General features: G+C 32.0%; 3 protein-coding genes and 1 long non-coding RNA gene across 5 annotated transcripts; 1 reads left to right on the top strand and 3 right to left on the bottom strand.

The window, feature by feature from the left end:
- Positions 1-5686: 5686 nt before the first annotated feature.
- On the bottom strand, positions 5687-45827 carry LOC127712745 (myelin transcription factor 1-like). The gene is made up of 20 exons (XM_052219356.1): positions 45711-45827; positions 41324-41391; positions 30002-30068; positions 28886-28914; positions 28585-28624; positions 27776-27857; positions 26066-27342; positions 25148-25258; positions 24847-24874; positions 24151-24213; positions 23480-23550; positions 22227-22358; positions 21319-21700; positions 20782-20793; positions 17455-17652; positions 16066-16209; positions 15719-15781; positions 12756-12866; positions 12037-12197; positions 5687-11769 (listed from the first exon to the last, which is right to left on the bottom strand). The coding sequence occupies exons 1-20, from the start codon at positions 45727-45729 to the stop codon at positions 11387-11389; spliced, it is 3441 nt and encodes a 1146-aa protein (XP_052075316.1). The 5' UTR covers positions 45730-45827; the 3' UTR covers positions 5687-11386.
- On the bottom strand, positions 5687-53205 carry LOC127712881 (uncharacterized). Its single transcript, XR_007987341.1, has 2 exons — positions 53100-53205; positions 5687-9121 (listed from the first exon to the last, which is right to left on the bottom strand). It is a non-coding gene; the product is annotated as an uncharacterized LOC127712881 (long non-coding RNA).
- Positions 53206-58083: 4878 nt separating this feature from the next.
- Positions 58084-76250, bottom strand: LOC127712369 (EARP and GARP complex-interacting protein 1-like). 2 transcript variants are annotated; one of them, XM_052218763.1, is made up of 9 exons: positions 76068-76250; positions 74000-74083; positions 67273-67405; positions 65870-66014; positions 65401-65500; positions 64123-64259; positions 62789-62956; positions 58991-59158; positions 58084-58323 (listed from the first exon to the last, which is right to left on the bottom strand). In XM_052218763.1, exons 1-9 carry the CDS (start codon positions 76122-76124, stop codon positions 58149-58151), a joined length of 1167 nt encoding a protein of 388 aa, XP_052074723.1. In that variant the 5' UTR covers positions 76125-76250; the 3' UTR covers positions 58084-58148. The 2 variants fall into 2 exon arrangements, with proteins under 2 accessions (XP_052074723.1, XP_052074732.1); XM_052218772.1 differs by having other exon boundaries at positions 76083-76250.
- Positions 76251-76334: 84 nt separating this feature from the next.
- On the top strand, positions 76335-102995 carry LOC127712753 (trafficking protein particle complex subunit 12-like). The gene is made up of 14 exons (XM_052219367.1): positions 76335-76377; positions 82190-82403; positions 84490-85329; positions 89499-89710; positions 90087-90203; positions 92011-92124; positions 94712-94850; positions 95968-96080; positions 96616-96679; positions 96886-96959; positions 97418-97516; positions 99429-99526; positions 99883-99970; positions 100424-102995. Exons 2-14 carry the CDS (start codon positions 82196-82198, stop codon positions 100664-100666), a joined length of 2409 nt encoding a protein of 802 aa, XP_052075327.1. The 5' UTR covers positions 76335-76377; positions 82190-82195; the 3' UTR covers positions 100667-102995.
- Positions 102996-110697: the final 7702 nt, after the last annotated feature.

Raw genomic sequence — 110697 nt, 5'->3', positions numbered from 1 at the left:
TAGTCATAATTATTCGTGGGATACCAATTTTCGTGGATTTCGTGAGTAAAGGTGAACCACGAATTCAAATGTCCAACAAAGAACAAATTTTATATAGGCTTGTAGGCACACTTTGGAAAAACCACTAAATCCAATATCCACGAAAATTGGTACCTACGAATAAAGTAAATGAATCCGCAGTAGATTGTTATTAGGTCAGTTTATTGGGAACCACTAGTGGTAGGTCAATGATATATGGTATGCAGATACATAAGCATTGGCATATCTCATTTCCATGGAGATCATTTGGCTCCGCCCCTTCAGTCATGGTCTATTGTCTTTGAATGTTTTGCATAGTTTACATGTTAAAGTTTGTAATTAGATTAGTTTAAGAGGAACCACTAATGTTAATTAAGTCAATGACAGATGGGCATTTGCAAGTCTTCTTTTACATTATTTGGCCTCATCCCCTTTCAAGGTACATTGACTTTTAAACTTGCAAATTGTGTACAAGTTAAAGTTTATGCTTAGGGTAGTGTTTAGGGAACCACTTATGATAAGTCAATGGTATTTGATATGCAATTTTATAAGCATTGGCATTTCTCATTTGAATGAAGATTATTTTGTCCTGCACCTTAAGTTATGATTCATTGACTTTGAATGTTTTGCATATAGAAATAAGAAGATGTAACATGAGTGCCAATGAGACAACTCTCCATCCAAGTCACAATGTGTAAAAAGTAAACAAATATAGGTCAAAGTATGGCCTTCAACATGGAGCCTTGGCCCACACTGAACAGCAAGCTGTAAAGGGACCCAAAATGACTAGTGTAAAACAATTCAAACAGGAAAACCAACGGTCTAATCTATATAAAAAACGAGAACTAAAAACACTTAAGAACCACATCAACAAACGACAACCACTGAAACAGGTTCCTGACTTAGGACAGGTGCAAACAAATGCAGTGGGTTAAAACGTTTTAACAGGCGCCAACCTTCACCCTAACCTGAAACATAGAAAGACACACTATAAAATATCAATTGAAATGGTTTAACTCAATCAAAAAGACATATTAACAAAAACAAGTAAACATACACTGAACGAATAAATTTGATATATGACACAATGTCAAAAAGACAACAATAATCTTGGACAAAATGGTGTTAAAAAAAATGATGTACACAGGTAAATTTAAATATAATAATTTTGTAGTTAGTACAGAGATATTTTTTACAAAATAAATAAATTTGTTGTTCATAGTACGAGAACAGCAGTGAAAATTTATTGTCATACTAAAAATATAGTTTATATGTTTAAATATTGCCATTTGGATTCAACATTTGCATAATACTATCAAAATTACAAAAAGGCCAGACATATCTCTGTGTCAACAGTTTTATTTATTAGAAGTCTTGTTCCTAGAAAAGGAAATTGTGATCTAGGTCATGTTTTAAATTTTTACTTGCTTGTTATCAGTACTCCTTAGAAACTGTTATAGATAACGACAAAAAGGATGAAATTTGAAAAAAGTAGGCAAGACAGGAGTTTTGAGTAAAAAAACTAGAGGCTCTCAAGAGCCTGTGTCACTCACCTGTATTTACTGATGCTTTGGAAATCATGTAAAATAAGGTTAAAATCATAATTAATAGTATTAGATATTAGATATTATAATGATATCTAAGATAATAACAAAAAACTGCAAAATTATTGTAAAATTACTAACTCAGGGGCAGTAACCCAACAACTGGTTGTCGGATTCGTCTGAAAATTTCAGGGCAGATAAATCTAAATCTGATGAACATTTTTGCCACCTGTCAGATTTGCTCTAAATGCTTTAGTTTCAGAGATATAAACCAAAAACTGCATTTTACCCCTATGTTCGTATTTTTAACCAAGTCGGCCATGGTGGTTGGAAGCGGGGTCATCGGATAATTTTTTTAAACTAGATACCCTAATAATGATTATGGCCAAGTATGGTTAAATTTGTCTCAGTAGTTTCAGAGAAGAAAAATTGTTAAAAATTGACTATTAAGGGCAATAACTCCGAAAGGGGTCGACTGACAATTTTGGTCATCACAACTTATTTGTAGATCTTACTTTGCTGAACATTTTTGCTGTTTACAGTTTATCTCTATCTATAATAATATTCAAGATAATAACCGAAAACTGCAAAATTTCCTTAAAATTACCAATTAAGGGCAGCAACCCAACAACAGGTTGTCAGATTTGTCTGAAAATTTCAGAGCAGATAGATCTTGACCTGATTATCAGTTTTACCCTATGTCAGATTTACTCTAAATGTATTATTTCAGAGATATAAGCCAAAATCTACATTTTACCCCTATGTTATATTTTTAGCCATGGCGGCCATCTTGGTTGGTTGGCGGGGTCATCGGACACATTTTTTAAACTAGATACCCTAATGATGATTGTGGCCAAGTTTGGTTGAATTTAGCCCGGTGGTTTCAGAGGAGAAGATTTTTGTAAAAAGCTAACAACGACGGACGGACGACGACGACGATGACGACGACGGACGCCAAGTGTTGAGAAAAGCTCACTTGACCCTTCGGGCCAGGTGAGCTAAAAAGGCAGGATGACAATTTATGTAAAAAAGTCAGGATGACCTAAAAAAAAATAAGGCAGGACCGAATAGAGTGAAAAATAAAAATGCAGGACAGAGATTACAACTAAAAAAAAATGCAGGACAAAAATTTTCATCCTAGCCCCCCCCCCCCCCATAAAAATCAAATGGCAGCTCCCTAATGTGCAGTAACATGCCAGGTCTCTGATCTTTCTACATTAAGTTGGACTTATTCAAACCCAGGGCTGATATGAATGTCTGACCATCTAAAAACTTCACAATAATCTGTTCACACTTGATATTTATAATCCTAGCTAATGATGCCACATGACCATGATGTGGTTCACTGGTTTAGGGTATGTACAAAGGTGTCAGTATGAAAAAGTAGCAAACTAAACAAATATTGGTCATAACGAGATTAGCACGTCAACCTATGTTGTATGATGGACTAGGGTATAGAACCATGGTCATCCTCAGACTTCTCATGTCCAGCAGCAAAACCCTTGCTAAATGGGTTGTCTGGTCAGAATATGAATGTTAAATCTGTTGCTTCAATTAGGGAGATAGCCATGTTCTCTGCATGTTTAAAGATTAAGAACCCTTGCAACAACTCTTAGGGTTCCATAGATGGTCTTCGCAAGGCAAGATTTCGGCCCCATATCCAATATACTCATTTTTCCAGTGGCAGTCCAAATTTCCTTCTCCTTAACCCCTTATAACCTACCTTTTGTATTAATTATTAATTTGTTCTTGTCCAGATTATGCAAGAAATGTTTGCCACTGAACATTAAATAAGTAACAATCATACAATATGTGGTTGAGAGTCTTGAGACTGGCCTTCTTGAAAGACTTTATTTTGTTACATTGCTTGAGAAAAAATATGTCTTTCCGACTTACTGTGGATTCATTTATTTTCGTGGGTACCAATTTTCGTGGATTAAGGAAAACTTACATGTTCGTGGATATTTAATTTCGTGGTTTTGCCGAGGTCTGCATACAAGCCTATAGAAAATTTGCTATTCGTTGAACATTTAATTTCGTGGTTCGCCTATACCCACGAAACCACGAAAATTGGTATCCAACGAATAATAATGAATCCACAGTATGTCATTTGGCCTTAATAATTTCAAGCTTGATTGATCAGATGAAGTGTTTACAATGAGGTATGTTCCTCAGTATCTAATGGAGTGTTAACAAAATTTTCTATTTCTGCATGGTGTGTTTTCACTTCCTAAAATAGAAATCAAACATTATTTCCCATAGGGTTTTGATGTAAACGACCTCCTTTGGCAGCCTTTTGTAATTTTGGAAGTAACATCACTTACTACAGACCTTCACAGTAACACTTCTGTCAAGTTTCATTTCAATTGGTTCATTCTTGAGAAGATATGTATAAAAATTGGATCAATGGGCCCCTTTTTTGCCCCTTCAAGCCATATTGATATAATATAATAATAATAATAACACATCAATTACTTCTTAAGAACTATTCTGCACAAGATAACAGTCTGCAGGATGGCATGTCAACCTAACTAGACACAGTCTGACTCCAAGTGAAACTATCTTTGCCTTCTCTTAAATGCTGTGTGTTTTTAAAAGAGAAGCAGGAAATAACAATAATCGATTCTTTGGCGAGACTTAGCTTAGGATATACCCACAACCTGTCACACTTGAGGTATGTACTCTACCGGGAGACCAACCTGGAGATATTAATATGAAAACGAAAACTCCTGTCAACACTAAATTTTAAACTGACTTTAAATTGACTTCAATTCAACGGGTCAGCTGAGTGCATTGCATAGAAGCAGCTAAAACCTATTTTGAAGACTTTCGTTTGACCCAGCACGGGATCTAATCCAGGACCAACTGTACTTGAGGTGAGCAACTATCAGGAAAATAACATTAGCAATCATAACACATCTTATTAGTCCCCTACCTACGAAGTCGAAGGGGACTTTAGGTTTGCACTCCATCTGTCTGTCTGTCTGTCTGTCTGTCTGTTTGTCCATCCATCCGTCAGTCAGGCAAATCAGTTTTCCACACTTTTTTTCTTCCTGCTTGAAGATATTGATTTGATATTTGGTATATTGTTTTATCATGACAAGTTACAGATCACTTTCGAATTTTGTTCGGGTCTGATAATTTTGTGCAGAGTTATGGTCCTTGGACTTAAAAAATTCACTCAAATATCCAGTTTTCCGCACTTTTTTCCGTCATGTTTGAAGATATTGATTTAATAATTGGTACATTGTTTTATCATGACAAGTTACAGATCAAGTTCGATTTTTTACCGGTCTGATGATTTTGTGCAGAGTTATGGTCCTTGGACTTAGAAAATTCACTCAAATAATCAGTTTTCCTCACTATTTTTCGTCATGCTTGAAGATGTTGATTTGATAATTGGTATTTAGTTTTATCATGACAAGTTACAGACCAAGTTCGAATTTTGTTCCGGTGTGATGATTTCATGCAGAGTTATGGTCCTTGGATTTAGAAAATTCACCTTAAATAATCAGTTTTCAACTTTTTTTTTCGTCATGCTTGAAGATATTGACTTGATATTTGTTATATAGTTTACACCATGACAAGTTATAGATCAAGTTAGCATTTGGTTCCAATACAATTAATTTTTAACCGGTAGGGGACTATGTATTGCCATGCAATACTCTCAGAATGCTTGTTTTTATATAGCTACCAAAAAGAGATTTCAATACAAAATCTTTAGAATTATTCAGTTTTGCTGGAAAACTGCTCTGTCTGCACTGAATTTTAATATTTAGAAAAGTTTGATTTTCTGAATGCATTTATAAAGTGAAAAATAAATAACTGCATAGTTGGTGAAGTATGGCATTATTTCATTTCTGTGCTGGACATTGATGGACTTTCTTTTGCCTATACAAGCCAAACACCTGTCTAAACTGGTATCACTATAGAAAGGATTTACCATATTATATCTCATAGTTGAGGGTAAATAGTGCTTGTAATTTGAAAATAAGTAACCCAATAATGAAGTAAAGGCAAATAGTGATGTTAAAGGCTAATGTACCAGATAATATATATCAGATACATGTTTTAATGTAAAACATTCAAACACTGGCATTTTGATAAAAAAAGAAAACAATCAATTATCATTTTGAAGCATTTATCTGCTGAAAATATTGCACCTTTTTCTTTCTCACAATGAAAAAAAAATTAAATTACATACTTTATAACAAAGAGGAATGTCAATAAATAAATAAATACATAACAAATATCTATATAAATAATGGAATGGGTTATACAAACATGAAAACATGTAGTATTAACACATCTATATAAATCAATTGTTCTTAATAAGCTTGGAATCCACATCACAACGAGATTACACAATATAACATAACCTTGACCTTTATGAAGATCTTCTCAAACTCCTAATGATACTTTGTGTTGATTTTATAAAAAGATTGAAAGAACATATATTTTTCTATTTTAAAATTCAAACAAAAATAAAAGATAATGAACATTTGAATTGTCCAAAAAAAGCATTTAGGCATACCAAATTGATGTAAGTCCTGTATAGTTGCTTGCATCACTTTTAGCTAATGAAGTTTTTAAATTTCAACACCTATATTAAGTATGCAGTTTTTTTGTTGTTTTTTTTAATCTATGACAAAGGAGATATCATCATTTAACAATGTTAAAATTGAGTTTTTATACAGTTAAATAGTAGATTTTCTGAGTGTTTTTGTAGAACAATTGCAAAAATGCAAAGATAACTATTAAACTGAAAACTGAATTATTTCTAGACAGGTTCATTATTGTTAAAATTTACCATTAAGAGTGCATATTTCAATTTTGGTTAAAAATGTGAAATTTGGTATAACTTTTTATTGAATAGAAAGTACATGTCAATGTTGCTTTCTTATTCACTTAGTTTATAAATCCCATTTCAAACATTCTGAAAAATTTAAAGCTGTTTCAAATTGAAAAAAAAATTTAAACACTCACATCTTTTTGTATACCTATAACCCATAGAACTAAACATTATATTTGTGTGGCCTATAAATTTAAACAGCATCTTTTAATATTTCCTTTTTATGAATACTCTTTTATAAATATATTGCACATTTAAACTCCATATATTGCACATTCAAACACCATAAATTGTTACATGTAATTACTAAATCATAATAAGATTAAATTTATATGTAGGATAAAATAGTTTTCAAACTGACAACCCAGTCTGTGCTGATTTATCATAAAGCCATAAATCTAAATGAGACCAGTCTGTACTGAGTAATCATCGCAATCAACTTTCAATTTAAATTTAATGAAGCAAACATTTGAGAGGGTAGATACCAGTTTTTTTCCTTCACAATGTGAAATAAAATGCTCCGCAGGGCGCAGCTTGATACGAGCGCAGAGGTCGAACCCTGAACAGTTGGGGGAAGAATGGACACAACATTCAAGCTTGATACAGCTTTGGATTTGGATTGCGATTAAATATTTGACACAGCATAGGTTTCTAACACAGATTGAATGTGGTCTAAGAACTTAAAAATTTTAAATTGGACATTCACCTATTATGGTCCAATATCCAAAATCTAAATACATGGTTAGATTCAGCATATCAAAGAACCCCAAGAATTCAATTTTTGATGAAATCAAACAAAGTTTAATTTTGGACCCTTTTGACCTCAATGTGGACAAAGTTGATAACGGGGCCCAAAAATCAAAAATCTAAATACATGGTTAGATTCAGCATATCAAAGAACCCCATATATTCAATTTTTGTTGAAATCAAACAAAGTTTAATTTTGGACCCCGACTTGGACCAACTTGAAAACTGGGCCCATAATCAAAAATCTAAATACATGTTTAGATTCAGCATATCAAAGAACCCTAAGAATTCAATTTTTGTTAAAATCAAACTAAGTTTAATTTTGGACCCTTTGGACCTTAATGTAGACCAATTTGAAAACGGAACCAAAAATTAAGAATCTAAATACACGGTTAGATTTGGCATATCAAAGAACCCCAATAATTCAATTTTTGATGAAATCAAACAAAGTTTAATTTTGGACCCTTTTGACCTCAATGTGGACAAAGTTGATAACGGGGCCCAAAAATCAAAAATCTAAATACATGGTTAGATTCAGCATATCAAAGAACCCCATATATTCAATTTTTGTTGAAATCAAACAAAGTTTAATTTTGGACCCCGACTTGGACCAACTTGAAAACTGGGCCCATAATCAAAAATCTAAATACATGTTTAGATTCAGCATATCAAAGAACCCTAAGAATTCAATTTTTGTTAAAATCAAACTAAGTTTAATTTTGGACCCTTTGGACCTTAATGTAGACCAATTTGAAAACGGAACCAAAATTTAAGAATCTAAATACACAGTTAGATATGGCATATCAAAGAACCCCAATAATTCAATTTTTGATGAAATCAAACAAAGTTTAATTTTGGACCCTTTGGACCTCAATGTGGACCAATTTAAAAACGGGGCCCAAAATCCAAAAACTAAATACACGGTTAGATTCAGCATATTAAAGAACCCCATGAAATCAAGAATAAAACCCCATTGAAATTGGTCAAGAAATAAGCAATTTATAGGAAGTATCTTCTTTTGCACAATCCTGTGTTATTAAATATTTCTTGCTATTGCGCAATACTGTACAATTGACAATTTCTTGCTATTGCGCAATATTGTGCTATTGGATATTTCTTGCTATTGCGCAATACTGTGCAATTGAAGATTTCTTGCTATTGCGCAATACTGTGCAATTGAAGATTTCTTGCTATTGTGCAATACTGTGCAATTGAAAATTTCTTGCTATTGCACAATACTTATTATATAATAATTTACACATCCTGTTTGGTGTGTATCTCCTACCATATCATTATTATTTGATTTTAAATATAAATCAGAAATAACCAACTTAAAATGGAAAATTTTAAAAGAAACAAAAAAGGAAAAAAAGAAAAAAAGGAAAAAAAAATAAATCCCCCCCAAAATTTTTTGAACCCCCATTATGATTCATCACCCCCAAACTCAATCCCAGCCTTCCCTTTGTGGTATGGTACCTTGCAGTACAATTTCAGAGAGATCCATACACTTGAACACAAGTTATTGTCTGGAAACTAGAAAAAAATGTGTTTTTTGGCCCCTTTTTGGCCCCAAATTCCTAAACGTTTAGGGCAATTACCCCCAAACTCAAACCCAGCTTTCCCTTTGTGATATGGAACCTTGTAGTACAATTTCAGAAAGATCCATACACTTACACACAAGTTATTGTCATGAAACTAGAAAAATGCTTGTTTTTTGCCCCTTTTTTGGCCCCTAATTCCTAAAATTTGGAGGCAATTACCCCCAAAATCAATCCCAGCATTCCTTTAGTGATATGGAACCTTGTGGTACAATGTCAGAGAGATCCATACACTAACACACAAGTTATGTCTGGAAGTTACAAAAATGCTTATTTTTGGCCCCTTTTTGGCCCCTAATTCCTTTACTGTTATTACCATAACCCCCAAAATCAATCCCAACCTTCCTTTTGTGGTATTGAACCTTGTGGTAAAATTTCATAAAGATCCATTCACTTAAACTAAAGTTAGAGTGCGAAAACCAAGTGTCTTTGGACGACGCCGGACGACGCCGGACGACGACGCCAACATCATACCAATATACGACCACAAAAATTTTTTGCGGTCGTATAAAAATTAGATTTTCGCTCTACCCCGATCGCTAAGGAGATATGTTAGCTGTCCCACATACAGCATTAAGTTACTGTGTAGATTGTTAAACACACCCCATGATCAGATCAGAGATGTTTTTCAAAGAAATTATATTTTCTTAAAAGATAGTAAGTAAAAAATTTCTCATGTTAACTGAGAATTGTCATATTTATGAAAAAACAAATTTTAAATACAATATTAGTGTAAAAAGCACCTTTTGTTTTCTCATATACACTGAAGGTTTTATTATGTACAATGGAATGATTCATAATAAATATATAAATATATAAAACATAACAAATTACTGTATCTAACATGTATATCTAAAACCATTTTTGTGGAATTTTTTTTATGACGTGCAATAATATATGAATTAACAGAGTTGTTGGGTAAACATCATGGAGACTTGGCCAAAGTAAGGTCACATTTCAATGATATTTTAATCATATGTTAACTATAAATTGCCTCACGTCTTTTTAATCATATGTTAACTATAAATTGCCTCACGTCTTGACAAGTTTGGAATGAATTCAACATATACTATCTAAGATTTGACTTCAATAAAAATTGCTTTACGCATAAAAAACAACAACCATCATTGACAAATTAACATATGGGGCAAGCTAAAACTAGTGTTGTAAGTACTGAACCTATTATTTCCATCAGTGGAAAAACTAAAGTTCTCAATCAACAAACACATCTGAGTATAGATGTGGACATTTGTAAACATTATTTTGGCTCTTCATTCAATTTTACTGAACTATTATCATTTAGTACAAGTTAACAATTATATGAATTAAAATAGTAGTTATATGGGATGATTTTTAAATAACAAAATTATCATTTAAATGAAGATCTACTTAAATATGTATTAAATGGTCCATTACATTTTGTAATATTTCAAAATATCTGGTCATGTTTATTTTAATTCATAGTATGAAAATATGAAAATCCAATACTTTTCAAAAGATAAAGAGTGACTTCTATGGAAATAGGAATGTCCAAGTTGACAAAACTGAACCAATCATGTATTTTATTACCTGTACAAACCCCCAGAACACCCCTGGATATTAGTGTCTACAAAAGGCAAACCACAGCTACTAATTATGCCAACTAAAACCTATTAACAAACAACATTTGTTCAGTAATTAGGTATAAAATTGTTTGTTTCCTGCTTCTATTTCTCCGTATTTCATAGCAACAATGATTCAGAAAATTCTTAGACCTTTTTTCATCAAATGAATAACAGGATTTGATACATTTTTGCTGATGCATTGATTTAAAATAAAAATAACAAAAGTTAAAGAAACAATTTATTCCTCAAGTCATTACTGTGCTTACACTATGAAACAGTGCATGTGTTTTATATATTACTTTAGCTAAATATATCCGTTTTGGCACAAGCTTTTGCGAATAAGTTTTGAGCAAACATTGTACAGATAATATGTATTTTCATTGAGCAATAATGTTGAACACTAAACCAAGCATTTCATCGCAGAAAATTAAAATGTAATTGTAAGGAATATGCAACTACTTTTATATTAAACATAACTTTTCTTTTTTATCTTCTGGATCCCCACAATCAACATTTCAAGGTAATTTTTGACAGTTAAAACTAGGTAGGGGATTTTATTATTCAGGCCTAAGATGATTTTCTTTCAAGGAATTCATAAAGGTTGATAACTAAATACCTCTTGCAAACTTTCAACAGAATTCAGATATTCAACAAGTTATTTATGAGCAATCAGAATTTCAAAAGAAAATATTTACAAGTTTTCTCAATAGGCCTTTCTTTTGCCACTTAGACAATGAAGCAAACCTTTTCTCTTGAATCTTATAAAATGCATTTACCTGATTAGTTTATCATAAATAAAGCTTAAAATGACAACATTAATCTTTATAATGAAAAAAATAATCATGATATGTATACAGAGAATCATCTCACCTAAATCTTCTATTTTCAATTTTGATTTTTTTTTGCAGCAGAAAACGAAGACTTCTATCAAATCAAACACTTTGGTCTTTTATGCTTAAGACACATTAGGATACTTTGGCCTTTGAACTTAAGAAATAAAGCATTAATATATAAATATCGTGTTTATGCCACTTGAATTTCTGACACGCCAAGGTTGATAGCCCCTCCAGCCACCATGCTGCCATTTCTATTGAAACACAATGATTGGATCTGTTTTATACATTCTTCTAAATTCTCCTCATTGATTAATGTTGTATTTAAATGTGGCATGTTGATTTGGGACAACACAGATAAAATTTGTCTCTTCAGGGTTGTTAAATAGTCAGTGAGTATTCTTGATTGATCCTGAATAGCATTATTTTCTTTCTCCTCTTGTAAGACTTGGTTCTCTAAGGTTATGACATCTGACCTCATTTTACTGACCTCTTGATCTAATTCTAAATTATATTCTTTGATTTTTGATATGTCAAGTTCCAGCTGTTGCAACTCTTCGTCATTATGTAAATCTAAAGAAAAGAAAAAAAAACCCCATTGAAATATCAAAAATAACAGAATTGAATGCTTAAAATTCCTGTATGTTCACAATCTACCATTACTAAGATATTTTAAGCTGAATCATTTTGAAAATGTTCTTTTCATCTTATGTTCAAAATATTGTAGACCAAACCCATATTGTTCATAATGTCATTAACTCCATAAATTAGTTTGTTCAAATATGGATTGTTCAAGGAATAAATAATTTTTTGGTTAAAATAAAGTATATAAATGTTTACCTTCACCATTCTGAAGTTTGGAATGTATAATACTCAATTCCGCAGGACTGAGTTTAGCTTTCTTCATAGCTTGTGTAGCTCTGGGACATCCAGATAGACTGCGATGTGATAGAAAACTTCCATTAGCATGGCCAGAACCATCACAACCAGGGGTTGGACAGCTGTAATATACAATTAAACACAAAATATTACAATAATTACACTGAAAATTCATGTAGAATTTTTGTTAATATCATTTTCTAAAATTTGTGACATTTATGCAGGGCTTCCATATCTTACTTAATGGTACGGGTATTTGTACATTTTTGAAGGTTATATCAGGTCCTGCCGAAGGGAATATATATAGGATAACATCTTTTGTTTTATTTTAGGCTAGGTGTTTCATTGAAATTGATGCCACATCTTTTTGTTAGTATGATAAATTCTTTTCAAGATAATTCTTTTAAAAAGCCATACACTGAAAGCAAATTAGCATTTAAAAAAGGAATGAAAATGTTCTTATGGGATGATATTTTCTGATTCATGTCTCATTTACATTTACTTCATTTCATTTCTTAGTTATATGTATTCAATCACACACATATATTTGGGTATAGCTAATTATCTGGTAAATTAGAAAGAGCATTTGCATATTGTTTGTAAGTCTTAAAGTTGGAGCAAGAGAAAACTTTTGAAATGGATAAAGTAAAATGTGATAAGCAAGTATTAATTGAACTTACACAATGCCATCCATTTTTAATGACTTGGCAAGATCTGAATCCTGACAATCTAAACTGGCCAGTAGCTGTCGTTGTAATTTATGTTTATTGGCAAGAGGACAACCAGAGGCACTGAAATAAAATGTAATTCTAAATGGTGTGAACTACAAAAGTGCTGACCAAGGTAATTTATCAATATTTGTGGAAAGATCCTATTACAGGAAAAGGATAATTTACTTTTGACATTTCTCTAGGAAAATATTGACAATATTTTATTTCATGCAGTGTTAAAATTTAGCTCATTGCTGAATCCAAATAAAAACAGTGTCTTCAATATGATTACACTTTTTTTGTGGAAACTAAAGAAGTTTTATCTAAAGTTGAAGGAAAGATTTTATCATTTTCTTTCCAAATATATTTTTTTTCAAATTCTTAACACTTAGTCTTTGTTATGTTTATTTCAGTAATTGTCTAATGTTTTAACCATATTCTTATTTGCATCTGGAATAGGTATTTAAAATCATTTTTAGGCCATAAATACCTCCATTTAATTTTGTTTTAAAATTTCACTATTCCTAAAACTGTCCTATAAATGATCATTATATTGAAGTAAAGCTGACATTTGACCTGCATATATTTTTTGGTTTATTGTGTTGAGGTCTCATTCACATGTATCAGTTCATTTTTTAATCATATATTAAAGTAAAGATTCAACTGTTCAAGACATGAATGCCATTGCTGAACACTTTGATTAAGATTTTGAGGTTATATATGTATTTATATATAGAAAAAATCTGAGGTTATATATGTATTAATATATAGAAAACTCTGCAGTACAAACAACATTTATAGTGGAATAAAATAAAGATTATAAACTCAGTTGTTTATACTTGCCAACTATTTAATAAAAAAAATATGACTTTTGTTCAGGGGAAAACTGCCCCATTTGGTATGTCACTTATTCATGTTTCAGATTTTTTTTAAATCTATCAACGTTACCCCTGCCCAAAATGTCTGTTTCATATTGATGTCTATCAATCTTATGATAGAATCAGTTGGCAAATATATTACATACGCATAAATTGAATAGAGATTAAATGTGTACTCGCAAAAAATTCTGGTGTTTTCAATAGTTTGAAAAGTGCAATTTTTCCCTTGTAGTGCTGATGGCAAAATAGAATATAAAGTACATCAATTATATTAAAGTCCTCATTTAAAGATTATATAAAAATAAGGAGATTTGGTATAATTGCCAATGAAACAACTTTCAAACAGTTACCAATGGAGCAGAATTTAAATAACTATAAATCATTATAGGTCATATATCCTTCAACAATGAACAAAACCCATACCCTATGGTATGCTATAAAAGGCACAGGCTTGACAAAATGTGATGTTAATTATGAACATGTATACATTGACAGATTAAAGGAAAGGGTTTCAATTGATAATCAAAGCATGGAAGCACTGTAAAAGGCAGTTTCTGTCTATTCAATGTTTTTGAGACTTCTAGTTTTTCATCCTAGTGTTAAAAAGGAATAACACCTGCCTGAAAATGCTTCTTTAGTTCAGACAATTTACTGAATTATTTGACATCTTCGCTAGCCAAGGATTACGATTCAGTCCCTTCCACTTCACCCTTGCAAGATTAAGATAAAAATACGGAGTCATGATGTAATGATTTCCATTGGTCGTAGTTGTAGCCTTCAGATGATCATGTGTAAATGTGGAAAATGTAAATAAACAATTGCCACATGCAGATAGTGCAACAAATCTTTACCCCCAAAACATATGACGATATTCAGTGACAATCTTAAAATTCTTAATCAACTAATTGAAGTTTCTGGGTATGTTTCTAGCGCTAATTTTGGAATGCCAATGTTTATTTTCGGTTCCTTGCTTCACGAAATTTGTATACACTGGACACAACCGTTTAAATACCTCCCTACTGCAGAGTGTCCAAGTGCTACCATTGGTCAAGAATGATGTAGTCAGAATGACAGTGACTTTTGTCTACCAGTAGATGGCACAGCATTGTAATCACAAATGTTGGCTTGGTCTGCCAAGGGTGGAGAGGAGGGGACTGGATCGTAATCCTTGGCTAGCGAAGATGATTATTTGATGACTTTATAGAAAAGCTATCATCAAATTTATTTAGACTTATAATTAAAACTTTTAATTGAACTTCATAGAAAAAAGAATGTTGAACAGGTCAAACCTCATCTCTGAATCAGCTAGTAAATTGAAAATTGTTATCCAAAGTTAATTTATTATCACTGTGAAGGATAAATGGTTAATGAAAAAGAAATCACTGTTGCATAAACATAAAATTTTAAATATCAAAATCTTAATTTACTGAGAAATTTAATGATGTCCAGTAGTGCTTATTATTTTCAATGGCATTAACACTATTCTTAATCATATAGATGTATTGTGCTATGAATCAGAACAATCTTATCTGTCAATTTAGAATTTTTTTTTACAATTTTTTGTTTTAAAATCGAGAGGTCCAATCATGGAAATGGAGTTTTAATGCTTTTTTTCTTTAAGTTATTTAGATAAATCAGGCTTGTTGACATTTCAGAAATCAGGCTTGTTGACATTTCAGAAATCAGGCTTGTTGACATTTCAGAAATCAGGCTTGTTGACATTTCAGACAAGTTTCTATCCAGGAACAAGGAATTATAATATATAAGAAAGCCTGCATGATAGGAATGAACCGAGAAAAAAACTTTTAACTATTGTTTTTTGGACTATTATCAAAAATATACTTGTATCATAGCAGTGCTTAAGGTTTAATGGATAACCCCAAAATTAGGTGTTTTCCAATAAACTCCCCAAAAGGACATAGGGACAAACATCTTGATTGAATCTTTTTAAGACAATACAAATATTTAAATGTCTCTAAATTCAAGGCAAAACACAACATTTAAAAGTAAAAACAAGAACAACATATTATCGTGTATCAAGGAACATTGATGTACCTTCGATGTGACAAATATTTTCCTGTCACATGACCTGATCCATCACATCCTGGTATCGGACAGCTGCAAGAAATTTTAGAGAATTTTGTTCATTTGACAATAACAAACCAGACCAAGTACATGATTAAGTACATTTAACAACCCCCCTCCTGCAAATAAATAATCATACAAGTCTACTTTTGTACAGTTAAAGTCTTTTTCCTAACATTAAAAATTCTTTCAATCACTAAGAAAGAAATATAGAATCAACAACTGAAGTGATATTGTGCTATTCATCTTAAAAAGTAATTATGCTAAACTTCTCTAATTGTCCTCTGTTTCTTGGTCTGTTTAATCATTAAACTTACCGTAAAGGTTCTTCCTCTTTCCTTTCACCATCTTTTCCCATCATTCTTTTAAGCTTTGCTGCTCTAGGACATCCAGACAAACTACGGTGTGATGCATAATTACCAGTCACATGACCAGAACCATCACAACCAGGTGTTGGACATCTGAAAATAACAATGTTTATGTATTTGTACAAAAAACTGCTAAAACTCTCTTGGCAAAACTTAGTAAATACCTTTCCTGTGATATTCCTTTGATATTGGAAGACTTTTAATATTCAAGAATTAAGGAAAATCCTTATCATAATTAGACCATAAATAAATGGAAAATGTGTCTCCATGGACACAGATGATGCCCCCGCTTGCATACAACATTATAAAGGGACATAACTCAAAAACAATAAAAGTGACGCTACCCAAATTTGTACTAGATCTGAGTTTTGTGGTAATAAGTATTGTGTATAGGTTTCATAATGTTTGGTTGGGGCAAACTTAAGTTACAGAATGGAAACTAAAAATTTTGCAATTTTTCAATTTATAAAGGGGCATAACTCGATAATGGTTAAAATGACGCCACCAAAATTCAATTGGATCTGTGTTTTGTCGTAATAAGCATTCAATATAAGTTTCATAACATTTGGTAGAGGCATACTTCAGTAAGAGAACAGAAACTAAAAATTTTGTAATTTTTTCATTTATAAAGGGGCATAACTCTATAATGGTTAGAGTGACGCTACCAAAATTCGAACTTGATCTGTATTATGTGGTAATAAGCATTGTGTATAACTTTCATAACATTTGGTCGAGGCAAACTTTAGTTAGAGAACGGAAACTAAAATTTTTGGAATTTTTCCATTAATAAAGGGGCATAACTCTAGAACGTTTAAGTGACACCACCAAAATGCAAACTTGATCTGTATTTTGTGGTAATAAGCATTGTGTATAAGTTTCATAACATTTGGTTTAGGCAAACTCAAGTTAGAGAATGGAAACCAATTTTGAGATGTATGGATGTATGTACCTACGTACAGACGGACAAGGGTAAAACTTAATGCCCCCTCCGCTTCGGCGAGGGCATAAAAAGAGAGGAAAAAACAATGTTTGACCATATTTTTTTTCTTCAAAACTGAGATATAAGAAGCAGGTTAAAATTTCACTGTGCTAGTTTACTATGACGACTTCAGATTTTTTTCAAAGCTTAGTTCATGTAAAACGTATCAATACTGAAAACACATGAAAACATAAAGACTACATATATTAAAATGATGAAAAATTGGTGAAACCGACATTATAAAACTAGGTATAGTGGCTTAAAATTTGATTGAAATGTACTACTTTTGATAATTGATACACAGACTGCCATAATTCAAGTTGTATGTAACAATATTAATTATTGATAAAATCACTTACTTCAAATCCACTTGATTTGAAGTTGCAATGTTTCTGTCAGCTAATGGACATCCAGATACACTACGATGGGAGGTGTAGTTACCAGTCACATGACCAGAACCATCACAACCAGGTGTTGGACATTGTGAATTGTCTCCCTTTCCTGAGAAGCCGTCATAAAATGGATCTCCTCTGGAATCTGTACTGAGTTCACTAGGACTCCTACACCTGACAATCAAAATTGCTTATAATCCTAGAACATTCTTATCAAACTAATAGTGTGTGATACTGTTTTTAAATCATTATTATTTATTTTTTTTCATCATATATATTTATAATGTTATTTCATTAAGAAATTATGCTGTTTTTGCAAATATACCTTCCATTATGTTACTAAGCAGGGACTTTTTCTTTACTATCAGGAAAACTCATATTCAAGATCCTGGTGTGTAAGTTAGTTTTTTATCTATTATTTTTCTATGTGATATAACCTGATATCAATACATATCATAAAACTGGCATCTGAACAGTAATCTAATGTTTGACCATTCAAAAGTTCACCATTTCTGGTTTTTGACCATTCAAAAGTTCACCATTTCTGCTCACAAAAACCAAACTACACAAAGTTTTAAAAGTCCTGTAATTGCCAACTCTTATTTCATCAAATTGCTTTACAGTTTGAATTGTTGAAGACCATACAGTGTCCTACTATTGTTTATTCAAATAATTTAACATTCAAATATATCATGGGATTTATCATTTTACTATCACATGTAAATTTGAGTCATTGATGGATACCCAATATTCTTTTGTTTTTCCATTATTTATTTCAAATTTTATTCCTATTAATCAGTTTACAGCTTGGTAAAAGTTTTCTGACAAAGCGTAAATGAAGCTTTTCTATCAAATATGTCTAAACTGACACCAAGTATAGCATGCATACAACAACTATAAATGTAAAATAAATCTTAAGGCTTTTATACCATAATAGAAAATGTTATAGGTGATCATGTTACCACCAAAAATACCAGGATGTATGTAAAATTCATAACGGCTATTCCATTAAAATGTATGTGGGAGGGTAGGAAGGGACTTTCAAAATATCCCTACAACCAAGAACCATTTTTTAGATAATTTTGCATAATGGTAATAGACGCATATAGAAAAAAGACCAATGACCCACATTCAATAATTAAACTTCCCTTTGTACCCTCCCACATACATTTTAATGGAATAGCCCTAACAAGACTTTGGATAACTTTAGATTTCATTGATAACTTTCTAAAATGGCATTTAATCACTAATTTTTCTAGAATGCCCAGTTTTTAATCTTATCTATTATATTACAGTGATACATAATCAAAATATCTAATATTACTTTATTTTTACCTTATGGTATAAATATCCTCAAAAAGCAGTGCCTAATTTTCTTTGGTTTAACATCTTGTTCATGAATCTATTTTTATTTGTAACTATTTTACATTTTTAAATTTTCCACAAACAAGTCTTTTTAATACATGTACATTCTTTTAACAAGAAGTGGTAAACAAATCAATATTTTCACACTTTGTAAACATACCAATTCAAAATTTAGCACTGTAAATTGATCAATTTATCACAAATAATGAGTCAATAACATATGTTTGTCACTTTTTTTATTTAGAAAATAAAAACAAGAGTTCAACAAGGAATAAAATCTTTAACAATATGTCACAATAAGCTTCATTATATAACAATGTAATATATAAACTACATTGATTTAACAAAAAATGGCAGTATAAAATATACCAAATGCATTTCCCAATGTTCAAAATATAAATTTTTTTGTTCAGTTATAAAAGTACAAAATGTCTCAAAAACTGTTGACATTTTTATATCTTATCTTTTTTTAAACCAAAAAAGAAAATTATGTCTTAAACATTAAATTCCAAATCTTCATGTTATGTTTTCACAAGCAAATCTATATTCAAATTGTTTTGTTTCCTTTAAAAAGCAATAATTGTTAAATGCTTTAAGAATTTTATAAGAATCATTCTGTTTTATATCACATGTTAACCCCAAAGTTCAATTGTCTTTCTATTGGTTTAAATGTATTCAGTACTAATCTAAAAACTTTATATTCAAAAAGAATCTGATGAAAAAATGATTCTCTAACCTCTGAAATGCTCCCTCCTTTTCCCTCCCCTATGGTATCTTCTTACTGTTTAACTGTTCAGGACTTTGATATGGCTGTGAATTTTTTTATAATGGTTCTTAATATTTCATAAATGATGGGGAAAAAATTAAAAACAGAAACAGATCAAATGACAATTAGTCATGAAAGCTTGATAGAATTAAAAACAAAAGATAGAAAAACCTGAATCAAAGGGAGACAAAGCAGTTACAACATCAATAAATCTTTGACAAATTTACCTCTCTGTATTTAAGTCCCCGATAGATCTGTAAAGACAAATTTACACACATTAGAACATTGAAAAAATTAATTTGATCCTTACAACTTCCAATATTGTATTCACATGAAATTTGCTTCACTTTATCAACATTTAGGACCAGCTGCTCTTTACAAAAAAAATCTTACAAGTAAAAGTTTTTCTCTTTAGATATGAACATTTTAGTATTACTTACGATCAATTTTAATCATAAGATTTTTGTGAAAAGAGTCACAGATTCTGTTAAAACTGATATGAGAAGTGTTTACAGATCTTTTTCCTCATGGACTTAAATGCAGGTTACATTATTCAGAACTGTCAAAAAATGTAAACTTTATTACTCTCAATAATTTCTATAAACAGTACTTCTTCATACTTCAGTATTTAAGTTGGTAGATCTTCAACTGTGAAAATTAAATGACCTATCAAAATTGTTTTCATTTAATTCTAAATAATATATAAAAATATAATTTCAAACTATTGTTTTTCTTTAAAAATAAAAGACTAGCTTTTGTTTATCAATCTGAAAACATATGATAAAAAATTAAGTAAGAGGTCTTTCCCAGAAAGTTTTCAAATGTTTAGAAAATGAAAGAGTAAACAAATTTCAATATGAATTTAAGTCCTGCTTATTCAAAAGTACATAACAACTATATATCAATCCATAACATGTATGTCAAAAATAAAACAGTAAAATGTTACTACAGCTGAAACAGCAGTTTCTTCTCGAAAAAAAATGTTATAAGCTTGAACTTGGCTAGTAATGCACGTTTTGTTTCTGTTTTCAAATCTCCAATAACCACAACTGACCCAACTTGAAAAATATTTACAAAATCCATTTTTTTTCTGTACTATGGAAGACAAGAAAAAAATACATATGTTCAAGGGCCCACAAAAATCATATTTCCAGGTTAAAAACATTTCCAAAAATCTTCGAAATAAAATAAATGCCCACACTGTATATTAAAAATGAAAATCCACTAAAGCAAACTTGATTTAGTGTATGAAATTTATTTTCTAGCTTTTTGACAATAAAAGTCCTATAACTGTTGATCTTGATACAAACATCAAATCAAAAGGGAGCTCAATTTCTGCTTGAAAATTTGATTCCAGTAAACTTGAAAGACACAGATAGTGCTAACAGAAAGAGGGTCAGATTAATTACCATAAGAAAGTTTGCTCTCATTATTAACTTTTAAAACAAAACTAAGGACCTCAACCAAGTTCAAGCCATTTCATCCTGCTGTATACATAGAAATTAAAACAATAATTTCATTGTGGTAAAATGATATAACCCGGTGGTAATTTATAGGTCTGTGAACCAGATTGTAAATATATAGTTTTGGCTTTTGAAGCAATATTTTGTTGTGAGGTAAGAACTGATCCATGAATTTGTGGCTGGATACTAGATTTATTCGCCATTATTGGATTAGGAATTGTTACCGTAGTTACAGACCTAGTATACTCAATGTTAGCTTGTTTTTGCTGACTGAGAATGTTACTGATGGTAGATGATGTTGATGAAACTGGCTGACTGAGTGGTAATGTAATGCTGCTCTCCGAACTGGATGATGGACTGCGTGCAAGCTTTGGCTTAAAACTAGGTCGACGTAAGATGTTAGGTCGTTCACTTAAGTCTTTTTTAGGTGGAGGTTTTTGTACTGGTGTTGTTGCACTGGTTCCGTGTTGATCATTAACTTTATTAAGGTCCGGTCGGCTGTACTTTTCCAGCTCTTTGGCAAGATTACCACGAGGTGTTGATGTAGATACAACAGAATCTGTTCCCTGTAGTTCTAATTGCTTGGTGAGTATCATTGGACGAAGAATTCTATCAGATTCTACAATACAAAAAATAATCACACCTCCTTACTTTCATAATAATGTTTTGTCAAAAATTCAATAAGGTTTACATTTATTGATATTTATACAAGTTTTTTATTTGTTTTTTTTTCCAAACCTTTCCGTAAATTATAAATATGTTTACTTTTAAACAAAATGAAAAAAAAATCAAAAGATTTTTAAAGATAATTATGCTAACTCTATCTAAGCATTCAATTTCTATAATAAGAACAAATATCTTCCTTCTAAATATTATTAAATGATCAAATAATCACTTAGAAATATAATATACACTGATTAAATGTCTATTTATATGACAGTTCTTTGTATTTATTTTTCTAAGAACCTGATGTTCAACTTTTGCTCACCGGTTATTTACACTGATAATTTAACAAAAATAAATCCTTCCAAATCACTTTAAATATCTAATTCAAAGAATTGGATCACTGTTTCAATATAATTATCTTAAAAACTATTGACAATTCTACAAAATGAAACAGAGCAAACAAAAAGCAATGTACACACCACTAGCAGGCCCTGTAGGCGAGACAGATTGAGACTTCTGGGCGGCAAGGCGAATCAGTTCTTTTTCATTACAAGCGGCCAGTACCGCTTTACTGGGGTCATCTTCTTTAGGGAGCAGTACTAAATGCAGACCTAACAAACCAAAAAAAAAATAAACAAATAAATATAACTAAATGGCAACAACATAAATAACATGCAAGGCTGTATACAAATCCAACAACAAGTGACCTTTGACTTTTTTCTATGTATTTTTCTTAGTATCTAACTACAGATGTGAAAGAATATCATAACTATTCAATAGCACATCTTTTAATACCATTCAACCACTAAACTTTTCTGAACTGAAAGCAAGGCCACTTGTTTTTGTCTACTGTTCTCTATTGCATACAATTCTGTGCAATAACGATGCAAAAACTATATATAGCTATAAGCATCAACACTGGTCAACTGAATGAATATCAAATGTATTAAACCACAATATATTTGTATTACACAACACATAAACATACATTTTCTACTAAATTAAACATTGTGTATCCTAAGTTTGACAATGTTTAGATTTAGTATTAAAATTGTTGTAATAGAGCTGTTCAATGCTTAAATGATATGGATAATAAAAGTATATTCCTACAATTTTTAACACAACACTGAAATCTTACCGACAGGTGTTATAGGTCCTATAATTTCACACTCAAAACTCAGTATTACAATTTACATTGAATCTAAGAAATCATTAGTTAGCCTGCTAATGCAACAAGTATTGTGCTTTATTAAAAAATTTACCCTTTGACCTCCATTTTAAGCCATAAATAAACTTTGAATTCTCTGTCTAGAAATTGTCATTGAGAATGATGAACTTCAATGAGGTAAATGAACCATTTTCCTAGAAAATACTTAACCTGAATTGTTTAAAATTTGTCAATTTTATCCTACATTTCAAACAGACTTATATACACCAAGAAAATAACTCCTAGTCTGTGAAAAGAATTTGAAAATGTTATCTAAAGTGGCACACATATCCATTCCAAAGAACTTTTTTTAAAAAGGTTCTGTACAGAAAAATTCCATTGAATTTGTTAAATGCCTGAGCATGTCTAATGGGCCAAATTATATATCAAGTAAAATAAATACAAAAAAAATGTAAAGTTTTTGGTGCTAAAATTAAAGGGAGATAATAAAAACTATATGATAAAGGCCATTCTGTGGACAGCTTATTAAATATTTCTTTCATATTCAATGTGAATAACACTGACCTGTTTTTTTTGCTTGATTTGTTGTTGTACTGACTAGTTTCCCCATGGCTGCAATAGGACATCCTGACACACTGTGTAATATACAAGTCAATTTAAAATGTAAAATATAAATTTTGACATTATGTCAAACACATGAGAAATATTCAAGTTTTTTTTTAATGTTGATTTATTTTAAAATTTTGCTTTTTTAGGGAATTAAAAAACATCTTTTACATCTTATGGGTTCTCCTGTTACAGAAGATTTAAGGTAAAAAAATTAAATAATAATGTCATATTTCATATGTATGTGCAAAGTGAAATTTTCTTGGAATTTGTATTTCTTTTAGTACTATCAAATTGTAAAACAAATAACTGTTATATAATGTGACATTTTGACAATTAAAAAAATTACTTGTCTTCTTTTGTGATTGAAATTCACCATTTAACAAAAGACAACCAGTTTTGTTTTAAATTCATCAACCAAATTCAACAGTTTGATAAATAAAGCACTACATAGTGTCATGATCCTAATAATTATGTCTTAATATGATTTCAACTACCCGTTATAACACACTTTGATCATTTTATGCATTTGTCAGTTTTTTTTAAACAAATGGACAGATCTTTATGGAACATTACTTGATTAAAGAAGCCAACCAAAAACTTTGAACCATATATAAAATGGTTCTTACCTTCTATGTGTACTTCGATTACTGTTGACATGACCTTTCCCTATACATCCTGGTGTTGGACATCTGTAAACAAATGATTTATACCCATTGTACATTTTACATCTAAGACAATGTTGAAATGGAAACTATACCTTGAAGTCACAAATTTTGAGTTTTTTTTCTGATCACAACATTATAATGAAAAAACACATTAGTTAAAAAAAAATTATTCTGAAGGTGATGTTTTACCATTTTATTTTTATTGAGCAATTTGTAGCCTCTTCCTTTTTCCTGCAGTAACAGTTGCAAATCCAGATAATAGCAAATTTCATGTCATAATTTTAACCAATGAAGAGGATTTATCAAGCAAATCCAGTGAAATTAGAAATCTTCTCATAATTGGAAAAATCAAAGTATTTGATAAAAAAAATAATTCTATAGTACACAAAAATAATGCAATTTTAGATGTATGACAAATTTCAGTTTTAGACTTACATTTACAATGTACATACAAACGCACTGAAACAAAACTTCAGACCAAAAGACATCTATATACCAAATACCATCTGAAATAATTAGCTTAATACAATAAGTGAACTCTATTTCCACTGGATTAGCAAACATATGTATATAAATCTGCAACCTAATGGCAGGCAAGTCATGTACATGAAACACTATAAAGCATCGAGAGCTATTCCTAATATACCATAAACATACCTGGTTAAACTCTCATGTGCAGCAACAACTACAAAAAAGTAATATTTGTCAGTAAATTGTAACAGAATTATAGAAAACAAAAAGTTTGAATTAACGATAACTTAAGCTCTTCCACATTAGATAAAGAAAAACTACAATAAGTTCATGCCTGGTGTATTTTGTAAATATATTTATTTATCTCAATATAACAGTAATCATTTCAGAAACTGCACAATTTAAAATTATTTGAAGTCATGATCTACAACAGGACTAACTTTATATAATTGTGAAGTTGACCCTGTTAATTTATGTTTTGAATTACCTTCAGGAGGAGCTTGGCTTTTTTTTGGACATCCAGATAAACTTCTGTGGTGTGAATATAACCCAGTTATATGACCAGTCCCATCACAACCAGGGGTAGGACATTTTACATCTGAAATTGATTAGCATCAAAGCATATATGTAACATTAACATATCAGTTTGGTCAATAAACTTTTTTTAACATATCAGTTTGGTCGATAAACTTTTTAAAAACATACACAAAAAAAACCAACAACTTCCAATTACATAAAAATAAAAACGTTTGAAAGTAATGTTTATATTATGTTGTTCTATCAATTGAAATATTCATAGCTCAAACATAGTAAAATGTTGAGAATCTGAATCAGGGGCCTGTTTTAACTAAAGAAGTCTAATTATTGAAATAAAATTAAAAAAGTACAAGAAATTGTCTTTGAATAACTTTTTCGTATAGTTTGTATACAAAATATAATAATCTAAAACAGACAAATGAAAAATAAGGTCGAAAAGAATGCCGTACACCCTAAGCAAGATTTCACATACCTAACAAGTCTTTCACAAGTTAGACATTCTTGAGTTTTTTTACTGTTGGTGAATTAGATTTTCCGATTTTGAATTGATTCTTTTTTTTTTCGATACCTTAGTTGCAGTTATCTCCCATGATGAAACAAAAGTACTGTATGTGTTTTGTTTTGTTTACAATAAAGGACATAAAGACATACTTTTTATATGTAAATTTTATGCTTTAAAAATGTTTTATATGCATTAGACAAAAAAAAAAGAAAAAACAGTAAAGTAGATTTCCTTTTTACACCAACTTGCAAATATTTGGTGGAAAAGAATTTGTGTGTAGATGTCTGAAAATATGAGAATGCCTGTTCGGATGTAGGGTAATATTTAATACATTTCATACATCCAATACTGCAGTTCTATAATTACCTTTGTCTTTCCCATCATCCTTTCCACTGTCTTCTGGGGAAAATTTCTCTTTTTCCACAGTTTGCGTCTCTTTTTCCGCCTCTTTTCTATCCATCACTTCCATTGGAGCACTCCATTCAGCTACCACCTGAAATTCTCCCTCCTCATCTGACTTTTCTTTTTTGATCTCATCAGATATATCTATAATATCTGATTGGTCCATATCCTCAGTACCTCCCTGAGATAAATCAATATGTTCAATGATAATTTGAGATGGGCCCGTCTGAACAGTTTCCACATTGTTTTGGTCAATTGGTTCCACTTGTGATTGTGCAACTCCTTCTGTCATCTGAATATTTTCTTCAGAAAACTGTGTCTGTTCAGTTTGTTGTGAGGTAGACAAATCTACCATGCATTGCATTGACTGTTCAGTATGTATAGAAGAGACTGATGATTCTACCATGGGTTGGGATGACTGTTCAGTATGAATAGAAGAGACTGACGATTCTCCCATGGGTTGTGAAGACAGTTCAGTTTGTATGGAAGTGACTCGAGATACTTCGATGGGTTGTGATGACTGTTCAGTTTGTATGGAAGTGACTGGAGATTCTTCCATGGGTTGTGAAGACAGTTCAGTTTGTATGGAAGTGACTGGAGGTTCTTCCATGGGTTGTGATGACTGTTCAGTTTGTATGGAAGAGATTGAAGACTCTTCAATTGATTGGGATGATTGTTCAACATTCTCAGTTTGATAAATTTGTACAACCTCTTGTAAACACTGTTCATTTGTTGACTGATCCATATTTTCAATAAACATGTTTATTTCTATTTGATTGCCAACATTTTCTTGAATGGTTTCACACTGCTGTTGTATTTTATGCAAGTTGTCTTCGTCATTTGGAGCAGATTGTTCATTTTCAGACTTTATCTCACATTTTACAATATTTTCATTACTAGTTTCCCTGGTGGAATCATCTGATGCTGGTTTTACATCTAGGTCATCAGACAATTGTTGGATAGCTTGTTCGCTTTCCTGGAAACATGTTGGTTCTGATACCTCAGGTTTTCCCCCAGGAATATCTGAACATACTGGCTGTATTGGTGTTTCCTCTTGTGCTCCATTTTCATCATCGCCTGCACTGACCTTCGAACCATCATCAAGTCTGACCTTGACACATTTAATGTTCCCCTCTTCATCAGTCTTTTCTACATGGATTGACTTAGAGGTTGGTGTTGATTTTACTGTGGTAGTTTGACTTATTTTCTTTTTGTTTGCTGCCAGTGGACAGCTTTGTAAACTGAAATGAAGAATCAATGGTTTTGTAAGTAGCTGTATGCCAATGGATTCTTTGGATTACTCAAAAAAATTGTGGTCTTTTACACTATTTTTTTTTCTTTTTGTAAAAATAAAAGTCAACTGATCTTTTTAAAAAAAAATAATTGTGGTTCCTTTTTAATTAGTAATGTCCATTAAGATGCTACTGTATCAATCTGTGGTTTAAAGGGCTGTGTTAGCAGAGAAACACAAAAACACATATTTGTGACTAAAATTTAGAATCATTTGACAAGAATTGAATTCCAGTACATTTTATTTGGATTAAAATACTGAAAGTTCATATTTCTTCTGTTAATTCATTTTGGAGAAGCAGAAATGTTTTGTTTCAGATATATACATGATTATTGAAAATTAAGTATATGTAAAAGACAATGCGTAAAATAGTTTAATCTTACCAGCGATGTCTAGCATACTTTCCAGACACATGACCAAGTCCATTGCATCCTGGAAAAGGACAGAATCCATCTGATACTGCATCTACAATAAAATTTAGAAACTATCCTAAAGACTTTTTCTTTTAATAAAATAAAGTAGTAAGACTATAATATCCTGAACAGCGTGCGCAGAGCTAAAATTAAATTGTTCTTAACAGTTTAAATCTTTTCCCCCCTCCCCTTTTTTATCTCATTTATTCATTTAAAAATAAGGAGATGAGGTATGATTGCCAATGAGACAACTATCAACAAAAGTTTAAATAAAGTGGATGTAAGCAATTATAGGCAACATACGACTTTCAACAATGAGAAAAACCCATACCGTATAGTCGGCTATAAAAGGCCTTGACATGAAAAATATGAAACAATTCAATTGAGAAAACTAACCGGCTTATTTATAACAAAATAATTTACGAAAAACAAATATTACAGACATGAACCGACGACAACCACTGAACTACAGGCTCCTGACTTTGGACAGGCACATAAAAGAATGTGGCGGGGTTAAACATGTTTGTGAGAACTCAACCCCATATACCTTCTTTTTACAAGTTTATCCATAATAAATCTTAACAATCAGTCTTATCCTCTTTTATAGAATAAAACAATGCCAATCTTATTTCATCTTATAAAATGCTTTCCATCAGATTTAAAAAAAAATATAACCTGTTAAAAGGGTTGTACAGTTGAGTATTTTTCATTTGTATAAAAACTACCTATATTCTTTACATACAAATAAATTAATGTCATCCACTTTGAAGTTAACCTACCTTGTTTTGTCTTTGATTTTTTACTTTCTAAGCCTTCAGCCTATTAAAAACAAATAAAAAGGAAGTTAATATCAAGATCATGTATCAGCATTAAAGATTGTATATATATATGCCCTTACCTAGCTCAACAATTTTCTTTGAAATCTTTAGAACATTTAGATAAATAAAAGTTTGAACCAATGGAAGCATATGTATTTTGGTTAGTTGTGTTGTTAGCTTGCTGTCTCAAAACTGGATCTAAAGATCTGCCACAAGTAAAGTTTAAAACGTTTTTCTTTTACTTTGAATATAATGCACCTACCTTACTTAAATCTTTGGTATCCACAGCACCTAAAAAAAAAGAATATTTGTTCAAACAATATTTTCATCAGATTTTAATACAGATATTTTCTGTTTTTGGCATGAGCGATAACGTTGTATCTCACATCCAATTAAATGATACTTCTCTCGACTTATTAAAGTCATTTCTCTGTATACATAATTGTATACTTAATAATTCTAAATGTTTGTATCTATTGCAAACTAAAAGTATATGATTTATCAGACTAGTATTCTTCATACAAAAAAATAAAAGATCCATTGTCAAACAATCCATTATTTAATTATAAGAATAAAATCCTTCAAACATGGAAGAAAATTTACAAATAAATTGATATCTTTATTATCACACCAAAAAAAACACCAACATTATCATTTAAGTGCTTAATATATCAATGAAATTACTGAAATAAATGGTATTTTAAAATAAAAAAAAATATATATAATGGTAGAATTAAAACAGCAAATTCAATAATACAATTAATAATGACCAAAATTGTAAACTTTAATAAAAGTTGATTGATTAAACATTTACCATCTGTCATTCACAACAAAGGTACATGTACCTGAGGATGACAGCTGTTACACAGGGGGTAGATAAAACTACCTAAAGTGTGAACAACTTTATACTGTGTAACATATTGAACTTTTGTGTTGTCATTCACGCACCATTAGACATAACATTGTGAAATCGTAAATTATTAAAAATTATTTATTTATAATTACATATCATTCTGTACTACAATTTCTGTCAAATTTGCACGAAAGTCTTGTTGCATGTGATTTCTTTCACACAATAAAAAAAAAGGTTTTTCCACTACTTTTGGCTTTTCTTTGCATATATCTTTTTAAAATAAGATCTACAATTGTGTGAACTTAATCCAGGAGCAATGCATTTACAATTCAATAGTTGATACTTAATTATTAATTCTGATTGCAAATCAATATTCAAAAATTTCAGGTAAAGTTCAGTTTCAATTCTATTGTTCAAATTTATAGTAGTAATAATATGATGCAACCTTACACCTTATATAAACGGTAGGATGAATGTAAAATAAAATATTTCAGTATTTGATGACCTTTCAATTACTTAACTTACTTTTTCTTTTGTTTGTCATCTTTTCATTTCCCTCTCCAGTTCCCCTTGATTTTCCACCATCAGAATTCTACAAAGAAAAAAAATCAATTTAAAAATATTATAATCTCTAAAAGGTTAATGAATCACATCTTTCCATGATAACTAACTAGCCTTTCATCTTAATTAACTAAAGCTACATCTTCCAAAAAAATCAATAACATCATATCAAAGATTCTTTAAAAAAAGTGTCAACTTTCTAAAAAGAATCCATCAAAATATTAAAACCTTCATAGAAAAGTGAATTATGTTGACTTTGATATAAATTTCCATGAAAATTGTCAAATAAGAACTTTTTCCTATTACTATATTTGTCAACAAGTCTTGTCTGCAAGTTCAGCCATTTTGGTCGGTAAAGGAATCTGGTAGCTTCCTCATTAGCATAAAACTTTCCAGAAAAGTCAATTTAACTGCTTAAAACCATGTAAAACCACTTATAAGTAAAATAAATATGACTATCAACCAAACATAAATCTAAATCACCTACCTTTACATTAATCTAACAAGTCAAATAATACAAAAAACACATATTTCCAATACCATCATTAGATGCATAAATTATGAACAGAGTTCCAATGACTTGCATGACTTTTTTATCAAGTTTAAAATCCATTAAAACAATCAAAACTAGCATAAAAAGTACTTTTCCTGTAAAATGAACAATTATCTTACCTTCAGAACCATTTAGTGTAGCTTAAAAATCCTTTTCTCAATAACAAAGTTAAATGTTCAAACTCTTGGAACAATGAGTAAAAGAGATGTCATCCTTTGGAAAAATCAATTATAATAATTTTGCATCTGTCTTTCGGATTGCTGCCTTTGTCATTTGTATAAACTAATTTGATTGGCTTAGAACTATGCATGCTAATGAAGGTGAAATATTAACTAGTATAAGGACATATAAAGGAGCAGATGTTTTAGTGGTAGTAATTGGTATAGATTTATGGTTGATGGGGTGTTACACAAAGAAAACTACCTGTAATGGCCAACTTTTGTTTGTTCAGAATTGATACTGTTATAAAAAAAAACAAATCAATAGTCTGATTTGGTTATATATCATTCAATATTTTACACTTGACAATAAGTAAATCTTTCTTTAATAAAATAAGATTCAGGAACTTTCTTCTGTTTTTTTTTTTTTATATCAAAGGCAACTTAAATTTTGAATAAATCAATGGGATTTGCATATTATCAAATTTCTGAAGTAAGTAAAGTATTGTTCTGGTTTCATCTGAAGGAGGGTTAAATAAGTTAAAAAATGCTATTAAGTTCAAAAATTGATTTTTTTTCTGTAAACAGCTGAGACTGTAACACTGATAAAACTTTTATGTATTTCCAACAAGAAGATATAAGTATGAAAGCAAATGAATAACATCCTTCATCAACATGATCAATAGTGCTCAACTCAAATATACAGGAAATTTAAATCAAAATCAAAACGCATTATTCAATGAGGGATTAAACTTATTATCTAACAATTCCTCTCATATAACTACTGATTCCAGAGTTATTTAATCTTTCAGTCATAATAATTATTAATTTCCTAGTCTTCAGGGCACATAGGGAAAATGTCAGGTTTTTCAGTTTGGCATCATTTATCTTGAATTTGCCAAATACTTTGATTTTAATTTGAAATGTATGTATCAGGTAAAAGATAGATTAATTTTACTGTTAAAGCTCAGATTATACCATCAATTGCTATACAAATACCTATCAATAAAATGATAGCTGGGAGTATTATTACCATGGCAACATAAAACAAATTATTCACCTGAGAGATCTATCGTCATGTACAGGTGTGCCATATTGAAGGATCGTCACCTTTAATTTTTTTTTCTTCAATATCATTGCCATTAAAAAACTTTTTTTTCTGAATTTAAATTATGGTTACATATGTAATGTTCAATTGATATCTACATCTTTACAAGTACAATGTATACAACATTTTAATTGCTTTTTACACACAGTGCATTTTTCTGCTTTTTCTTGTTTTTTTTCATTTTTGTTTTGAATGTTATAACTTTTTTGGGATTCAGTTAATAAACAAAAGCCTCAAGTTCATATAAAAAACAAATTTCCATTCCATTCAGTTTCAAATTCTATCAAAGTATAATTTTTTCACCTAAAAATTAAATTTGTAAAACATTCAAAAATTAAACTTTTAACTTTCCATCTGCAACAAAAACTCTTTTTTTTCTTTTTCTTAAAATGAAAGACCAAACATCCTTTAAATGTAAAAGGATAACTTAATCATAATTATATAGTTGGTGATGAACAGTTGACCTTTGAAAACACTGTACACAAGAAATGATAAGCTTCCTGTTACCCCCCCCCCCCCCTAAAAAAAATCTTCCAAAAAAAATACCTGTATGCAAATTTTAAGATCCTCAAATTTGTCTATTTTGCTTAACTTTTGTTGGTTTGCATCTTGTAAACATTTACTAATGCATAACCTACTCCAAGCAATTTCTACCCTTTATAATATAGCAAATTAACACCCCCTTTTCTCAACCTCATCCCCACCCCCTGATAAAAAAATAAATAAAGAAGCAAACAAACAAACAAAAAGCAAAAACATAATCCAACCAAAAATTGCACCTGCTTATAAACTAGGCACAGAATTTAAAACAAACTTGGGAAAAATTTACCTTTAAATATGCTTTCAATACATTCAGGTTCAAACACTTTCCAATACCTTAGATCTGAAATCTCAACAATTTCCTAAAGCAGTTTATATATATTGGTCATTTTGTATTACTTACGTACTTACACAGATAGATCTTTTTAAAAATCTTAAATAATTTAGAGCTGTTAGTATAGAAAGTTTTCAGATGAAATTTGAGTAAGATTAAGTTCCCTGTGCTGCAATACTGTAGACTGTATACAAATTCCTTCTGAAAATAACCAAATCCAACTTGTTATACTGACTGCTAGATTTAAAAAAAAACATAGTTCACTAAACAGTCTTCATTTCAGCCATGTATAATTCATCACTACAATCTAGAAAAGGAACATTTATCTGACCAGTTTGCCCACCAACATGGCAGCCCAGGGAAATTACTCCAACTAAAATTAAGTTATATTGAAAAGTATCTATTAGCCCTAAAGCTTGTGAAGAGGATTGGATCAGAATTTCTGTTATCCAACCCAACTTACCAAGTTATGCAAATACCAAAGTATTCATGAATCCGAATGGGTGGCAATAAAGCCCAAGAGCGCAATAAAGGTGATATGTTTTATATAAGCATACCTATTCCTCATAAAAACAGAAAAAAAATCAAAGAAATAGAATCTCAGAATATTTTTATATCAAGTACAAATAATACAATAACTCAATTTTATAGAAGCTTCTGCAAAGTGGACAGAACTTCTCTGTTATTTGGTCACTGGTCAAAAGTTGTCTCATTGGCAATCTTACCACATCTTCTTATTTTTATATTGACCATGAATTAATAATTTGGACTGGAATGAAAAGGTATGCTGGGAAGGACAAAACATAAAGATCCCTAAATAGCTATTACAGGGCTTCTAAAACTTGAAGAAAACACAGAAATCTCTTATTAAGAAGTATTAAATTTAACTACCAGTAATAAATATCACACTAGAATTGGCAGAGTATCTATGCATCCCCAAAAGCTTAACAAAATCTTCCTAAGCACAGGCCAGGCAGCATAAACTTTAGTTTAAGTTCAAGCTAACAACAATTGAAAGTTGGTATTTATCAACTCTGTCTCATGATATTACAATTGGTTAATATGTGCTGTTTGGTGTCTGTCCAATTGCATTACATTATGCTTATATGTGTTGTTTGGTGTCTGCCCAACTGCATTATATTATGATTAAATGTGTTGTTGGGTGTCTGTCTCATTGCATTACATTTGGTTTTGCTGTTGGGTGTCTGTCTCATAATGCTGTTGATTATGTAAGTGCATACATAACATTTGGGTTTAATATATGTGCTGTTGGGTGTCTGTCTAACTGATGCCAACCATACACATGATACATATCCTTTTATTTGATTATATTTCATAAACAATATCATTTTTACAAAATCTCATTTATTGTCAATGCTTAGAGATACCTAATTCTTAAAAGAACTATATTAAACATGTTACATGTATTCATCTTCACACATTTTTATACAGACCATGAAGATTTCTTTTTTTGGGGCTTTTCTAGCCTTAAAATCAAATTTAGACTATAATTGAATTTTTTCACTACTTGCACACAAAACTTGTGTTTTCCTCATAAGAAACTTTGATTTTCTTCATCAACATGGCAGTATGTGATATTGATTTTACTGTCTTGTTTGAAAGTTGGAAAGAAAAATCAATAGCTTGTTGTGGAAACTCTAGAACTAATTGAGACCTCACATAAATACTTCCCTGGTTATTATTATCTGGATCATGACTTTGCTGAAAACATTACTATATTCCTTAAAACTCTCCTATTGAAGTTAAAAGCAATTTCCTCTCTTACTTGGAAACATTTTTATATTAAGAAACCCCAAACATAAGACAATGAAAAGTTAGGAAATTATATATCATCAATGTGCATGATTCTTAACCTACTTCTAGGTTTTTAGTCTTTTATATCAACGTTTATTGTCATTTTCATTATTTCTGTATCATGAATATTACAACAACAGTTAAGTCCAGTATCTTCAGTGTATTTGATCATAATGATAAGACAATCCATTGGTCATTTACAAAATGAGAAGGTACGACTTGAGGTAAATTTAGCCTGAAAATTTCATGTATTTCAAACTGTTTTTGGTTTGAAGAATCAAGGGTTGAATATATATGCTCAAAAAACACATTTACATTTTAGTTTAGAATACTGTGGACTCATTTATTATCATGGATACCAAATTTCATGAATTGAAGAAAACATACAATTTCATGGAACTTTGCCAAAGTCTAAACATGCTAAAATAAAATTGAGAATGGAAATGGGGAATATGTCAAAGAGACAACAACCCGACCAAAGAGCAGACAACAGCCGAAGGCCACCAATGGGTCTTCAATGCAGCGAGAAAATCCTGCACCCGGAGGTGGTCCTCAGCTGGCCCCTAAATAAAATTGTGTGCTAGTTCAGTGAAAATGGACGTCACACTAAACTCCAAAACATATAAATGAACTAAAATTAAAAAACATACTAGACTAACAAAGGCCAGAGGCTCCTGACTTGGGACAGGCGCAAAAATGCGGCGAGGTTAAACATGTTTTGTGAGATCTCAACCCTCCCCCTATACCTCTAGCTAATGTAGAATAAAGAAACACATAGCAATACGCACAGTAAAACTCAGTTTAAAAGAAGTCTGAGTCTGATGTCAGAATAGGTAACAAAAGAAACTAAGCAAAATGACAATGATACATAAATGAACAAAGGACTACTAGCAGTTACTGACATGCCAGCTCCAGACCTCAATTAAACTGATTGAAAGATTATGTCTTCATCATATGAAAATCAAGTACAATCCCTCCCGTTAGGGTTTTAGTATCATACCATCTTAAAATATATGAGAAGAACATAACCCGTATCATGCCAACAACTGGTTTTAGAATAAATGTGTTTATTTCTGATGCAAAGACCCTATGAGTGAATCAATATTAATACCAAAATATGCAATCCTTAATGACTTGACAACAGTATCGTAACTATATCCTTTCCGAATAAGTCTGTTTAAAGGTTTGGTTAGCTTTAGAGGCGAATGCCGACATTTTTGTGCTTTGTAAAGAATATTACCATAAAATATTGGATGTGAAATACCTGAACGTATAAGATGTCTGCATGTTGATTTATATTTACAATTGATGTCCTTGTACCGATGATAAAATTTAGTAAATGTTTTGACTAGTTTGTGATATCCAAAACCCTGGTGTAATAATTTTTCAGTAATACAGAGATTTCTTTTGTTGAAATCAAATACGTTGTTACATACATGAGAGAATCGAACAAGTTGAGATATATAAACACCATAAGATGGTGACTAGGGAACGTCACCATCTAAAAATGGATAATTTACAATAGGAAATGAAAAATCATCTCTTTTATCATAAATTTTGGTATTAAGCTTCCCGTTAAAGATAAAGATATCAAGATACAGGAAAGGGCAGTGTTCATTGTTAGTATTAGCTTTATTTAAAGTCAGTTCGGCAGGATAAATCTCTTTAGTGTACATACTGAAGTCGTCATTATTGAGAGCCAATATATCATCTAAATATCTAAAAGTGTTATTAAATTTTTGAATCAGATGTTGTTTCGATGGGTCTTTGCTGATTTTAGTCATAAATTGTAACTCATAACAATACACAAACAGGTCCGCAATAAGTGGTGCACAGTTAGTCCCCATGGTCTGTATAAAAGTCTTTAGAAATGTGTACTTGTTGAACACTTAATTTAGTGGTTTACGTAGTAGAGAATTGATAAGAAGTAGTGGATTCGTAAACGATAATCAACGAGCGACTTTAGTCGCAAGTTGATTATCGTTTCCGAATCCACTTCTTCTTATCAATTCTCTAGCTTAACCCATTTCTAGTAAAACGACTCTCTGTTTTATGTTTTGACAATGAATCAACGGAATTTCATAAAAATAATTTCGTATTTTATCTTTTTTATTCTATAATAGCTGGAAATGATTATATCCACACGGTTCACGTCTATATTTGATCTAACATAAGTTTAATATAACTTAAATGGGTTGTTAGCTCCCCTTTTTATAACCAGATTTCATACTTGTATATTTATATTTCATTTAATGCTTTATCATTACAAAGTATTTAAATTATATAGATTTTGGTATTTATGATTTATTCAAAAAGACATATATAAATATACAGAATTTATTTATCTTTTTTTGAATAGTTAAAAAATTGTAATTACCAAAATTTAGAAACCTTTGAAATTTACATAATATAGTATTTAGCAATTTACCATTGTTTACAGTGATTAAGGATTGTCTACAATTTAACCGTACTAAGTCAAATACATATATTTAGCATAGTTGCCATAATACTACAATTTCATGATGCTCCAGTTAATGATGCTTTCCGAAATAAATAAAATAATTGCTTAAGGTCTTTTTTGAACAATTATACATGAATTTTGTTTAAACTGTTTCCCTTTCATTAAGTTTAGATTATTTTTAACGTTATTACATTTGGCATCCATCGTAAACCAGTCAATAAACTAGTATTATCTGTGGTACGCATTCTGAATCTCCAGCAGAATTGCTCTTGCTACGGATGTACAATGTATAAGTATGTCAATTTTTTACTTTTACATTCAAGCTGTTCATAGCCGTGATCGTCCAGTCGTTGGTACCGAAAAACATAACTGTGACATTAACAGTGCCAAGTTCAAACCTTGTACCCGAATTGAAATTTTTTCATTGTAATTTTTTTCTCGACAAAAATATTGTTTTAATCTTAGAGGTATTATATACTTCATTTTCATTTAAAGGCGATGATTTTGTTTCTGGTTTTATAATCAAAGAAGTAGTTTAACGGTCGTAGCTTATATATCACACTTTATTCAAATTAGAGTCCGTTCAATGTTGACGTGATGTATATTTGGACCATTTATAATCAAACAAAGAACAAATTATTGATAGTACGATATCATTATAAGACTAAAACCATAAGTAAGTATTTGCTATGATGAAAAGGAAAAGTCCTTGTACGTTAAAAGTGACAAGTGTAATGGGCATATAAATGTTTATTTTATCAAGGAATTGCACTAATATATACAATTCAATGATTCTCTAGTGTTTAGAACTAGTGTGTAATAGCCACAATCGTATCAAGACCCATCGGTTCATTATAACGATGTTGAAAATCGACCAATGTTCAAACCTGACATCGTGGATAAACTCTTTTTTAAGATATTTCCATACTGCTATTATAACTATAAGCAAGAACGTTCAAATGTAGAACATAATCTTCCTTAAAAAATAACGCCCAAAATAAAACAATTTAAATAAATTTGAAAGAACATGAACAAATCCAGACATAGTATACATATTTTATTAGATAACAAAAGCGAATTATCTCTGAGACAGACATACAGTTTATTGACATGTATTGACAGTTGTGCACTTTAAGAGTGTTATTTAAATAATGATTTATGTCAGCACTCGTGGTATAGTGGTATCATGCATAGACTGAAGACTCTACTGATTATGAAGAAAATATGCGCGAGTTCGAATCCTTCATATGCCACTCGTTTTTTGAGAGGATAACAAATCGTAAGTTAAAAGTTTAAAGTTATAAAATAAGTTAACGAAGTGGTCAGTGGATTCTTGAAAAATAATCTACTGTAAGAACAATAGACTGACGTCAGAGAAATGGGTTAACTATCTATAATACTAAAATAACGAGGTCCAATTTGTTAGCTGACGTAAAAATGACGATTCAAAGAATTCAACCTTCTATATAACTAATATAGGACAATGGTATTGATTAAAAAATACACCATTACAGGATCTTTTGTTTTCTACATAATTAATATTACCAATAATTAACAAGTTCCGGACTGAATCCGATACCGATACCAATTGTATATGTCACCTGTTACCTAATCTGTACGTTTCGCCTCTATCAGGTACACCACCAGACGATGTAGTTGGGGTTTGCTATATACACGGTTCATAATGATACACCCCTTTGTCATTATACAAAAAATGTATAGGGATTGACACTACTAAATACTAAATTCAATCATTGCCATATGTACTTAGTAGTTTCCGGTTGTAGAAAAAAATTAACAGGACGGGTTCAAACAGAAAGAATTTGAAAGCAGGGGAAACTATGCACCGTATAATGAGCATGACTTTATCAGATGACAATACGAATACTAAAAATCCAGGCTTAAAATAAGGCGTCAGCACTTTCCAATTTGTTAGCCATCATGACTTTAACACAACGAATCAAAGAATTCAACTTTATTTATAACTAATCTGGACAATGGTGCAATGTTGATTAAAATTTACACCATTCCAGGCCCTTTTGTTTTCTACATAGTTAATACTACCAATAATTAACAAGTTCTGGGTCGACGGGTTCAAATAAACAATTTTGAAAGCAGAGAAAACTGTGCACCTTATAATCAGCATAAAATTATTAGATGACAATACGAAAACTTAAAATCCAAGCTAAAAATAAGGCGTAGGTACTTTGATTCAGTCACGACCCCGCGATGTCGTGGGTGTGTTCTAGTATCCATAAAAATATCCATGAAAATTTGTATCCCACAAATAATAATGAATCTACAGTATACCTGGTATATTCATTGTCACTGTCTATTCAGTAATAAAAATATGAGCTACAGACTTATTACCAGCCCCACTCATGTCCTAACATTGTCTTGTTGACACCCCCCCCCCCCCCTTTTTGGTAGCACTGTATTCACAAATGTGTTTGGTATAAAAGACATCATACAATGTTTATTTATATGTGAATTTACAAGCAAAGTAGACCCTAAAATGTACCTTCTCCCTTACTTCTGTTTTTCTATAAATATATTGACTAAGCCCTTTCCAATTTGAATTCAATATCTGGAATTACTGCAATTCAAAAGTGAATGTTTGAATTATCATTTTAATCCTTGAAGACTATAAAACAAGGCAGTATTTATTATTTATCATATACTTATCGGTAAGTAAATAACTTATAATTTTTACAGTATGATAATAGCATTAAATTTACGTGAATTCCATATTTTTCGAAATGGTGCTTAGTGGGCTGATATGAAAAATTTATCAACTGCTTCCGGCTATTATTGAATGCCTTTCTGTAACATTATCGCATGGCATTCCGGCATTACTCGGCAAATTCCGGAAAATACATCTCAATGGTAGGTTTTCAGTGAAAAACATAACAAAGTAGAGTACAAAACATATCATATAGGCCTTTTTAATCAAGTTTGGTACAGATATTCCTAAAGTTTCCAAATATTTTGTCAAGAAATGAAATGACACCAATTTAGCACTCATCAAATTATTAGTGGACTGGAGATGCAACTATTTAGTCAAGCTCATTTAAAAATAGGGCAATACATTTTTGTTAAACAGTTTGTAACCTTTGAAATTTATGGCATCTTTCAGTAAGTTAACCTTGTTTGGAAACAATAGAAGTCAAAAGGAAAGAATCATTATTTTTACCAGTACACCCTCTGGTACTTGATCATAATAACTATAACCAATAAATTCTTAATAAAAGTTCAGCTTTCATACTTTCAGTCAGATGCAAGACAAAGAGTGAAAATTCAGTTGTCAAATTTTATAAATGTCAGTAACATTAGTTATACATTATTATTTAAGACATTATACATGTTATAAGTTAGAATGTTTTGATTGTTCCTCATTTTTCATGAAGGGAAAACATTTTTTTAGGCTTAAAAGACTTTCACAGAAGGCTGTGTGAAGGTCAACAGATTGCATGACTAACTGGTAAAAGAGAGACGAAAGATACCAAAGGGACATTCAAACTCATAAGTCGAAAACAAACTGACAGCAGCATGGCAAAAAACTTAAAATAAAAGTATACAAAACAAAACATAGAAAACTAATAACTGAACAACACAAACCCCACCAGGTGCTCTGGAAGGGTAAGCAGATCCTCCCCCCCCCCCCCCACCCCATATATCCTCCCTGTATATTGCTGTTGATAATATTTAGGGGATGTGGAACCAATTACCTGGTTGCTACATGGATCTCTTTGGAAAAAGAAGCAAATGCTGAGAAGATCCAGTGCAAATAAAAGCATCTGTTTTACAATAATCAGAGATCAGTAAATGGTCCAATACATGTTTTAAACTGTTTCATGTATAAAGGTTTAAACTGAACAAACACAGGTTTGGAAGAAATAACCAGTTTAATATTTTCTTTGCATATCAATAAAGCAATAAACATATTCATAAACAATGCAAAATCAAGTTGAAAATGAGGTACTCCTAACACAAAGTACAACAGTACGCAGTTTCTTAACCCCTTATATATATATATACTTGTTCATCAAATATGAATGATAAGGAAATGTTCAGTTTGAACTGATAAAAGCTTCATTTCTGAGGTGGACTATGCTTTTCACCAAAATTCTTAAAGGAAACAAAACAAGCAAAATTTTGTACTGTATGTTAATTGCAAGTTTGCAACCACATGAACCCCCTTTAACACCTAGGTAAAACATTATTTTTTGAACGTTTTCCTATATTTGGGTGGAGATTTAAAAGGATAAACAGGGAACACCCATGGCCAAGATGAACTTTACAAGCTGGATATGATACCTCGTTATCAGAATCTTGCTCAACAGTTCCATCTTGATTCTCTTCAATACCTAATTCAGGTGATACACCTGAAATTAGAACAAAATACAGTCTCAGGTTTGTGAAAAAAATCTTCAATGGTTACTATTACTAGGTTTTAATATCAACAATCATTAATAATTTAATAAGATATAATTATTTCATAGCAGATTTCTTTACATTGTAAATTTTGTCTCAGAAAATTTTCAGGGGCAGACCCAGTTTTTCAGGTTAATGAGACATCTAAATTGTCTTTGGCAAGTTGAAGCAAGGGGCAAATATTTTGGTAATTCAGTTTATTTTTCATTTTTTGCTTCATTCTTTAAAAACTACTATTTTCCAAATTTTGACCCAATATCAGGCTTCAGTCCTCTTCATTGTCCTATTTTAAGAATCCTGAAATCTTAGCTACTAAACATGTTTGCCAGATTATTTAGTGTTCTGACCAATATTTTCATGGGATTTGAAAAAGCCTACATCACATTCATTATACATTTGAAAAAAGCCTGCATAACATTCATTATACATTCCATATCTGTTAGAAAAACACCATGGTAAAAAATCAAAGAGTCTGGTAGCTTTAGTGAAAAGATTGACATTGTTTCCATTGGTTTAATAACCTATGGAAAAGTTTATGGTATGTTACAAATAAAGCATTATGTATGAATTACATGTAACTTCAAAGAACAATGCTAATGGTGAAATTAAAATCACACTACTTTCACATGAAAACTATGAAAAACTTTCAAAGTCAATGTGCTTAAAGGGCTCCTTAAACTGGCCTTATCACAAACTAAATCTAAACTATGCAAACCTTTTATCAATAAACCATAATTGAGGGGGCATAGCCAAATAAAATCTGTAGAAATGAGATGTGCTAATGCTGATACAACTGCATACCAAATAATTTATATCAGATGTCCCCTTAAAGCAACTTAAGAACTCACCCTGGCCAAACAACTATTTACAAACAATGTACTTTTTCTTTAAATTCATTCATAATAATTCAGGTTTATTGATTTTCTTGATTCATGATACTTGTGGTACATAAAATCATGAGCTTAAACTTTTTTCTTGTGTGGTAATCATGTTTTATACAGACATAATTAAATTATTCACCATGTTCACAAAGAAAATTCATGCAATTTGTGTTTTATAGTAACTGCATGTTAAATAAGACAGTAAGGAGGTCTTTCACGTAGTCCTGGAGTACAAATGTATAATCTACAACCTAATAGATTTGTACTGAGCTGAAGTTTTAAAAGTAGAAATTGCATTTCATCTCAATAATCACATTGATTTGTGTGGCATTTTTGTGGATTCCTTTCTTTTTATTTATTTATTTTGATATATACTAGAAGAAAAAAAATAACTGTGTATCCTTAAAAACTTTCTAAAATTGACAGGATGTTTTAACAAGTCGCTGGATCAGTCACCAAAATGGTTTATAAAAACCTGTTTGGGGTATAAATGCCCAATGTGGTATAAATTTGCAGTGCAAAAATCTAATACTTTTTAATCTAGCAAAAATATTAAAAAGCACATTTGATTAGGGGAATATTAGTAACTATTTAGCAACATTTCCAGAAAAAGAATATGTTGCTAAAATTGATGTCTCTGATAACCACCATTTTCCCAGCAATCAATCTCATTAAAAATCCTTTCCAGAAAATAAATTATAGCCGACTATGCGATATAGGTTATACTTATTGTTGAAGGCCGTACGGTAACCTATAGTTGTTAATTTCTGTGTGATTTGGTCTCTTGTGGAGAGTTGTCTCATTGGCAATTATACCACATCTTCTTATTTTTATATCATATATCCAGAAAAGTTGCTCACCAAAAGTTGTAGGCTTTTATACATACTCAAATGCACTTTGTAAAATTGTAATATTTTCCCTAAAAATTCTTAATTTACTTTTTTGCACAATAAAATACATACTTGTGTTAAAGTACGGATAGTAAAATAAGGGATATTTTCAAAATGAATAACTTCATCCAAAACAAGGTAAGACAAGCTTAGTAGTGTTCAGTTTGTGGTACATGTATAAAATATTAAGTTGTATATTCAATGCAAACAAAGAACAAAATGATCCAAATCTTGTACCCAAGCTCCTGTGATTAAAACCTACATCGAAATTACAAAAAGTTCAAAAGAAGCAATTAACAATGCATGGACTTGCTTTAATTTCATGCATATTTTAGACTAGATACCATCTAATTATCAATTATAGATGATAACCTCTGACAACTGACAGTCGTATAACTCCAATATAATCATGAATAGAAATATAAATAGACACACAAGCACATGCAATCCTATAATGATTTTTCTAGGTCTGTTTGATTTCATGTTATGGGTTAAAAATGTATGTAAATCATCGTTTTACCTGTATAAGAACAATTTTGTGTGCAGCGATGAGTCAACAAATGGTTTTTCCTGGTGTCTCCCTTGTTTCACTTAAATGTTGACATTCTTTTCTTTTTAATGAATGAACATACCAGAGACATATAAATACATAGTATACATGTCTCTGAACATACTAAGCATGACCACTAGCTGTCAGAACACATACACAACATCTTGACTAAAGGTTATAAAGGTTGCATGAATATGGTATTCAAATGAGTTGGAAGCCAACATCAACAATGGGTTTTTTAGCTTATTTTGACTATAATTTCTATATTCTGCTTTTATAAATGTTTGAAACAAAATCGAACAATCATATTTTCATGTTTTGTCCAATTTGTAGCTAATGCCCTTTTTATCTCTTATCAACAAGGAATTTTGTTACAAGGACATATTTTCCCCCAACAGCCATGAACAAATAACTATAAGCGTCTGTATATTCATTATGATAGAAACCTGATGGTTAGTGTTGCCTGGGACTGTAAATATTATTTATTTTTTAGTCCCAGGTTTGCTAACAACACTGCTGACATAAAAAAAGACAATTATTTTGTCTTTTTGTTGTTCTTTAAATTTGTTTAAATGGTCATTTCATGACATGCGTCAGTGATGTAATTTGAGCATGTGGATTTGCTACATATATTCTTTAATAAAAATGTCTGACTTTGTTTAAAACCCGCCATTCACCTTTAAGGCACTTCCATGCACTCTCTAAAAAAACTTTACTATGGCGGGAAATTTTAGGTCAACTTCGTCATGTTCCGTGTTTTTGTTTATCTTGAATAAAACTTCGGAATTACAGACATTATACAATGAAGGTATACGAAAACAAATATTGTAGTTGTCAATTTCAGTGTGTGGAGATCTATTACAATGTGTATATGAAAATGACTATGTGTACATGTAACAGTGGTTTGATTCCGCCAGTGTACTTTATCCGGAGGAAGAAAATCCCCAGTGATTTGTATCCACCAACAAAAATTCACTAGGTTTTTCTATCCGGGTCCAGTGTAAAACATCCACCAGTCATTATAAGGTTCTAAACAGGGTTTTTGAAGGGGAAATATATATAAAATGTGGCTTAATAGTTTTTAATGTATTTGAAACTTACATAGCTGATTTATATAAAAAGTGGAGAGTTTTCATCCAAGGAATGTAAACACTAGTGTTTTTTAACCAGGAATGATTACACTAGTGATTTTGTACCAGAATGATTGCACTAGTTATTTTATACCGGGATTAATTACACTAGTGCTTTAGATCCATACATTGATGAAGTGATTAGTACTCATTTTGAACACACGATAACACAATAATGCTTATTAAAGAATAAGATTTAAATAATTTTTCTATGCAAATCTATAAAATCATATGCTTTTAAATTGTCACTAATTGTAATATTTATATTTATTGGATTGCCGAAGTTTTTCTGTGTATTTGCTCTTCGGTCGACTTGGATATAAAATCATATCTTCTTTGTCAATATCAAAGGATGCTTCTATAATTGAAGCTTTATGTAAGAACAAATCTGCTCTTAAAATTTGGTTTATATCAAGTTCAATGTCATGATCTTTGATAAAGTATTTTGAGTTATAAAAATATCCTCCTCGTCATCATCAATATTATTTGCTAGATTGACTCAGATTAATTAAACTGGTTCCTTGAAATTTATTTTAATTTTAACCCATTTATTTATGTAAACAATAAACCGGTCTAATATAAACAAAACAACAATATCAAGATCGACGCTTTCACACTATTTACATCCAATATTCTCTAGTGAAAAACAGTAACCCGGAATAAATACACGGCGGAATGAAAGTACGCTTACATACACCGTGATGACAATGTGTACCATAGGTTGACAATGTGTAAACACCAATTCTGGTAATTCTGCAGTTAAATTCATGCAAACCATGTTAAGATTTTCAGAAATATTTTTTTGTAACTTATGTATACCTATGCTATAGTCCGTCATTTGTCTGTTTGTGTATTTGAAAACTGATTTTGCATTAAAAAGATATTCAAATTTCACTTCGCCACAACACTCGTATATCCCATAATATCCAACATGTCGTTCACGCAAACTCATTTGTGATCAAGTTTCCTGGCGGCAAATTTAAAATACGTTGGTGTTAACCGACGGTAACAATTTAAACATGTTAGCCCACTATTAATCTAGTAGCATATCCACAAAGAAATATTATCTCTTTATGTAAATTAAATCATAATTTAATTTTCTCTTGATTTTAACATATACTACAGATCACCCACTCATGTAACATGATACCAGAGACCAGAGATATATTATATGATAATTGTATTATATGTCTCTGATGATACTTTGTAAAATCGGGAATTAATTCATATTGATCCCAGGTTAAAATCCGAGACATATATGGATATAAGAAGATGTGGTATGAGTGCCAATGAGACAACTCTCCATCCAAGTCACACTTTGTAAGTAAACCATTATAGGTCAAAGTACGGCCTTCAACACGGAGCCTTGGCTCACACCGAACAGCAAGCTATAAAGGGCCCAAAAAATGACTAGTGTAAAACTATTCAAACAGGAAAACCAACGGTCTATATTAAAAACAGTGAGCTAGATATAACACTGAATAAGTAAACATTAAATAACAAAAATACAATACAAATTGTATCAACAGGTCAAATTAACACGACAGTACGATTTGAGAGTACTCGCAGTTACTGGAAGCTAGTTAAAAGCCAAAAAACAATTAATAATAAAAAATCATGCATCAGAGACTAAAATCAACTAAAACACATCCCAAGGATTTAGCGTTTTAATGTCATGGGCAGTCAAAGAAGACATGACTTGTGCAATGCCAAAATAAAAGTATCGACAGGCAGTAGGATAGTTAGGAGTTAACTTGTTAATAAATGTGTATAATGTGATATATAGATAGAGTAATCTCTATATATGTATATATGTCTCTGGTAAAATGAATGCAAAATAGAAGCTAAGTCTTAAAATATGGAGATGTGGTCACATGATGCTTTCCAATGAGACAAATCTCCACCAGAGACGAAATTATATAGAAGTTAACCCTATAAGTCACCATACGGCCTTCAACAATGTATGTAGACAAACACTAGACTGCATAATATGTAGTGTGCAGTAGCGTAGTTTGGTGAAATAAACAATGTACGGTCACATTTTTTACACATTTACCCTAATACTCTCACTGTACAATCAACAATAAACATTAGCTTAAGAAGCTGTTACAACCGACAATAACATATATACAAAACATTACAATACACCAAGGTTTCAATACCTGAACTTTGTAGGTCTATGTCTTGGTATATCTGCACAGTTTATCGAGACTCAGAGTATAATTGGGGTGGTTTAGATATAGAAAATAGAGTTTTAACACCACCACATTATTGACGTTCCCAAGCCAGGAACGATTATGGACACTATCATTGGTTGTCTTTAGTAAATGTTTTTGTCGTTTAAACAATCTGGTTTTGATGACAGATTTTAACAGTATCTGTCAAATTTATACACAGCTTAGCAAGACTTAGGGTGATTAAGCGTGACATAAACATTATGTGCATAGCCATTGTTTATTGAAAACCATATGCATATGGTGACCTATATATACGTTTATGTTTTAGTATTGTTTGGATGCTGTCTGATTGAGGGCTATATCCCACATCTTCGTTCATCATACCAGAAGTTGAATGCATAGTGTGAACAGTTTTTACCCTGTCAAGTGGCATACTGGAAAATAAATTATTGGCAGGGGATCTGGGCGTCACCACCCGAGAAGGTGAACGATTATAGTAAAATTCTTAATGAAATTTTTTTTTTATAAAATTATTTGTAAGCACATGCTTACAATGCTACACTGGTGCTCCACTGATGTCCGTCCGTCCATTGGTCAGTCAATCAATCCGTCAGTTCGCCAGGTCAGTTTCGTTTCCGGATATGCTAACTCAAATACTTCATAACGGATTACAAGCTTACTTGGATATGGTTTCAAAGGTCAGGGTGAGGGTCATAGTTACTGAAAATAGACCGAAATTTGTGCAAAATGTGGTTTTAAGATACTAAATCAAATACAACAAATAGGATCGTCATGAAATAGAAGTTCCTCCATAATATAAATCAAATACAACAAATGGGATTGTCATGAAATAGAAGTTCCTCCATAATATAAGTTCCAAGTGGAAGAAATATTCTGTAATATTATTTCCACTGAAACAAAGATTACAATATAAAGGATATAGAATATTTGTTCCAAAAGGAACAGGTATTATGGTATTGCTTAATTTTTATAACTAAGTTTCCAGGAGAACTTCTGTTATATGTGGAACAAATATACATTGACAGGATTACAACCTTACTTATAAATATTATTACATATTATGAGAAGATGATCCCTATTGACTTTGATGTAACTTTGTCCAAGGTCAAAGTCGTAGTTACTAAAAATAAATAGAACTTGTGCAAAAAAGATTTCCACAACGCTAAATAAAAATACTACAAATGGGTTGCAACTTTACTGGGACATATCATCCCATTTAATGAAAGTAAGATCCATATTGTCATTGAGGTCCCTATGTCTAAGGTCAATGTCAAAATAACTAAAACTAGAAGCTCTAAATAGCCTGTCTCGCCTAGGTCTATATTCATCTTCAACAATGGACACTCTAAAACATTTTACACTAGAATATAGTTCATGATAAAAATCTCTTTTTTGTTTATCTTGTATTGCTGATATTTTTTTTCTGTTTACAGTTTCTCTCTACTCTAGTTTTCGCCCAAAACACAAAATAGGGTAAAATCGTAATTTAAGGGCTATATCATCTATAAGTCTAGTCTAACTGCTCATTTTTTCGACTTAAGAAAAAAGTGTCTATCAATCTATTATAGTTTTCAAGATAATATACAAAGACACACACATTTGGTAAAAATGAATTGCCATTTATGAATCGACTGACAATTTCAGTCATGTTGACTCATCTTGTCTTGCTGATCAATTTTGCTGTTTCTCGCTATCTATTACAATTTTCAAGATAATACTGGGTAAAAACAAAGATAAAAGATTGGTAAAATTCATCCTTTAAGGGCAATATCTCCAACATGATGTCGTCTGAGAGTTTTGATGTAAATGAACAGTAGGTATTTCTCAACATTCTGAACATTTCTGCCGACCGGTAAGAATTTCTCTGTTGATAGCGATTTTCAAGGTAACAGACAAGGTAATAGACAAAACTGGCATTTTACCCCCATGTTCTATTTTTAGCAATGTCGGCCATGTTGGTTGACCAGCAAGAGTCATCGGACACATATTTTAAACTAACTTGATACCAATGTTTGCAGATGTTTGCAGCTAGATGCGAACCTCCTGCAAACATTGCATCTTTTTGCTGCAGGCTTGCGGCAAGTTTGCAGAAACAATTATGTTTGCAAGAATTACATAAAATGACTGAGCATGCCTATTGGTCACTTCCTGAAGATAAAGATTTGAAATTTGAAAATGTTGATGGTGTTTGAGTCATGTTATATATTAGTGTTCTAGGATGCATTTTAGGTTGGAAACTATAAGGTTAGTTTTCAAAGACATTATTTGTAAGTACAAATTCTTCATAGGACTTATGAAATTTATCCCCTCCACAAATACCTGCATGAAGGTTTGAAAAACATTTTCAAACATGTAACAAATATGCAGTACTCGATAGTATGTTTGGAGATTATAACTTATTAAATATTATGTTGTAAGTCAAGTTGAATTCTGTGACAATATTATTTTAACCAGCTGTATATGTGCACAAAATAAATTTCAAATAAATATTTTTTTTTTTATATTTTAGACTATTCATGAATGCAATTCATTTGAGCACGTACTTGAACAAAAAACTTTAAATTAGTTTTTAAAAGGTATTAACTTATGCTTTGATAGTCTTGCAAATGATAAAGTATTTGAATAATGGTATGTATATGTATGTAACTTAACTTTTTCAGAATCTGCTGTGTAATATAGAAAATGTGATGTGTACACAACATGGCATTGGTTTATAATTGTATATGTATGTAGTGCCTGCAAGTTTGCAGCAAACACGCAGGAAAAAGATTAATTTGAATATAAATTCTTGCCACAGGTCAGCAGCAAACACGCAGGTGAAGGATTAATTTGCATAAAAATGTTTGCTGCAGGTCTGCAGCAAACACTCATTTGCATATAAATGTTTGCAGCAGGTCTGCAGCAAACACTCATTTGCATGGTAAATTGTTTGCAGCAGCGTATTTGCAGAAAACATGCCGCAAATACAGACTCTGTGTCCGCTGCAAGTCTGCAGCAAATTCGCTGCAGACTTGCAGCAACTATTTGCAGGAGGCTGCATGATTTTTTCAGTAAGGGTAATCTCATGTACTCGTTTATTTGTATAACGTTTCTCCTCTGAAATGTTCCTTCATGTTGGTTTGTCCTTGATACTTTGTGTTCTCATGTTGCATTGTCTTTGAACATAAACGCACATTTTTCAGAAGGACACTCTTTGTCATTTCGGGTCAGAGTTATTAAAAAAGGGATGGTATATGTTGCTAAGAACACAATTTACACAATGCAATAAGGTCCAAAATGTAAATTAAGGGTAACCCCAAGGTGACTGTGGTATAGAGATATGGTCACGTTGGCCTTCTTCTGATAGGCAGTTAAACCCTTGCCAAAGGGGGTGTCCATTTGGCTATGGAGGATGTATATGATGCAGCCATGCCATCTTGAGAGAGTGCTATCCCCTATGCATATAAAAGAACCCTAGCAATAACTCATCAAAGATGGTAAAGTTTCTGCCCCTAAGCAGTATGCCATTGTTTTCCTGTGGCAGTCCAAGAAAGTGCCCATCCCTGGTGTCCAACCTTACAAAATCTACCTTATTAGCTTCTTGTCCTGAAAATGTAAGAAATAATTGTCAGTGGATGTTAAGCAAATAATAATCAATCAATCAATCAATCATTTGTATAGTATTTACTATACAAATCCTTGGTAGAAATAAAAGCTTGTACAAAAAGCTGACTTTTATGACTGCTGCGTCTCTTTATATCTTATTTACCCACTCTAACTAAATGTGTGGAAGATATTTTTGACCTCACTTTCTATTGGGGAAAAAGAGACATTTGTCAACTCTACATCATGTTGACCAGATTTTGATATTAGATAAATCATCTAGAAATGAAACAAGAGTGCACACGCTAAAATGTCTTGCTGCTTTACAGAGCATTGATTTCATGTTGAAAGTCTTAAAGATAAAGGTTTTACTACAAGTATCACATAAACTTAATACTTTTAAAGATCCATGACAATGAGGTCAAGGTTAGATAAATCCTGTAAGACAGACATGTACACATAACAATTATTCCATAGACTAAATAAAGTTGACCTATTGCTTATGGTACTTGAAAGACAGACCAAAAAACAAAAACTTACCATTGACCAATGACCCATGAAAAAATGAGGTCAAGATCAGATGATACCTGCCAAACAGACATTGATATTTTATAGTGTGTCTTTCTATGTTGTGATGTTACACTATTGTTTCAGATAAGGGTGAAGGTTTGGTACCATTAAAACGTTTAAACCTGTCCTAAGTCAGGAATCTGATGTTCAGTGGTTGTCGTTTGTTGATGTGGTTCATAAGTGTTTCTCGTTTCTCGTTTTTTATTTAGATTAGACCGTTGGTTTTCCCATTTGAATGGTTTTACACTAGTAATTTTTGGGGCCCTTTATAGCTTGCTGTGCGGTGTGAGCCAAGGCTCCGTGTTGAAGACCATACTTTGACCTATAATGGTTTACTTTTATAAATTGTGACTTGGATGGAGAGTTGTCTCATTGGCACTCATACCACATCTTCTTATATCTATGTACACCTTACAATTGTTCCATACAACTAATATAGCTGACCTTTTGCTATCAGTCTTTGAAAAAGAGATCAAAACACAAAACTTTCTATTGACCAATGAACCATGAAAATGAGGTCAAGGTCAGACACAATACCGGATAGACTGACATGTACACCTTACAGTCATTCCATATACCAAATATAGTAGACCTAATGCTTATAGTACTTGAAAAACAGACCAAAACACAATAAAATGCTCCGCTGGGCGCAGCTTTATATGACCGCAGAGGTCGAACCCTGAACAGTTGGGGCTAGTATGGACACAACATTCAAGCTTGATACAGCTCTGAATTTGGATTGTGATTAAATATTTGACACAGCATAGGTTTCTGACACAGAATGAATGTGGTCAAAGTACTTAAAAATTTTTAATTTACCTATTATGGTCCAATATCTAAAATCTAAATACATACACGGTTAGATTCAGCATATCAAAGAACCCCAAGAATTCAATTTTTGTTAAAATCAAACTAAGTTTAATTTTGGACCCTTTGGACCTTAATGTAGACCGATTTGAAAACGGGACCAAAAATTAAGAATCTAAATACACGGTTAAATTCAGCATATCAAAGAACCCCAATATTTCAATTTTTGATGAAATCAAACCATATCATTATTATTTGCTTTTATATATAAATAAAAAATAACCAACTTAAAATGGAAAATTTTAAAGAAAAAAAAAGGAAAAAAGGAAAAAAAAATCCCCCCCCCAATTTTTTTAACCCCCTTATGATTCATCATTACCAAACTCAATTCCAGCCTTCCCTTTGTGGTATCGTACCTTGCAGTACAATTTCAGAGAGATCCATACACTTGAACACAAATTATTGTCTGGAAACTGTAAAAATGCTTGTTTTTTGGCCCCTTTTTGGCCCCAAATTCCTAAACGTTTTTGGGCAATTACCCCCAAACTCAAACCCAGCTTTCCCTTTGTGATATGGAACCTTGTAGTACAGTTTCATAAAGATCCATACACTTACACACAAGTTATTGTCCTGAAACTAGAAAAAGGCTTGTTTTTTGCCCCTTTTTGGCCCCTAATTCCTAAAATTTTGAGGCAATTACCCCCAAAATCAATCCCAGCCTTCCCGTTGTGGTATGGTACCTTGCAGTACAATTTCAGAGAGATCCATATACTTGAACACAAGTTATTGTCTGGAAACTAGAAAAATGCTTATTTTTAGCCCCTTTTTTGGCCCCTAATTCCTAAAAATTTTAGGCAATTACCCCCAAAATCAATCCTAGCATTCCCTTTGTGGTATGGAACCTTGTGGTACAATGTCAGAGAGATCCATACACTAACACACAAGTTATGTCTGGAAGTTACAAAAATGCTTATTTTTGGCCCCTAATTCCTTAACTGTTGGTACCATAACCCCCAAAATCAATCCCAACTTTCCTTTTGTGGTATTGAACCTTATGGTAAAATTTCATAGAGATCCATTCACTTAAACTAAAGTTATTGTGCGAAAACCAATGTGTCTTCAGACGACGACGCCAACATCATACCAATATACGACCGCAAATTTTTGTGGTCGTATAAAAACTTAACTGATCAATGAATCATGAAAATCAAGCTCAAGGTCAGATGAAACCTGCCAGTCTGCCATGTACCCCTTACAATCATTCCTTTTGCCACATATAGTTAACCTACCGCTTATAGTATCTGAGAAACGGACCTAATAACATAACTTAAACCTAGATCACTGATCCATGAAATGAGGTTGAGGTCAGATGAACCGGTCTGACTGACATGTAGATGTTGCAAGGAACACATATACCAAATATTTATAATAAGTGAGAAATTCATATGAAAAAAAAATTTAAAGCAGTCGCTAAGGTCATCAATCTAAGGTCAACTTTGCTTTAGGAAGTTGGAACCTTAGTTTCTCTATAATTTCTGAATATTCAATGAAAATTTAAGAAAAGATTGTTTAAAATCATGATACTTAAACACAAACAGGTATAGTTTCCTGAAAATAACTTTTAGTGCAGACCACAAATGCATAAACTGAAGATGCAGGCAACATATCTGAATAAAATGCTCCGCAGGGCGCAGCTTGATACGACCGCAGAGGTCGAACCCTGAACAGTTTTGGCAAGTATGGACACAACATTCAAGCTTGATACAGCTCTGAATTTGGATTGTGATTAAATATTTGACACAGCATAGGTTTCTGACACAGAATGAATGTGGTCAAAGTACTTAAAAATTTTTAATTTACCTATTATGGTCCAATATCTAAAATCTAAATACATACACGGTTAGATTCAGCATATCAAAGAACCCCAAGAATTCAATTTTTGTTAAAATCAAACTAAGTTTTATTTTGGACTTTGGACCTTAATGTAGACCGATTTGGAAACGGGACCAAAAATTAAGAATCTAAATACACGGTTAAATTCAGCATATCAAAGAACCCCAATATTTCAATTTTTGATGAAATCAAACCATATCATTATTATTTGCTTTTATATATAAATAAAAAATAACCAACTTAAAATGGAAAATTTTAAAGAAAAAAAAAGGAAAAAAGGAAAAAAAAATCCCCCCCCCCCAATTTTTTTAACCCCCTTATGATTCATCACTACCAAACTCAATTCCAGCCTTCCCTTTGTGGTATCGTACCTTGCAGTACAATTTCAGAGAGATCCATACACTTGAACACAAATTATTGTCTGGAAACTGTAAAAATGCTTGTTTTTTGGCCCCTTTTTGGCCCCAAATTCCTAAACGTTTTTGGGCAATTACCCCCAAACTCAAACCCAGCTTTCCCTTTGTGATATGGAACCTTGTAGTACAGTTTCATAAAGATCCATACACTAACACACAAGTTATTGTCCTGAAACTAGAAAAAGGCTTGTTTTTTGCCCCTTTTTGGCCCCTAATTCCTAAAATTTTGAGGCAATTACCCCCAAAATCAATACCAGCCTTCCCGTTGTGGTATGGTACCTTGCAGTACAATTTCAGAGAGATCCATATACTTGAACACAAGTTATTGTCTGGAAACTAGAAAAATGCTTATTTTTAGCCCCTTTTTTTGGCCCCTAATTCCTAAAAATTTTAGGCAATTACCCCCAAAATCAATCCTAGCATTCCCTTTGTGGTATGGAACCTTGTGGTACAATGTCGGAGAGATCCATACACTAACACACAAGTTATGTCTGGAAGTTACAAAAATGCTTATTTTTGGCCCCTTTTTCCTTTACTGTTGGTACCATAACCCCCAAAATCAATCCCAACCTTCCTTTTGTGGTATTGAACCTTATGGTAAAATTTCATAGAGATCCATTCACTTAAACTAAAGTTAGAGTGCGAAAACCAATGTGTCTTCAGACGACGCCGGACGACGCCAGACGACGACGACGCCAACGTCATACCAATATACGACCAAAAAATTTTTAATTTTTGCGGTCGTATAAAAATTGGGTATCCAAATAAAAATGGTCAATTAAAATTCATGAGATAGAGTTAATACTGGCCACTTAAATATTTACTTACCTATTCTTACCACTGCAAATAGCTGCTTAAGGTAATGGGGGTCTAAATTAAAATCCCTAGAATTTTTTTAATAATTTGTGAAAATGTAGTTTATATCATGCTTTTTATAAAAATATAATGAAAATTATGGTCACTGGACTTTTTTTAACGCTACAGGTTGTGCAAAATTGTCCGATTTTGTATAGATTATGCATGGAAAACCCAATTTTGTGTGATAAAAAGAAAACCACACCATAGAATTTTATGATAAAATATGAGATCGCTTTCAGATAAGAAAAAGAAAAAATGGAGTCAACGGACTCGTTTTCTTGCTACATAATAAAATAGGTCAATTAATAACACATTCTATTATAAAAGTTACTTTACCTGAGTTATCTCCCCTTATGTGGCAAAGTTGAAAAAATAAACTGTTATCACAGAGATATGTCTCGCCTTTTTGTAATTTTGATAATACAAATTTTGAAATTAAAATAGCAATACTTTAACATGTAAGTTATGCAAATATTCAAAGTCGATGAACCATGACTGAAGTTACAGGGCAAAACAATCTCCATGGAATGAGATGTGCCAATGCTAATACAACTGCATACCAAATATCATTGACCTACCACTAGTGGTTCCCCATAAACTGACCTAATCACAAACTAATACTTGTAAACTAAGCAAAAGTTTTGAAGTCAACAGACTATGACTGAGGGGGAGGGGCAAAACAATCTCCATGGAAATGAGATTTGCCAATGATAATACCACTGCATACCAAATATCATTGACTTACCACTAGTGGTTCCCAATAAACTGACCTAATCACAAACTAATACATGTAAACTAAGCAAAAGTTTCAAAGTCAGTAGACTATGACTGAGGGGGTTGGGCCAAAAAATCTCCATGGAAATGAAATATACCAATTCTAATACAACGGCTTACCAAATATAATTGACCTACCACTAGTGGTTCCCCATAAACTGACCCAATCACAAACTAATACATTTTGGCACTGCCACTGCCGCCGGCATGAAAACAGCATACCTATGTCTCGCTTTTTGACTTCTTCAAAGTGAGTAAAAAAATCACAAGTTTACATAAAATTGTAATTAAGTCATTTTATTTGATTTTCATGAATTTACCCATAAATTAAGTATTGTCTGTAACTTCTTAGCCTAATTATCAGCTATTATTTTAGTAGCTCAATACAACTTGCCATGCATCATACAAAAACATAATAATTTCTGATGTTATCACATTACTATAAATAGAGTAATTTATTGATACACATACCTTGAAAAAGAGGGACGAAAGATACCAGAGGGACAGTCAAACTCATAGATCGAAAACAAACTGACAACGTCATGGCCAAAAGTAAAAAGACAAACAGACAAATAATAGAACAGATGACACAACATAGAAAACTAAAGACTAAGCAACACGAACCCCACCAAAAACTGGGGGTTAAAATTATACAAGAAATAACTTGACCATGATGCTTCTAAAATTTGTGATTCCATTTTTCACCTCCCCCCCTTTTTTCCAAAAAAAAATTCTTTCCCTCAAGATATGGTCATAATCTCATTTCAAATTTCCAATGGAGTTTCCAACCATAATTACCAATTTAAATACATCATAAAAGTCTTAAAATAGAAAATGACATACATAATCATTGCTAAAATTAATATACCTTTAAAAGTAACTTCTAAGAAAAAATTGACAGCTAATCACCTCAAGACAATACAAAATTTTTTTATACATAATTTAAAAGCAGTGTAAGGGAGGTAATCCAAACATACACAACATTGTACTTAAAATGTGTTTGGATTACCTCCCTTACACTGCTTTTAAATTGTCCATTAACATGGAACCCTTTTTTGCCCCTAATTCCTAAATGGTTTGAGCCATAACCCCCCAAAGTCAATCCTAACCATCCCTTTGTGGTATGGAAACTTGTGGTATAAATTCAGAGAGATTCATACACCTTTCCACAAGTTATTGTCTGGAAACTAGAAAAATGCTTATTTGGGCCCTTTTTTGGCTCCTAATTCCTAAACTGTTAGGACCATAAACCCTAAAATCAATTCCAACCTTCCTTTTGTGGTTATAAACCTTGTGTTAAAATTTCATAGATTTCTATTTACTTATACTAAAATTATTGTCCGAAAACCAAATGTCTTCGGACGACGACGACGTGATACCAATTTTGCGGTCGTATAAAAACCACTACTGTGCAAAACGGATTCAGTTTTTAACATGATGTTCTGTGATCTTTTTTTCACTAATGATACCTAAGCTATAGGCATAATGAGCTTTAGAAGTGATGTTAAAGCTTGCTCATATGAAGCTTGAAACCAGTTTTAAGGACGCTCTGATTTGTAGAAAAAAATGTTGTAGGACATATGGATAGAATGAAATAAAGAAGTATACCCCTACCTTGGAGCAGGGATGTGAATCTCAGACTGAATATATGGACGGAATAAGGCAAAGAGGTATACCCCTCCCTTGGAGCAGGGGTGTGATAAATTTCAGACTGAACGCAAACATTTGCATATTTTTATCATTTTAATACGGTATGGGTTTTACTAATAGAGGTATTTACACTTGTATGCAAATTTGTCCACCATCACTAAATCTCAAACAACTTGTCTCAAATTTTGCATCACAATTAGAAATATTTAACGTCATAATTAAAAAGTGATTGTTGCATGATGCCAGAAGGTTATTCAGAGCAAATTTAGCTAACTATGTCTTTTATTGAAGGCCATACAGTGACCTATAATTGTTCACATCAACATCATTTGGACTCGGGTCTCATTGGCAGTAATACCACATCTCCTTATTTTTATATATGAGTATATTATGTGTATTAGTTTATTCACAATAAATTCTGATATTGATCTATTATAACAAATATTTGTAATATTAAGATATTTAATAAATAAAATATATTGCACTTTAATAACACAAGTGTCCATTTGTCACAACAAAATTTTGTACTTTTCAGCCCGAGGAACTCTGTTTATAACTAATCGTCCATCATAACTAAGAGAAGCAAACACCCAAGGATCTGCTGCTGACCAGTCCACAGCATATACACTATCTTCATGTTCTTCATATGTAGATATTATACCATCTTGTTGAGGTTCTTTAGATCTGTCAGACAATAAAAGGTTATATATATTAAACATGTGTCTATTATACTTTATCAACAAGTAACTGCAGTATACATTGTATACATTCATCTCATTAGTGATGTCTGTTAATATCAGTAAGTTATACTTTATTAACTAGTAACTGCAGTATACATTGTATACATTTATCTCATTAGGGGTGTCTGTTAATATCAGTAAGTTATACTTTATTAACTAGTAACTGCAGTATACATTGTATACATTCATCTCATTAGTGATGTCTGTTAATATCAGTAAGTTATACTTTATTAACTAGTAACTGCAGTATACATTGTATACATTCATCTCATTAGTGGTGTCTGTTAATATCAGTAAGAGTTTTTGTCTTTTAAAGAATTTGATGTTTTAGCAGATTTATGGAAGTCTCTGATAAATCTACTGTCAAGAGTTTTAGAGATTTAGAACTTGATTTATGATATAATCACATGTATACTGTTGAAGGCAGTATATTGACCTCTTAACATCCTTTCTAATTTTGCTGTGTTGCCATCTCATTGAGATATAACCAACAACTCTTCTTATTTTGTGATTTCTGTGTAGTGTTTATAGAAACTTTATAACTATGTATCACTACTCTCACAGGGCTAAGGTGACATGAAAATGTAATATCCATTTTGGTTCATCGCTACCTTTCAATCTCATCCTGGTCTTCATCACTATCACTATCATTATTATCTGCTAGATTACCATATGGTTCAGATGAAAGAGATACAACACTATTTAAAATAACACGGCTATCACTACTGGAGGATAATATCAACTGATCATGAAAATGGTTGTATTTCACAGACCATACCCTGTAACAGAAAAAGAGATAGATTAATCTTCAATTACTTCATTTTATTCTTCATATCCCAATTTAGAATGGCAGCAAAACTGGTGACTTCCTGCCTGGTCTTAATAGATATTACAGAATAATATGATACTGGTGCAAGTTTTGATATTTGTGATATTCGTCTTAATACATTTATCATATCTATACTAAATTTGGAGACCAGTTTCTATGAGCCTCAACTCCTTAAAACTACAAAATAATATAAAGCTATGCAGTATGCAATTAGTTTGTTATAATGTGTACATCCTAAATTTGTATTGAAAAAAAAAATCTGTTTTTAGTTTTTCAATATTTTGAATCAAAGAGCTGAAAGCTCTGAGGAAAAATGACGCCACTGCCTCTAATATTGTGATATTTTTTATGCAAGTCTTGATTTTCACATACCCTAATTAGTTTAACATTCCAACATGTCTCGTAAGCATATAATTGATATTCGTATATGTGTGTGTTATGTGAAGATGACAACTGGCTGTTTTTTTAGTACAAATGTATAGGTCAAGACTACCTGAATGATCTACAGTATCCAATGACTACTGGCTGTTTTTTTCTATAAATAAATAGGTCAAGACTACCAGAATGATCTACAATATCCAATGACTACTGGCTGTTTTTTTGTACTAATAAATAGGTCAAGACTATTTGAATGATCTACAATATCCAATGACTACTGGCTGTTCTTTTGTACATATAAATAAAGACTACCTGAATGATCTAAAGTATTCTAAGTAATGTGATTTTTGTCTTGCAATTACATTTTTCTAAATCAAGAATATAGACTACTAGTATCCTTTTCAAACCAAATGATTATGAAGAGCCTGTTGTTATCAAGCTCTTATACCCCACATACATGTACTCATTAAATAAGTTACTAGTGACCTAGTTATTTCTGTTACTTGAAGCAAATAATATTTCTGTAGATTTAGACAATAGTATAATATTGTTTTACTAGTTTTATTTCACCTTGAAGATTAGACAAATAGGGATACTCCTTTGATTTTTTATTTCATGTCAGTCAGGTCGCTTTATATGAAACTTGAAACCACTTCTCTGCCATATTGTTATTTCATAACAACTCTGCCCTTGACCATGTTGACCCATGTAATTGATATTCATTCTTTAACCATATATCATAGTCAGTTAGTTTTTGATTTTGCACTCCCACACCACCTTTCGGGTCAAATGTCTGTCTCCATTTAAGTTAATGACATTGAACAATCATGGTATTAAACACAATTTCAATAGTGATAATGCTGTTCTAGTAGGTCACCATATATTCAACTTGGGTAGCATTCCAGTTATTGAAATTTGTGTCAGATTAGAACAATGATCTAGACCTTTAGGAATGGATCTTACAATTTAATATGGAGCCATAGTATGGGACCCCTACACGGTAACAAAAAAAAACAAGCTTGAAAGGATACAACGTCAAGCGGCAAAATCTATCACCATAAATTACAAGTCAAGAGAGGATGGACGGGATACGTCTCTAAAATGCTTGCCTAACTGGAACTACAACAAGATCTCCAGACAAGACGAACAAGGAGTTGAAGCCAGAAGTTAATATTTATGTAAAAAGTAGTTGAGGGGCTGATTCCCGCTATTGAACCATACTGTCATTCTATAATATTATTGCGTAAGTATTTCTGTATTGTCCTTGTTATTGGTCCATGTCTTGGTGTACTGCTGGCCGAGGACCAACAATAAGGCCAATACAGAAATACATGTAATAGTATCTTTATTAATTAACTACAGTGTTACAATATTTTTTTATTTCATTTCACAAGAGATAAACATTTTTACCTTGAAGTGGAACTATCCAAATCTCAGTTTCTTTTTATAAGATGCAATATCTAATGATTTGGTGCCGTTTCCATGTATCTTCAGCCTGTTCTCATCTGATGAATTTTTCTACTCTTTCCAGTCACTATAAAGTGTTACAACTTTAATTTAGACACAACACATAAATAGTAATTGGAAAGGTACTGCCATTGCATGTGTAATGCAAATATATTTTTAAAAAAATAATGTAAGAGTTGAAATTGATACAACTATCCATAAGCCAATTGACCAAAGAACGAAGATTTGCGCAATTACAGAATGCATATGCCTGGTTCGGGTTTAAAAATAAAAGACCGTTTACAAAACATGAGAAGCGAAAGTAAACAGTAAAAATCGATTTGTACCATCGACATGATGAAATTATGAGGTCGTCAAGAAATGAACTTTGTGATAATTTACTCGTTCCCCAAATCTGAAATAATTCCATCGTCTACTTTCAAAATGCTTTTCAAATGAATGGGACCGTCTTTAACCTAAAATATATGCCATACTGAACGTTTCAGCTTGTTTATGGTGAGTAAATAAAAGCTGCGTCGTACAAACAACTGTTTACTTTCAGTTTGAGTTTATCCTGACTTACGATCTAAAAACTAGAGACGTTCCGGAATCCTGTTTTGGCCGGATCAGAACTCGGCCAATACGGAAAAAAAATCTGTTTTGGCCGAGTTGACATCTTATATTGCATATGCAGTTTTCATCATATTAAGTACAATAACAATGTAGTTAATTAATAATGATACAGTTACAGACTCTGCTGCTATAACTTTGTAAACAAAGATTCATACGCACCGCGTGGGTATAACCGTATTACTAATTTCCGATTATTAAAATCTTCGTAAATCTGGATAAAGATCAGTTTCTATCCAATGGATATCAAAATGATTCCGATTATTACTTTTTTAATGATTGTAAAGTTGAAATGGCATGAAAGGCTGACATTATTTAGGAGAACTATTTTGTCTAGCGATTGCTGATCATTGGAGGGTAAAAAGTCCAACACCATAACAAAACGGATCTATTTATCATGTATACATACCGATTGTTTACGATTGTAAGACATGTGCATAAAAGTGAAAGCTCGAATAAATATGAAAAATATAACAAAGGGATAGCTCCAAATACCATTTAATAACAAAAAACATATGGACAGGTCAAGATATCTTTTTGCATGGTAAATAAAATAACGTATGTAAACTGGTTCCCGTCCGACTACAACACTTTGTTCGAGTGTAGCGTAATTAAAGCAGATTCCAGTTAGTAATAGCATGTAAAATAGTAAATATGAAACCGAGTGCGGTAGGCGGAGGCATAATCAACTTCCGTTAGTTCTGGTCAATGGTATCGGAAACATGCCGCTGATAGCGTCATTTTCCAAAAACTAAAGATACCAAACCAATAGCAAGTCTTTTTATACCATTTTTTTTATTTATATCATTCAAAGCAGTAAGGTTAAGACTCAAAACCAAATTACAGTACATCACAATGTTTCTGATCATTTCTAAATGAAACAAATTTGAATCAAAAGCCAACCAAAAGTTTAAAACAACACTGCACAACAACAAACAAGAAAAGTAAAATAAAACTGGTCTAAATGAGTCCATGACAAATAAAAGAAAGCAACTGAACTGAAAATGATTCACATTCTTCTCTCAACAATATTTATCACAACTACTTAAAAACCAGTGACAAGGCAAACTTTAAAAAAAATGAACATTATAAAAACTTGTCTTATTGAACTATTTGTTATAATTACCAATGAGAATGTTGTGAGAGAACTGCCAGTGATTCTGTAGGATTTCTGATGTCCCAGAATTTGACTTTACAATCATCACCACAGCTTACTATATAATACTGTTTATTTGGATTGAAGTCTAAATCCCTGACCAGCTGACCATGAGCATTCTCTATTGTATAAACCTGTCTAAAGCAAAAGCAATAAATATTAAAAAAGTAGAAAAATCAAAGTATAAAGTTTTTTTTAAAACTAGAAGTATTTTTAGTAAAGCTCATAAATTGATATCCCTGATAAAAGAGCAGTAAAGGTCATCTGATTTAAAAAAAAAAAGAAAGAAGATACACATTATAATTAATGTGATTTAGTTTCTGTGAAATCCATTCAGTGTTTCTGCCAAGGTTACTGATGGATAAATGGACAGACAACTTCTTAACTAATATAATGTACCCCTGTTACATTAATCATTAAGCATACATAATCTAAATATCTGTGTCATTTGGATCCAGTGTACTGTAATAAGATAATTTAAAAGGTTAATACCTCTTGGAGTAGCATCATTTAAAATATAATATATATCTATGACAACTTACTATGAGAGTAAATCCGAACCTGCATTTTGAAAAACTTTGCATTGTTCTTATCTTGATATATATTCAAGGTAATAACCCATTTACTTTGTTTTAAATAACATTTAAATCAAACCTTCATTAATGTCTGAAATACGATAAATGAACAAAGAAATTGAAGCCATACATTGAAAAACGTTTTTAACGTTTAAATCACAATATGAATACGGAAAATGTTGGGTATACCTTAATCTTAACGTATTTATATCACATCTGCTGTGAATCAAACTAAAAGAACTAGATACACACAGCCTTGCTGCAAGGATGTTATACAAGACAGTCCAATAATTGTGTGTGAGTCAGCGGCTGTATACCTGCAGCAAAGATGTGATATCTCAGCACCTTATGTTTATCTTGGTAGCTGTAGAGAAAAGTAACTATGTGGTTCTAATGTCCCCAAACTTCATGTTAGTAGCAACATATATCATGGTTCTGATTCCCACCCTCGTATTTACATCATTAATGAAGACTATGTGATTTAATAGGTATTTGTTAGCAGTTGTAGAGAAGATTTGCTTTATGGTTCCAATGTCCCAATATGTATGTGTCAGTCACTGTGGACATGTTTACTTCAATGTTCTTATAGCCTAGTCTTATCTGTTTGTGTTAAAAATTGTTGACAGATTCATTGCACGTCAAATCTCCAAATGCATATGTCATTTGTGTGCGGCACTATGGTTGTGTTGAAAGACTTTGTGTGAGTCATTAGCTGTAAACAAGACTTACTGCATAGTCCTAATGTCCCATCCTCGTATATGTGTGTCATTTGCAGTGGCTATCTGTGTACAATTATGATGAGGATTCCATTGACCAGAGGTAAATTTAGAGTTACCTTTACTATCCAATCCTGTTGAAGCTGTCATCTGTTGATAGATATAAAAGAAAAATTTAAATAAATGCAATTTTAAGATACATACAGTACTACAAATTTTCAAAATATTGAAAAACATGGTTCATTTTCTTACAATAATTGCACTGGTTTATTTAAACATTTGCAAAGTTCAGATCACTTAAAAAATGTAATTTGTTAACTGTAAAACTAGAATTCCCAAAGATTTCACACGACAACTTCTCCAACTTACAAGACAATTGGAGTGCAGCGACCAAGTTAAAGGCTTTATATTGTGTCTAACAGCTGATATTTGACAATTACATGTATATGATAAAATCTGATAATCAATTTATTGAATCATATTTGTTTGTTATGCCCCACCTAGGGGCATTATGTTTTTCGGTCTGTGTGTCCGTTCGTCTGTCCGTCTGTTCCGCTTTAGGTTAAAGTTTTTGGTCAAGGTAGTTTTTGATGAAGTTGAAGTCCAATCAACTTGAAACTTAGTACACATATTCCCTATGGTATGATCTTTCTAATTTTAATTCCAAATTAGAGTTTTGACCCCAATTTCACAGTCCACTGAACATAGAAAATGATAGAGCGAGTGGGGCATCCGTGTACTATGGACACATTCTTGTTTTTCAAAACAGAAACAATAGTTTTCATTGATCTACAAACAAAACAAATAGCAAGAGACTTGATAAGTTCAGGTTGAAAATTATGATATCAGTGATGAATCTGGGTCAAAGTTATTTTAGGCAATGTTATGAAAAGCTCAGTGGAGTGATACAGTCACAAGGAAGATCAATAATATGTGTTTAATAAAGAATAGTACAGTGCAACTGTTGTTCAGCATTAACATTTTTAAAAACCTTCTTTGAAAACACTCAATTAATTAGAGCCAGAATTTCGTACATTTAACTTAGGGTGTTTAAATAATAAAAATTATTCAGTACAGCAATATTGCGAAATGTACATTATCTCCTGGATTATTACAAAGATTTTTATAAAGCTCATTCACTCATTTATTATAAAAAAGTTTCATACTGTAATTCATAGCTTAGAGCACACAATATAATAGAAATCTTGGATGATACAAAAAGTCTAATTTTTGTATTCAAAATAGTACAGGTAGTCTACTTGACTACAACTGAAAGAAGTGTTAAAAATACCTTTGCAGTACTTGAAGAGGTGTCAATATCCCACAATACTATATGGTTATCAGCAAAGCCAATCACAGTTGATGTATCTCCAGTCGGGTGCCATAAAACACTGTAAATAAGTAGTACTTTGTATAAAATGAAATCGACTATTAAAGCACAATTCAATGTTAGTAAATAGCATCTCAGATATAACATTTGAAAGGGATTATGATGATGATGGATGGCTGTTTAATGTCCACAAGCAAATTTAATGCATATTCAGGAAGAAAACATGTTAATGGGATATAATATTAACCCTGCTTTGTATAACACTGACACACTGAGCACATTTGAATGGAATAAAAATCTGTGTGTTTGAATATAAATATTATGATTCTTATAACGTTTATTAAGTTTTTATTTAAATTTCCTGTGACTATGATTTTATACATTCATGATTTACTTCTGATCAACAAAATTTACAAAATTATAAACAGACCTTTTCATATCACCATATTCTGAGTTATTTAGGTGACAGACCAATCTGACAGCTGGATGTGCTGACTGGTCATCTGCTTGACCACTATCAAAATCAGATGGTAATCTCCAAATAGCAGCCTTCATTTCTGTTTTTGATTCTGATGCTGAAGATCAAAAAGTATCAATAAAATTATATTAATATTATATGAATATATACACATTGTACCACATGGACAACCGTAACTTTTCAACTTAGTTTTTAACATGCTAGTTCACAAGTTTGCAGGTAGATGTGTAATCCTACCTAGACATATTATTTTAATTCTGGACCAATCAGTCTTTGCTCTTACTCAAAAATGCTGTGTGTTTAGAAGAGAAGCATCAAATACTAATTTGGAAGTCTATGGGTTGACCTGGCTGGGGATTTGACCAAGGACCTGCAACACTTGAGGCCAGCACACTACCTTGAGACCATCCAGGCCATAACACCATGGAATGATGATGTAGGGGTATCATCATGTTAATTATTGTTTACCAACATCATTATGAATACAACAAGCATTCTGTGAGTATTGCATGGCAATACATAGTCCCCTACTGGTTAAAAAGCTACCACTAAATTCTTCAAACAATTTACTAAAGAAAAGGAAAAAAATTCAAAATGTCATTTATCTTAATACAATGTCTTTTACAAATCTTTAAAAAAAATGAGTTATTTCCCTTTGAACAGAAATCTAGTAATTAATAAGTATTTCATCAAAAATTTAATTCTAGGGAAAGTTAAAAAATGAGTTATTTCCCTTTGAAAAGAAATCTAGTAATTAATAAGTATTTCTCAAAAATTTAATTCTAGGGAAAGGGCTTTAACTGAACAAGGAGAAAAGCTAAAATCGTGAAAATCGAACTTGACCTGTAACTTGCCATGATAAAACAATACACCAAATATCAAATCAATATCTTCAAGCATGAAGAAAAAAAGTCCGGAAAACTGATTTGCTGGACTGACTGATGGACAGACGGACAGACAGACGGACAGAGTGCAAACCTAAGGTCCCCTTCGACTTCGTTGGTAGGGAACTAATAAAGTGAACTCATTCATTTATCTGTAACTCTCAAAGGAACAGACCACAAGGATGTACTGATTGTGATTTTGTATTTTGATATTTTGGTTTTCATGCCATATACCATGCATATCCACGATCTCAAATTAGATTATTAGAGACAGAGTGACATAAAAATAACTTTGTTTTATCTGTATATACTGAATTTTGAAATGTATGGTAATTTTTCATTTTTCTTTTTCAACACTTCAAGTTCAAAATTGAAAAAATATGCAACACTTTTCATCAACTTAATTTGATGTTTGTTATGCGACCCCTTAAAAAACATTCCATATAAATATATAGCAATACATAAAATTACTTTTATTATAACATGTTGTCATTAAGTCTTTGTCGATTGTTGAAGCATTAATATTCCAAATCTCTCCTTCAGGATGCAGGTAAATGTTCTTGTTAATGATGTTGTTTTCATCATCAAAATCTATGTGATGAATCTGGAAAACAATCAAATCATGTTTTGTAAATTCACACTTATGTTTTACCTAACTGGTTATCATTCAAGACTGTACTTAACTTCCTTCATGTATCATGTTATGCTAAAAATTATAAATAGGTTTTTCGGATGTTCACATGCTTAATGATAATAACAAGTATTCTGAGAGTATTGCATGGCAATACATAGTCCCCTATCTGTTAAAAACTCATTGTACTGGAACAAAATGCTAACTTGATCTATGACATGTCATGGAATAAACTTTATAACAAATATCAAGTCAATATCTTCAAGCATGATGAAAAAAAGTGCAGAAAACTGATTATTTGAGTGAATTTTCTAAGTCAAAGGACTCTGGACAAAAATCATCAGACCGGAATAAAATTCAAACTTGATCTTTAACTTGTCATGATAAAACAATATACCAAATATCAAATCCATATCTTCAAGCCTGAAGAAATAAAATGCTTCGCTGGGCGCAGCTTGATACGACCGCAGAGGTCGAACCCTGAACAGTTGGGGCAGGTATGGACACAACATTCAAGTTTGATACAGCTCTGAATTTGGATTGTGATTAAATATTTGACACAGCATAGGTTTCTGATACAGAGAGAATGTGGTCTAAGAACTTGATTTTTTAAAATTTACCTATTATGGTATAATGTCCAAAATCAAAATACATGGTTAGATTCAGCATATCAAAGAACCCCATATATTCAATTTTTGTTGAAATCAAACAAAGTTTAATTTTGGACCCTAACTTGGACAAACTTGAAAACTGGGCCCATAATCAAAAATCTAAACACATGTTTAGATTCAGCATATCAAAGAACCCCAAGAATTCAATTTTTGTTAAAATCAAACTAAGTTTAATTTTGGACCCTTTGTACCTTAATGTAGACCAATTTAAAAAACGAGACCCAAAAATAAAAATCTAAATACACGGTTAGATTTGGAATATCAAAGAACCCGAATAATTCAATTTTGATGAAATCAAACAAATTTTAATTTTGGACCCTTTTGACCTCAATATGAACCAATTTGATAAAGGGCCCACAAATAAAAAATCTAAATACATGGTTAGATTCAGCATATCAAAGAACCCCATATATTCAATTTTTGTTGAAATCAAAAAAAGTTTAATTTTGGACCCCAACATGGACCAACTTGAAAACTGGGCCCATAATCAAAAATCTAAACACATGTTTAGATTCAGCATATCAAAGAACCCCAAGAATTCAATTTTTGTTAAAATCAAACTAAGTTTAATTTTGGACCCTTTGGACCTTAATGTAGACCAATTTAAAAAACAGGACCCAAAATTAAAAATCTAAAAACAAGGTTAGATTTGGCATATCAAAGAACCCCAAGAATTCAATTTTTGTTAAAATCAAACTAAGTTTAATTTTGGACCCTTTGTACCTTAATGTAGACCAATTTAAAAAACAGGACCCAAAATTAAAAATCTAAATACACGGTTAGATTTGGAATATCAAAGAACCCGAATAATTCAATTTGATGAGATCAAACAAAGTTTAATTTTGGACCCTTTTGACCTCAATATGAACCAATTTGATGGAGGGCCCACAAATAAAAAATCTAAATACATGGTTAGATTCAGCATATCAAAGAACCCCATATATTCAATTTTTGTTGAAATCAAAAAAAGTTTAATTTTAGACCCCAACTTGGACCAACTTGAAAACTGGGCCCATAATCAAAAATCTAAACACATGTTTAGATTCAGCATATCAAAGAACCCCAAGAATTCAATTTTTGTTAAAATCAAACTAAGTTTAATTTTGGACCCTTTGGACCTTAATGTAGACCAATTTAAAAAACAGGACCCAAAATTAAAAATCTAAAAACACGGTTAGATTTGGCATATCAAAGAACCCCAATAATTCAATTTTTGATGAAATCAAACAAAGTTTAATTTTGGACCCTTTTGACCTCAATATGAACCAATTTGATAGCGGGGCCCACAAATAAAAAATCTAAATACATGGTTAGATTCAGCATATCAAAGAACCCCATATATTCAATTTTTGTTGAAATCAAACAAAGTTTAATTTTGGACCCCAAATTTGGACCAACTTTAAAACTGGGCCAAAAATCTAAATACATGTTTAGATTCAGCATATCAAAGAACCCCATATATTCAATTTTTGTTGAATTCAAACAAAGTTTAATTTTGGACCCCAACTTGGACCAACTTGAAAACTGGGCCCATAATCAAAAATCTAAACACATGTTTAGATTCAGCATATCAAAGAACTTCAAGAATTCAATTTTTGTTAAAATCAAACTAAGTTTAAATTTGGACCCTTTCGACCTTGATGTAGACCAATTTAAAAAACGGGACCCAAAATTAAAAATCTAAATACACAGTTAGATTTGGCATATCAAAGAACCCCTATAATTCAATTTTTGATGAAATCAAACAAAGTTTAATTTTGGACCCTTTTGACCTCAATATGAACCAATTTGATAGCGGGGTCCACAAATAAAAAATCTAAATACATGGTTAGATTCAGCATATCAAAGAACCCCATATATTCAATTTTTGTTGAAATCAAACGAAGTTTAATTTTGGACCCCAATTTGGACCAACTTGAAAACTGGGCCAAAAATCAAAAATCTAAATACATGTTTAGATTCAGCATATCAAAGAACCCCATATAGTCATTTTTTGTTAAAATCAAACAAAGTTTAATTTTGGACCCTTTGGACCTTAATGTAGAACAATTTGAAAACTGGACCCAAAATGAAAAATCTAAATACACGGTTAGATTCGGCATAACAAATAAATAAATGTGGTCAAAGATTTTACAAATCTAATGCATGGCGCATAGTTTGATATGCTGAATCTAACCATGTATTTACTGTGCAATTAAAGATTACTTCTTGAAATTTTTCAATATTTGAAATTTGAAAAAAAAATAATATTTGAAGAATAATTCTTTTTAATTTCTGAAATCTGAAATGAGAAAAAATTGACCCCCCACAATTTCTTTTTACCCCCCCCCCCTTTTTTCCCCCAAAAAATTCTTTCCCTCAAGATATGGTCATAATCTCAATTCAAATTTCCAATGGAGTTTGCAACCATAATTACCCATTTAAATTTACCATAGTGCTAACTTAATCTATTTTATAATAGAATTTAAAATATAGTGTCAAATCTTTCATATGGATTTTTTTGTAAAAAAAAAAGATGCAACATTTGCAGATATTTTTACTGGTCTTCCTTTATAAATATGCATTTCTTTAAACATAATTTAAAAGCAGTGTAAGGGAAGTAACCAAAACGTTGTATTTAGATTACCTCCCTTACACTGTTTTAAATTATCTTAATTGTTCATTAACCATTACTTTATACATAATTTAAAAGCAGTGTAAGGGAGATAATTTCAATGATGTATTTGATTTATCTCCCTTACACTGCTTTAAATTATGTTTTGTACTAAAGTATTTGTCCATTAACCAGGACAACCTTGTTTTTCCCCCTTTTTTGCCCACAATTCCTAAACGGTTTGAGCCATAACCCCCCAAAGCAAATCCTAACCATCCCTTTGTGGTATGGAAACTTGTAGTATAATTTCAGAGAGATCCATACACCGTTCCACAGTTATTGTCTGGAAACTAGAAAATGCTTATTTTTGGCCCCTTTTAGGCCCCTAATTCCTTAACTGTTGGTACCATAACCCCCAAAATCAATCCCCACCTTCCTTTTGTTATTGAACCTTATGGTAAAATTTCAAAGAGATCCATTCACTTAAACTAAAGTTAGAGGGCGAAAACCAATGTGTCTTCGGACGACGTCGCCGGACGACGACGACGACGCCAACGTCATACCAATATACGACCGCAAAAATTTTTTGCGGTCGTATAAAAAAGGGTGGAAAACTGATTTGCCGGACTGTTGTTATGCTTAGGGTAAAACAGTCTTGCTTTTAAGTTAACTGACTAGTTCAGATTTTATAACATCATGAACATTAAGCATTCCAGATTCCATGTCTTCATATTTGACCAAGTTTACAATAGCAAATGAAAAGACTGAAAACAAATACATATAGGACAGAACAAAGCTAGTAAAAAAAATCCTGACTACCCGGTAGAAAAAATGTTTCTTTGCTCAATATGTTTTCAAGATATCAATAAAATGCTTCGCTGGGGCGCAGCTTGATACGACCGCAGAGGTCGAACCCTGAACAGTTGGGGCAAGTATGGACACAACATTCAAGCTTGATACAGCTCTGAACTTGGATTGTTATTAAATATTTGACACAGCATAGGTTTCTGACACAGAAAGAATGTGGTCTAAGAACTTGAATTTTTTTATTTACCTATTATGGTCCAATGTCCAAAATCAAAATACATGGTTAGATTCAGCATATCAAAGAACCCCATATATTCAATTTTTGTTAAAATCAAACAAAGTTTAATTTTGGACCCCAACTTGGACAAACTTGAAAACTGGGCCCATAATCAAAAATCTAAACACATGTTTAGATTCAGCATATCAAAGAACCCCAAGAATTCAATTTTTGCTAAAATCAAACTAAGTTTAATTTTGGACCCTTTGGACCTTAATGTAGACCAATTTAAAAAACGGGACTTAAAATTAAAAATCTAAATACACGGTTAGATTTGGAATATCAAAGAACCCCAATAATTCAATTTTTGATGAAATCAAACAAAGTTTAATTTTGGACCCTTTTGACCTCAATATGAACCAATTTGATAGCGGGGCCCACAAATAAAAAATCTAAATTCATGGTGAGATTCAGCATATCAAAGAACCCCATATATTCAATTTTTGTTGAAATCAAACAAAGTTAAATACTGGACCCTATCTTGGACCAACTTGAAAACTGGGCCCATAATCAAAAATCTAAACACATGTTTAGATTCAGCATATCAAAGAACCCCAAGAATTCAATTTTTGTTAAAATCAAACTAGTTTAATTTTGGACCCTTTGGACCTTAATGAGACCAATTTAAAAAACAGGACCCAAAATTAAAAATCTAAATACACGGTTAGATTTGGAATATCAAAGAACCCCAATAATTCAATTTTAGATGAAATCAAACAAAGTTTAATTTTGGACCCTTTTGACCTCAATATGAACCAATTTGATAACGGGGTCCACAAATAAAAAATCTAAATAGATGGTTAGATTCAGCATATCAAAGAACCCCATATATTCAATTTTTGTTGAAATCAAACAAAGTTTAATTTTGGACCCCAATTTGGACCAACTTGAAAACTGGGCCAAAAATCAAAAATCTAAATACATGTTTAGATTCAGGATATGAAAGAACCTCATATATTCAATTTTTGCTAAAATCAAACAAAGTTTAATTTTGGACCCTTTGGACCTTAATGTAGACCAATTTGAAAACTGGACCCAAAATGAAAAATCTAAATACACTGTTAGATTCGGCATAACAAATAAATAAATGTGATCAAAGATTTTACAAATCTAATGCGCCATACTGTGCAATTAAAGATTACTTCTTGAAATTTTTCAATATTTGAAATTTGAAAAAAAAATAATATTTGAAGAATAATTCTTTTTAATTTCTGAAATGTGAAATGAGAAAAAATTGACCCCCCACAATTTCTTTTTATCCCCCCCCCCCTTTTTCCCCAAAAAATTCTTTCCCTCAAGATATGGTCAAAATCTCAATTCAAATTTCCAATGGAGTTGGCAACCATAATTACCCATTTAAATTTACCATAGTGCTAACTTAATCTATTTTATAATAGAATTTAAAATATAGTGTCAAATCTTTCATATGGATTTTTTGTAAAAAAAAAAGATGCAACATTTGCAGATATTTTTACTGGTCTTCCTTTATAAATATGCATTTCTTTAAACATAATTTAAAAGCAGTGTAAGGGAAGTAACCAAAACGTTGTATTTGGATTACCTCCCTTACACTGTTTTAAATTATCTTTATTGTTCATTAACCATTACTTTATTCATAATTTAAAAGCAGTGTAAGGGAGATAATTTCAATGATGTATTTGATTTATCTCCCTTACACTGCTTTAAATTATGTTTTGTACTAAAGTATTTGTCCATTAACCAGGACAACCTTGTTTTTCCCCCTTTTTTGCCCCTAATTCCTAAACGGTTTGAGCCATAACCCCCCAAAGCAAATCCTAACCATCCCTTTGTGGTATGGAAACTTGTAGTATAATTTCAGAGAGATCCATACACCGTTCTACAGGTATTGTCTGGAAACTAGAAAATGCTTATTTTTGGCCCCTAATTCCTTAACTGTTGGTACCATAACCCCCAAAATCAATCCCAACCTTCCTTTTGTGGTATTTAACCTTATGGCCAAATTTCAAAAAGATCCATTCACTTAAACTAAAGCTAGAGTGCGAAAACCAATGTGTCTTCGGACGACGACGCCGGAGGACGACGCCGGAGACGACGACGCCAACGTCATACCAATATACGACCACAAAATTTTTTTGCGGTCGTATAAAAATATGATTCATGTTTAATGAAGATTAAAAAATTTGTTCTAGCTAAATAACACTTTTGTTTACTTTATTTTTATACTTTTTTTGTCTTACCTGATTTTCTACTCGTAAAGACTGAGTTCCAACCAGAAACCTGATCTTGTCAGTTTCTCCTGTTTGTGCAGTTAATGCTTTGGCCTGTTAAATAAGATAAATTCAATCAATAACTGAAATTGGAAATGGCATAAAAATAACGATTAAATTCTAAAACTCAAAAAATTTAAAGGTTGTACAAAAGGGTTTTAACTTTAAATTTTTTTTTTAAATACTTGAATAAGAATTTCGAAGTGAAATTTTCAAATCATAGAGCCCAGTATGATGATAAATGATGAAAGATTTGTGACCACCACATATATATCATGTTCAATCATGACTTGAAAGATAATAAACGGCAAAAAGAAAATCTAAAAAATTAGAGAAACAAGAAAAAAATAAATGGGGAATGTGTCCGTGGGACACAGATGATGCCCCCGCTTGCATACGTTATAAAGGGACATAACTCCAGAACGGTAAAAGTGACGCTACCCAAATTCATACTTGATCTGAGTTTTGTGGTAATAAGCATTGCATGCAAGTTTCATAACATTTGGTTGATGCAAACTTCAGTTAGAGAAGGGAAAGAAAAATTCAGCATAACTCTAGAACGGTTAAAGTGACACCACCAAAATTCAAACTTGATCTGTATTTTGTGGTAAGAAGCATTTTGTATAAGTTTCATAACATTTGGTTGAGGCAAACTAAAGTTAGAGAATGGAAACCAACTTTGGGACGTATGTACGGACGGACAAGGGTAAAACTTAATGCCCCCTCTGCTACGGCGAGGGCATAAAAACAAACTTGTAATACTAACTAAGAAAATTTATTATATGATTCTGATTGAAATTAAATGATGCTTCATTTCTTAAATATAATTGTAGACACATTATTATTATTATTTTTGTAGTATTTATTTGAAAATAACTTTTATTCTTGCAAGCTTACTTATTTGCATAATAATTGCAAAGAAACCAGTTAATTGTATCATAATGCGATATATTATCATAACATTAAACAATTAAGGATTCCAATTTAATAGCAATTTGTTTTTATAGTAATTAACGGATTGGTAGCTTTTGTCTTTGAATTAAGAATAATTAAACGTTAACAAGCAATCAGTGAAAGACAAATGCTATTTTCAAATAAGTATCAAAGAGAATGTCCATTCATTCAATTACAATCATCAGGATTTTACTCTTTTTCATAAGTGAGGCGAGTTGGCAGACTTTTATTCATCGGGATTTAATTTCTTTTCATAAGTGGGGCGAGTTGGCAGTCTTTAATGTAGTACGGTTTAATTCTTTTTTTCATTAGTGGGGCAAGTTAGCAGACCTTTTTTCATCAGGATTTTACTCTTTTTCATAAGTCGGGCGAGTTGGTGGGACTAAATTTATCAGAATTTTCCTATTTTTCAAAAGTGGGGTGAGTTGAAAAATCTATTCAATGGGATTTAACTCCCTTTCATAAGTGGGGCGAGTTGGCAGACCTTTACTCATCGGGATTAAATTCCTTTTCATAAGTTGGGCGAGTTGGTAGTCTTTACAGACGTATGATTTAATTCTTTTTTTCATTAGTTGGGTAAATTAGCAGACCTTTGGCTTTGATCATCAGGATTTTACTCTTTTTCATAAGTGGGGCGAGTTGGTAGGACTAAATTCAACGGGATTATAACCTTTTACATAAACATGCATAAGTAGGGCGAGTTGGTAGGACTAAACTCAACGGGATTTTAACCTTTTTCATAAGTGGGGCGAGTTGGCAGGACTAAATTCAAAAATTCAATGGGATTTTAACCTTTATCATAAGTGCAGCCGCAGGGGCGAGTTGCACTAAATTCAACAGGACTAGCCTTTTTAATAAGTGGAGCGAGTTGGTAAACCAGAGTGGGGCGAGTAGGTAGAAAGTGGGGCGAATTGTCATGGATTTCCAAAGACCATAGCCTGCATAGGCATATGACAATGTATGAGCTACGGTTCTGCAGCTATAACATCATCAGCAGACGCCACAATGTCTGGAGATAGGGATGCCTAGCCAAAATCGAACATCATGGTAATCAGGACTAACTATTTGACTGTTACAAACATACTATAACAAAGAGAACCTGAAATTCTAGTCCATAAATAACCGGCGATTCGTCGTCCATCTCAGTGTCTGGTCCCGAGACTAATTTTAGTAGTGAAAACGAAAACCAGTGAGCCGCTTGTCGGACGTCGTAAATAGCTAAAAATAAATGATTTTATTATCATTCTGAATTGAACTATTGAGTAAAGATGGACAAATGGTTATTTTATGTAGTCGTAATTCCTTTATATAACATTATTTTTTTTACGATATTCTTCACATAATTTGATGACGTATACACAGCACAGTGTTCGTTCGCTAGAGACAGTCAGCAGGTAGAATTTAGTATTCCCTTTCCTTTTAAGTAGTGGTTGTCAATTTCCTTTATAACATACTGTCCTGTCTGCAAACAATTTCGTACCCCATCGACATTTCAATCGGAAAATTATGACAAATGGTATCTGTCACTGCACTGTTCTCAACTTCAAGGAAGGATGTACGTCATGATCAAATTACCTCACATTTAAATTAGACAGTCAACTTGATTGAATTGATCAACTCTAAACTATCATAATGATTGAATACAATTGATACAATTGTGCCTCTTGAACATGAGAAGTGACAATTGACCCATGCATACATGTGAACCTCCTGACATAGTCATCAGGTCATAGGCTAATACATAGGGAGGACAAAAATCCAGTTTTCAGGGGTCTCCTCCCGTCCTCCTGTTGAAGAGAAAAAAGTCCAGTGTATAAAAAAATCATGAATGAAAAATTTCAGGCAGCATTTTTTACTACGATGTTTACAAATGTTTGTTATTGAAGACGTAAAAACCCGAGTGTATAGAACGTAACCGATGTAACTGACATTACCTGATTACTGATTACGTAATATGTGGAGATTTTGACCTGGCCAACCGGTGGCTAATTAACAAGTGATAATAGTTTGATTGAACAATAAACAGGTGATAGGATGTTAAATACTCGATATGGCTTTTGTCTATGGCACACGCCAATAAATACTGGCATTGAATGAAAAGTGGAAAGTTGTTTTCAAAAAATCGACCGGAAGGTTTTGATGCCGAAAAAAAACATTAAATAAACTTTCAACTCAGCAAAGAAATACTAGCTATTTCACACTCCAATGTGGACATGAAGGACCTTCAGCATGCTTAACAGGGACTAAACTTAACTCTTTTTCTCCAGAGGCCAGCTGGGCCCTCGAAATATTTTTTTCAGGGGCCCAGTTGAAATTTTTGGGGCCCAACCAATTTTTATTCTAATTTCATTACTATTAAAGCCTTTTTATGTAATCCTATATATGTATGTAGCTTTTGAGCCTGGAAAAGATTATGTGTGATAACTTTATAATATTTTAATTACTACCACCAGAAATATATCATAAGATTTGACAGTACTGATTTTAGTACATTTCCCACCAAAATTGTCTCCCGTCAATTTGAACTTCCTGTTGACATTTTGACAATATGGCTGTTTCTATGAATCATTAAATGCTATTTCAAATCCAAGACATCCTCTAATAGTGTTTGTCAAAAAACATTATTCAATTACTTTTTATTGAAGATTGGATAGCAATATAGATATTTTGAAATTTATTTACAAGATTTTGCGTTTCATATTTTCATTGAAGATTTTGTAAATAGCGATGCTTGGACAAGTTTATCGTCAAATACAGGCTTGTAATGACTCCCTGGACAACTGGTCAGGAATGCATCTCCAAAGCAATGCAGATTCAACAGTTTATACGAAAACACTAAACAATAATGAAATAATCGTAGAAGCTTTAAATTAGAGATAAGAACACATGTTTAGTGAAGGGGTATATGTCAAATCATGACTTTGCATCGAAAACTTAGTTGTCCGACCGGGTTTTGGTTATTAAAATGAACTGATAGGTTTCCGGAAATTCTCTCTTTAATTTTCCCGCTTTGATTAGACAATCAGGTTTCCATTTGGGAACAGTTTTTTGTTTATATTGCGGGGGAAAGGGTAGAAATGGGATTCACAGCAAAATATTTTACAGTCGCCAGCTATCAGGATGATAGAATGTATTCACCCACCCGAAAATCTGGTCGCCTTGGGCTACTGGGCGACCGTTAAGTTTAGTCCCTGCTAAAGAAGATTCAAACCTGGGACATTATATAACAGTTTCAGTCCTAACTGACAGCAGACAAACATTGACTCAAAGACAATTCACAGCCTCCTAACAACTACAATAAACTTACCAGGATCAGGATTACTTTAGTACAGAGTCAAGTGTATTAAACTAAAGGCAGCAAAGTCAGCTTGTACATGCAGAGGCGGATTTAGAGGGTTTTTCAGGGGGCGGGGCCCCCCCTTTTGTTGTAAAAATTTGGTTGATTATTCAGGGAATCACTGAAGCATGACTGGAGCGGGCTCCCTCTTAGGCAGTCAGTGGGCCCCCCCTTATGAAAATTTCTGGATCCGCCACTGACATGTACTTCTTACATGACCCAGTGTTCCAAGACCAGTGCTTTAGTTCTTAAATAACATTTGTCACTGTAATATAGACAGTGCTTTAGCTAATATGTTTTACTGCATTTGAAACAATGAGTCTTAAGTTTTCTAGCAAAATGACTTTCTTAATGCTTAAAAACCATGTATAACTATTGTTTGTTAATTTTTATACGACCGCAAAAAATTTTTTGGGATCGTATAATGGTATGATGTCATTGTCGTCGTCTGCATCGTCGTCCGAAGACACATTGGTTTCTGGACAATAACTTGAGTTTAAGTGAATGGATTTCTATGAAATTTTTTAAGAAGGTTCAATACCACAAAAGGAAGGTTGGGATTGATTTTGGGGATGATGGTTCCAAATAGTAATTTATTTTAAAAGTCTATTCAATCGATTGTTGAATACTGTACCTGAGTAAGTTGATTGGTTGTAATTGCAAGAAATGATCTTAAAAATATGCCTTTTTCTCCTGATCTAATTTATCAATAGATATAAGAAGATGTGGTATGAGTGCCAATGAGACAACTCTCCATCCAAGTAAAAATTTATAAAAGTAAACCATTATAGGTCACAGTACAGTCTTCAACACGGAGCCTTGGCTCACACCGAACAGTAAGCTATAAAGGGCCCCAAAAAATTACTAGTGTAAATCCATTCAAACGGGAAAACCAACGGTCTAATCTATATAAAAAACGAGAAACAAGAAACACTTATGAACCACATCAACAAACGACAACTACTGAACATCAGATTCCTGACTTAGGACAGGTGCAAACAAATGCAGCGGGTTTAAACGTTTTAATGGTACCAAACCTTCACCCTTTTTCTGAAACAATAGTGCAACATCACAACATAGAAAGACACACTATAAAATATCAACTGAAATAGCTTAACTCAATCAAAGGACATATTAACACCATTGAACATACACTGAACAAATAAATTTGACCTATGACACAATGTAAATACAAAATAAATAAACTAAGGGAAGAATAATAAAAGTAACATGTAATATCGGTAAGAAATGTTAAACAATTAAAGAAAAACAATATACATTTTAGTCTTAGATGCATGATTTTTTTTATTAGTTGTTATTGGCTTTGAACTAGCTGTCAGTAACTGTGAGTACTCTCAGATCTGTACTTAGTGTCTTTTTGTTGTTGGGATGTATAATAGTCGATCCTACTATAAGTCGGGTGCCCTTTTCAGCTCCAAATTCTAAGGATTTAGTCTTGACCCTCGTATAAGTCGGACAAAATTTGGGCATTTTTTTTTTCAGCTGACAGTAACTGAACGCCGGTATAACCAATGCAAATCCAGGAATAATATTCATTTCTGCATTAATGTTTGTTTGGTTTGAATTAAGTTGATGCTCATCATGATAATTTATATTGCTGTTAATAATAAAGATGTATTCATTTCTCTTGTTTTGTTCATTGTTCAAATGTTTGATTAGCCATGTGTTGTTTACGTAATGCATCAATGATTTTGTAGGGTATGACTAACAACCTACTTAATTGTTTTACATTTGTCATTTCGGGCCTTTTACAGCTGATTATGCGGTATGGGCTTTGCTCATTGTTGAAGGCCGTACGGTAACCTATAGTTTTTAATTTCTGTGTCATTTGGTATCTTGTTGAGAGTTGTCTCATTGGCAATCATACCACATCTTCTTATTTTTATATGTAATACTAATTATATTTTGAAAAGGTTACATTTGGCAGTTTTTGCTTTTCACAAAATTTTCTTACCACATAGCAGATGTACAATATTAAAATCGTGCATTATTAGAAAATTTGAGAAACTTTGCAGATCACCTGTTTTCATCCTTTAAACTTCTTATTATTTTGGATAGAAACATTGAAATAAATTAGACACATGTCTAAGCAAGATTAAATGCTTGTTTACTCAATAAAAAATATTGTTTTCAGCATTATTTTGTTGTTATCATTCTAAATAAACTCAAATGAAAGTATTTACCCTATAAGTTCTAGTCTTGCATTATCATTATATTCCTTGTCCAATATAAGATTTTTCATTCAGCATGTTCAGTGTAACTAATAAGGCTGTGTTGAAACAGAAAGTTACTTTGTGCTCAGCTGAGCTCATCAATGAACTTCCTTAAGGAATATGTACCCTTTTGTTGTTTAAATATGGAAATTTTATAGAAAATCCACAGCCTTTCCCCCCTGTACTCTCATATTTGACAATTCTCTACTTAATAGATAGGGGATTACTGCATGCAGTTCTAGCAATGATTTCCCCAAAACAAAGTTTATTTTATTACTTTGCATATTGAAGACTTGACTGTGGTTCTTCTACAGCAATCAGTTGAAATTTCTGACAAGTTGAATAGTTTGATTTGATGAAACAAATTGCAAAATTTTGAATGTACTGCAATAGATGGACAGCAACACTTACAATCAAACACAGAATTAAAGTCGAACAAAAATTGCGACATAAAAGTTTGAACAGTTTAGATTTTTTATTTCTTGGAATGAGAGCAGACATTGCAGAGCCATGGTTGATCAGTATTACATTTCTATAAATGTCTGAGACAAAGGTCAACGTCAGTTTGTAGGTATGGTGGCAAATACACAACAACTTTTCATAATGAATCTTATTTTCACAATTATCACATCCAACCTTAATGTACTCTGAAATAAAGGGTACATACATGTACAATGCATAATATATTTTCGTCATGGACTTTCAGAATTATTCTTTTTGGTTCAAGATTTGGATTATTTTGCCACAGATTTGCTAACTTTTTTGGAACTTAAGTTTTCCCTAAGAACCAACCTTATTGACAATTTCATTAATTTCCAACCACTCAAATTCCTTATACATGTGTTGTTGTAGAATTTTAATTTGCCTATCAACATGATCAAGGATTCACCAATACTGGCAGTGCATTCAGTAAATAATATAGGTTCTGTCATGCAGCTGAAATGAACTTTATATGATGTACGTATGTAGCTTTGGTGAATGTAGGGCATATGCCATAAAGACCTGTTTAAATGTTGCAGTATGAGCGGGAGGTATAGGCTCTTAGAGTATGATTGAATCATGTCACTCTTTGTATGGCTCATAATGGGGCGTCGGTATAAATTCTTCAGTTGTCCTTATTATTTGGTTTTATTATACTTCTTGTCAAAATGCCAGATTTTGATTGGTTAATACGAGGGAGACAGTTTACTCTATCCCATGGCAAATACTCTATTACCCTTCACAGAGACGCTTGGTCAAGTTTGCGCTTTAATAAATATGGATGATTGTTATGTACAAGACGACATAGTTTATTACTTTGAATTTGAAATTTAATAGACAGTAATAACAGAACATTCAGTATAATAAATCAAATTACACATGTCTGAGAGGGTGATAGAGCAGATTGTTACCCCTCGAAAAGACATTGTCAACCTTGGCTTCGCCTCAGTTGACAATGTTTTCTCAGGGTAACAATCTGCTCTATCACCCTCTCAGCTATGTGTTATTTATATACTAACCTTTCTTTAAACTCATGGACATTACAAAAGTACAAATTGTATAGCTGAGCACTAAACATCTACATTTTATAACAGTGTACATTATTGATGAAGCACACATTTTCAGAATATGTTATATAAACTTTTATTTCTTTAGTAGACAATGGCTGATGATAATGTTGAAGAATTTTTAGAAGATGAATCTTTATCAGAAAAAGAATTCCACCTACAAAATCCTGATGTTGTTATAAGGGGGACAACTCTTAGACACTCTGCTACAACAGATACTTTAGATTCTGTATATCTAGAACCAACAGCAGCTGAGGAAGACGTTCAAGATATTATTACAGCCATACCAGATTTAGTTAAAGGTTAGAATCAATACAAAAATAGGTGTTTATAGATACTAAAAAAGGAGTTTTTAAAAGATGGCTTGTCATCTTAACAAGTTAACTCCAAGAGTTTACATGATTCATTGAATTTTGATATAACCTTAATACTAAGACAATAAATTTTGTGTAGCTGTTCATATTGCCTGCAAAAAAATCTTGACAATTGATATAATATATACCTTTGTTTCAAATACAGGCAAAATTTTTAATAAAACATTCCCACATTAACCGAAACTGAAATTAATAGGAAGTACTTAAAATGAGAGGCAGTTACTTTATCAGTTAAATTTTTGGAAGATTTATCCAATATATGGATATATAGGAATGACAATATAATCTATCTTGCAGTATAGATTTAAAATAGATTTGTAAAAAAGAAGGTGAATAAAATAACAGATGTTGTCTTTCTATGTGAGCTGTGAAGATGTTGGATTTTAACTATCAGCAGATTATGATAAATGAAGTAGGCATAACTAAAGAGAAAATAAATTGCTATATCCCCGCTTTAAAAAAGTGGGGGTATACAGTTTTACCTCTGTCTGTCCATCCGTCAGTCCATCAGTCAGTCCGTCCTTCCGTCCCATGAATATTTTTCGTCGCATCTTTCTCACGAACTACAATACAAGAATTTCTGAAATTTGGTTTCAGGGTTTATATAAGTCAGCTATACCGTGTGATGCGTTTTCAGATTCATCACTCAACAACTTCCTGTTTACCGAAATATTTGGGCGGGGGTATCATCAGTGAGCAGTAGCTCGCAGTTTCACTCGTTATTTCAGTTTATGGTTCTCATAATTTGAACCCTTTCTCAATATACATTGTAAATAAACAAATGAATTCTAAATAAGAAAATGAAAATGTGTTCTACCAAGGCTATTTTAAATATACATGTACCTTGAATTTGAAAGTTTTATGGGCCAAAAAATGTCCTCATTTCAAGTCACTCAAAGCAAATGACAGGTAAACACAGGAATATTATGCATACATGTACATGTATGTTATCTTTATAACTATCTTTTATAGCCTTGAATTTTGTTTTAATCTTATGAGAATATACAGATGAAGACTATCAGGTTTTGTCTAATTTGTTTTACTATACTGTTATTTTTCTCTTTGTTTTTGATGATACATGCTTATTAAGTTATTACATGTTCATGTCCTGTTAGGAAAATATTTAAAAGATTTTGATTTTCCAAAGTAGATATTTATCGCAATCTCTGTCAGCAATGTCATGATTTTCTTCTCCATTTCTCTTAAAATGCCCTAAAATTCAATAGAAACATCACTTAATCTTCAACAGGATGTACAGAATTGCAACTCTAATATTATTTATTCAAATTTAAATTTAAATGTGTTTTTTGTTGAAAATGTCAATTTTGTTCTAACACATTTAAATCTACATGGTTAGGTAAATGATTACACTTATTCTATTAAAAGGGACAATTCTTCAGCCTTTGAAATGAATTATTGTACATTGTTCATGGTGTAGCTGTAAGTGCAATTGACTATTTCGATATACCTAAATGTTACCAGAATACAACATATGTGTTTATGCCTGGGCCACTAAGTTGCCAGGGCATAGAGTATTACCCATGTTTGTCCTTCTGTTATTTTGTCATACCAATGTTCTGAAATCAATCAGTTGTCTGGACTTTTTTGTTATCTTGCAGAAAATCAATGAAAAAACTTGTTTTATAATTTTTTTTATTGTGATGGTGATAGTATAAGTGTTGTCTGAATAAAAGCACACAGTTTTCATGGTTTTTATCTTTTCGAGTTATCACAGTATGCTCCCATTAAGTTTTGAATTTTATTATAAAAATTTAATAGATAATATTATAATAATAATAACTTTATTGAACTGAATGGTAGAATAAATAATTTAACAGTTAATATACAATTCATATGTAGAAAAACTTGTGTCTATAAATATAAGAAGATGTGATATGATTGCTATTTGTCCTTTTTGAACAAAACAATATGTTCAAACTAACTAAACAATTTATCAGATCGGGATTATACAAAACACAGGAGTAATATCTAATATATGTTTTACATTATACAGAATCTACAGACAGTGATTCTGCCTCAGGTATTCTGGATGAAAAACTAGAGACAGAAACAAGTGATGTGGGACAGAAGGTGACAGATCAAATGCCAGGTCTAGCTGAAGAACTAAAACACACTGATAAGGCTCAGGGCCAATTAAATATTAGTAGTTATTTTGCTGACCAGAACTCACTTGATGACCCTTTCAACAGCTCAGCTTTTGTTAATGTGTCAACAGAAGATGCTAATCAAACAGAAGAAAAGATTCTGGAAGAAAATGTGTTTGAAAATTTTGTTGAAGAAGAAAGCAGTGTACACCAACATTTAGAATCCAGACTCTCTCATGAAGAACCAGAAAGTGTTGACTTTCAGGTTGAAAGTGATGTAAATGTGATGGAAGCCTCATTACAAGTGATTGATGACAAAGAAGATTTTGAAATGTTTACAGCAGAAAATGACCCTGATCCTGAATTCACAGAGTATGGTGTGTCTCCTGGAAGTAGTTTACTTTCAGAAAGAATACATCAGATGCACCTGTCTGAATCTGATCAGAATGAACCAGAACAATCTGGATTTGTCGGAAGTATTGACAGGCAACTGTCGTCTGCTAGTCATCATTCTATTGGCAGTGAACCAATAATATCTCCATTACCAGTGTCACAGTTTTCTTCTAACCAGTTTTCTCCTTTTGCTACACCAACACATCAACCAGTACCACTACCACCTGTACCATCAAGTCAACTACCAAGTCAGCCTACACCAACACATCAAAAAGTGCATTCACCATTGGCTAACATCCCATCAAGTCAACCCCTAGGTCAGCCAACAGCTGAGATTAACCCATCATTTGAAACAGGTAACTGAAAAATAAGCAAAATAATTGATCTGAAACAGTTTCTTTCTTACTGTCACAAGACTTGACAGATCTACATTTTTAAACGAGAAGAGAAAAAAAGTTACTTGAATCTGCCATGTTATAAAAAGAACAATTAATTACTGTTGTCATCCGTTAAATGTGGCCAGACACATGCTAGAGGTACAACTGAAGTACTGGTCAATTTTTTGTTGTTGATTATTTTAAGTTTTACTAGATAATCTGAATAGATATCAAGCCACTAACTACTACATGACTACTGCAAAAAAAGGGAAACACTTATTATTGATATGGTTTAACCCGATATTTTGTATAAACAGTGTTCTCCCCAGGCCCTTAAAGGACCGGGGGCCCGCGATGTATAATTTTTTACCGTGGTGGTATCGTTCTTACCGCGATGTATAATTTTTCTCCGTGGTGCTAAAATTTTCAGTTAAAAAATCGTAAATCGGTAAAGTTTTAAACGACTTGTTAAATCTTTTCCGTGCGGTATAAAATTCCAGGTGAAATTTGACCAGTTCAAACCAGTTCAACACAGATTGTTTACACCACGTGATCGATTTACCTTATGAGGTTAACCTTGTTGATTGGATTTAATCGATGTAATTAACACTTGTAACATGATTCTTTTGTGTTTTAATTAAGAGTTCATAACTTTATGATCACAGATAACTATTTTATGGCTTCACTCTCCACCCAAGCACTGACCTGTGACAAGTCGGCAAATACTTTGTACACAAACAGTGTCTTGACCCAATAGGTACATTTTTTGTACATCATAATGGTGGCTCATTACGTATAATGGACAACTATACATTCCCAATTCTTATATTATAGTATTATATGTCTCTGATTAAACCATGGCCAATATTATCTTTAATTATGACATAGTTATTGCATGATAGTCGGGTTTCAAACTGTAGTATCTGTCTGTACATATCACATGACCCAGTTAGTTCACGTAGAATATTCAAGTTTATTTACAATTAATTGCAATCTATTATATTTTATAAATAAAATGGATGACTGTACCTTCAAACTGGATATCTATATCCATAATTAATGAATAACAGAAGTAATCTTGCAAATTTTATCCATAAGCACATGTTAAATCTATTTATATCTACTTCCTGTCATTTAGGCGGGAAAATAGGGAGACTTAGTTGTTGACATTGAATATGATTACTTATAGATCTATAGACCAAAGATAAATTTATAGATTTAAGAATTCTTTTTAAATGGTTCATGACAAATAAAAATTTAGATTTTAGGGCAGTATTAAGTCTGTATTTATGTTTGATTATCACCAAAGACAAGAAAGGTTAATATTTACATGAAATCTATGGCAAAATGTTCTAAAATTTATGAAAAATTTCTTTTTATTAAAATTTAAGATAGAAACTTGGTTCAAATAATAAAACAATATTTGCAATTGTTCTTGTTAATTTTATATCTTCTTTATATGACAGGAATCCTTTCAAATACAACAACTTTTTTTCTAAAAACTAGAAAGTTTTTTAAATTGAACATTTTTGTTCTCTTTTGAATGATATTTTATTAAGTCTCCCAAACGAAGTTTGGGAAGACTTATTGTTTTTGCTCAGTTCTTATTATTATTATTATTCTTCTTCTTCTTCTTCTTCTTCTTCCGCCGCTTTTAAATTTGAACTTGTCCGCACCCGTTCTCCAAAACCACGTGTCAGATTAACTTAGAGTTTCACAATATGTTAGACTAACATGTCTGGTGGTGCAATCAGGGTTTTGTTTGTGCAATGGGGTTTATAAAGGGGTACTTTGAGGGGCAAAAAGAAAAGAGGGTTTTACTATAGAACCCTATGGGATTTTATTTTTTTAAATTTTCAAATGATTATAATTGAAAACCGTTTGTGATAGACACAATCTTTTTAATTGAAAATGTTCTAAATGATAAAGCCCATTAAATGAAATACAGGGTTAGTCCCCAGGGGTCACCCCCACCCCCTGCCATTTAAGAAAGTTCTAATATCTAAGTGGTCAAGATCCCCACCCCTAAACCATATATATTCTGGTTTGTCATGGGAAGATGGTTTGAATGATATACAGGGTTAGTCCCTAGGGGTCATCCCGACCCCCTGCCATTTGAGAAAGTTCTAATATCTTGTAAATGGTTGAGATCCCCACCCCTAAACCATATATATTCTGGTTTGTCATGATAAAGCACATCAAATGAAATACAGGGTTAGTCCCCAGGGGTCACCCCCACCCCCTGCCATTTAAGAAAGTTCTAATATCTTGTAAGTGGTCAAGATCCCCACCCCTAAACCATATATATTTTGGTTTGTCATGGGAAGATGGTTTGAATGATATACAGGGTTAGTCCCCAGGGGTCATCCCGACCCCCTGCCATTTGAGAAAGTTCTAATATCTTGTAAATGGTTGAGATCCCCTACCCTAAACCATATATATTCTGGTTTGTCATGATAAAGCACATCAAATGAAATACAGGGTTAGTCCCCAGGGGTCACCCCCACCCCCTGCCATTTAAGAAAGTTCTAATATCTTCTAAGTGGTCAAGATCCCCACCCCTAAACCATATATAGTCTGGTTTGTCATGCGAAGATGGTTTGAATGATATACAGGGTTAGTCCCCAGGGGTCATCCCGACCCCCTGCCATTTGAGAAAGTTCTAATATCTTGTAAATGGTCGAGATCCCCACCCCTAAACCATATATATTCTGGTTTGTCATAATAAAGCACATTAAATGAAATACAGGGTTAGTCCCTAGGGGTCACCCCCACCCCCTGCCATTTAAGAAAGTTCTAATATCTTCTAAGTGGTCAAGATCCCCACCCCTAAACCATATATATTCTGGTTTGTCATGGGAAGATGGTTTTAAATGATATACAGGGTTAGTCCCCAGGGGTCATCCCGACCCCCTGCCATTTGAGAAAGTTCTAATATCTTGTAAATGGTTGAGATCCCCACCCCTAAACCATATATATTCTGGTTTGTCATGATAAAGCACATCAAATGAAATACAGGGTTAGTCCCCAGGGGTCACCCCCACCCCCTGCCATTTAAGAAAGTTCTAATATCTTCTAAGTGGTCAAGATCCCCACCCCTAAACCATATATATTCTGGTTTGTCATGCGAAGATGGTTTGAATGATATACAGGGTTAGTCCCCAGGGGTCATCCCAACCCCCTGCCATTTGAGAAAGTTCTAATATCTTGTAAATGGTTGAGATCCCCACCCCTAAACCATATATATTCCTATTTGTCATGTCTCGAACATTTGAATGACGTATACGGTCGTCCCCAGGGGTTCCCCCCACCCCCAATGTTCTAATATCTTGTAAATGATTGAGATCCCCACCCCTAAACCATATATGTTCTGTTCGTCATGTAATGAACATTTGAATGATGTATAGGGTCATTCCCCAGGGGTTCCTATCCACCCCCAATGTTCTAGTATCTTGTAAATGGTCGAGATCCCCACCCCTAAACCATATATATTCTGGTTTGTCATGCCAAGATGATTTGAATGATATACAAGGTTAGTCCCCAGGCACCCCTCATGCATATAACTTTACTGGACCAAACCAATTTTCACTGGACGTTGCCCAATGTCAGGCGACCCTGGGAATTACGAATTATGGGAGCTTCGTTTGGGAGACTTCGTAACAGCATCCTGTTACAATCATTTCTTGTTTTTATTGATTTTGGATTTTATAAAAGATTTAATTACTTTAAATTCAGATGAATATTTTATTATGAATCATAATTTATTTATTAAAAAAAATATTAAAGTATACAAACTGTTTTTTTATTTACTTCTTTTTTACCAATAATTTTCTGAATCAATGTCTACATAACACAGTACCACAGTGTTAAAACAAAACAAGAGACATAAAAACTACAGTAACTAGAGCTAAGCGACGCGACGCGACACAACTGATTGCATGAAATATTTCACCAAGAAGTCCACACGTGTTACCCTGGTGCTATCCAAAAATCCTGGGGGGAACACTGGTATAAACATCATTTTTCTAATATCCCTTGAATTAGGTAAATTTTTTATTCCATATGCTTACAATCTTATATTTTGTTTTATACAAATATCAAACTTTAGAGTTTAAAGTTTGAGTACATGAATGTTTTCGATTTTACAGCAACTCAAGTAATATCAACTGAAGTACCCTTAAAAACACCACCTCACACTACAGCATTCTCAGATACAATTGGAGAGGACTTGTTTCTGTCAAGTATTCAGATGAGTGATTCAGATCGCCAACATGATGCTTGGCTACCAGGAGATCATACAAACTTCACACCTGTAGCAGAAAATCTTAGTACACCAGGCTTGGTAGTCAATGAACCTCAGGTAAATCTTAGTACACCTGTCTGGAGTCAATGAACCTCAGGTTAATTTAAGTACACCTGTCTTGGTAGTCAATGAACTTTGGGTAAATCTTCGTACACCTGGCTTGGTAGTCAATGAACCTCAGGTAAATCTAAATACATCTGGCTTGCTAGTCAATGAACCTCAGGTAAATCTTAGATTGAAGAAAAGCAAGTATTAGAGGGGTTATCAATTTAAGTATGCTCTTTTAAATTGTTCATTCACAAGCTTCATGATTAGTTATTGGGAATGTGTTTGTTCTACCAGTAAATGACAAAATTATTTTCTTTATACAAAATAACGTTCTGAATTTACCTTTTTTTATTAACCCTGATTGCTATGATTGATGTTTATTTAGGGTGATCCAGTGAGAGATTTAGTATATCGTTATATGGGAGAACAGGAAGCTATAAAGAGACAGGTGCTGACTGTAGACAGTGTTACACAAAATATAGAAGGACTCCAAAAATTAATTGTATGTATATTATTTTATCAATGTTATAAAGTGTAGAGTTAAAACTATTTAGTCTAGGATTGAGTTAAATTTTATTCAACATCCCAATGGAGCAATCTGACTTGTTTAGGTAACCAACTGCACCCAAAATAATAAGTTTTACAATCATATGAATTTAGTTTTATATTGGTTCACTAGGTAAATGTTATAATAATAAGAAAAAAAGACTAAAACACACTAAACAAAAAATTAAAAAACATAAGTCCAAAAGTTGAATCCACTAGGTATTTGTCAAGGGATACATACCTTAGTAATTAAAATTTCTATTCAAAGGACATATTGAAAACTGATGTTGAAGTGTTTTCCACAGTTTTTACTTGTTTTTAGTCAAGCCTATGACATGTTTTAGTCAAGCCTATGACATGTTATTGCAGAAGCATTTTCATGATTTAGAGACTTACATTTACATACAGTATTGGATTACCTTTTTTTGACATCAATAAATTTGTTAAACCTTGATGGAATGTTATGAAATATAGAAATAAGCTTTTCCAAGTTCAAGAAATAACATCTGAAGAAAAAAGTTTGATTTTTTTTATTTTTTCTGTATATTACTGAATATGGACTTAGTTTTTGACCAATCAACATTACACTTTTACTTTTGGTGGCATCACTTTAACCGATCTAGAGTTATGCCCCTTTATAAATGGAAAAATTGCAAAATTTTTATTTTCCTCTAAATATCAAGTAATTTTTAAAATTGGAGTTATCTTCCTTTGTCCATGACTATAGTTGAGTCAACTACAATCAATGCTTTATACAATGCAATGTTTAATTTTGACTTCCACTGATAAAACACAGATCAAGTTGAAATTGGGTAGTGTCACTTTAACCATTATTGAGTTATGCCCCTTTATAAATCGAAAGAGTGCAAAATTTTTAGTTTCCATTCTGTAACTTAAGTTTGCCCCAACCAAACATGAAACCTATACATAATATTCATTACCACAAAACTAAGATCAAGTACAAATTTTTTGTTTCCGTTTTCTAACTGAGTTTGCCTCAACCAAATGTTATGAAACTTATACACAATGCTTATTACTACATAATACAGATTAAGTACGAAATTTGGTGGCGACACTTTTACCATTCTTGAGTTATGTCCCTTTATAAACATAAAAATTGCTGAATTTTTTCGTTTCCGTTCTCTACTTAAGTTAGCCTCAACCAAATGTTATAAAACTTATACACAACCGTTCTAGAGTTATGCGTGTTTACAAATAGAAAAATTGCTGAATTTTTAGTTTCTGTTCTCTACTTAAGTTAGCCTCAACCAAATGTTATGAGACTTACACACAATGCTTATTACCACAAAACTCAGATCAAGTTCAAATTTGGGTAGCGTCACTTTTACTGTTCTTCACTTATGTCCCTTTATAACTATATGATATGCAAGCAGGGGCATCATCTGTGTCCACATGTGACACTATCCACATTTATTTGGGTATTATTCTCTATTCTGTAAATCCCATCCAGACCCTAGGCTATGTATGAATTGATTTTGCTTTTTTCTCAAGAACTACAAATCAGAGAGACCTGCAGTTTGGTAAGCATGCTTTACCATGTGAGGCATTTTCACATCTATCACTTATCAACTTCCAGTTTACAAATACTTATTGTAGGTGTATTAAAAGTGAGCAATAGCTCACAGTTCATCTTTTTATTCTTTGCTTTTCTGTTTATGTACCTTTCAGAGAGTATCTGTTGTCTGTGCAAACTTTTAACTCATGTAAATGTAGAATTGTTTGATTATTGATTCTTTGTTTAGGCTGGAGGTTGTTACAGATCAGCCGTAGATTTAACAGGGAGGTTGTTGACAGAGACAGGACAGGGTCCAGACCAAGTAGGACAGATCACCACTCATACAACTCATTCTTTACAAGTAGGTTAGATAACCTATCATTATGAAATAAGAAGATGTGGTATGGTTGATCAGTACACATTCAACATATTTAGTGTAAAGATGTCATAAATAATCTGAAAAAAGCATGATCTTGTTTCTTCATAAGTAGGTCAGATAAATTCTGATAGAATTTTACTCACAGAAAGATTTTCAAATTTTGATTACATTTTTGTCTTGCCTTGACGGAGTCAAAAAGCGAGACATAGATATGCTGTTTCCGGCGTCATTGGTGGCGACAGCGGCGGCTGCATCAACAATGTATTAGTTTGTGATTAGGTCTAGTTTTAGTTTATGGTGAACCACTAGTGGTAGGTCAATGATATTTGGTATGCAGTTGTATAAGCATTGGCATATCTCATTTCCATGGAAATTATTTGGCCCTGCCCCCTCAGTCATGGTCTATTGACTTTGAAACGTTTGCTTAGTTTACATGTATTAGTTTGTGATTAGGTCAGTTTATGGGGAACCATTAGTGGTAGGTCGATGATATTTGGTATGCTGTTGTATAAGCATTGGCATATCTCATTTCCATGGAGATTATTTGTCTCTGCCCCCTCAGTCATGGTCTATTGACTTTGAAACGTTTGCTTAGTTTACATGTATTAGTTTGTGATTAAGTCAGTTCAAGGGGAACCATTAGTTGTAGCCCAATGTTAATTGGTATGCAGTTGTATAAGCATTTGCACATCTCATTTCAATGGAGAATATTTGGCCCTGCCCCCTCAGTCATGGTCTATTGACTTTGAAACTTTTGCTTAGTTTACATGTATTAGTTTGTGATTAGGTCAGTTCAAGGGGAACCATTAGTTGTAGCCCAATGTTAATTGGTATGCAATTGTATAAGCATTCGCACATCTCATTTCAATGGAGAATATTTGGCCCTGCCCCCTCAGTCATGGTCTATTGACTTTGAAACTTTTGCTTAGTTTACATGTATTTGTTTGTGATTAGATCAGTTTAAAGTGAAGCCAGAATGTTAAGTCAATGATATTAGGTATGCAAATTTATTGGCATTTGCAAGTCTTGTTTCAATGGAGATTATATAGCCCAACCCCCTCAGCATGGTTCATCGACTTTGAAACTTTTACATAGTTTACGAGTTAATGTTTGTGTTAAGTTTTGTGTAAAGGAAACGACTTATAATAAGTCAATGGTATTTTTTATGCAGTTGTATTAGCATTGGCACATCTCATTTCCATGGAGATTGTTTAGCCATGTACCTTCAGTCATGGTTCATCGACTTTGAATATTTGCATAACTTACATGTTAAAATACTGCTATATTAATTTCAACATGTGCATTATCAAAATTACAAAAAGGCGAGACATATCTCTGTGATAACAGTTTATTATACCCCACGCAACGAGTTGCGGAGGGTATAATGTTTTTGACCCGTCCGTCTGTCCGTCTGTCCTTCTCTGTCCGTCTGTCCGTCCATCCGTCTGTCCGTCCGTCAGTCCTGTTTCTTGTCATCGCAACTCCTCTCAAACCACACAACAGAATTTCACGAAACCTTTTTAGATAATAAGGACATACTATGTAGTTGTTCATATCGACAGGAAATTACGATTCAATTCTTTTTCTAGGAGTTACGCCACTTTGAACTTATTTACTTTAATGTACTACTGCAACAGTTTGTCATCGCAACTCCTCTCAAACCAAACAAAAGAATTTCATGAAACCTTTTCAAATAATAAGGACATACTACGTAGATGTGCATATCGACAGGAAATTAGGATTCAATTTTTTTCCCAGGAGTTACGCCCCTTTGAACTTATTTACCCAATATACTACTGCAACCTTTTGTCATCGCAACTCCTCTCAAACCACACAACAGAATTTCATGAAACCTTTTCAGATAATAAGGACATACTACATAGGTGTGCATATCGACAGGAAATTACGATTCAATTTTTTTTTCCAGGAGTTACACCCCTTTGAACTTATTTGCCCAATATACTACTGCAACCTTTTGTCATCGCAACTCCTCTCAAACCACACAACAGAATTTCATGAAACCTTTTCAGATAATAAGGACATACTACGTAGATGTGCATATCGACAGGAAATTACAATTCAATTTTTTTTCCAGGAGTTACACCCCTTTGAACTTATTTGCCCAATATACTACTGCAACCTTTTGTCATCGCAACTCCTCTCAAACCACACAACAGAATTTCATGAAACTGTGTAGATAATAAGGACATACTATGTAGATGTGCATATTGACAGGAAATTTTGATTCAATTTTTTTTTCTGATACAATTTTTTTTTCTTACACTTATTTTATTTCTCCAATGACAATGTGGGGACGTGGGGTATGTGAGTGCGCTCACTAAGGTTCTTTCATTGTATATATAAGCTATTTTGTTTTGCCTTTCCTTTCCATAAGTGACTTTTATACATGATATAGATAAGGGTGAGCATAAGGCACCTTGCCTTATTTTTAAAGTCCTAACTTGTCAGTTAAATCAGTATGTTCCATGTCAGTTATTATAGTTGTGACTCAATAACCTTACCTTAATTATGAAGTTAATCAGTATATGTTCTGTGTTTATAATTATAGTTATGGTTTTGTCGCTTTGCCTTGCTGATGAAGTTGAGATATTATAGTATTGCTGAATCAGAATTCCAAGCATTCCAGAATCTAGATACTCCTGATCTCTACTATGAATATTATCCTAGGATGTATCCAGGCAGAAAAGGTAGATAGTAAAAATAGAAGTTTGTAAACTAGAAGAGTATATATCATCCCTCAAACACATTTTTGTTGAGCCTGCGACTTCAGTCGCAGAAGGTTTGACATAGGGATAGTGATCCGGCGGCGGAGGCGTTAACAAACTTCTTAAAAGCTTAATATTTCAGAAGGTAGAAGACCTGGATCCTTCATACTTTGTATATAGATGCCTTATGTTATGAAGTTTCCGTCTGTCATATGTCCATTGTCCTTGACCTCATTTTCACGGTTCACTGACTACTTGAAAAAAAAATTAAGATTTTTAGTATTCTTAATTTCTCTTTTTTATGAGTAATAGGATAACTCTGTTTTTCTAATACTGTATGCAATAGTTCAACTATATTTGGTGTATGAAAATATTTTACGATGTACATGTCAGTCTGGCATGTTTTATTTGACCTCGACCTCATTTTTACGGTTCATTGCTCAATGTTAAGTTTTTGTTTTTTGGTCTGTTTTTCTAATACTATAAGCAACAGGTCAACTATATTTGGTGTATGGAATGATTGTAAGGTGTATATGTCTGTCTGGCAATTATCATCTGACCTTGACCTCATTTTCATGGTTCATTGGTCAATCTTAAGTTTTCCTGGTTAAGTTTATTTCTTAGATACTATGTGCAATAGATCAACTATATTTAAAGCATATTTGGTGTATTGAATGATTGCAAGGTGTACATGTATTTCCAGTTTGGTTTATCTGACATTGACCTCACATTTCAGCATGTGCACTCTTGTTGGATTATTCAGTTATGTTAACATGCTATTTATTGAGTATGCTCAGGGATGTCTTACTTTTGAACCACAAATTGCCTAATATCTTGAATACATTACTGTCTAATGAAGTGTTATTATTTAAATTTTATTTAAAAATTTATAAGTTTCTGTCTGTCAGCACAACATAAGGACAAACTTGAAAAAATCAGTTGAAAAATGCCAAAACGCATCAGAATGTTTAGAATTAGAATGTAATACTCCATTTGTTTGTATTAAGTTTTCTACAGATGCAGCCAAATTTCCAAACCAAATCTTTTGTATTTATGAAAAAAATTATTATAGATTTCAAGTTATTGTATTGATTTTCAGGTTCAATGGTCCCTTTTGGTATGAGAATATTACATGCTGAATTACCACATTATTTAGGCAGGTCACATGAAGCTTTAGATAGACTATACTATGTATTAGCTGTAGCACAAAAGGTAGGCAGAAACTTTTTTATACACATCACTTTCTGAAGCGGGCTGTGTATAGTGATGGGGGAAGTTTGTTCCACTTTTGTATCTGTAACTGCCTCTGATCCACTTGACAGATTTTTCTGATATTTTCACAGAAACTTTCATGATTTTCTTGTTTTATTTATTCGTCTGAATAATTGTTGAGGTTTACTTTGGGATGACATGGACTTTCTCATATCTTCATGCTATGGTAAACAACTGTATCAGGTTCTTCTTAACCCTTAGTAACAATCTAAAGAAATTATCTCAGAATCTTTACCACATAATGCCAATTGTGAGTTTTTTTTTTTTTTTAATTATTTTTGTTTCCCTTAGTTGGTTTAGGCAATTTCTCTTTTTTGGGAATACCCATTTTGATATGATGGAATATGCGATACTTTTAGTTAGTATGAAATTCTGATTGGCAGTCACTGGATCATAGTTTTAATAAAGTATTAGCTCTGGTTACTTAGTTATATGTGTGTCCTAAATCTATCATTTAGATTTGTTACTTTTATAGATTTTGATAGATGGTTTGGCTGAAGATGGAAGTACAGTAGAGATTACTCCAGAAAGTAGAAAAGGTAAAGAAAATATAGACATTCTGATAATATACATTCTTTTTGCAAGAAGTAAGATGTGATTGACAAAACTTTAGTTATAGAATATAACAATTTTTTGGGATCTTACAATGAAACTTGCATTTTATTTGTAAAGATATTTATTTCAATAAAATTTTATATATTGTAATTTCCATAAAGAGATAAATTTATTTATATTTCTATTGTAGTTTCCAAGGAATTATGGCAGGAAAGAGAAAAACAAGTATTATATATCATAGGGAATACATTCCTAGCAATTAAGGTGAGACTTAAAATTTTACTTGTGGAATCCTGACTGAAATATCAGTATGAGTTGGTTAATTTTAAAAAACTTCAAAAGGCAAAAAAAAGTTGAGAATAGCGATTTTCTACATCATTGAAAGTTGTACATAGCTGTCTTACTTTGACCTCCTTTTCAAGGTTGATGGTGCATCAACAAAAAGTTTTTGTAACTTTAGTTAGACCTTATAACAATAGTGTGTTAATATTACAATTCCTATTTGCAAACTTGAAATATGTAGTGTGACCTTGATCTCATTAATTTGCTATTGGATGTTAAGCAAGCAACAATTAATGATGGACCACAACATAGTCAATCATAATCCATTTCATTGAGTTTACTCTAGTTTTGAAAATATTAAATTTTATGATGAAAGAAATGAAAACAGATAATAGCAAATTTTTGGAAAGACCTTTTCTACAGATCTGTTTTTTTTTCAGGACTATGAAGCTGCTGTGAGTGTATATGATTCTATATTGAGTAAAGATTGTTCTTGTAAGGCTGACCTACTAAGTGGCATTGGAAGAATATACTTACAGGTAAAGCTGATCTGATCAAATAATACCATCAAACATGGTATTAACTTATTTTTGATTGAAAGTAAAAAGCCCTAATTGTTTTATGCATTCCTCACAAAGTGGCCAGGGCATTTAGTGTTACTCATGTCTGTCATTTTGCCTTCCAAAACATAACAGTTGTTCAGGCTTTTTATCTTATGCCTGCAGATATTGATCTGATTTTTGGTTCATTAGTCAATAACCAAGTTTTACCAACTTTGGCAGAATTACTTCCCTTAGACCAAGGAAATTTCATTAGATTGTATTTGACTGAACTTTTTATGCCCCCGCCTTAAGCAATGGGGTCATTAAGTGTTACCCTTCACTGTCTGTCCTTCAATCTTTCCTTCCCTCTTTCCTTCCATCTTTCTGTCTATCCCATTTTTGTTTCCACACTCTAACTTAAGTTTTCCTAATCCAAATTTTATGAAACTCATACAAAATGCTAAGAACCAAAACTCGCAGACAGAGTTTGAATTTGGGCAGTGAGTTACTTACTGTTCTAGAGTTATGCCCCTTTATAACTTGGAACATTGCAAATTTTTTCATTTTCACACTTTTACTTAAATTTTCCTCATACAAATTTTATGAAACTTGTACACAATGCTAAGAACCAAAACTGGCAGACAAAGTTTGAATTTGGGCAGTGAGGTACTTAACGTTCTAGAGTAATGCCCCTATATAACTTGAAAAATTTCTGCACTCTAACTTAAAGACCACACTGATCACTTTGATATAAATTTGAATACAGATTTTTGTCTCGACTTAACAGAGTCAAAAATGATATAGGTATGCTGTTTCTGGCGTCGGCGGCGTCAAAAATGTATTAGTTTGTGATTAGGTCTAGTTTATGGTGAACCACTAGTGGTAGGTCAATGATATTTGGTATGCAGTTGTATTCGCATTGGCACATTTCATTTCCATGAATATTATTTGGCCCTGCTCCCTCAGTCATGGTCTATTGACTTTGAAACTTTTGCTTGGTTTACATTTATTAGTTTGTGATTAGGTCAGTTTATGGGGAACCACTAGTGGTAAATCAATGATATTTGGTATGCAGTTGTATAAGCATTGGCATATCTCATTTCCATGGAGATTATTTGGCGCCGCCCCCTCAGTCATTGTCTATTGACTTAGAAACTTTTGCATAGTTTACATGTATTTGTTTGTGATTAGATCAGTTTAAGATGAACCGCTAATGTTAAGTCAGTGATATTTGGTGTGCAAATTTATTGGCATTTGCAAGTCTCGTTTCCATTGAGATTATATAGCCCCGCCCCCTCATCATGGTACATTGACTTTGAAACTTTTACATAGTTTACGAGTTAATGTTTGTGTTTAGGTTTGTTTAAAGGGAACAACTTATGTTAAGTCAATGGTATTTGGTATGCAGTTGTATTAGCATTGGCACATCTCATTTCCACGGAGATTGTTTTGCCATGTACCTTCAGTCATGGTTCATTGACTTTGAATATTTGCATAACTTACATGTTAAAAGTATTGCTATTTTAATTTCAACATTTGCATTATCAAAATTAAAAAAGGCGAGACATATCTCTGTGTTAACAGTTTTATTATGTTTTGAGTTAAGAAGCAAGTGATGAAGCTTATGTGGACTTAAAAATAGAAACCCTCCTTTGCTACAAAAATGTTATTAATTTCTGGTCGAATTTTTTTAAAATGTTAAAATCTGTCATAGTTACCGTGTGAATACATTACTATGTATTTATAAAGCATCTTTTTGATATGATTTTAAATAGTCATTATTTTTTTAAGGATTTTTAAGAAGCTGATACAAACTCATATCCAAGTTAAAAAAGAAGAATTTAGTTATTTGCCTGAATCTTTTAATTGAATGAACTAGTTAGGTATACTTTATTCTTACTTTTTTTAGATTGGTAACGTACCAAAAGCCAAAGACTGTTTTAAACAAGCAGAAGTATTGTCTGATAGTCAAGATAAATATGTTAAATGTAGGAATTTTATAAATAGGTAAGAGACTATATACAAGTTATGATTAGTCCATGTGTTTTACAGTAAAATGTATTTATTTTTGCAATTTCAATGATAGAATATAGATATATGAGGTTATTTTTTTATAACCCTGCTAAAGGTGGTAATTGATTTATTTTCAGCATTTGATTGATCATATCCGCTTTAGATTTGTGTTATCATATCTGTATTTTACTAATTTTTATTAGGATGTTGAAAACACATTATATTGCAGAAAACCCTATCACCATGAAAGAAAAAAAAACATATATCATAATTAATATATGGAAAGGTAAACAATTAAATGTTTTCTTTAATCCATTCATGTAAAATAATTTTAATTTCGCTAATTTCAGAGGTTTAGAGGGCATGTGTTTAAACAACTTTTCAGAAGCATTCCAGAGTTTTAAGAATGCTGTTGAATGTGATCCAAAAAATTCCTCAGTAAGTATAAAGTAATTAGTCCTATTCTGATAATGCAGGAATTGAATTAAAATAAAGCAAGATTTTGATCAGGTTTGTTCTTGAATTGTTTAACGTTTCAAATACTTCTGTATTCTTAGAATGTTTTTTTTCAAATTTAAGACGCAATTAAAATACTATTGGCTCAACTTCAGTGCTCTATTTAAATTAAAATGGACTGGTGAGTCATAGCCCTACAGAATTATCATTGATGTTTGTAAATACTGGTGCTAGTCTTTTCTCTTCAAGTGCTAATTGAATAATTAAGACATTTGGCCAGTTTAAAAGTTTTTTAAAAAATGCAATAAATTATTTTTATGAAAATGAAATACTTTTTTTTATCCGTGTGGTTCTTAAACTGTCATTCCTAAGTATTGTAAAATGAGCCTGTATATGAAATAGAAACTAGAACAGTTCCAACCTTTCTTTTGACAGGCTGTTAACAATATGGCTGTTTGTTCCTTGTATGTTGGAAAGTTAATGGATGCTTTGAAGAGTCTGGAAGTCTTAGTTCATGAAGATCCTGAGAGGAATTTACATGAAGGAGTTTTATTTAACTTGTGTACTTTATATGAACTAGAATCATCAAGGGCTTTACATAAAAAACAAGCATTACTGGACCTGGTCAGTAGACATAAGGGTGACGGATTTCCTGTTGCTTGTTTGAAAATGGCTTGAACTTTGCACCATATACTGACTGCTTCATAGGATGTGGACAGTACCTGCTGAAAATAACTGGCTAGTGTTTCACAAAGCAACAGTATGATTTGAATTCAAAAATCTTTTAATTTAAATCGAGTGTTTTTAAGTTATCTACTTGTAAAGGATGCAATTGCTTTGAGGAACAGTATCCTGTACATTATAATAAAAAGGGACCAACTTATGTTATAACATATTTATTTTTCTCAAATCACAGTTCTGTTTGCATCATTTAGGTAACTTCCAACGTACAAGATTTAAAGGATATTTTCTACCATATATTTTCTTTGGAATATCTTGAAATCAAGTTATTATGATTATAAAAAAAACATCTGACAATACATCGTATAAAGGACCAAACTTTTTTCCAGATTATTTTCATGGAACCCATTTGTTACATAAATGACAGGAGATTTTGATGAGTATTACTCAATGAAACCTAAGTCCACAAACATAATTACACCCAAGTCATCTAAGAGTTTGACTAAAGGTCTTTAAGATAGATAAGTGTCTGTACCATGTGTCAAGCTCTCTTAGTCTAGACAATTGTGTTTGAATATTAATACAGAGAGTTGCCGTAAACACCTTTTATCTAACAGAAAATAAAAGTAATAAATAAACAAAGATAATAATAGACAAGATTTCTGATATAGGTCAGAAACATTAACATGTTTTGATGTTAATCTAATGTTTTGACTACTCAATCCTCTACCTTTTTATTCCAATCAGTGGTATGACAAACGGTACAGAGGAATAGACAATAAAAGCCAGTTCCGAATAAACACTTAATTACATCAATATAAACAACAAAAACAAAGCTACAATTAACTCTTGTAGTCTCGAACTTGGTTGACTTGAAATTTCGGATGAGCCAAAATTTTCCCGTTGTCCCGAACTTTGTTCCATATAAATATATGTATTTTGACTCCTACTGAGGCGAAATTTTTGTTTACCCGTAACATTTATGGTTCCAAGGTTAACATGCATTTAAATTACATTTTTTATCTGGAACAAATACATATATGTGTCAAAACATGACCTCAGGGATTTAAATGGATTGACAAGGTAATCTGACAACTTTGATCCTGAAAATTAATAATATTAAAGCGATATGTTGTTGTGGATTATGAAATATGATTTTAAATGTTTTATATAAATTAACGGTAATCATTCATTAATGAGCTTGGTTGTGCATGAAGTGATAAAAACTACTCAATCAGCGTCTTTAATCTTTTATATTTTCTTTTGCGGAAAAAGGACGAAATAATAGACAATGAAAAGAAGTCTTAATTTTCACAAATTTCTTTAAAAAGAAATAACTTTGAGAACAAAAAAAGAACATATAATATTATTATAATAATAAAAGACCATTCATATGTGTACAGATACACCGATCTCAGACCAGACTATGGATCCCCATATTCATCTGTATTTATTTTAGCCTTACCAAGCTTAGCAAGAGTTGTGTCCCTTGGTCTGTCAGACTTCCGGTATTCATTTCAGTCGCACTACAGGTATCTCGAAAATATTTCTCTGGTCCAGCTGACTTCAAGATAACAAGAGTCGACTGTCTAAGTAAAACAGTACTAGTAATAACAAATCAAATAATGTTCTTAGTTACTGAAGCTCAAAGTTCTTAAACTGATGATCTTCTAATATCAGCTGTTGTACTGACATAGATTTAGTACAGCAATGTCATGAACAGTACAGAAAAAACAAAATTTTGTGCAATGCTTAGATTAAATATGTGTTTGTAGTATTTTAATAAGTCTTCTTTTAAACAGTCAAAAGGTAAATTGATATTGAATTTCAAAATTAAAAGATGCAAAGTAACAGAATAATAATAATCTTTATCAATGTATTTATTAAGCTAAAAATAGAGAAAGTTTTGGTCAATATGCATGGGTCATATTATCTGATGAATAAGACTTTTCATGACCAAAACTTTTTAGCTAGGTTTCAGACATTTCTTACAACATTAGTAACTTAAAACAAAAGAACTTGTCTAAATATTCAGATATTATTTGGATTTAATTATTAATGAAACAGATTGTTGTTTTGTGACATGAAAATTTGAATAATGGTACGGAACCATATTGTTTTACAAAAAAAATCATGAGATAATTTCTTAAATGAAATCTAAATGAATGAAGTTTAGAGAATGATTTTTCAATAGGGACAGTGCAATAATTTTCTCACATTATTTTGTTTGTCTTATTTCAGTTTGTTTTATTGTGTTTTGCATTGTGTGCATTGTATTTAATTAAAAAAAAATTATATGCATTTAGAAATAAATTATTAAAACATTTGTTTCTGTTGTCTTGATGTTAGTTGGTGAGGCAGATATGATTTTAACATGTATGAGTTGAAAATAGTTGAAGCAGTGATATAAATAAGATGCTTTCTTTTGAGATGAAGGTATTAATCTTTTGATTTGTTTTAACATAGACTTAAAGGTTAATAACACCTTTATCCAACTTACTGCTAAATTGCTGCAGTATCCTACAGACCATTACATCTAGCATATCATTAAAAACAAGTTTAATTTTGCTTCAGAGCATACAGAGGAGAAGGGGTTGGTCCTCAGATTACTGTTCAACCCAAATTATTGTCTGAACAACCTATTTGATAAACTGTCTATTGGATATGTTGTTCTTAACAGTTTGTTTATGTGGGAACTTTTTGGTTATTGATGCGATGCAGTCTGTTGTAGTATTTTTGACAATTTTATTTCGCTTCTGTAGTCACTGATTTTAAAGGAAGACCTGTTTTTTATACGCCTGTTTACGGGACATATTATGGTATACCGTTGACTGTCTGTCCGTCCGTCCGTCCGTCGTCAACATGTCGGACATTAACTCAAAAACGCTTTAACCAATATGCATGAAACTTTATTGAATTGTTTATATCTATTGACGTGAGCTCCCTTTCGTTTTTTATAAATTTCAGATTTACCATTTCCGAGTTTTGGGGTTTTATTCATTAAAAAAGGGGGGATTTTCCAGTTTTCCCACAATAACTCAAGAATGCTTTCACCAACTTGCAAGAAATTTTGGTGAATTGTTTATATCTATTGACATGAGCTCTCTTTCGATTTTTATGAATTTTCGATTTTATATTTCCAAGCTACAGGGTATTATTCATAAAAAAAGGGGGATTTTCAAGTTTTCGGACAATAACTAAAAAATGCTTTCAGCAGTTCTCATGAAACTTTGGTAAATTGTTTATATCTGTTGATGTAAGCTCCTTTTAGAATTTTATAAATTTTAGATTTTACATTTCTGAGTTATAGGGTTTTATTCATTAAAAAAGGGGGGATTTTCCAGTTTTTCTACTATAACTCAAAAATGCTTTCATCAGTTCTCATGAAACTTTGGTGAATTATTTATAGCTATTGATGTAGTCTCCTTATTGATTTTCATAAATTTCAAATATGACATTGAGGAGAAATTGAACTTTACTTGTTTATAGTCTGACAACAGATTTACTTAGTATTGCGCAACAGCACAGTGTATTGCACAACAGCAAGAAATCTTTAATTGAATATAAATTCAATTCATATAACCAATTTCAAGTTCTTTGACTACATTTATTCAGAAACCTTTAATATGTCAAATATTTAATTACAATCCAAATTCAGACCGGTATCAAGCTTTAATATTGTGTCCATTTTTGCCCCAACTGTTCAGGGTTGGACCTCTGCGGGCGTATCCAGCTGCGCTTAGCGAAGCAGTTTATTTCCTGTTTCTGTAAAAATATTTCAACAATTCTTGTTGATTTCAAATTATCTTATTATCAGATGTTACTACTGTCATTTCAATAAAAGAATAAATTAAGTTGTCTATGCATTGTTAGATAAGGTACAAAAAAGATAACAGGAAGTGCCAGATATTTTTTACATTACAGAAAGCATCAACTAACACTTACCAAATTCTTCAAGAATGAAAATACAAAAATACAGAGAATAAAGAAACATATATTTTGGCTTGATGGTGTGAATTCGCATGTGTTGACATTTTCTATTTTTATCAATATTTTCCTGATTTGTTGCTCATCATTTTAACAATGCAAAAGAATGTACACACACAATGTTACTTGCCATGAGCAACACGACTGGTGTCAGAAGTGGAGCAGAAACTGCTTACCCTTTTGGATCACGAGTTCATTCATGATTTTTGTTGGGGTTTGTCACTCTTTCTGTTCAGTGTTTTGTGAAATGTGTTTTGTCATTTCGTCAGACTTGTGGTTTATGATCACCCCCTGGTATCATCTCTCAATTTTTTTAAATACCTACTATAGACATATATTATATGTCTCTGCCTACACTATCTAATTTGCAATTTAAAAATAACTCTGTGGTTAATTTTCCTTCAGATGTTATTTTGTCATTAATGTCCGTTATTCAGTATGAGCAATAGCCAAACTGATTTTATTTGAGAGGTTTGATTTATTACCAAACAATTTTAAAGACCTGTCAAGAATCTCTTTTTAAGGAACAATTCAGTTAAAACGTCAATTAGTGTAATATTGGTAGATTATGTACTGCTTCACGTTTTGTTTCCAAATTATGCCTAGTTCAGTTGTGTTCAAGGTGAGATAGTAAAATACTGATATGAAGATCATGTTTCTGAAATTCCAGTATTAATCAGATATGCTCGTTGTAACACTGTTATACCATGCATAATTTTACAAAGCAATGGCGACAAAATTGAGTTAAATCTATCAAAGTGTCAGAACTTAAATAATGATTAATGTCATATAGTTATAAATTTCACCTTGAGATATTCCATACTATGGCACGCCTGAACCACTTTTATATATAATCCTAGATTATCTCAGATAAACTAGGATTATCTCACTATTTTACATTTAGCTCAGATAAACCGGGATTATCTCGATTTTTTTTCTTCAGATAATCCCGGTTTATCTCAGAATTTTAAAATAAACCGGGATTTTCTCAGCTTAATGCATATTTGAGATAATTCATTATATTCCTCACAAAATTAGATAAATAATTAACTGGAGAAAATCCGGGATTATCTGAAAATTCTGAGATAATCCGGGATTATCTGAGAATTTTGAGAAAATCGATTAACTGAAAAAAAGTAGCCAATAGAAAGCCACGACACATTGGAGGAAAATTTCATGGTCATAAGGGATAAGATATAGATACAATGGTGCATCTACACAGATAGAGAAGAATGAAAGATTACGCTCTTACGGGAAACGTTTTAGAAGTTTTAAATTTCCAAATTTGATAAAAATAACAATTGATTTATTCAGGATGTACATGTATGACAAGTGTATCGATAATAATGAAGATCAGAGGGATCTAGAATTTAGAAGTTTGTCTTGAAAGGTTTTTTTAAGAGAATTTGAATGTTATATCCGTATTTGACTTTATGAAGATAGTGAAATATGTTACATATTTAAAATCTGGCATCCGCACAATTAACTAGGACAAATAACTAAAATGTTGAAATAAGTTGAGCAAAGTTGAAATACACCATTTCGAAGTTCTAATTAGTTTCCTTTTAGAAAGTTATAATCTTTAAAAAAAAAATATCACGCGCCGTTTTTCTTTCCTTAATTTTCCCCATTAAAAGAGTAAAATATGGTGCAGGAATTTATCATCCATTTATTGCAAAGTGTTACATTTTAGTACTTACTTGGTAAGTTGTATAAAGTGTTTGTTGTCAATTATATAATCTAATCATGATAATGACAAATGCCTGAAATATTTATTACCTTACAGCTCTATTATATTGTTAATCAGTTTGTTTTTAACGACACGTGGCCAATGCATAATTAACCTTTAAACAAACGCTGTTAAAACGGGGTTTTGATTCCTGAAGGACGCCACACTTTGCAATGAATTAGATCTATATTTGTTAACGTTTTCAAATTAAATAAACTGAATGAATTTCTTAAAATTCTCAAATGGCTTTAATATTATTACAAACAAAACGAAACGTTTATTTAACATTTTTTGCAACTTTTATCTCTATTTTTGTTCTAAGAAAACCTTTCTGTAGTAGAGAATTGATAAGGGTAGTGGATTCGTAAACGAGAATCAACGAGCGACTTTAGTCGCAAGTTGATTATCGTTTCCGAATCCACTACTTCTTATCAATTCTCTAGCTTAACCCATTTCTAGTAAAACGACTGTCTGTTTTACGTTTTGACAATGAATCAACGATATTTCATAAAAATAGTTTCGTATTTTGTCTTTTTTATTCTATAATAGCTGGAAATGATTATATCCACACGGTTCGCATCTATATTTGGACATTTGACAGTTAACATAAGTTTAAGATAACTTAAATGGGGTGTTAGCTCCCCTTTTTAACACCAGAGTTTATTTTTGTATAAACATATTTCATTTAATGTTTAATCATTACAAATTTTTTAAATTGAATAGATTTTGGTATATTTAATTTATTCAAAAAGACATATATTAATATACAGAATGTATTTATCTTGTTTTGAAAAGTTAAAAAAATTTAATTACCAAAATTTAGAACCTTCAAAATCTATATATATAATATTTAGCAACTTGATTTGGTATATTGAAGACTGAACACCGTTAAGCCGTTCGTAGTCAAATAAATGTTATTAGCGTTGATGCCATACATCTGCCATTTCTTAATGCTCAAATTCGTGTTGCTTTCCTAAAGTATTAAAATTATGTGCTTACGATTTAAAATGAACAACTATATTTAAATTATGTTTAAACTGTTTCCGTTTCATTTAGTTAAGATTATTTTAACGTTATTACATTTGGCATATATCGTTCACCGGCCAATACACTTGTTTTATCTGTGGTACGCATTCTGAATCCCCATCAAAATTGCTCTTGCCACGGATGTACAATGAATAATTATGCTAATTCTATAAACTTACCATCAAGCTGTTCATAGCCGTGATCGTCTAGCCGTTGGTAACGAATGTCATAACGGTGATATTAACAGTGCAAAGTTCGAACCTTGTATCCGGAATGAAATTTTTTCATTGTAATTTTTTTCTGGACCAAAATATTGTTTGAATCCTAGAACATGTAGAAGTATTATATTTTTCATTTTCATACAATGGCGATGATTTTGTTTCTGTTTTTACTGTCAAAGAAGTAGTTTTAACCCATTTCTTAAAAAAAAAAATAACACCCAAAATAAAACAAATTCAATAAACATGAACACACCAAGATATATTTATTTCATTAGATTACAAAAGCGAATTAACAATGAGACAGAAATACAGTTAAATGACATGTATTGACAAGTAAGCGCTTTAAGAGTACTATTCATATAATGATTGATGTCAGCCATCGTGGTGTAGTGGTATCATGCATAGACTGAAGACTCTATTGATTATGAAGAAAATACGCGCGGGTTCGAATCCTACACATGCCACTCGTTTTTGAGAGGATAAAAGATCGTAAGTTAAAGGTTTAAAGTTAGAATATAAGTTCTATTACAGCAGATTCCATTGAGTGTGTAGCCAAAGGTAATATCTTTGGTTAGCTTGCTTGTTAGCTACCCTACTTTAAGAATAGACTAGTCCGACAGAAAACCAATCAATCTGTCTGTTGGACTATGCTACTTCGAAAGGAGGGTAGTATACCTGACCTAATAATGACTTCATGGTTCAGCTAACAAGCAAGCTAACCAAAGATATTACCTTTGGCTACACACTCAATGGAATCTGCTGTAAGTTAATACTGTGGTCAGTGGATTCTTAAAAAATAATCTACAGTAAGAACAATAGACTGACGTCAGAGAAATGGGTTAATGCTTGGTTAACTAGTATGTGTTGATTACCTTCACTAATTACTAAAGATCAGACGACCTAATTAAGGATTTGTATAGACCTAATCAACATGATAATTGGTATCGAATATGATCATCGGTCATGCATGACATATTCCAAATAACGGCGCGTGTTAATAAACACTTCAATAACTTCTGAAATATTCAATTAATTTTATTCAAACAAAATATTAAGATAAAAAAATAAATAATTTATCGGACGCATACCCTCAACGCCCCACTAAAATATCTATTACATGTCCTGAGTGCACTCAGGAGGCCCTGAGCGGTTTTAAAACGTACCGCAAAATTATTACTTAAAATAATTTTTGTTGACTGTTAAATGAAATACATTTCAATCCATGGAGTGTCAGTGAGTTATAATATATTTTACAAATGAGGGCCCAACTTTGGAAGTCCAACTTGAACACATTGAGCGATCGTATATATGCAATCAGGAACAGATGTATCCACGAAATTATATTAACATTTTATGAACTTGCCTGCTGAAATAAATCATGTTTTAGTTATAGCATACACTTTTAATGTACTATTATTTATAAATCAATGTTTAAAATTCACATATATGTGCTAAGATTAAAACTTCATGTAATATTCTAATACTTTATTCTTGTAAAATTTTTCATTAATAAATACTGTTTAAACTAAGATTAAAATTTCATGTGTCATACGGTCATTCCAAGTGTCATTCGGTCATTCGTGTTACGTATCTCCAGTACTTCTCTATGGATAAGAGCTAAAACTACCAAAAACAAGTTCACCAGAATTAATCGAAAACTTCCAGAAAAAGCTACTAATAAGCTTATACTCTCATAACCAACTTATGTAGCAGATGTTACTATCGTAGTTTTTTCCGCGAATATGAATTAAACCATATCTAAGATGGCTTTATTCTCGATCAAGATGCCGCAAATGTTAGAAGACGAAGAAGAATCTTCAATATTAGAACCACACTTTCTTCGTTTGATCATTTTGAAAATGAAATGGATATTATATCCAGATACAGACTGGATAGACACAGTATCAATGAAATAACATTGGCAATAGAACCAGATATAAAACATGATACAAATAGGTCCCATGCACTTACTCCTGAATCGCAGGTTTTGTTAGCTTTGCGCTACTCACTGGTTCTCCGGTAAAGCGCCCATTTTTTGACGCTGATTTGTCCCACCGTAACAAAGCAAAACTAACGACTTCGAGTTATATACCCGTAGCTTGTTATACTTATATCTGAGATTTTTATTTTTCTTTATTATCTATATTTTTTATTTTTATAAAGTTTAGTACATATTGCACAACGATATACCGGCCGTCATAATGCTTTCTTCGTAAACCTGTAATTCCCGTTAACGTATAGAAGACCAAGCAAGACTAAATATTTAGCACAACATAGAGTGTGATATGAGTTAAATTTGATTATAAGGTTACCATAAATAATTTTGTTTATAAGGTTACCATAAATAATTTTGTTAAATCGTCATTTATTCCAAATCATATCAGTCTTGAAAACTAAACAAAGTTGAAAACTGCAGAGATTTGTTAAGCATGTAATCTCCGTGGAATGGTATATCCTAAACAAACACCTATTTTGAAAATAAATTCTACATCCAACAGATCGATATCGGTGTCAACATTCAATTTTAATACAGATCTTCAGATTCGCGTATTATGTTTTATGAATGACGAAATGTAATCTCCGTTCACGTTTTTGTGAAGAGTGTTTTCTTTCACGTCCGCACTTCTATCGATTATGGCATGCCAAATAAACATTTTAGATAATAATTACGGATAGCGAATATATAAATTACAGATCAATAACTTACATTGTAATTCAGACGACATAAGAAGACACCATGTGACAATTTTAATTAGTCAATTGTTTTAGTGTAACAGAGTTGCTTTTTTTTCTTAGATCTACAAAAAAAAAAAACACAAAATAAAAACGAACTGGATGTTTTTATATCAATACTAATGCAATTAAATATTTTTTACCCGTTTTCAATATTATTGATATAAGATCTGAAACTTTTATTATTAATATAAATTTGATACAGAATTTAATACGATTAAACAATTATGCAAGTAGTCATAAAAACTGCTCTGCCTAATGAGTTTAATAAATCATATTGCACAGGGAGAGAAGCTTTTAAATACTTTCTTTCATTCAAAATGAAATTACGA

Source organism: Mytilus californianus, unplaced genomic scaffold (assembly GCF_021869535.1).
Source record: "Mytilus californianus isolate M0D057914Y unplaced genomic scaffold, xbMytCali1.0.p SCAF_1, whole genome shotgun sequence".
Lineage (NCBI taxonomy): Eukaryota > Metazoa > Mollusca > Bivalvia > Mytilida > Mytilidae > Mytilus > Mytilus californianus.
This window is presented reverse-complemented; position numbering and strand designations above follow the sequence as displayed.

Bases quoted from the DNA above. Each gene is read 5' to 3' on its own strand.
- LOC127712745 (XM_052219356.1), bottom strand. The intron at 28,915-30,001 runs GTAAGTTAAGTA...CTTTTTTTTTAG, and splicing joins GATGACAAACAAAAGAAAAA to GTGCTGTGGATACCAAAGAT. The intron at 22,359-23,479 runs GTCAGTGTTATT...TTGGTTTGTTAG, and splicing joins AAATCAAGCAAAAAAAACAG to GTCTGCATTTAGTACTGCTC.
- LOC127712369 (XM_052218763.1), bottom strand. From the start codon at position 76,124: ATGGACGACGAATCGCCGGTTATTTATGGACTAGAATTTCAGGTTCTC. The intron at 62,957-64,122 runs GTAAGTCTTGTT...CTTTTGCTTTAG, and splicing joins TGGGACATTAGGACTATGCA to ACAGGTTTATACAATAGAGA. The intron at 59,159-62,788 runs GTAATTATAACA...TTTCTGTTACAG, and splicing joins CTCTCACAACATTCTCATTG to GGTATGGTCTGTGAAATACA.
- LOC127712753 (XM_052219367.1), top strand. From the start codon at position 82,196: ATGGCTGATGATAATGTTGAAGAATTTTTAGAAGATGAATCTTTATCA. The intron at 82,404-84,489 runs GTTAGAATCAAT...TACATTATACAG, and splicing joins CATACCAGATTTAGTTAAAG to AATCTACAGACAGTGATTCT. The intron at 92,125-94,711 runs GTAGGTTAGATA...TTATAATTATAG, and splicing joins ATACAACTCATTCTTTACAA to TTATGGTTTTGTCGCTTTGC.